The following is a 112056-nucleotide window of genomic DNA, read 5'->3' as shown; positions in this document are numbered from 1 at the left end:
ACCAAAAATGCCTTTTGGGCATGACAGTGAGAGTGAAAATTTTAGCTCAGGAGCAACCTGGAAAGGTAGAGACAATTAAATGCTGGGATTGAGGATGTGAATATTTGGAGGGGGTGGGTCAGTATTGCTGGGTTTTTTTTGTTGCAACATGCTGATTATGATGCACTTAAGTGCAGGTCAGGAAAACCTTGAGGAAGACTGTTTTTTTCATATTCCTTGAAGCTTTAAGAAATGTAACTGTTTAGCAGTAAAGTAACTCTTTTCCTTAAGGCAAAACAGCAATTCACACCGCTGTTAAGGCACTTTGTTATCTATTCTAAATCATCTATTTTGCACTCACAGAATTAAACAAAAATAATTTGTTACGAAACTGCAGAGTTATGTATGTGGTTTTGCAGCACCAGTGATGATATCGGAAGGTATTTGGCCAAGTCATATATGCATGTTACGCTAAATTGATCATGTCAGCCCTTAAAGAGGGATGGCTATGGTAAGACCCGTTAGTAAATAAAATTGAGAGCCCCAGTTATTGTGTTTTGCCACTCAGGCTGGTTGGCAGCATGGGAAGTTACTAGGTAAATAATAGGTCCTGGGAATAGGGTACTGCAAGGCAAAGTCACATTAAAATCACCTTTTGAAGGACATCCTTGCAGGGGAGGCTTGGCCTTCAGCAACACAGCTGCTGAGGAGCCTTTGTTTGGAAATCTTATCTTGCATTTAGCTGTCTAAGGCTTTTCTGTTCTGGCTACCATTTGTCAATTGACTTCAGAAGTCAGCTTGTGACATTTATGCTTTGAAGCTGATTTTTCTTCCCGAGAACAGGCTTCCTCGTGTCCACGCCTGTCAAATGTATTTAAAGGGAAAAGGGAAACTCCCCTACCACAACCACCCCAGTTGCTTGGACATTGGCTCTTAGCTGTTCTGCGTTTGATGTTACTCTCTGCTTGTGTAGGAGCTGGTTTCTTCTGCTGCTAAACTCCTTACTTTCATAGCGTTTTAAATCTTATTTTTAATGGAAGGATCCTAACTGTTTTCAGAAAATGTATCAATTCTGCATTGTTCACTTGACTGTATGTGCACAAAGACCAATTCACAAATGTGATAGGCCATGCTTGCTGTAATGTATTAGCCTCTGTCCTTACTTGTGTAACACTTTTGACTAAGCCAACACACTATGTTGTTTTCCCAAGTGTTGCCTGGAGCCATATTTGCTTTGCTGAATGAAGCAGCATTCTGCTAGGGAAGCATCCTTTCCTTTCTGTCATGTACAAATTAGTTGAAGTCCTGTAAACTGTGCTTTTTAGGAGGCTTTCTGGTTGTGTTTTTTTCCCCCACCAATTGTAACAAAGACTTCAAGCTAAGCATATCTCTAGTTGCTGCTTAGTGCTCCAGTTCTGCTGCTAAGCAGAATTGAGCTGTGATCACGTGAAAAGTGACAGAAGTGCAAGCACACTGGAGGACATTAAGGTATTAACTGGGTAGGGTGCAACTGCAGCAGCTGGCAAGCACTGTAGAGTAATTTGGTACCTGCAAATGCATGGAATCAAGAAATTAACTGAGCAGATGCAGGATGGGTGAGTGTGAGACGACCTTTCAGCTACATCAAGAGCTTTATGGTTCTGCTGTTAGCTGGCATGCTAGCTTTTGTGTTCATAGATGTGGTCACTTTCCACAGGTTTGTGGCATTTGACTCAGAAAAGTCCAAGTTACTTGTTCAGCATGAGTCATTCAGTCTGGATTCTTCTTATGTTTTACAGTGCTGTAACATAAGGATTTGAAATCTTTGTTAGAAACTTTTTTTTTTTTTTTTTGTAATTCAGAAGTGTTGGTGGTTTTGGTTTTATGACAAAAAATTGCAGATCTGTATTGCAAATCAAAAGTAAACCTTTCATTTAACTGAAACATTCTATCAGAAAAATACCATGTCCCAGCAGATTTAAATTAAAGATTTTAGGGCTGGGTACTGTCTTCTTGATATCTGCACCTTGACTAATTTGCATAGATTTGCCAAAATTTAATGTTAAGAACAAAAAATTTTGTTCTGGTGCTGGTGAAGTGGCTATCTTAAATTTTAGCTTTGCTAGTAGCAGTATAAAGAACTGTGAACAGAAGCTGCATGTCATGACCCTAGCCCTTCAAAACAATCTCTCATTATTCATTTGCTTCATAATAAGTAAAGTCGATGGCTTTGTTGAGAATTGCTGTAGTAGTGCCTGTTAGTTTGTATTTTAGAAGTAAAATAGCTCACTGTTAATGTCTTGGCTCACATGCAGGTCTCCACCGTTAAGTCAATAAATGGTATTCATACAAGGATTTTTAAGTCAGTCTAAGCAAACAGAAAGAAATGTACTTCCAGGTGTGAGACTATGAAAAACTTTTAGAGAGGCTTTTAGCCTTTGTAATCAGGTCAAAGTCAGGTATCTTCTAGTTTTTAAAATCATTTAAATGCAGAAATCATTTAAATCATGCTGAGAAACTTTCTCATTCATATGGAGAATTTTAATGCTCCATTCAAAGTGTGACTTTTTTATTGAATGAGTTAGTTTGTCTTTTCTTCTGTATGGATTCTTCTGTTGACAGTTGTGTTGCAGGTCTCCATATTATACAACAAATTGTTCTTATGCTGACAGGAAATTAACAAGGTCCCATAGTTAATGTTTAATCATTGCTATTGCTGCTGTATATATGAAAAATTAATACATTCACTTGCCTTTTCCTTGAAGGTTGTTTATGAAGTGTGTATGTAGGATGTAAACATCTATGAAATTGGTAATTGTTTTTCTTGAATTTGTGTTTTAAGTGCCTGCTTGTGCGTCAGCCCTATGTGTGCATATTAAAGAGAAAGGCATTAGATATTAGCTTCAATGGTAGTAGCAACAGGACAAGAAGCAGTCTACTTGTGCAGAATGAGTCAGAGCCTTATCATAAAAGTTTATGCTGCTGCAATGTCCTCAAACTGCATGATGATTTTTTCACCTAGAAGAGATCATCCATGCAAGACATTAGCAAATACTGTATCTAACATTAGAATACACTCTGCTTTCCTGTAGTTTAATTCATAGAAATGTTCCTCAACACTTGCTGAAGCTGTTCACAGACCATGTGTATCTAGTGCTCAGAAGATGAGGGCTATGAGCCAAACTAAAACCATCTTCTGAGTTGTTTCCATTTTTATCACTGAAGTTAAGACTAGCTACTTCTGTTTTGGCCTTTAAAAGAACATGTTTGCCTTTGCCTGTTTATTCTAAGCTTTTCTCCGGGTTTACCTCTTGATGGGGTCTTCTTTCATTGGGATAAACTGGAGCACCTGTTTCTACTTGTAGGTGAGTAGTGATGGAGAAGGTGCTTAAACTTGCATCTGCAGGACCTGACAGAGTATATGTTAGATAAGCGGACAGTGAGGTGGATTGAAAATTGGCTGAACAGTCATGCCTGGAGGGTTGTGATCAGTGGCACAAAGCCCAGTCAGAGGCCAGTCAGCAGTGTTGTGTCCTAGGGGTCAATACTGGGGTCAACACTGCTTAATATGTTACTGAACAGTCTGTACAATGGGACACAGTGCAGTCTTGGAAAGTTCATAGTGACACAACGCTGGGAGGAACAATTGATAAGCCAAATGGTGCCATTCAGTGAGGCCAGAACAGGCTGGACAAATGGGCTGAAAGGAATAACATAAAGTTCAAGTGGAAATATGAAGTCATGCCTGTGGAGGGAAATGGCCTCAGGCACTGCTACACACAGAGGAACAACTTGCTGGAAAGCAGCTCTGCAGAAAAGAACCTCGGGATCCTACTGGACAACAAGGTGACCATGAGAGACCAAAGTGCTCTTGTGGCAAAGAAGAGTGATGGTATCCTGGGCTGACTTGGGCAGACACTTGCCAGCAGATTATGGGAGGTGGTCCTTCCCCTCTCCTTGCACTTGTGGGGCCATACATGGAGTGCTGTGTCAAGTTCCGGTCTCCCCAGTACAAAAGAGACATGGACATACTGGAGAGGGTCCAGCAACGGGCTACTAAGATGAAAGAACTGTAGCATCTCTTCTCTGAGAAGAGCCTGAGAGAGCTGGGACTGTTCAGCCAGGAGCAGAAAAGGCTCAGGAGGGACCTTCTCTATAAATAGTTGATAGGAGGGAATAAAAAGGAGGGAGCTAGACCTTTCTCAGTAGTGCTTGCTGACAGGACAATTGGCTATGAGCATAACTAAATGAAATGAATAGGAAGTTTGATCCGAACTCAAAAGATAGATTTTTTCACTGTGAGGATGGTCCAAAACTACCATGGGTTACTCGGAGAGGATGTGAAGTATCCATCTCTAGGCATACTCAAAACCAACTGAACATGGTCTTCAGCAGCCTGCTGTACATGACCCTGCTTGAGCAGGGAATTGTACTAGATGGTCTTCAGAGATTCCTTTCAGCCTTAATTCTGTGATAAAGCTGATCACTGGTGGAGCAGAAAGAAAAAGAATTTTTTCACTTGACAGTGAAGTGCAATATATTCTCTTGTCTGCTATTGGATGAGTAGTAGCAAATGTTATGGTTATGGTTCAGATAATGGTAGTGGTTTAGATTTTATGTAGAAGAATTATTTTTATCTTCTGCCTCTTCAATGAGATTGTCTGAATATTAGATTTTTAAGTCAAAAGTAGATTATGCATATAATAAAAAACAGATCATGGTTTGATTTTCATTTGGTAGAACATAAATGTAGAAATTACTCTTTTTTGCATATTTACAGTAATGTTGCTTTTCTTCCTTTTTCTTCTTTGTTTTTAATTTGTTTCTTTAGAAAAATCTGTGTGGTGGTTTCTCTTTTGTTAATTCAAGACTTCTTACACCATTGCATTAGGAGTCTGGACTTTTTATGTAACTTGTAATGTAACTTTATACTGGATTGTTCCTACAGCAGCTCGTGTACCAAAGGGTGAAATTAATATGTGAATTTGCCTTTTTTTAAAAATCTCTCTTGACATATAACTTTGAAGAAACTTCTTTGCTCAAGACCTCAGTTTCTTCAGTTCAAAGAGGACAAATATACTTTTTCTTTTCATTAATAAAATTTCTTGAGATTTGTACTGTAAAGATGTTTTATGTGGAAACAGCTTCTAGAAGTGGCTTATAGAAGTGACTAATTTGTAGTTGACAGTGCCCTGAGTTGAACATAGACGAAAAGCTTTCTTTGTATGAAATACCTGTGTCTACCAATTCTATTTTTCTCAGAATAGTTTTATTCAAAACAGTTTCTGAGATAATCTAGATAAAAGCAGAAGTGGTATTGATTCACTTGAGTGCTGAGCAAAGCATTAATTTCAAAGAAATTATTAAATTCTCTCTACAGAAAAACATATGGCACTCAAAATGCTTTACTAACATCAGAAACCTCTTATACATTGTGCCCATTTTAAAAATGGGTAGAAAACATGACTCTGGGAACTACCGACCTGTCAGCCTCACCTCTGTGCCTGAGAAGATCATGGAACAGATCCTCCTAGAAGCTATGCTAAAGCACATGCAGGACATGGAGGTGATTAATGGCAGCCAGCACGGCTACACCAGGGGCAAATCCTGTCTGACCAACATAGTGGCTTTCTATGGTGGGATAACTGCAGCAGTGGATGTGGGAAAACCAACAGATGTGATCTATCTGGACTTCTGTAAAGCCTTTGACACGGTCCCCCACAACATCCTTCCCTCTGAATTGGAGAGATATGGATTTGATGGATGGATGGTACAGTGGATAAGAAACTAGTTGGATGGTTGTATTCAGAGATTAGTGGTCAATGTCTTGATGTTCAGATGGAGATCCATGACAAGTGGTGTCCCTCAGGGTTCCGTACTAGGATCAGTGCTGTTTAATATCTTCATCAATGATATAGACAGTGAGATTGAGCTCACCCTCAGCAAGTTTGCAGATGATACCAAGCTAAGTGGTGTAGTTGCCACACTGGAAGGCCATGATGTCATCCAGAGGGATATGGACAGGCTGGGGAAGTGGGCCCGTGAGAACCTCATGAGGTTTAACAAGGCCAAGTGTGAAGTCCTACACCTGGGTCAGGGCAATCCTTGATTCAGTACAGGATGTGGCATGATGTGGAGAAGGACTTGGGGGTGCTGGGTGATGAGAAGCTTGACATGAGCCAGCAATGTGCGCTCACAGCCCAGAAGGCCAACCGTATCCTGGGCTGCATCAAAAGAAGTATCACCAGCAGGTTGAGGGGGGTGATTCTGTCCCTCTATTCCTCTTGTGGGAGACCTCACAGAGAGTATCATGTCCAGTTCTGGAACTCTAAACATAAGAAGGATATGGTACTGTTGGAACTTGTCCAGAGGAGGTCCAGATGATATGAGGGCTGGAGCACCTTCCCTACGAAGACGGGCTGAGAGAGTTGGGGTTTTTCAGCCCAGAGAAGAGAAGGCTCCAAGGAGATCTTATAGCGACCTTCCAGTACCTGAAGGGGCTATAAGAAAGCTGGAGAGGGACTGTTTACACAAAGGCTTGTGTGACAGGACTAGGGGAAATGGTTATAAACTGGAGAGGGGCAGATTTAGACTAGACTTAAGGAGGAATTTCTTCACCATGAGGGTGGTGAGGCACTGGCACAGGTTGCCTGGGGAAGCTCTGGATGCCCCATCCCTGAAGATGTTCAAGGCCAGGTTGGATGGGACCTTCAGCAGCCTGTCTGGCTGGAACTAGGTTGGAACTAGGTGATCTTTAAGATCCCTTCCAACCCAAAATATTCTATGATTCTATGATTCTACGATTCTACGATTCTACGATTCTACGATTCTATGATTCTATGGTTCTTATCTGTGGTTTCATGATATTTGTGAAGTTAGAAAATTCAATTCCTCTTAATATTGATTGTTCTCAGTATGTCTTAATTCAAAATAGTCCAAATCCTCTTCATAGAAGTACTAACAGGTACTTTATAACTTTTTTTTTTCTGAAGTTGAAACCTACCTTATATGATAATGTCATGGTCAACATTCTGTAAAGCCAACGAGTAATGAGATGCTATAATTTAAGGAATGAGCTTGCATAGTAGGTCTTGCCTCTTTTCCATTCAGGGGTGATAACTTTTCCCTGAACCTCAGTAAACGAGATCACAATTTTTGTAACAGCTCTGATTTATTTTTGATACAGCTTCCTAGGTAGCTAACCATTGTATGTCAGCTAGATTAATTTCTGAAGAGATTACTGTCTGTATATTTAGAAATCAGTATTGCTGGATCTGCTGTAAAGCTACGTGGAGCAAAACTAAGCCTGTGCCCTTCACGATTTCCTTATCTTCCATGTCAGGAGAGGGATCTTTTGTTTTTATTTGTCTCAAAAGTGGTTGTCTTACACATAGAACTCTCTCTGCTGAAGAAAAATTTTGGGATAGGCAAAAGTCCTTATGTGTGTTTCAAATCTATATCTCATAATCTATGTAACCACAGATTACAGATTGTAATAGCATACATGCAAGTAGGACTTGATTTTATCCACTGCATGTGCTTGTCCTTTTTCGGGTACTCTTACGCCTGCTGCTGCTGCTGGTCTTTCAGGTGGTTTATAAAACTGAAAATATTGTCTGGTTTTTGAATGGATTTTTTTTTTAAATGAATTTTTCTTCTCTTTGTGTTGCAAGATAGTTTCGGAAATTCTGTATAGAACTAATGTTGTATTAAGTTGTTTCTTCTGTTCTCTTACTGGTCTAAATGTCTTAAGATGTAAACTCAATGGAAGGCTATGATGTACAGTGGAAGTCGGATGGCTTGCAAATCATACTTTGCACTCCAGAAAAACCTCTAGCTACCTGTACTTTTCAATAGTTAAATCTATTTTATTACTGCACAGCTACTGCATAATAAGGGGAGAGAGAGATGTTAGGAGTAACCGTCTAATAAGACACCCTGGTCACAGGGAGTTCTGAAAAGAAGGGTTGTCATTCTCAGCTTCTGTTTGCACTGCCATGCATTCCTAGAGTTGGGTTGGTGATTCTGCTTCCACAGCTGTTAACTTTAACATTCCAGGCTGACCTCTTTGTTCTGGTGTCTCTCATCTGTGCTCTGCTGACCCTGGATGCATTTGTAACAGCATTTCAAGGCGTTCAGTTTGTCTCCAGTGTTCCCAGATGCGACTCGGTAAGTAGACCTACTGATTTACATGTATTTCTTCATGGCATACCATGTAAACTTTCTGTGTTGGGAACACAAAATGTGCTAATGTAGAGATACAAATAAAGCAGCTACAGCATGGTGGGGAAATAAGAAAACACTATGTTTTAGGCCTTGATTCAGTTCAGACTGTGAACAGGCTCACTGAAATCCACAACAGTATTTTTATTGTCTGTCTTCCTAAACACTTGGGTTTTTTTGAGTTGAAATCTTTATAAGCAGTTTAGCTCCTAAAATGACAACTCCAAAAGGATATGTTTGGAAAGGTTTTACTCTTTGCTTCGTAGCATCTGCCCTGCATTACTTGAAGATTTTTTCAACAAGAAGATCCTGCACAGTAAGTGAAAGCAAGGCACTGCCTGCTCTAAACAATCGTACTAACAGTATTACTAGATTACACCATTCAGCAATTTTTTATATCTCGGAAGGTTTTTAACGGAAGTTTTGTATGATTAGGATGAATCTCAAGTTGAAGACCAAGGTCACACCTGTGCCACCTCCCCCTTATTTTACTCATGTACTCCACAAATGAGTCGCAGGTAAACCTCTTCACACTCTTCCTTTCTTTTAGAATCTTTGGAAATATTACATAGTATTGTTTTTGAAAATGTTTTCTCTATTGTTAACTGGAGAAGGTTGGTAACCTTAGGAGGGGGGGCAGGAAAGAAAACACCTGTTGAGTGTGAGGCAGCATAAATACAGTGTGGGCAACAGGTGTAATTTTCTGGGTTTTCTTTATATTCTGTACAAACTCTCTGAGTGAGAGAAATACTGCAGTTTGATGTGGCTGAAAACTTTAATGATGAGGTCAGAAGCAGGTTGGAGCGGTGACAGAAAGTCAGGTGGAACCTCTTGGCAAAACTTATGTAGAAGACCCCTGAATGACAGCCTGGCCTCTTACAGCCCTTCCTGCCAGACCAATTACCCTTCTTCCGCTTTGGCAATTAGGGCTAACTGAACAGTATATTTTGTTTGTACTACCAGGCCAGATAATCACTACCCTTACTGCTCTGGTGTGAACAGTCATAAAGGGTTCACACATGGTAGTGTTGATAGGCTTCTCTGCAGTGGCAGTTGTGGAGAGGAGCAGGGAGTGAGAATGTGGGTGGATGACTTCATGTATGAGAGAGAAGAGTAGGATAGTGGCAAGTCACTGTAATCTCTCCACATGCTCCCTCCTTTTTTTTTTTTTTTAATTAATTACTACAAAGATGAGGGAAGAAGGATTCAGAGGAAGATAAAATAACAGCTGTATGAATTTTCTTGTGAATAAGAAAAAACTTGCAGAAAATTTTGATGTTGCAGAAGGTTTCCACCTTTGGTATAGTTAGTCTTAAGAAACATTAAAAGGTAAATGGGGGTGGGGATGTTGTTTTGAAAAAAAAGAATAGAGCTAAAAATCATGTAGCTTATCCATTAAGGATCAACTCTGTTATTTTGCTGTACCAGGACTTACTAGTATCTACTTCTTTCCATTTAGTGGTGACTTGTAGGTTTTTTCATCCTTCAGTCTGCAGATAGTTATACACTCTTCGTGGCGACTTGCAGGTTAGCTTTGTTGGTTACTTTATGACTTGGGTCAGCCTGCATTATTCTGCTGTGAACACAAACTAGCATTAGAAATGTCTGTTCAAATCCTAAACTTGTTATTTTATGATTAAGGCATTAGTGATTAAGTTATTTTTCAGGATTGGCACACAGCCACTATCAGTTGCAGCCTAGTTACCAGCAGAAGAATAAAATATGAAGTGTTATGAGGCCTGTGAATTCAAGGGAATAAGCAAACTATGTGGGGCAGCAAACCAAGAAACTTGTATCTAGACACCTATCCCAGTCCAGTTTAAGGAACCATCTGGACACTAGATGCATTTGCCAAAATACAGATCTACTTATTCAATTGTGTATTCTTGAATTCAACAGGTGTCTCAAATTGGACCCATGTGCTGCCAACAGTTTTTTCTTAATCACTGAATGAGTTCATGCTATTGAAATACCAAAGTTTCCAGGAGGCCAAAGTCCTGATGCTGCTGTTCAGCTAATGTATGAATGCAGAGCTGGTCGAGAGGTGGCCAAGTACAGAGCCTCTCCATGGTCCGCAGCAGTCTTTTGGCTGTGGGGCTCCCTGAAAAACCTTTGACTCCCATTACCTACTTTCATCATTTCAAAAAGCTGATGGCTTTTTGACCAACACAAGAATTTGCCTTGCTTACATAAAAAGAGAAAGTGGAAATTAAGAAATAAAAGAACATATTGACAAATGCACATTTAGAAAACAACTTTTATAGAAAGGGACAGGATGCAGTGCTTTTCAAGGTAACTGTTCTAATTCTTGGACTCAACATTTATTTTCAAGGCATGACTGAGCTGGGTAGGCCAGATCGGGCATGTTTAAAAACAAAAGTAAGGTTCGAGAAGTATATAATTTTGTGGCCTACTTGAATGTAAGCTCAGCACAAACATACTGGAAAAATGTGAAGAAGTAGTGTCAATGGACCCTCAGTCTCCATTGTAGTCCAAACTCAATCTGAAGCTTTAGGAGCAGATAAAATAGGCTGAAAATAAAAAATATTTTAACATGTTATATTTCCCTGATTTTTAAGATTAAAAAGACATTCACCAGTTAACAAAATCTGTTCTTTTCCTCAAATTTCTCCATGCATTTCCTCCTATTACTTTAATAGGAGCCCTTCACAAAAGTACTCCCCAGTTCTCCTTGTGGAAGCTTTATTTTTTTCCTTCTGTAAGCAGCCTTCCATAGGCATTTCCATTCACTCTGCCCTATCCTCTCAATTTACAAGAAAATAATTTTCACAGTCATCTCTGTTCCCTTTAGCCAGTGTCCAGGGAAGCCCTAAACTGTGGGAGAAAGGACTTGTATAACATTTCTTTGTAGAGGGGTTATGTCTGCTAGTGATAGCTGTAATTCTGACAGTGGTCCAGAGAGTGAACTTCTGTATATTGCTTGAGGTTTCTGCTCAGTATCAAATTGGCAATTTAAAAGGCAATAAGAAGCAGAGAAAAATTGAGGTCCTTTGGGTCATAGATTTTTCTGACGATTGTGTGGGGAAGGTCCCCTTGCCAGCTCTGCTGTTGACCAGACCAGTTTGTTCCAGGTTTAGTGAAGTAATGTAAACTTATGTTATCAAAATCACTATTTGCCACTGTTCCTGTTTATTCCCTCTCAGAGCGACCTCCTAAAAAGAAGATGATTCAGCACAAGGTCTGTGGGATTTCTGCTTTATTTAAGATTTCAGAGAGCTCTTTGAAAACTGAGAAGTAAGGTTAATCTTTTCATTCATACAGGTCTTTGAATTGATCAACTATAATATTCTTATCTGAGCATGATCATAAAAATAACCACTAGCTTGAGATTTCCCTTTTCTGTGCAGCTGTAACTGAATCTATCTGAATATAAAACATGCGATCAGAAGTATCCTGAATTTCAGTTACAATTCAGAATTTATTAGTTCACAGAAATCAGATCTAGGCTATCACATTTTGAATGACCACCTGTATTTGAATATCTTGAAACAAAACTGAATCTCTGAAGTAAAACTGGAATGGATTCCTAGGCACAATACTGCACAAAGACATTTTGAAGCTCTGGTGAGAACACATTGGAGGTGTAACTCCTAAGGAATGATTTCCTGCCATCTTCTAAGAAAATCTCTTGCAGCTCTGGGCAAGCTAACTCCACTGGGAAAGCCAGCGGAGTTTGGCAGATGACATTTTTCTGCAGCTGGAAAGCCACACCGGTGGAATTGCTTGGTGGTGTTTGTTGCAGGATGCTTGGCTCCAATGTGATTCTGTTGCCTCATATTTACCAAGCATAAATTGAAGGCATTGAAGTGTTCTGCCCTCTGGACCCACTTCCTCCTTATGAAGCTGTGCAGAGCCAGAACAGTTCTGAGCAGGTATAGCCAACAGGAGTTTAAAGTGTAACTTATTTTTTGACTATAAATGTAAGGTTGCACAGAGGCATGGTAAACATAAGTTAGATGTCTTTTCATTTCAGAAGAGCAGGAGAATGTTTGATTAGAAATGTGGCTTGCTGCAAATTTCACTGAAGACTTTGATTAATAACTTACCTTTCGAGCTGAAAAGTTCCCCTCAGTTGGAAAGCTCTGTCTGAGTATGGGAGGAGCAAAATACACTGTGGAGCACACCTATTGCTAGTTATTTTAGAGGACCCCTGTACTGCCTCCTAGCTCCTACAGGAGAACATGTACTCCTCCTATGTGGGACTAGGTCAGGGTTTTGCCCTGATCACTGATCCCTTTTCACTAATGTTTTCAGAACATGAGTGATTTTCCCCAGAAAATACTCAGCAGGATAAAATTGGCTGAACTGAATGATGAACATTAATTTTAGACATTCAGTAGTCTTGGTTTTGCAGTGGAATTAAGCAGGTATCAGATAGTCACTATGCAGTAAAGCAAAAATGTTCACTTTCTAAGGTGAACTTCTTAGAGGTATGACAATGGAAACCAGGAAAAGAATACTATAGAAAACGTAACTGTTGTAAAGGAAAATCAGGAAAGTCATGTTTTGGTTTTTCAGCTTCTTTTTTTTTACCAAAAAGCTATGGTGCGTCATTGTTTAAGGTACTGTTTGTATTAAAAACCTTCCCTTTCAAGCAAACAGCAATGCAATGCGATACCCTCATCCAGATAAAGAAGAAAGTGAGCATCTTAATAAAGAAAACTAACACTACATCTTCTAGATGTCAAGGCTTCCTAGGGGCAATGAGTTTAAGGAGTTCGAGGCTGGTATCTGCATTATACATGTTCTGTCACTGTTTTTTCTTTTTGGAGATTCCAGATTGCATTTGAGTAGGAGTTAAGGTGCTATGTTCAACAAGTACATATCACCTAAGCCTTAATTTTCTCAAATGCTCCAGACACTGGCACGTTTCTGTTATCAGCACAGACATTTGTCATGTTCTGAATAAGAGACTGTTTACTTTAATTAGTGGTTTTGCTCTTGGATGAGCAAGAAGACTTCTTTTTTTTTTTTTCTGTATATGCCAGGTGCCATGAGGTGGAGGTATAGAACCCAGCTTGGATGAGAAATACATAGCTTCATTCTGTCCTGTTCAGTAAAAGGCACTTGTGGGAATCACAGCATATAATTTCACTCTAAGGAAAATAATGAATGTTGATTAATTGGAAAGATGAAACATATCACATATCACTCAGGAAAATACATTTTAATAAAGAACCTCATGAAACAAGATTTTAAATTCCCAAGATTTTAAATAGGGACTGGTGACTGATTTACAAGCTACCCAATTGCAAGCAGTGACTGACCTTAGTGACCATATGCTGTCAGATCTTGATATAATTGCTTATAAACAGGAGGATTTCAGGCTCTGCGAGATCTAGTTTTCTCTCCCAGAAAGCTGTAGCTCCCTTCTTTCTGATCAGGTAGTTTAAGGTGAGGTTTATACTAGGAAAAGCCATATTTTGCTACAATGCTGAACAGGTTTCTGCAAATGTTTAAGCCAGCTTTAGACCAGCATTACTAGTGAGTGTGGGTATATGCACACATGCATGCATGTCTAGGCTTTTGTGTCCAGTCATTATAAATCTGTGGGGGAAGAGCACAAAAAAAAAAAAAAAAGCTAGTATGATATCTAATAATGGCTTCTACAGATCTGCTTTATTCTAACAACTTTTCTCAACCTTTACTATTCCCGATTACTCAGGTGAAGAGCTTCTTGAGTCTTCCAGAAGAGCGAGAATTTCATCCTCAAATGGAAGCCTGGTGCTTGCAGGAGTGGGAAGCAGCGCCTTCAGTCCCTTGCAGGGACAGTCTAGGAGTGACCCTGTGCTGTCCTGCCCAAGTCTCCAAGGTGACTTGTTTTTTTTGTCTGTCAGTGCTTATGTAATGTGTCCTTAATATCTGTCAGAAAGTTAGTACTTTGAACCCAGTAGCTGCAGAAATGGGTTACTGTCTCCCAAGAGTACCTACACTATAGCAGTTTGCTTTGCCAAATACTCTCCACCCACCACCTTAGTCTTGCTGCTCTTTACGGTTTCACATGGAATCACAGAATGTTTTGGGTTGGAAGAGACCTTAAAGATCATCCAGTTCTAAGACCCCTGCCATGGGCAGGGACACCTCCCACCAGATCAGGCTGCCCAAGGCCCCATCCAACCTGACCTTGAACACCTCCAGAGAGGTGGCAGCCACAACTTGCCTGGGCAACCTGTGCCAGTGCGTAACCACCCTCATCATGAAGAATTTCTTCCTAACATCCGATCTAAATCTCCCTCCTTCCAATTTAAAGCCATTTCCCCTCGTCCCATCACTACACCCTCTTTCAAAAAGTCCCGCCACAGCCTTCTTGTAGGCTTCCCTCAGGTACTGGATAGCCACTGTAAGGTCTCCCCAGAGCCTTCTCTTCTATGGACTGAACAACCCCAGTCTCTCAGACTGTCCTCAGAGCAGAGGGGCTCCATTCCTCTGATCACCTTTGTAGCCCTCCTCTGGAGCTGTTTCAACCTTCATATCCTTCTTACATTGGGGATTCCAGAGCTGCATACAATACACTAAGTGGGTTCTCACGAGAGTGGAGTAGAAAGGCAGAATTACCTCCCTCGACATGCTGGCCACACTTTTTTTGATGCAGCCCAGGACATTGTTGGCCTTCTGGGCTGCGAGTGTACATTGCTGGTTCATACTGAGATTCTCCTCAGTCAGCACCCCCAGGTACACCCCCTTCTCCACAAGGCTGCTCTCAATTGCATCATCCCCCATCCTGTATTGAAATCAGGGATTGCCCTGACCCAGGTGTAGAACCTTGCACTCGGTCTTGTTGAACTCATGATATTCACACAGGCCCACTTCTCCAGCCTGTCTAGGACCCTCTGGGTGACATCCTGTCCTTCCAGTGTGGCAACTGCACCACTCAGCTTGGTGTCATCTGCAAACAGGGTCTGTAAGATGCATTGCTAATTTGGGGAGGGGGGGGAAGGATGGTGGAAGATGAGAAGGAAGGAGCACATAGGATTTCTCAGTGTATTTGTACACTGGCATCTGAAAGCTTGCAAGGACAGTTACCATTGTGAGCAATTAAAAGCAAAATTAGCTTGAATATTTGGTGTTGGCTTAGAAATTTCTCCCCCTTTCTCACTCCTTATAGCATCAAAAGCCCCAACCACTCAACACATAAAAACCAAAGCGGAGAGCCGATGAAATATGTCAGCTACTTCATCATCAGTGATACAATTCAGTCGCTGTGGGAAAACTGCTGGTGTGACTGCAGTGTCCTTGATTCTATTGAAAATCTTAAAAATCCACTAGTTCAGAGTTTTGTAATTTTTATTAGAGGATACTAGAATCCCCATACTAGCTGCTGGTAGATATTAGCACTCACAAAATGTCAGTGAGGAACAGGCATGTTAGTATCAATAATTCACTTCAAAACATAGGGAGCATGGCTATCTGGATGACACTAGTTTTTGTGGAATGTTTTTATACCCCTGCTATACCATTCATTTTCTTTCCTTTCTATCAACTTCCACCACAGCACCCCAGAGAATCTGCAGCACCAAGCAACACAGCACACTGTGGGCCCACTCAGGTTACCTGACACACAGATTACCAGCCCCTCAATGCACAACATTCTTCAGGTCAGGATTGCCACCGTAAGCTCCTGCATTGAACACTTATTTAAATCAAAATCCCAGTCCTGTTCCCAGACACTGTCAGTCCCCACACAAAGTATCAGCACCACCTTTCCAGCCTGCAAGGCACTACAGGGTGCTGGAACTGTGTGCAAAGCTTTATCCAGAACAGTGATAAACAGGAGGGTGGTGGCACAGAGGGAAACATAAAGCAATCTCAGCCTGTGTGCTCCACCATTTACCAAAGACTTCAAAATTTCTCCAATTCATCATTTAATAAGGTGAAATACTTCATCCTCCCATGCTGTCAATATTTGCACTTCATGTTTTGAACAGCCACTCACCTGCCAAAGGCCCGTGTTCAGAGTCTTCCAAATCAAATATGGTGTATGTTTTAATTTCTGTAGTTTCAAAGTACTCATAACAACCAAAGCAGCACTGAAAATCCTACAAGCTCTCACTTGAAGAAATGTTCCTTTGTTGGCTTTTGCTGGTTGACCTTCATATAACATCATGTTTTTCACAACTCAACATTCATTATACAAATATTTTTTAACCTTAGGACAGGAATTCCAGGATTTACTCTAAGGACATGTATATTACAATTCTACTTTGTATTTATTTATTTAAATGGTATTAGGACTTATGCTGACAACCTTTGAAGAAAAATAGTGGTTTCAGAAATGGCAGTAAGTGTAAAGAGTTTTTAGTGAGGCCTCACTTCTGAAAAAAACCATATTTGAAGTTATTCAGACAACGAAATATTGTTGCCGTCACTTAAAAGGCATCTTGAATAATGTATTTTTGGAAGATTCAAACATGTGATATCTCATGTAGCAAAACCAGAGATGCAACCTTAAACATGGAAATCAGCTTCAGGGCAAGCCAACCCCTATACCAGTATGAGTAAACTCTCAGCCTTGTCTGAGGTATTTTTGTTTTGTATTTTATTGTTGCAAATCTTACAGACATTAGTGCTCTGTTAAATAAAGGAGTATAGCACAGTAAATACATCACAACAAAACAGCTGGCCATAAACCCCCCACTCTGTCCCACCCAAAATAAAAAGCCCACTCCTCTTTCCCCTTTCTTCCCCCCCTATATCAAACCACTGCAGCTTCATTACAGAGGTCAAAGACCTGTGGCAAAAAACATCAGAGGAATTACATTCAGTAGATGTGCAGTATCAACATTCCAGGCTCACATGTATTTATATATATGTTTATATATAGAGATAATTAAATGTTGACAAAGAACAATATTGTTACAAATACAATACTATACTTTTCCCAACTCTTTATAATAATTTCTAGTTACCCTCTTTACAGAACAATAGTACAACTTCATAGTCTAGGTACTGCGCTATATATGTACAAGAGTTCTCAAGCACATTGCTGTTTTCAGAAATACATTTTATTTAGAAAACAAGGAAAGCAAGCAAATCTGGAAATCCCCATTGAGTGCCAAGATTCAAAACAAATGTGTGAATGTGCCAATAAAAAAGGGATGTTCATCCTTAATGTAAACATTGAAGAGTTAATTAGACTGTATGAAGCAGCAAGGATGAAAAAGAATTCAGGTCTGTCACTGAACAAGGAATGTAAACCAGCAGTTCATTCCTGTGAATCTGTTAAAAATTCACATATGTAAGCTAACAAACTGCTGCAACAGTCTAGAGAACTGCCAGCTTTCCCTTTCAAGCTCCTTTTTCTTGAGACTCCCTTTACAAAGTAAAATGGGATTGTTTACAAGACTGTTATCAGAAGTGTGCACACCTCCTAGTTTAGAATGTACCTTACTGTGGGCCTCCTAGTTTAGAAACCTCATGCACACGCTGTAATTGGAAAAACGGAGAGTTTTTGCTACAGACTGATCCTGAAAGAATTTGTTTGCTTAATGTTAAGCATCTGTTTACCATGAACTGTTCAAGCATTCAAGTGACAGTAATTTCATGGAATCCTAGCTGCAAGATTTTCAAAGAAACAGTTGTTTCATCCCAAGATATATTTGCATGTTCAGGTCTTCATCATTTCCCACTGAGGTGACTTAAAGACCCCACAGCATGAACTGGACATGACCACAGAAACAAATTAGGCTGAGGGTATAAACACAGCAGGAACCAGAAGCATGGTGACTCGTGTCTTTAAATGTTCACTGAGTTTCCTCAGGCAACTTATGAAAAGGCTGCAATGAATATGATCTCCTAAATTGTACATGATAATGTATCATATTTACATATAATACTTTATATATGTAACGTTCTGGAAAAAAGTTCAAATAAAACAGATGTCTACAGTTAAACAATATACTCACAATTCATTCACTATCTAATTGCATCAGTCAGGTAGCAGAGGTAAGTACTAACCTGGAATACTAACACTGCTCTCTTGTGCAATCCGCTATTCTGGAGATTGGGATTAAATTTTATAACAACAGGAACTGCAGTAAAAATCAAGTCATTATACATTAATTTCAACACTGAAACATATTCACTTACTACAATAGTTTATGCACCACTTCATTATATCCCCTAAATATTTACTGCCAGCTAAAATACAAAGTTTATTTTCTACCTCTGATCAGCCCATGTATATCCACCATTTCTGAGAGCCAAAAACCAATCCCTGGCAAGAGTGCTCAATGGCACTCAGCACCAAGAATGCACAGGCACACACACCTAATTCCATGAATCTCCATTGTAAAGTCTAGGTACCATTACTGCACTGCAAACAATGCTTACATTGCAGAGTCGATCCCGCAACTGAGAAACAAGCGACTATGACCAACAGCCCATTTGCAAAGTTGGAGTGGTGTGTGTCTGTGTGTGCCCTCCTCCTGTTCTCATCTCCCTAAGTCTTCCTATCACAGTAAAACACAGCAGAAACTGTTTCTCTAAAAGAAATTGATCTATCAGACTGGAACAAATGCATGATTTAATTTCAGCATAAACACCAGTATACCGTCCTGATAAAAAGTTTATCAGAGAACCACAGAGAATGGAGAATCTTCCTCTGACTACGAAGAAAAGCCACTCCTTCTGGGTTTGGGTTTTTTAATTCTTAAAAAAAAAAAGCTCAACCCAATCCCTTTCCCCCTTTCGTCTCGAGCATGCAAGTTAGAGGCCAATCAAACTCTAGATTTCATACATCCCTACAGCTCACAGTCTGCATACAAGTGCATATAGTACACATATATCCCCATTAAGTGTCATATACATAGAAAAAAAAAATCACAATTTAAATTATATAACAAAATAAATAAGTTTATTCCCACTTCATCCTTTCAACTGTTACCTGTATCATGAACTAAAGAGCAAGTCAATAAAATTAGACAGGACTTTGGACAAAAATATATGTTAAACCTGGCTCAGAGAACAAAATTACTTAGAATACTGTGCAGATCTCTAATATTCAAATTTCATAAATAAGCAAGCACAATTTTAAAAATGTCTATATACACTGGCACACATGGTTGCGTGCACCAAATTCAGAATTAAGAGCCTAGAAAAAGTGTAGCTAATCAGGAAAGCCCCTTCATATTTCTCTTGTATATATTCAAAGATCCTACCCCCCTCCTTTAACCTCTAAAATAGGCACGGGACTATAAAAGACATGTTGCATTTAAAAATAAAGTAGAAGAAAACAAAGAGTTACAAACCTGGGGGCAGAGCAGGGGAGGCAGCTATAAAAAATACCTCCCAAATCACTTAGCATAGGTAATACAAGTGTAACATGTTTCAGCAACTCACAGAGTACCTTTTGGTGTCTTAGTATCATAAAGAACTGATGACAGATGGGAATTAAAGGGTGCATGCTTGGACAGTCCATTTAACAACAGCAGCGTTCACTGAGTCTTCACAAGCAGGTAATTCTTCCTCAGGGCAAAACTATCCTTTTGGTGTTCTACTTTTCCTATAGACATAAACCAATAAATTCTGCTCTGTGCCTGTTGGAAAACAGGGCAAGAAAAGCAAATTCACGTCCAGGATATCCAAGTGAACACTTTGCACCCTGTACTTTTACCTGTTTGGTAAAGATACTTTTCAGTCAGCAACATTTAATTTACTCAGTTTGTCAAATTATAGACACAAAAATAAAACTGATTGTGTAGTATGAAGCAGAGTCCATCTTCTTTGTGAATCCTGCTGTGAACAATGCTGCTGTTATTTTCCTGTTTTGCATGTGAAACTGCATGAAGTTTCACTTGTAAAAAGATGCAACTGAAATAGTCCCACAGATCTATTTTGCCCCTTCCTAAAATACAGGAAAAGAGGAAGAGGGGAGGGAGGAGAGAAACATTGTGTTTGTGTCTGTGAAGAGGGGGTGGGGGAGAGAGAGATATAGAAAGAGAGGGAGAGGAAGAGAGAGAGAGAAATGTCTCTGCAGACACAGAAATGCAGCACTAGAGAGACAAGCACTAATGCAGAAAAACATCCTCCATGCACATTGTGACGGTGAGTGTCGGCTTTAGATGTAAACTGGTTGCTCTTGCGCAGTCAATAATCTGTACATGGCAGCTGGCATAGTCTTCATATGAATCTAAAGAAAATACAACAAGTTAATCCGTGTTCCTAACATGCATACTATAGCAGAGCATTGGTGAAGGAACTAGCTAACGTCATGCAAGACAGAAGAGAAAGATAAACCCTGACAGTTTTCATACTTTATAATAAAAGTATTGCAGGTGGTGATTTTATGAAACAGTATGTCTACCATCAAAGAACCATCTAAAACCATGGACACTTCATATTTTCAGATTAGGGTTCTTCTAAGACATAGGAGAACTACAGGTGAATGACAAAAGAAATGGTTTGTTAGCGTCCGTGTTTCAGCTGTGAGAGTTAATTTTCTTCCCAGCAACTGCTGTGTTTTATATTTAATATGAGAAGAATGTGGAAAAATATCACTGTTGGTTTTAGCTGTGGCTAAGTTATCAAGGACTTCTTTTAGTTTCCCATGTTTTGCTAGTGTACAGGTGCAGAGTCAGGACAGCTAACCCAAACTGGCCAACAGAATATTCAGTAGCAAAACATCATGTTCAGTATGAAAAACAAGAATTTGGCTAGGGGGGCAGAAAGTGATCCCGGTTCCGCATTCAGTGCTCTGTGTTCTGCTTTTGCTGTGCTCACTGTGATCTATCTGCTCACTGCTATTGCTGCACTCACTGAAATTGCTGTGTGGGAGGGGCTAAATATCAGGCAGTGAACAGTTGTATTTATTATCTTATTATCTTCTTTTATTTTTCTGTTAAAAATTTCTTTATTTCAGCCCACAACTTTTCCTTTTCTTTTCTGAGCTGCCTCCCTGTCCAGATTGGGAGGAGTGAGAGAGCCCTTGTGTACTGTTAGGCTGCTGGCTAAGGGCTAAACCAAGATTATTGGCTCTTACTTCCACTTTTTAGATTTTAATACCAACAGACTAATAGAGGTAGAACCCCAGATTTATGGACAAGTTTGAGCTGGAAGAGACCTTTGAAGATCATCTAGTCCAAATGTCACTGCTGCAGGCAGAGACATCTATCACAAGATCAGATTGCTCAAAGCACCTTCCAAGCTGGCCCTGAACACTTCCAGGGATGAGGCACTCACAATTCTCTGGACAACCTGTACTAGTGCCGCATCACCCTCACGGCAAAAAATTTCTTCTTTACATCCAAGCTAAATCTACCCTCTTCTAGCTTAAAATCATTGCCCCTTTGCTGTCACTACAAGCCCTGGTAAAAAGTCTCTCTCCATCTTTATTAGAAGCCATTCTTTATATATATATATTTTTTGAAATATTGAAAAGCTTTATATATCGAAAGGCTGCAGTAAGGTCTCCCCAGAGCCCGTGTGGGCCACTTCTGCGTGGGGTCTCATGAGTGCAGAGGTGTAGAACCACCTCAACCTGTTGTTGATGCTTCTTTTGACACAACCCATGATACAATCATCTTTCTGGACTACAAGTGCACATTGTTGGCTCATTCCAAATTTTTCATCCATCAGTATCCTCAAGTCCTCCTTTGAAGGGCTCTCTCAATTCATTCATTCCCTAGTCTGTACTGATATGGGTTTGCCCCATTCCCAGTGCAGAAACTTGCACAAGGTCCTGTTGAACTTCATCAGGGTCACATGGACCCACTCCTCAAGCCTGTTAAGGTCTCTCTAATGGCAACTTCTTCCTCAAGCTTATCAACGACACCACTGAGAATGGCATCATCCGCAAACTAGCTGAAGGTGCACTCAATCCCACTATCTACGTAACTGAGGAAGATATTTAAAAGTATTGGTCCTAGTACGGTCCCATAAGGGACAGCACTTGTTACTGTTTTCTACTGGTTATTCCTGATAACAGTGATGAAATGTGTTATATTTCCCAGATACATGGCCTGCTCTTACCTCACCAACAGCATTTGAGAGAATGTGAACGATTTTCTCATGGGGCGTTGCTACAACACTTTGTCCATTGATTTCAATGATTCGATGGCCAACACGCACACCTCCTCGCTCTGCTATACCTCCTCTCATAAGGCTACAGATCTGGAAAGGAAAGGATGAATTTATCACAGTCTGGATAAGTAACAGAGGCTTTAATTACCCATTTTTTCCCAGTAACTGAAATTAGCATTTAAACAGAGAGGTTTGCAACGAATTCTAAAATGTAATCAATCCCTGATTCAAAGTAAAATTTGTTAGTGAGAAGTAATACTGGATGTTCTCTTCCAAAAGCAGAAAAAACTATCAGAAAATACTGCTTATATTGTATGTCACGTGCTGTAGTTTGGAAATCTAAGAATGTATGAAGAAGCACAGCTTAACAATATTCAGGATTAGTATGCCTTACAACAAACGAGGATCAAGGACAGTCTTTTTCTTTTGAGATCATGCAATAGCTTGGTTAGAGACATGAATGATCCACATTGAAAGCAGCCTCTGCTACACATTTTTTTTCTCTAACCTAAAGGAGTTTTTCTGTTCCTCTGGTTGCCTTTGAAGCTGTGAAGTAAGTGGAGTCGCAGACAAAAAAAAGGACTCAGTTTTTATATTCTGGACATAACACATGTGCAAAGTCGAGCTTGCTGTAAGGGAAAAAATGGCAGCTTCCCTCTTCCTACACTGACAGTTACCCACAAACAGATAAGAAGTTTAATGTATATTAAAGCTTAACCAGAAAGTGTGGAAGCTACTCACAATCCCATTCTGCACACTGAAGCCCAACTGATATCTGAGGTCTGGTCTTCTGATCAAGACTGTGGTTACAGGAGGACACCTAACTATGTTCAGTTTAACCCGGGCCTGGTTTTTCAAACCCTGTGAAAAGAATACACCATGAAAAATTCTGGCAAAGACAGAAAGAAACATTTAATGTAACCTCTGGGGTGGGAGAGAAGTGTAACGGGAACAGCCTTGAATAAACAGCTCTTTGTATGCACTGTAACAGAATTTGATCACTTAAAGCCAGACATCAGAATCTTCAGTGAAATGAGTGATAAAATATCAAATTTTTCTTGCCAAGAAGCTGACACAGTTGTTTTAAAAAAGACAGCTTCCTGTCAGCAACTTCTTCTTTTGAAGCAGCTCACCAAAAAAGCCAATGACTGTGTACAGAAAATAAAAATTTAAATAAGTAGCGAAGATAGTTACAAATATGTGGCTTCCCCAATGGGATATGTCAGGGTGGTAAAACACTGGAACAGATTACCCAGACAGGTTGTGGATTATACAGCCACAGAGTTGTGCCCTAGTGGGAACAGCCCCAAGCAACTTGCTCTACATTAAGCCTCACAACGTTGTTATAGACCAGCTTCAGTGGTGACTGCTAGCCTCAGAGACTGTAATTGTATGGCTCCATGAAAAGTCAAATGTAAAAACACAGACAAACACAATCTGATCCCGTGTACAACTTCAAGTACCATTTTCGCGACTGTTAAGATATTTTTCTGAAATGCTTCCTTGACATAAATGATTAGCCATAAATAAATACATAAATAAAACCCACACCAAGAAAGAAATGCTTCATGAAGAATACAGCAACTACCACCTAAATGAATACACCACCTATGAATTCCAGTACCTATTTCTGAATACCTTTTATATGTACAATTGAAATCTGTCCCCCCCTGCAACCAACAGATGTCTGACACCAACTTCAAAAGGTTAATTCTGAAAAATAATTTCTGCAATAGATAAAGTAATACACCAAAGTCTCTGCAGCCAGTTCACTGCTGCTAATTCTGTTGAGCTAAACTCTATATTCAGCAGTGACTTCAATAACAAGACTGCCATCCCAGGTTGAACGGCCTTTTTTCTTGTCTCTCTCCTTGTCAGTGCCTTCAAATGGATGCAATCATCTCATGGGAAAATAGCTGCCCTCTCTTTCACACAGTGCTGAGCTCAACATGGCTCACTATTGAAAGTGGTTCCAAGAGAATGGACATGGGAACAGAAAATGACAAAGCACATGGCTAGGGTAACTGCCTCCACTCCACTCTCACCAGAAAGAATGACCAAATTCCATCTCTTCTCTGACTACAGATTTCTCCATTCCATTGAGGAGTTAATAACACACCACACAAGCTCAAGGGGCATTCATCATCTACATGCTGGTCTTCACAATAACACACATAGCAGAAGACAGAGACTAATCAACCCGTACTAAGTTCAGGTTATGATGTTCACTCAGAAGTCTGAGCGTTTTTTTCCTCAGCTTTCTAGATCCAGAAAGGCAGAAATCATGGCAGAGTACTGGAGATGCCCATTTCCATAAGGAATTTATGTGCCTAACTTCAGTCATCTGAATTGACTTAGGTTACACGCTTTCAAAAGGGTATCATCGTGCTCTCACTTCCCTGATAGATGTGCAAGTTATTTATATGTATTCTTGAAAAAAAAAAATAGTAACGTGGTTTACAAAAAATAATTTTCTGATTTTACAGGAAGCGCTTATATTTCAAAAGTGGCTAATTTCCAGTATTATGCAGACTGATAATGTAAACTGATCAGAAACAAAACACTTCCATCATTTGACCAACTTATTTGCTTATCTAGTCCCTGAGTCTCCTTCTGATACTAGCCAGCACCAGATGCTTCTGAAAAACATACAAGTAGCATAATATAATTGGGAATAACCACCGCATATGGAAAACTTCTGAGCTCTGTCAGTTTCCAGTTGGCTTACAGTCAATCATTAGCAGAGATTACACCTATAATAGTGAAATTATCTTACTTTAAGTGCTTGCAAGATATTATTTATATCTACATAATATTCTCATCTTTTCATAGGAGTCCTTACAGCATGCTAAAGAAATCCAAAATCCAAAATCCTGAGATATTTCTGCCACATTTAAACGTGTGTTTAGATCACTTGGTGGTACATATAGTTGTTACCGGAGTGCTATATGAACAGACCTAGATGTATAGTTATGAAGACCCACAGACATATAGGCTATCTTCTCCTTAGAAAGACAAAATAAATTGCTAGCAGTTTTTGTGGCAACAGGAGTAAGTATCAGCAAGGAAGAGAAAGGTCTGTAGAAGCTGGAAACAGCAAAGCTGGTTGTTTCTGTTTTAAGGAAGTACAGGTGAGCACACTGGAACTCTACCTGTAAAGGCTCTGAATCAGAAAAGTGTAACTCATCACAGTTTTAGAAATAAAACTGTTGTCGGACAAGAAACAAGTATGGCTAACAGGAAAAGCCTAAACTTGCAAGGAGTTTTGTTCCATTGAAGGTGTAACAAAGATATTTAATATGATTTATTTTTTTTCCTTCCTTCTTTCACAACTGTAACACTATTTTTGCCATGTGTTTAGTATGCTATACTTACAGGCTATCATTTCTGAATTCCAAGTGGCTGGCTCAGTGACTTATGCATCTATTAGTCATCAGAACTCAGCACTAACATATTTTGGAAAACAGAATGGGAAGTCTTTATAGCAAACATCTCAGTTCAAGTATTAATAAACTAATCCATGGAGAAAAAAAAAAACTTCGTAATTTTTTTTACTTTGTAAATTTACATTGTAAGTGCAAAACTTACTTTGCAATTTAAAAAAAGGTACAAAATACAAAACCCTATACTGTGAGGTTATTTTGATAAATAACAAAGTCCATATGGTTTAATCTCAAATATTCCCTAGTGATGCATCTTTCCAGCTCTAGAAATTCAGATTTTAAAACAGGTTTAATACTCATTTCCTAGTATGCTACAGCTGTTCTAAAGACACTGTTTAGTTCCAGCTGATCCGCATGCTTTTTGCGGTCACATACTTTTCTGACAAGTAGAAGATGGCTCTTCTAATTAAAATATCCCATTTAGCCATCTGAAAGAGAATCATCACAAAACCAAATAACTCAGGCAAAGTTTCTACAGAGGATAAGTATGACTTTAATTCAAAGCTTAAAAGCTTTAAGAACAATCATAAACAACAAAAATAATCACATCTATATCAATCAGACACTAGGAGGCATTTAAACAACTAATATGGCCTAGGGCAGTATTAGGCACCTGTGCCTCTACTTGTCATATAAAATTTTAAGTGTCTTCAGATGTATATTTGGTAATATCTTTCTTCTGAACGAAGAAGTCTCCTGTTGAGTAAAGTTCTGCAGAGACCTTGTCTATGCATCAAATGGCACAGCTCACTAACTGGGAGTCAGAAAACTGGTGTAGGAGAATTCCCACTGTAGTTTAAATATTATGAAATGGAAAGTGCTATACAAACATTTGGTGAGAATTTACTTAAAAATTCTATACGTTCTGTTTCTCTATTATATAACCTTTTAAAAATATTTAACTTCCAGAAAAAATTCTCCATACCTTTATGATGCTTTGACATGTTGAGAGTGGTAAACCAACCAAACTGGTCCCATTGATGGACATGATCTGGTCCCCTATGTTCAGCTTCCCAGACTTCTCTGCTGGTCCTCCATGCATCATATTGGCTATGATAACTGTAGGCAAAATGGATCCCCAGCCAGACTCCACAATCACTACACCTAGGATTTCTCCCTTTTGCTTTTCAATGTAAACCTGTATCATAAGAAAAAGTGTTTAAAAAAAAAAAAAAATCTTCACACCTGCAGAACTGACAATGCTCTTCCCTCCCCTGCAACACTCATATAACCAACCCACACATACACCTCCTTGATTAGCAACCTGTGTTTCTAATTCAAAGGCAAAACAAAATAGGGTACACATTTTACTACATTTTATCTATATTCAAACATGAAATAACGCTACATATTATAGATTTTGCTTACTGCAAAACACCCCTAACAACTTATTTCTGCATATAAAACAGGAATCTGGAGTGGAAGAAACTGATGTCATAAGCTTCGGTGGACAAAGCTAAACAGGAAGAGATGACAAGAGTTTATAACTATGGACTGGAAAACCACTGCCTGGGTGTCGCAGTGGTGTGCTGGTTCATCTTTATTAAATAAGCTGCAAATCATTTCAGCAAATAAAATCCTTTAAAATCTGGAATCAGCCACTTTCATCAATACTTTTGCCTCTATAAATGTTATATTGTTTACTGTAGTGTTAAGTTGCATTACTCTGTTAATCTGTTTTAAAATAATTTAATAAACATACAAGGTCAAACGTGGGAATTGTTTGGTAAATATAACACAAACACATGGTAAATCATTTGACTGCTGATAAAGTTTGGTTTCACTGTTTGCCTTTGAAACAGAACTGATGAGAGGGCGTTCTACTTGGGAGGATATTCCAGGATATTTACTGAGGTCAATTATAAGAATTATTAATGGTTTTCAGATTTCTGCCAGAATAGGCCCACAACTGGTACAGAGTAGCTTAATTCTGTTATGGAAAAAAATGAGACATACATCTTTGCAGTTTTCAGATTTGGAGAAGTGAATCAGGTCATCATTGTACATGTCCTGGGTATTGAGCAAGTCACTATATTCCTTCTGGCTAAGGTCTTCTGGGTTGATTCCATTTGCCCTCAGAAATTCCTGGTAGGCCACACTGAAAGCTTGACCTATGGACTGTGCAATCAGCTGTGCCTGTAGCAGTTGCCAGAGAAAAGAAAAACGTGAAACATTGCCATGGTTTTGTCTGCTAACTGTTTCTCTGTTACAGTTGCAGTGTAAAATGAGTCATCAAGTCAAGCAGATGAACCTAGAAGTTCTAAGTTACTAAAATCCAGTTTAGAAAATATTTGTGCATTAAAGGTTGATTTGAAAGACCTATATAATGTTGCCATGAATCCAGCTTGGGAATCAATTAAAAATGAGCAAATATAAATAAAGCCATCCTTTCACAGATAAGAACTGCTAATAAAAATGTAAAGGTAAACACGCTGCAGTGACTGTAGCTTGCATCTACAATCTTTCCCACACATGCAGCTCCCAGATGGCTCTCCCTTCTGGCAGAGGCAATGCCATTCTCTGACAAGTCATCAGTGAAAATGAAAATGTCTACTAGAAAACACACAGCTGCATTTAAGAGGGTATTTCCTCCTTTTCCTACCCACTTTTAAAACCATCACATCCACAATGGCTACTCCTTACACTCCTACCTCAGTTTCAGATGAAACAGAAAAAGGATAGCAACTAATGATCAGACCCAGGCCTTGAAGTGACAGGAATTGGTCACAAACATCTTAATCCTGCTATCTCTTTCAACCTCTCTCCTCTACATTTCTCATTTTCCTCCCTCCAACTCCCGTGACTCTGCCAGTTCCCTGCCTCTTTCCTTCTCAGCCTGTCCTCTGTGTGCAGCTTCCTGCACCTGTTGCTTCCTGCAGCCTTCTCAGCACCTAAAGCCACCAAACGTGTCACTTGCTACACTGCATTTCTCCCTGCGTGAGCTATTTTACACCTGCAGCAGTAGGTAGAAACTGGGCACAAGCCAGCTATGGGGAAAGCCTTGGGTCATGCAAGGTGCAGGAAACAGCAGACGAGCGGGATGGCTTCCCTTTGAGGAAGTATGGACGGATGATGGACAGGAAAGGAGAGCATTACAGCGTGGTGCAGAGTACTGCTGCATGTCAATGGAGTGGTATGTGCAGTAAGCACTGTGTAATGCACAGAAGCTGGCCATGATGTGGTCACTTGGAGCAGAGTGCTGGCTGCGGTGAATGGAGGGAAGAGAAGAGGGGAGCTTCAAAGCTGACAAAGTAGGCCTGAGGGAGTGCTGGCGATGAATGAATACTCCTAAAGTGTATTTTTATAAGGTCTACCAGCTGTATTTAAAGTCCAGTTTGGTCCTTAATAAAAGAAAGGTTCACAACTCTGAAATAATAAGCTGACTGTCTTAAAGCAACTCAAACTCGCACTAAACCTGCTGATGAGAGTAGAATGATTGCTGGTGCTGAAAAGGCCGATAGCTTGACCAATGCTCAGATCAAACCAGTGTTGACAGAAAGAACAAAGACAGCAAGAATATGGGAAAACCACACCTCCATAGCTCAGTAACCTAGGAGATAAACATGGACTTTGCATTCATACACTTGTATCTTCCATTTAGACACTCAGCATGTGGCACACCACTGGGGTTCAGGTCTTTTGAAGATCCAGCTCTAAATACAAATGAAAATGTGGTGCAACTCTCCTTAGATAAAGGCTCTTCCAAGCAGAGACACACTCTGGCCAACAACTGCTTAAGGGCTTACAGGTTCTGTGTCAGTTAAGGGGTAACTTCTTCTAAATACCCAACTGTCCCAGGAGAAGAAAAACTGACAATGAAACAGACATGAGTTGTATAATATAAGCAGGCTGTACTACGCCATTGGATATACAGGATCTTTGAGGGTGTCATCTCCTTGCTGCTAACAGGTGCTACAACATTTCCATTCTAATCCTTTCTTAATCATTTGGGTACTACATGTTATTCTGGGTAGAAAAAAAATCCATTTTTTTATGCTGTCAACATCTGGTAGATTACTTCTATCAGTGGTCTTGTCCTTACTACTTAACCTCAGCAGTGGGCCATATATATACATACATCTGTAACCACATATTTTATGTACACATGGATTTAGAACAGATTCATCAATACATAAAATCAGCTGCTTATTTAAGAAAACATTCTCATTTCAAAGTCCCTGCTGATACACTGTTGAACGGAAGACATCACAAGGATTTTACAAGAAACTGGTATTTTCACCTTACTCTTCTCTGCTATTTGGAGGACTTAAAATTGGCCTATTTATTTTCCCAGATTATTAGGGCTAACTTGATTATGATCCTGACAACTGCATATCTAGCCACTTTAAACTGGCATGTCTGATTTTAGCTTTCAGCTACTGAGCTTTAAAAAGTGGTAAAATCAGCAAGTTAGGCACATTGATTGTGAAGACAGGATATTGAGTCCTATACAAGTAAACTTAGTAACCTGCACCATAGACTAAAATTTACTCAGCTATGTCTCAGCGTATTCAGCATACTTTATGAACGACCAACTTTCTTCGCTTGCTTTTTGTTATGATGTTAGCAACTATCACCCAACAGAAGTTTCTTCCTCAAAAAAATAAATTAAAAAAAAATTGCATTTTTAGCATCTTGATGCATCAAGATTCTTGATGCAATAGTTGAGATTAGAATTTCTCTAGGAAAATCAGCATCTGTGATATATTTTCACTCTCATACGCACAATACGAGCTGACATTTGTAAGCCGTGGCAACTGGATTTTCCTCTCACTGTCAAAGGAAGGCATTGAAGAAGTTTTCTGTGAAATGTCAGGTGTAAAAATGTAAACAAAAGGCAAGTTCCATTGCTTAGATGAAATACGTGCTTGCAGTTAATGAACAAGCAGGACCACTTCCAATGGACTTCCATGTCTACCACAACGTGCTTATATTTCCACCCCCAGAAAATGACAAAACAGAGTAATTCCTTACATCCTCAGACTCAAAGACATGGCAAATCATTTTGTATTGTCTCTTTCCATCTTGGGAAGGGTGAGATGCTTCCACGTTATCCTGGGAGTTAGACCGTGGCATTCGCCTACGAGCCATCAAAACAACTATATTTCCTATATCAGCAATGTAAGAAATGGTCCGCAGGGGATGATCCATCATGGTTTCCTGAAGGATACAAAAAACATGAACAGCTCTGTAAAGGAAGTTCTTATTGCACATCTAGTATTACAAAAACAAACAAATGGCAATATAAGACTCTTGTTAAGTGAAGGCTCTAATACTTGTTACACCAACAGAACACAAGACCTTCACTTCCCAAAACAACAGCAAAGAGCAAGTTTCACAAATTAAAGTTCTGTTTTCTGTGGAAAAGCCCACGAAGACCTCAATATCAGAACCTGAATATCCCAAGCATGTACGTGCAAAGAACTATGAACTTTAAATTACCACAACTAGGCATTTTAGGCTATGCTGGGGCACAATCAACACCTGGCACGTAACAAATGAGCTGACTGCAATTAGATGACTCACAAATTCTAATCACTTCTACAGTAAGATACACCAGAGTAATTGTATGTATGACACCGATCTTGAGCATGGATTTCTCACAAGGAAATCCCAGAGGGAAGTGCAAGACCCAGCACATTTGAAGAACAAATTTTGGCAGATAGGTGAAAGTCTACGTCAGTAGTCTACTACCAAAATACTGACAAAGTATTTTTGTCTATACCTGTGTGTCTGCATTTAGTACTTTTATTCTCTGTGTGGAAATGAAGAGATCCACTTCAGTCATTGGTTGAGATTCACCTTCTGGAGCCTGCAAATAAATGGATTAGGGTGAAACGAACCCATTAGGAAACACACTTACTAATGATGTTAGCTCACAAACAGGGGTGCACTAAGACACAGTCACCAGAACAGCAGTGCAAGACAGAGTATTAGACTGCAGAAGCTAAAGATATACACAAAGATATGGGAACTACATACATATATATGAAAGTGAACTGGATATTATTTGAAAAGTTGTTAACCCCATAAAAGCTTCCCTGATATTTTTCCCATTCAGTAAAATTATACCCAACTGCAACACGAACTATACACAGATTTCATGAAAATCAAAATCGTTCTCCCATTTTCTCCACACTATGAATCCCATTTTATAGAAGGTTTTTCACATAAGCCACAGGAGGGCCTAACAGCATCTCTTGCCCAAGGAATTTCTACATGGGGTAACAGTGCTTGTCAGGACCAGTGGAAAAAACTGTACCACAGGTGGGTATAGTTTAAGCAATCCATAGTGCAGTTCTGGTAAGAAGTCCTTGACAGTTAGACAACATATGATTCAAGCACTAATCCACTTTAGAAGTCATATTTTGTTAACAGAATGCAAATGCTTGTAAATCTTTTAAAAATTACATATATTAAAAGACACTTAAAAACTCCATTAAAAATTATTACTAAGATGAGTCAATCTCAGCATATTACTGTGTGTATATACATAAACTTGATTCTTTTTTGCATCCAGCAATTTGACACATCTATAAATCAAAAAAAGCACTCTTAGAGAAAGATAAAAAAAAAAAAGACAATTTTAATCTATCATTTTACAGACTTACAACCTTTGTCGTGTCAGTCCTACTTCTTTAGTACGCATTTTGGGTACCGCTTGTAACCATTTGATAAATCCAGTCTTTACTCTATTTCTAAATGAAATGGCTAATGATAAGCAACAAAAAATGGCCAATCGGGCAACTGATTTCTGAGAAATGTCAACTTGTATGATGGCTCAGAAATAAATCTAAAAAAACTTGCTGGATGCAGAAAATAAAAACACAAAATAAAAAGAAAGGTAAAAAATCATCCCAGAAAACAAAAGAACAGGCATAACATCAAGCTGATGGAATTTGTACTGCACCTTCTTCCTGCTTTTGGCTAATTTCTGGGCCATCTGCTTAGCGTGGAACAAACAGAGACAGGAGAATAGTTAGAGAGGAATTTACAGAGACTCCAAGTCAAGCAGGAATCTGCATGCTAATGCCAGGGTTCTCAGACTACTAGCTGTTCTAAACTATTCTCTCCTTGGATTAATTTCCTCCTTTTCTTTTTCTAGCTTAAAAAAATTTAAAATACCATGTTTAGCACAATTACTTTAAAAAATTAAAGAAACAGCACTGAAAGAGTCAGGAAGACTATAAAAGGGTTTTTTTCCCCATTTAAAACGTTACTCACAACAAACATGGTGTGTTTTGTGGGTTTGTTTCTTGTTTGAGCTCCTTTTCATTTATAGCAAGGTAAACCATGAGGTTACTTCTTTTGAACCAACACCAGAGTAAAAGGTGAGAAAATAGTCTTATCCAGTATCATTCCAGCTTTTTTCAGATGTAAAGAACTTATATTCAAGTTTCCTAATGCTCTCACACTGAAACAGTCTTCAAAAAATATCCTCCCAAAGATGACACCATTTTTTCGTGGAAAAACAAAAATACAGAAACTAACTTTCACCTCCATTTCCTCCTCCTTCTATGCAAATATGCCCACAGCAATGTTAGCATGGCGTATATGGCCAATAGATTTTTCTGTGACACCTGCACAAAGATATACCCACGCTACCATGTTTTTCCAAGAAGGCAGTGGAGCATGTACTTCAGTTCCACAAACACCTCAAAACAGGTTCATGTCACTAAGTAGTTTAATTGGTTTACATCCGGAGATACATGAACCCACTGCAAGAACCGGATTCCTTATAGGCTACTAATGTGGCAACAATAACACCACAATTAAGCATCATTCTTACAGTCTTTAATGCAAACCAAGGTAAACTGAACTTACGGACCTGCTGACTGAAGAAATGCAATACTCACCAGGCTGACAGATATCCTTTTACTTCCAACGGTAACGGACACTTTTCTAATTAAATTTACAGGTGTTCTTGTGGTGGGATGGAGGCTTACTATTACAGTCTTCATAGAGGTTCATAGCTAACTACGTTTATGAAGAACAAAGCAGAGGTCTGAATCACAACACACATCAGAAGTTTTCTACTGATTCTCTCAACTTAAATCTGTCAGGTTTCAGCCAAACAAATCTGAAAGCAGCTAAGTAGACTTTTAGACCATGATGCTTATAACAAATATAAACACTCTCAGACCAGATTTTAGTCACTTTTTTCAAACTAAGAAATATTTGATAGCCTGGCAAATGCAAACTACTCCAAAAGCAATTAGAAAGGTCTCATGCTTCAGGCTCTTAATTAAATTAATTGATATGGTACTTAGAAATAATATACTCATATTGAATAACAACTGCCTGCCAAACACTGGGAATGGGGGAGACATTAATGAAAAAGAGCATTTTAGCTGCTTTCCAAAATCAAGCTCCTCTTCAGATAATTTCCTTTCCTCACCAAACTTTACAGTGACGGACCTTACAAAAGAAGAAAAGCAGAAGCCAAAAAGAAGAAAAAGAGGGGAAAGAAATCCTTGACCTAAAAGTTTACAAGTCAGAATCAAAGATTAATTGAAATGCACTATCACTGAATTTACTGGAAATTCTGCTCTTGCAATGGAAGAATCTTCTCTTAGCGGTATTTTTATTCTTTTAAGAATGACTTTCAAATATTTCATAAAACTAAGGTAATGATACAGAACAGCCAAGTGATTTAACATTGCATAGAAATGTCATAGAAGAAGTTATGGTCCAGAAAAAAAAAAAGTCCAGATAATTCTATGCAAGACACTTTACCAGACAAATCCTCTTTATCCCCTCCAATGGACGGGGCTGCCAGAGCAAGCGCAGTTGTGAACTACCCATCCACTAACTGGAAGACTGAGGAGAAAAAAGATGGGGGATGGCAGCAAGTTCCTTCCTAGAGCAGAAAGTCTGTTGTCCCCATTCACACAACAAACTGCCAGGTTCACTTGCAGAATAATTACGAAGCACTGCAAGTGGAATCAATCCCCGCAGACGAAAAGGATGGCTCCCACAGCCTAGAAACATTCCCTAGGCTGCACCATCATCAAAACAACCTCTGGAAAAAAAAAATAAAGAGAAGAGTGATTGTCTTAGGCGATTCCCTTCTAAAGGGAACAGAGGGCCCTGTCTGCAGACCGGACCCACTGCACAGGGAGGTCTGCTGCATGCCTGCGGCCTCAGGGAAAGATATCACTAGAAAACTTCCTTCCCTGGTGAAACCCACAGATTATTACCTTCTGCTAGTGTTCCAAATAGGCAACAATGACAGACAGAGGAGGACTGAGGGCAATTAAGGTCTCTGAGGCACTTAGTAATTCTGTGATCACCAAGTTATTTTGCTAAATTAGAAACTACTACTCTGAAACTACCTAATCTAAACAAAATTTTTTTAAAAAATGAAAAAATACAGAAAATCCAGGCTTTTCATTTAAGGTATATGAAATATAACTATATATCTAGTAGCAATTCCCCAAATCATCAATTGTTTTAAAACAGCAAACTTCCACTTTTGCTACAAGGATGTCTTAAGCAAGTTAAATGCATTTAACCTCTACAAAAAAAGGTACTGCAACTCAGTAAACACCCAATTACTACTGAGTAGACAAAATTTGCAGAAAATTGAACTGTTTTCACATATGGGTTCTAACGTAAATTAGATTCAGTAATTAAATAGTTATCTAAAAATATTCAAACCTGCCACAGCTCAAATCTGCTGTTGAAAACTAAAAATGCAAGTTGAAAACTAAAAATGCATGTGATACAGAACAATACAGATCAGCTGTGAATCGTAACCATGAACATCAACTTTTTTCTTTCAAAAGTATTATGGATCCACTCTAGAGTAAAATGTGAAAAGGTATTTATTTATATGCTATCTAAAGACATGAGACTACAGTCTGAAAACGCTGAAATACCACTTCTATTACTGAAATACCTACTAGTGGAAATACGAAATAATTATATTTGATGAATGTTCAAAATCTGTTCATATTCTAAACTAAGGAATATGTGGTCTGAAGGCTCTGCTAAGAGGAAGCATGATAGGGATTATTAAATTCAAAGGAACACACTAATATGGAAGGTATATGTACACAGGAGATCTCAAACGAAGCTCTTCCCTCCTTTTCAATGCTCTTAACTTGAAGTGTGCCAATTTTTAGGAGCTCATTCTTAATTCATTACCTTGGGTTTCCGAAACTACAGAAAAATGTTTCACATGCAACACATAACACACTGCAAACACGAGTGGGGCGCAAGTATGACAGTCATTGTGTGAGCAGTATTTTACGCTTTGGGGCTAAAGGTATCTCACTCAGTGATGAATCTGGCAGCAGGAACTCCATCTGTCATAATGAATTTCTCACTTAAACAGTGTAGCTGTCATGGTTATCACCAACAAAACCATCTAAAACCAAGCCTAACAAACCCAAGGTGCAGGGAGGTATGTTTACACTGCCTGAGCTTCATCTAGAAGCAGAAAAGCATTAACTTGCAAAAAAAGCATACAGTGGTATTGTGTGCCATGCAGTAAGTCAACAATTTTCTGAAATACACTTATGGTTTCAGAAAATTACGCACACATGCTAAGGTTTTACCAGGTCAACAAAGCAAATACTTGGGCCTCGACTCTGAGTCAAATTTACTACAACCAAGAATATGCATGCCTGCTGATTTATACGGATGTATAAATCATGGGGTTTATGGGCTAAATGAGCTAAACCAGTTTCTTCTATTTTGAGGTATAGCAGTGCTGAGACAACAGAATCCTCAGAAAGAACTTATTTTTTTAATGAACTTCTAGATAATACATTTAGTATCGGAGAAAGATTCTACACTCTTATACTCCATAGACCTGCTCTGAATCAATTCTGTTCCAATTTTCTCTAACACATCCTTTCAATCTTTGTCTACCGTGTACTCCCATGCAAGCTTTATTTCCTAAGTGCAAACTCTGTCCAGCTCCAGACTCAAGTTCAACTCCTGATACCAGTTTCTATGACAGCTGATGCTATCCCTTCCTTTCAGCCTGCAGTGATGTGTCCCTCCTAGACCCAGCCTCACTGAAGCCTTTATTTCCCTCCCTTCTTTACCTAACCTTGCATTCAAACCAATATGCACCTAAGTGTCAGGAAAGAACACAGGGAGACTACTAAACTGACAGACACAGCTTTTCTTGCATCCAGAGCAGGAAAGAAGCAGACTCTGTAAAGGAAAGCCTCCATTGTACCTTTGAGAAGAATCCACAAAGACCTGTCAGAGTTCAGAAAGCTGGGTGAAAAATCTTTAAAAATGTCCATAAATCCAGAGTCTCCAATGAACGCATATAAACCATTATTTTACAAAAGGCTCAGTAGTTGCTTCAGTTTGTGGAAACTTCTATAGAAATGGCAGAAGATGACTTTTCTTAAACAAGAAGGCTACATCCATGCTTCCTCTAAAATGCTAGAAGTGTTCGTGATTTTCAGAGACAATGTTATAATAACTCATGTATTTGAATATTAGAAAAATTACAACTTCTGGAAGTGTCTCGACAGTTCTAACTGGAGCTCCCCTGTGAAAGTTTCATACATAGACCAAACTGAACTTACGTATGAAAAACACTGGAAGGAATAATAACAGTGGGAAGCATCAGCTGACAGTAATAAGACAGTGCTATTGGCCTTACTGATAACACGCTGTCTCTCTTCCTCCCTCTTTTATACAATTGCACATAGAGTCTAAGTTGGAATCCAAAAGAAACTACACAAAGAAGAACACACAAATATTAAACTAAGGAAAACTTTCAGATGAGATTGTGTTGGTTAGCTGAATTAGCAAAAGATGAAGCTATGTGCTTACCACCCAGTCATGTAGGGGTAGCGCAAATATTACAGCATCCTCTACAATTCTGCAATACTTCATCCATACACTTCAATTTTGGTTGACAATGTCATCATTGCCCATTGCTTGTTGTGGCCTGCATAGTGGGCATTTCTGTTTTCCAAACAGACAAAGCAAATGGACCAGATTCCAGGTCAAATTCTTTTTCTTCATACATCGCTGTACCATCCTAGACTTTTCTTTTTAGATCAGCTCACAGCTGTTACATGGTGGAGAAACTAGTATCCACAGTAGGGTGAGAAAAAACTGCCGACATTACCACCGTAACAGCTCCATCAGGTGCCCAGCCAGAAGCAACTGTAGTACTTACTAGTTATACCCTAAACTTGTTTTCCCTCAACACCCAGGTAACATATAACTTAGACAACCACTCAGTTCAAATTCAGGCTTACAGTACATGGTACAAGCATTACTCTAGAGAAATAAAATGATCTGGTAATCTTTCCTTATTGATCTCGTTCCAAAAGCAGCACTAAACAAGATTTATTTTGCAGAAAGAAAGATGAGGCACTTAACCTTTCTGAAACCGCATATAACCCCTACATGAAAAAAGCTACTGCATACTAAGAAGTTCATATCTGCAACCTTAAGGCACCCGTAGGAGAAGAAGTGGTAATTACTTCTCACCTTGATCCTACTGACAGCTTCCTGAGCCTGCATCATCCTCACATTCTTGGAGGGAGTTTTATCAGAAAGGAGTTGAGTCGAGCCAAGGTAATTGGCCGCAAAAATTATTCCATCAATTAAGTCTTCAGGATCACAAGGTCCAGGAACTGTAACACAGAAAAGCAGTCCCTGAAGAAAATCATTCTGAACCACTGCAGTACAGTAGCACTCTGACAACTTGAGCCTGCACCTGATGGCTGTAAATCCTCCTCTGAAATACTTCAGTTTAGCATGATGATATGGCAACCAGTACTTTCAAAGGTACAAAACATCAAGCAAATGCTCTCAACATCTCTCTGGTAAAAATTGTAACTGTTAACTCAGCCTGTCTCTCACTATAGCTCACTCTTTTGTGAGCAGCGATCACCCTGGAGCAAAATAATCTCTCTGGGTTTTCAGTTATACATGGACAGACACAGTTACTCAGCTTACCCCTCAGCCACCAAAATCAGCCCTATAATTGTAAGTCCAAGAGTCACAAAGAGAAGGCGGAAGAGTGCAATTTATCAGCAGCCATCAGCCACTTGCTCATTTATGTGTTAGCCATAGTTAGTACAACAGGCAGAGGAACCTCCTGAGGAATGCTTTACAGGTAACTCACCTAACCAAGAAGAGTGATTGCTCAATTAATCAAAGTAATTTTATAAATACTGTCTCCACAAGGATAATGAGGTAGAGAGTTAAATAAAAATGTTGTTAAAATACACAGAACAAGGGCTCTTCTGATGACAAAACAACTCTCGGTCCCACAGATTCTTAATGACCTGACTCCTATCAACTTCAGTGGAAAGTTAGAGGGCGGTGAAGTGATCAGGGCTTAACAACACAAATCCTTATGAAACAGCACTTATGATCTGTGTTTTGATATTTACTGAGTATATCTAAAAATGTACAGGTAAAAATGCTCAAATTTAACACCTTGCTACATGTTAAAATTGTCATGATCCAAAAGGGAGGCTGATTAACCTAAGCAGCTTCTTGTTTTCGTATAGGTATGGAAAGACAACTGATGGTCAAGACAAGTGAAAATACAAATCCTCTGAAAGAACGCTAAGGGTAAAATTGTCCACATTTTATCACCCAAAAAACAAACTGACCTTAGGTTTATCTCTTTTCCTCCAAGAACAAAGGAAAAAACTTATGACATCAGAATGCAGGTTTTGTTAGTTCAAGGGGTATGTTGAGATATAAGATGGGGCTTAAAGTTTAATATTACTCAGAATGCCAGTTTTGTTGTAATTACAATCAAAAAAGGAGATTAACAACCACTCAGAAATGCAAGTCATTAAGATCAAAATAACAGAAGAAAGAGCTGGAGATAAGTATCACACTGAAATTATACACACAGACATATAGATGTATAAATCTTATAAGCAAGTTGTCTTCTTCATGGTTTCTTTAAATATGAAAATTTATCACTAGTAATTTTAAGATGCTCATCTCTATTTGGCAAAATTTGTTCAGACACTATGTATCTGGAAAACTGTCAAAATGAACAAGTCACTTGCAAGTACAAGACTCAAATAAATGGATTTTTTCCTTACGGAAATTTGTGCATATGAAAGGACTACACACCTCCACACTCTTCCAGTCCTGAAACCATACAGCATGTGAAGTCCTGCTATTTGTTACTCTACATGTCAAGGCTCTAAATGTTACCTCTTCCAGCACTTCACTATATGGTATGAAACCCTTCAGTGTAAAACCCTTTACAGTACCATTTCAGGTCAAAACATAGAAACTATAAATATAGACTGACAAAAGTGTAGATAAGACTCCCAGAAGGAAGCATATTGAAATCAGAAAGAGGTATATGCTCCATCTTCCTCAGAGATGAATGCACAGACAACAATGCTCTTTCTAAGAACCTCTATTACCTCTGACAATGAAATTACTATCTGAAGTGTAGCATAGATGCTAAAAAGTTTTCTCTTGGACCACTAATGCATAAAAATAGAAAATCTGTTCTTTTAAGAAATTTTGCACTGGACCAACATCTAAGAAAATATTAACTTACAATTTTGGGGTTTTTTTTTTAAGGGGAGGAGAAGATTTAAGATGGCCCCAGATAGACAGGACTACCAGTAGGAGATTAATTTCATTTCTAAGAGAGATTCCTCATTGCTTCAACATCCCAAAGTTCAGATAGTTTTGTAACAATGCATGAAATTTACATTAGTTGATATTCTGGTCACAGACTCCAAAACATGGAGTTCATATACTGAAGACTAATCAAATAATCAATTTGTAGTCTAAAGAGAATGACCATGGAATCATTTAAACATAGTACACTGTAAAGCAATCCAAGGAATTCCAAGACAGTCCAAATGATCTATTACATCAACTATATTTCTGGCATTTCATCAGGCATATGGAACAGGAGATATATTCATCAGGCATATGCTGTCAGGAGAAGAAAAAAACCCAAAAACTTCAAATTTTCTGCTTCTGTCATGTTCTCAGTAACAAAATAATGGGGTTTTACAGCATGCAGTCTTCCTGTACCACAGGATGCAGACTCATACAAAGGTAAAAGCAGTTAATGTAGTAGGTAACTTCCTTTTTCACATTGTTATGAATACACTTAGCATTACTGCAAGCACAACCTAAGACAGGAAGCACTATTAATTTGATTAGAGGACAAGCAGCTGTAAAGCAGAGCAGATCTCCTCTGGCAGACTTGCAAAATAATTAAATTAATTAAATTTTGCGAATTAATCCAACAGAGATTGGATTGAGTCTGCCAATCAAAATCAGCAGTGGAGAGAACAGTACACTTTTCTTGCCTAACCTATTTTCCTTGTCCACACACATTCACATTTGTTGTATAAATACCATAAAAAACTAGTAATTTTTTAAGTGTTTCTGATGAAAAAATGGAACTGGGACGGAAACTATGAATGAAACAAAAAACCAAAAAGGCTCCATGTTTCTGAACTTCTGAAAGAGCATATCAAGATTTAACTCAGGTTCCAGATTGGACACAATTTAATCAGAAAAAATATACAAATAGATTTTATATAGATATGAAAAAAAAATACATACATATATATATATATATCAGCTTTTCTATTCAGCAAATAACAACAAAGTTTCATACGTTATACATACTGGAGGGTTTTGGATATGAAAAAACATTTGGAAATTGTAGAACCTTACCTTCAACATAGGTTGGAAACGAAGCCAAGCTTTTTCTGGACTGTAATTAAGACAAAAAGGATTTCAAACAGAACACAGCATGCACAAGTATGCATTAAAACTTTATCCATGCCAAAAAAATAAAAAAGTAAATAAATCATAGTTATTAGCAGAGGAAGATCACCTTTTATTAAGATTCATCATTACATGTAGTGTTTTTCAAACTCTAAGCACCTACTACAATTATATTCAATGTATTCTGTTTGTGTCTTTATTTTTCAGGCAACGTGCTAGGCCCAGTTTTCAGTTACTTGTTGGTGTTCAGTAGTGTATTATAAACTGTCTGCCATTAGATGCTTTGCTTTTACTAACCAAGAAGTATTTATGAAAACATATCATACCTCAAATACACTGGATCTTTCAACTACAAATAAATACATGCAGGAATATACAAAACTATGCTATACTCTTATTATTCATGACTGAAACCATCAACCGAGTCAGTTATTCATTAACAAAATCCTGTTATTCATTAGGACTGCTCTTAGATGTATCCCTCATATTAATACAGCCTACAAAACCCTTCCTAAATTTTAAACTGCCTAGGTAGCAACCTGCATTCTATGTGGTAACTGAATTCACTAGCACTTCACCGCCTACTGTGTTTACACTGAACTGAGCCTAAAACCACATCTAGTAGATTTAATTTAATAAAAGGTGGGCAAATAAAAGAAATCCAGACTTGCACATGTAAACACAGTCTAAAGTAAGACCTTATTCCAACTGCAATTTTATGCGGAAGACTCAGTGGCTAACATTTCAAAAACCTCAAAGCTACAACTTTCAGTGAGTAGGACTCACCATTTTGTTATAATCAATAACATAAAACACACAGGAAGACTTACCAAAGATAATTCTGAGTGGCACTATACAGATGGCACTAGGTATATTGAAATAACTGCTGCTGGCATACGTGCTGCAGATAAGAATTTAGAATACTCCGAGGATTAGAAAACTTCAGTGAATCTACAACTGATTGTATTAGCACTAACTCCTCCAATGACTGCTTAACATAGTTTCATTGAAACAAATCTATACATGATTGGAATAATGCATAATATCTTAGAGAATTTCCAGTATGTTTCCATACAATCTCCATTGAAACGTATGTTTACATATTAGTCTCCTTTACTACATGCAATTTAATAGACTCTGTATATTAGTGGAAAAAAAACAGGTAAATTAGGAAGGTTACAGTTATGCGACAGGCTGAGTAACTAACCTCAGGGAGTGTTTTCCATTGTAACAAATAGAAAATGGATGTAACAAGTAATATTTTTCAACCAATGATGCTTGTCTTCCTATAAAATAAAACAACTCATGAAATAAAAACAAAAGGGGTGTGACACAGGCAGCAGAGCCTGTGCAGCCTTTAAGTACTTGCTGTTCCTTACGAAAATGACTAAGCTGTACTGCAAAATCAAGAAAGCTCTCCATCAGAGATTGTACTAGCATAAAGATGTCAATAAACAACGATCTCCTGCCGCCAAAGCATTTAAGCTGCTGTGAAGACACTGACAAGCCTTTTCAGATCCGTAGCTCTTTTATCTCTTCAGATGAATGTTTTTTACTGGACCACCTATCCATATAGACATTAACAATTGTTTGTAATTACTGTCGATGTAGTGCTAAGAGGGAGATTTAACCACTGGACCCTGACACGCCTCAAGGAAAAGCCTCTACACACCAGAGAAAGCTCACTCATATAAATGCACTTTCCAAAATACTTTTATTTTTTTAAAGAGTGATCAAAGTCTGTAATTATAGATGTGGCAACCATTCAACAGTCTGATTTGGTGATGTAATCTGACTTCTTTTTAATCTTCAGATTAAAAGAGTGGTGTAATCTTCAGATTAAAAGAGTGGTGTAAACTGCAATCATACCTGCTTTTATTGCAAAAATTAAGTTTTTCTGATCATCACTAGGTTGAAAGACATTGTACTAAGACCACAGGAATAGTAAAAGGTAAAGTTACCAACAGAAAGAAACTTACACCTTTTAATTTCACATAGCAATGAATAATGAAAAGTCAAGGTCATTAACATTTCATCACTCTTGTTAATCTTGCCGCCACCTACTACTATAAAATTTATATTTTAAAAAATGTCTTTACTAAGACCTAACAATCAGTCTCAAAAACTATGAGGCTGCTTTATCACTGTTCTTGCATTGCAAGTACTAGTGCAGGCATTATTGCTCATCTGATGGAAACAGTGTGACACATCCTACTGTGGAAACCAGTTTACAATATCTGACACTACATGCGAGCACGTTCTAAAAAGGTAAAGTTTTGGCATTATTTTGAGGATCCTGGAGTCAGGAACTGAATTCTGACTGTGAATCACTGGCAGGTCAGTTTGTACAATGACAAAATATTAAGCAGCATATATTACTACCTAATTAATTTCATTTAAGCAAGCTTTTTCATCTGTCTGAGAAACATTCTTCACTTTGCAGGAAGACATTCTGCAAGGAAAAATCAAAAGGGCTTCTTCTTGGGATATGGAACTGTAGCAATGGGTCCAGAGGAGGACTACAAAGACGACCAGAAGGAATGCAGCCCCTCTGCTATGAGGACAGGCTGAGGGAGTTGGGGTTGTTCAGTTTGGAGAAGGCTCTGAGGAGACCTGACCATTTCAGTACCTGAAGGGGATGTACAAGAAAGCTGGGGAAGGACTTTTTACAAGGGGATGTAGCAACAGGACAAGGAGAAATGGCTTTAAATTGCAAGGGGGAAGATTTAGATTAGACATCAGGAAGAAATTCTTCACAATGAGGTTGGTAAGGCACTGGCACAGGTTGCCAAGGGAAGCTGTGGATACACAGCTGGAGGTGTTCAAGGCCAGGTTGGATGGGGCCTTGGGCAGCCTGGTCTAGTGGGATGTGTCCCTGCCCATGGCAGGGGGGTGAGGAAGTAGATCGTCTATAAGGTCTGTTCTAACCCAAACCATTCTATGATTCTGTAATTCTTTTTCCCTCTAGTACGGAGGTGATGTTGGCTGTTTGGTGAATCAACACCTCACAGTGGTAACCGAACACCGTGTCAGAAGCGCCATGATAAAGTGTTAAGTATGTTAGAAATTCAGTCACCCAGCCAGGCAAGCATAAGAGAAAGGAGCTATAAATCAGCTTTTCGAGTTTCTTGCAGTTTTAGAAGAAAAGAAGGGATTGCACAGGTACAAGGGGACAAAGAAAATAAAAAAGGTACAAGCACCACGAATGAGACTGTGGCTTTTAAGAAGATTTCACTCTACCTCTTTATTAGTGGAAGCTTCTGCTGTACTGCAGCCATCCTGGTGATGTTGCCTACTTGACGATTCAGCACCCCGAGGTGAAGAGGAATCTGGAGATGGAGACTACACATGACAAGAAAATTAAATAATAATTTGAGTTACTAATGTAGGAATTCGTCTTTCACATTTTCCTCTAGCTTGGCAGCAGAAATAAGAGATGTATTGTACATGTTCTCCAGATCAGATTTCCTCATTTCTCTCCCTTTGCCATAAACAATTCACTGGAGAAACTGTTCCTCTAATCACATCCCAGTCATTCACAATCATCAAGACTTTTACAGCAGAAAAAGAGAACAGCATAGGAAGACAGTATCCCGAAATATCTAAATTTATGTGATCTGTCAGGAATTATGTTGGTAAAGGGAAAGAATGCTTTGGGAAAAGATATTCTGTTCACCGGCAATTCCTAATAAATGCTGGTGACACTAAAAAGCTGCAACGAGGTATCTGAAGTCAGGAGAAGAGGGGACGACTGTTCAGGGAATTTGACACTAGAATATGAAGTGTGGAATTAATTATGACCAAAATGAAAGAAAATACAAAGCCTCAACCAGCAGGCATTTTTGAAGGCCGATCTTCAGGAGTCACCTACAAAACATGACAAGGCACCTGCCAAAATCTGCATCCTTAGAGGAAGGTTTAGCATTTAGATATCTAAATGGGCATTTAGCCGAGCAGCCCTGGCATGCTACACTCTCCTCTGACACAGGGAGTTTGGCCCTAGTTTTGCCAGCTCAGCATTTATCACTGACAGCCAATCAGCCAAACACTATTCTGGTTTCATAAACAATTACATAACATGTCTGTTCTCTAAGCCAATGAGTCAAATTCCCTTCTCCCCCTCTTCCTCTTCAGCCTCATTCCTTTAAAAGGCCTATTTCTGATAATTAGTAAATATTAGAATTATAGTTAACTAATAAAGGCTTCCAAAGAGTTGAGACATTAATTCTGTACACAGATATCTCCTGGGTAAAAGAGCAGCCTTTGAATCTCCCTATATATTGGATCACAACTGCAGGGTAAAAAGGAGATACAGCTATGAAACAGTCTCTGACCACATGCAGCTGTGAAATGGTCCCTAGAACACTGTCACATGCTTGTGCTATCAGAATGATGGACTGCTCCTGCACTGCGGAAATTCAGGTGGGAGAGAGGCTCCCTCGACTTGCTCTGTAACTACCAGAGTTACAGTGCCACAGTGACTTAACTGCACAAATGGCAACTTCTATTTACTTAAGGAAATGTCCTCACAGTGCTCACATTCCCAATAGTTACATAGTATTTCCATATTAGGATTAAATATAAAAGGTGCATAATACTATAAGCTTAATAATGGCACCACGTTATTGTAGGACTGAGCTTTAAATAGTAAACAAAGTAAAACACAGCATATTTTAGCATCAACTGTTTCCACAAAAATAAAAGTAGTTTAAAATACATGAAAGCTCTCATATTCACACACTAAAGTGAGAACATTATTTAAACCAGTTGGTTGTTTAAATGAAGAAATTTTGCGCTATGGAAAGTAGTGCAAATGTAGTAGCAGTTACTGCAGTAGCACTACAAATACTTTTACTCAGCTATTTTCATCTATGAAGTATCTGACTTAAGCAAAATGACTACACAGCTTTCCATGTGCTCTGTTTGAATGTCTGTTCCATTTTTTCTGGGGGAAAAAAACAATACAAAGCCTACCAAATTCAAATCCTACATCCTACAAAGTCCTACATGACATGACAGCTGTCCCCAAAAGCATTTGTACAAAAAAGTTCAGTCTTTGAAGGATAAACATTCAGAGTTCTCTTCTACATCAAAATGCATTTTTAGAGCCACCACATACAATGTAAAAGGAAAGAATGCAGTCACAACAATAACAAGGAATATTTTGATACATTGTAGTGGGCAGACAACTTGCATAGCTCTACTAAACATTACTACTGAAGTCTAAAATAAATGCTCAGTGACTGCTTCATAGTCTATTAACAAAACGAGTTTTAGAAGCCCAACAAAAAGGCTGTTAGAACACCGTAAATTCATCTGAAGCACGATGTTATAACATACAGATGTCCATCAATGGAATTGCAAAGTGTTTTCTTAAGTGCAGCAATAAAAGAACTACCAGTTACTCCATTTCTTCTTTTGAATATCTACTTACATTTTTCTTACGATACTCAGTCTGGTATATCCAGAAATTCTCCATCTCAATTTTGCCCTTGTTTGACTCTAGCTAACATGCAACCCACTTCACCTGAGAAATCTTCCTTGCTATTGTGCAGAGGGATATAGTAACAGAATTTGTAACATGAGAGGACTGTGTTGCATTGTGCTGCATTTGACCTATCCAGGTCAACCAGCTAGCTACTGAATAGCTCATGAATACAATCATAACTGATACTGAAACGTCTTCAGATATAACAACCTGCTCTTGCTTTATAAAAGCAGTAGGCATTCACCTACTTTTAGCAGCAGCTTATCTGAGAAGAGTACAACCTAGGGGGTCACATCATCAGATACAAGGCTGGAACAGAGGAGATAAAATTAACAAATATTTCAGCACTGCAGGATTCACTTAAACTAAAGGTCATTGCTGACATGAATGACACTAATGTCCACCTACCAGCTTCTTGGCAGGGGAATAGCAAATACAGCTCAGAGGACACAACTGGGTAAAGCAAAGCTTTTAAATCTGCTTGATTTCAGTGATAAAAAGTCGTCTGGTCAGTAGCCATACACATTAAGCAAAGGTTGAAGCACTATGAAATATTCCAGTTCAACAAGCAAGAACAGCCAAATGCATAATTTCACTGCCCAGTACTGTACAACCATGGCAGTGAATTTCTTAGGTTTTAGCACAAAACATGCTGTGCAGTTCAAATTCTACTCACTAAAACATAGACTGAGACTATTAACACGTCTTTCTAGCTTTTAGATGTCACAATTTACCCACAGAAATTGGACCTGAAAGTTACATTTCCTTACAATATATTTAATTATCATTAGTGGTGTTTGATTAAATTTGTTTTAACTATAGTGTTAAAATGGAGGGTTTGAAAAGATAAAACCAACTTAGAACTGTTATACACACACAAGCATACTGTGGCACAAACTATGCAATTTAATTTAGGACTGTGACACAATGATGAAACTTAAGCTCGTACTGCAGTTGTGGCATAACTGTAATTGTGGTACAACTCCCTCTGCGCATACTCAGTGCACTTAAGCACCCAGTCTTCTGAGTGGTGCAGGACCATCAGTTTACGCACAGATGATACAAGCAGTTGACTTAGACACGGTAAATGACTGAACTACGCATTTGACTAATTGCTATAGGACCTCTCCATACAGGATCTTCAGGCAGCCCAGCAGGCTCCTCCTGTGCATATGACAAGTGACGGGCAGAATACATCACTTCAGGAAGCTAAGGGCATCCTGGGTGAGGACTCTGGCTGACCCAACAGTCCCCCCACAGTTTCTGCTGCAAAAATGACCAAACAGTACATAGATAAGAAACCTGTCAGTAGTCAACAGAAACTATTCCTGCAGATGCAGTTAAAGCCATGCAAAACAGTCTTATGTACACAGTTAACATAAGAGGTGTTGTGTATGTAGCTTATGGGAAATTATAGCAATGGATCACAAATGTTAGAATGGTTACGTAGGATCACAGACCAGCTGTATGTAAAACCTAAGAACAAATGCAGTTTGGGAAGTCTTAGTCTGGGCATCTCCCCTGGTCCAGTTGACAATACCCCGTAAGGATACAGCCTCTTGTCAGTTGCCACCACTTTGCAAAGCTCAGAATAAACTATTTCTTTTTCTTAAATAAACACACTGTCTATGAATGTCTGTACAACACATTGAGTTGTAATTCTTTAGGAAAATTCACTGAAGTTACAAAAAGAGAGATTCTGCCCTACACCACAACTGTGTACCTCTGTTAAAGGCTCTGAAGAAAGACCCTTACCTGTTATTGTTACACTACTTGATCTCAAATATAAAAGAAAAATATACTTAAGAATACACAGAGAATTAGATATTATACAGAAAAGTCTCAGTGAGCAAACAATAAAGGTAGCAGAGCTTGTTTGGTCAGAGTGGACTTTATTTTGCCTATTTCTAAGAGCTCCTTGGCCATGTGAGTCAGTAGTAGTAACCATGTAGTAATACAGTCACACTTCAGAAGCTGGTAACTTCTCTTTGAATAAAATCTTAGGCTGTACGGACTCTGACTGACCATCAGATCACACACACGGGTTATGCAGGTAGAGTCTGTCCAGCAGTGTGCACACTGGATGGAAAGCTGCCAGAGCAGTGGGGCTCCTGGAAGCTGTTTCAGCGCTGGCTGTTTCTTTCTCTCAAATACAGACTTCCTCAGCTGTATTTTCACTTGAATTTGTAGTTTGAATGCAGCTTGTGTCAGTCTGAAAAAATTAGTGCGGATCCCTCCTACGTTTTCAAAAATGTTAACTGTAACAAGTGCTGTTCCAGTTTTCAACAGCACAGAAAAGTAACTTCAATTTGGTTTAATCTTTCAAAAATTAAAAAACAGAATAAAACAAAAAAAAATTCAAGGGGTTAGGTATCCAGTGCTTACTGTGATTTAAAAGTCTGTAGCACATCTTAAGGATGTTTGCCTTCAAGCAGACTAATTGATGAATTTAAGCTTTCTTCTGTGTGACTGAAAAATCAGAATAAAGCTTTCTGCCCTGGATATTAATATGTGTGGTTTTGTTGGTTTTTTTTAATAAAATTTGTTTGGGACTTTTGGGGTGTTTTTTTCCTGTATAATTTTAAGAATGTTGGCTTGCATAGATGATGGAAAGATGACCTGTATTCTGTGTACTCAACAAACAGTCTTAAGATGTCTGCTCAGAAGAAAAGACCATCCTATCAATATAAACTCATCTTTATTTCATTTATTTATTTCTCTTTCTTCCCCCTTAGTTCATCTATTACTGAAACCTGCTTAATTATTTAAAATAGACTTCTCTATTGCCTTGTTAATAATAGATCACTCCTGCTGTGGAAAAAGTGAAGCAAATTCATCTCCATGAGAACATTTCACTTCTGGAGTTATCAGAATTGAGAAAACCCAGCAACTGAGAACTCAAAGGCTGAAATAAAATATAGATAACCAAAAAGAACAGAGAAGGAAACCAATGCATCTTGGTTCTGTTATACCTGAAATCATAGAATCACAGAACCATACAATCATCAGGTTGGAAAGGACCCACCGGATCATCAAGAAATGCTTGTCTTCAGCTCTGAATTTCAACTTAACAAATACAAACTACTCATGCATGTGGTTTTACTTTATATTAGGATTTATTCTAACATTGCACTACCTTAAGTGTCTGTAGAGGAACAGAGACTGTGAACACCAATAAGAAGGCTTTGCAAAAATGATGTTTAGGCATGTAGCAACAAATTGTGCCCTGCAGGTTAACAAAACTTGGCTTTCAGATCTATTAACTCTACAGATAATGGAATGGACCTCAGAAAAAGGTCATGGTATGTAGTTACAAAATTGAGAATTTCTCCCTCCGAAACATTATTTTCTTCTGATTATGGCAAAAGTGAAGCAGGCAGTTTACTTCTCTGGACATGACAGGACACAAATGTACTCGAGCTCTTGTGTCTTTCAGTGCTTTTCTCAGCAGGTCTCCGTGCTTCCACAACAAAGCACATCACCACTCTCAAAGCTCTGTGACATTTTGAAGATGCTTTTTTAGACATTATGTACAGTTTATATACCAGAATATTTAATTGTATTGAGACATTTACTACACAAAACTATTCCCTTTTCCACTAGAACACGCATTCATCCTTAAGACCAGATTCACACACTGCAGATGTCTTCTATTTAGACTTTCAAATATCAGTATTCTGTGCTTGGCTAGGGATACTCACAGTAGGTTTCTGGTAGAGAATCTGACAGAGAGGAACAACGGGCAAGACTTGTCTTCCATTGGGATAACTGTGTGCATCTAGAAGAACGACTTTTCCTACAGAGTATCTCCCTCTGCCACTCTCAGGCAAGTGCATACCATAAGCTCCATGCTGGTCTCCAGCTATGAACATTATTCAGTATAAAGTGAACAGATTCTCTCCTTTTTCACACTCAGAAAATACAACCTAACCGCAGTTCCACAGTCTTTCCATCATAGGTCAGTTTCCCAATATCACATTTCCTGTAGCCGTGCAACTCTAAAAGCTATTGTATTTGAAACAGATACCTTTAAGAGGTCATATCCAAGTGACAATCTGCTTTGCTTTAAAAAGTTTTCTGATAAACTTTGGAAATATAGGTCCATATCTCACATGTGGGGCAAACTTCAAAAAATCTTACTAAATTTATTTAAAGGACACCCAAGAAAATTTCTCAGCTTTTATCAAACACACAAGTACAATACTTTTCCCACAAACTAGACGTCCAGACTATCTCTCATTCAACTGAAAGCATGCATCACTAAGCAAGGGTGCACACCGCAGCAAATACTATCTGTTGTTAAATATTAAGTAGGCTTTGGTACACTATTTACTTATTCACAGAAGTCTGCTACTTGCCTCCTACATCACAGGACTAACAGAGTTTATTACAGTAGAATTGTCCATGGGCTGTGAGCAATTTTATTTTTCTATATATCTACCAAGAATTTATTTTGAGGAGAAATAAATAGGAATGAGTGAAATTCTTGGTGGATTAAACTGTGAATAAGCCTGGAAACTGGGTATCTTAGAAACAAACAGATACCGTGATCTGTAGCTTTCTTGCCCTCACAGTCATTGCACATCTTCTCCAACAGTCTCAAACTATAGCCAGCTGCAGGCTAGCTGAGCACTTCTGGATTGTAAGCTTATCAAAATAGTCTCTGGTCACTTCCAACAAATATTCTACCAAACATTCTGCTGTGAATGCATCACCCAAATGCTCAGCACTGAGGAGTAACAGTCATGTTCTTGTGAAAAAGGGCAAAAGAGGTTGTCATATTTAATGATTCTCAGCTGCATTCTTCCAACTCCCTGGTTTCAATGGTCTCTCATGGAAAGCTCCTAGCTAAATAAACAGTGATTGCTATTTGGATCTGAAGAGGTCTTAATAGTTTCAGTATAATATGAATAACAACACAAAATGATTACAAATATTTTCAAGCAAATTCTATCTCTAACAGTAAAGTGGCTTTGTTAAAAAACAATGTTGGGACAATTTTCAAACTAGATCTGCAAAATAACTTAAAATAATAAAAGCACCCAATTGGCATCATTTATTTGCACCTCCTTGACACTTCTGGGGGAATAAAAGTGTGTCTGCCTGAAGGTAAAAACACACTTCTTATGTAATTCCTTCTTATTTCAAGGCCAATGTTAAAATCAGGCTGAATAACATCTCTGGCATATATTGATAAACTGAATAGCTCCTGTTCACTTCTCAAGGTAGACAGAAGACAAATCTAAATTTAGATGATTGGGCTTCATCTTTATTTTTTTTTTTATAATTAATCACTCACAGGCACTTAGGCAATCTAATTTTGCCCAATTTACTGCTAGGCAATTCCTGGAAGGTTTTGTTAAAGAAAACAGATTGTTCAGATTGTTCATGAGTTGGCATCTGATTCAAAGAATTCAGTAAAGGAAATATAAATACATCCCTCATCTTCAGTGAGAAACAAAATTACTATCCAGTCCCAAGTCCCTTCTTCTACAACTTGTATTCCCCTCACTGTGTTCAATTTGCTGAGGATCTTCTAAACTATTTGCTTAATTTATTTCCTATTTATTTCCTATTTCCTATTTCCAAGAACACAGACGGTCTGCACACTTACAACTATCATCTCTCTTTGCACTGAGCTATACTGTCATAATACATCAATGTTTTGATTACTGCCACCACTGAAAATCTCAGGTTCATATCTGACAGGCTATGAAAAAAAAATGACTGAGATCTTAACTTTTGCTGCCAAATGGAAACATCTATGTACTTCAATACCTAATATAAACACAGACCAAGGGGAAAACTTGTTTTGTTTACTATATAAATATACCAGGGCTGAGTCCTACTACCAGCATACCTCAGGAAAGTCAAATTCTACAAGGTGCAACAAGATTTTGGAGAGCAGTTGGAGCACCTTCAGGAAGGAGTCTGTGCTCTGAGGATCCCCAACTTAATGTCACTGGGACCATCATGGTACTGGCTGTTACAATCCGACAATCAGGAAATACAAGGAAGTTCTTTGATCCTCCAAAAGACAGCACTTACAAACACAGGCAATATGGTGAACAAAAGGTACAGCAAAAGACTAAAGTGATCTATTTGAAAAAGAGAGGAGAAACAATTACAGCTTTTGGAATTTTTTTAGAGACGTTAAGTTAATAATAATTGTTCTCCTGTAAAGAATAGTTGGTGAAGATTGCGTTAGCCCTTCACATGACTTCTAATAACTCTGAAACAGACATAATTCTTAAAATATTTGTGGAAGTTATTTTTGCAATATAGTTGGTTTTTTTTAAAAAACCTCATTTTAAAAAAATGAAACTATGAAGAAACAAGAAGCCAGCCCAAACATTCTCATCACTGTGTGCTTCCAACAGTTTTCAAGGAAAAATAAAGTCTGGACACTACATTTCTCAGACAGTTTGCATGGCTTTTCATGAACTCAAACACCGTGCCCTAAAAACATCTTCCCATTTGTAGAATATTAGCCTTCATCATCTTAAAGGCAGGTAAAAAAAAAAATCAGAAGCCTGTCACAGATCTACGTGGAGTGTCATCTTTTTTTCAACATCTGAATTCCCTTAGCAGAGACTGAGGTGTTTTAGATAGTTCTGGTGCATTCCTCGAACATTACAATACTGAAGTTTAAAACATCAAATAAACACAAAAAGTTCTGTTTCTGCTGTTCTTCAAAAAAACCCAAGGGTAACAAAGAACATTTCACAGGAATGAAAAGGATGTGTCAGATGTTTGCGGCACAGTTATCCTTCAAGTAATAGTGTAGGTCTATACACTATTTTTGATAAATATATGACTATTTTTGGCATACCAGTTCTTTCCATATCAGGCATAAATTCAATGCAATTAAACAGTTGTTTATGGATTTATATTACTAGAGATGCAGAAACCTCATAAAACTGCATGTAAAGATTATCATACAGGCAGCTGGAACCACTAAACGGGGACTCATTCTGTTCCAAGTTAAGCTTCATGCCAGAAGTACAGAATTTCAGAAATTCTGATTTTGTAAATCTGAATGATGACCTTTAATACTTAGGTTTCTGGAGAGTGAGTGTACTTTATAGTACAATGACAATGCAATATACTGAGTTTTATAACATATTTCTAGAGCCTGCAAGAAGACAAAAAACTTGCAACTTTTCTGGAATATGAATCTGATCTATGATACCACTATAAAGGATATTAAAAAATTTCTGATGGAACTGTTAGAATTGTTATGTGACAGAACATGAAACTTAGAAACCTAGAATTTACAGAAACACACAAGGACAGGTAATAGAAGAATAGTGTTTGGTAGCTATTCTAAAATATCCCATGGCAATAAAAAAAAGTAACAGTATTTGTTTCAGAAAAAAAAACAATCTAAGACCTTCATGTAACAAAATCTTGTCTAGTATAACAGGGGTCAGCAGTGCTTCATAAAGAAAAATTTGCCCATTGATAATGCACATGCTTACCTCTGACATGTTCTCTAGCATACACATCTAAAGTAGACAAAACACTACATACTTTGCTGAAAGGGGACTCACAGAACAAGAACAAAACACACACTACTTCACTGCCATGCATGTCATAATTAAAGAACAAGAGATGTACATAAACTGAAAGCCAAAAGCTTTGTATACTCACATCTCCATCTAGTGGTCTCTGGTCGTCAGAGTCTCTGGTTGGACTGATGTCCTGCCTCATCACCCAGATAGGCTCCTTGGGTTCATCAGGAGTATAAGGAGAACGGATGGTTCGTGTCTTCACTTCCTCAATAGCCTCTTTAATATCCTTGATGGCTAGTGAAATTGCATCTCTCTTCTCCTTGCTGTACCTCTGTACAGATTCTCCTGAGCTGGATGTAACTCGAGAACCAGCTGGGAGCTGGCCATTACTTTCATGCCCACCACCAGCAAGAGTATGACCGTGATCCAGACTCTGCTCTGACTCTGGCATATCTTCAGCTGCCTTGTCTAAGCTTTGGGAGCTCATGCTCTGTTTCACCTCTGCTACAATCTGATCAATGTCCTCATCTTGTTCGTAACTATCCATTCTTGGATAGGGCGCAAACTCTGCCTCCTTCTCAGGGCTGTCAGACTCTCCATCAGACCGTTCATCATAATGGTGAAGGCGGGCACCAAGTGCCTCCTTGCGGTAATTGTCATCTTCCTCCCTTTCCTGCTCATACTGTTGGATCCCCTCCCTAACATCGAGGTCTGGTGTATCTCCTATCTCCTCATACACATGCTCCTGCAGTCCGTAGTCAGCGTAAGGCTCAGCATACTGCTCATCCTCTCCTCGGTGGAAGAGCCGATGTGTGTAGACATAACCCAAGTAGGCTGCATTCATGGCTTCCTCATGTTCAATGGAATGGAAATGTAAGTGATTGGGCAATGTTCGATTATGTATGGCCTCGCCATGCTCAGCCTCAGCATTCTCCGTGTACTCCTCAGACTCAGGCCTGTACTGCACTGCATATGTGCTCTCATCCTCATTTTCCTGAGCTCTTTCTGTATCGTAACTGTCCTCCACTGTGGCTATGACATCCCCTTCTGCGGTGTCTGTGTGATTGTGGAAACCACTCTCAGTGCTGGCTGACCGAGCTAACATCCCTTCCTCCTCCTGGCCAGAGAGGCCCCCTTGGCTGCCGTTTGTATGCCTTGGGTAGCGAGTTGCATACCGCTGTTCCTCTTCCACCTCTGAGTGCTCCAGGTCAGCCTCCACTGACTCATTCACTGCTCCATTCACTGGCTCTTCATTTACCTCACCTTCAGGTGGTCCAACCAGATGGTTCATGGCAAGTTCTGGTGGGTAGGTCATTTATTCTATTGACATTTTGCCTATGACAGCTGGAAAGAAATAAAAAAAAATTCTGATGTTACTCTTACAAAAACATGGATTCAATAAGCAGAACCACAAAAGGCACTCTTCCTGCCCCAGCAGACAAACGCTTGATTTCATCAGCTCCAAAGTCACATTACAGTCACCACAACAGTATCACCTCCCATGCGATGACGTCCAACAGCAGCAACCAACAATGATACCCATGGGGACTACACTTCTCATTTCTATGGACAAATGCTTTGAGGAAGAATCATTGCCAAGCAACTCCTTGGATATGTTTCTATGGGCCACTGCGGCATTTCAGTGATGTCGGCTGGTGCATGTCAGAAAAGATAACTTTTGCCAGGATCTCAACCACAGCAGAGATATGACAGAAATATCCCACCTTTGCTCCACCACTCTCCTTACAGCTCACTAACTCGGTGCAAAGAAGGATGTTGTAATGTAAAAACGACAGATTTCATCTCATCACAAAGTCTGATATTGCTCCAATAAGACACTTAGATATACTACACTTCTTCAGTACAGAATCTTCAGTTGAGCAAGTCACCCTATGCACTTTAAAAAAATCATTAGAAATAAAAACACATTCTCAGGGTATGTGAAGTAAGTCTTCCTTCTCCCTAGAGAATCACATGAGAGCTCAATACAACATTCATGGAAAGTATTTCTAATCACGTAAAGATGGCTTCTGCACCAAACACCTCTCCTAAAACACGGACAAGGTATTACTAATATTCATCACCATGACTACATTGAGACAAGTGAGGCACCTTAACTTTGCTGATTTTGAGTAAAAAAATCTCAAAAGATTAACTAATTACTAGAAAGGTCTGCCAATAATAATTAATATGCAGCCCATGGAAACAGGAAAAAAAACATAATGGAAACAGATAAGCTTCCACAAGTTTCAAAGAGAAAACAGGCCTATCTAGCTCAGAAAGTTTCATTTTTATCTAAAAGCTGCAGCAATTTTGAACCTTGCCCTATGTTTTTAAAATGTACATTCATAAAAAAGGGCATTTAATGTTCTGTCAGGTCTCTAAGTCAAACCAGATACCTATAAGTAAAATACAGCTCTAGCCTGTAACTTATTCATAAGTACTAAAAGAAAAGGTACTTGTTGGAAGACTTCTAACTTGAAGGATCTATAAAAGCATTTGTCAGCTACCACTTAAAAAAAAATAATGTGACTGTAAAATAGAAACTGAACCAAATCTACTAAACAGAGGCAAGGAGGCTCAGGCAACACTTTGCTGACTGAATGAGCTCTGTGCAAAAGAGGGTGGGAATAGCTTCCTGCCATGAGAAAGGAACAGTAACTTCAGTTGCCCACAATTAGAAAAGCTGATAAGCAGGCAAGGCTAGGTGGTAGTTGTGCTACACTTCATGGGCTACCTAATGGGTGCAGCTTCCTGTCTTTGTCACATCTAACGTTTCAGCTTTTAAAACTTAGGAATCCGTAAAAAAGAAAAAAAGCAAATAGAATACATCTTGGTCCTTGTTCCAGACGGACCTTCTCATGGGTCTGGGAAGATCAAGGAACAGATGCTCCTGGAAGCTATACTAAGGCACAAGGAGGACACGGAGATGATGTGAGACAGCCAGCGTGGCTTCACCAGGGGCAAGTCCTGCCTCACCAACCTATTGGCCTTCTGTGAAGGAGCGACTACATCAGTGGACAAGAGAACACCCACAGATGTCACCAATCTGGACTTCTGTAAGGCCTCCAACATGGTCCCCCCAAACACCTTTCTCTCTAAACTGGGAGAGATATGGATTTGAAGGATGGACTATTCTGTGAATAAGAAATTGGTTGGTTGGTGACACCCAGAGGGTAGCAGTCAATGGTTCAATGTCCAGATGGAGATCAGTGGTGAGTGCTGTTCCTTAGAGGTCTGTTCAGGGACAGCGATATTTAAAATCTTCATCAATGACATAGGTGATGGAATTGAGTACAGCTTCAGCAAGTTGGCTGATGACACCAAACTGACTAGTGACGCTGACACCCCTAATGGACAGGATGCCATCCAGAGAGACCTGAACAAGCTGGACAATTGGGGTTATGAAAAATGCATGAGGTTCAAAATAAGGTGAAGGTCCTGCACCGGGGTGAAGGCAACCCTCAGTATCAATACAGGCAGGGCGATGAAGTGCTTGAGAGCAGCCCTGAGGAGAAGGAACTGGTGGATGAGAAGCTGGACATGATACAGTACTGTGTGCTCGCAGCCCAGAAAGCAAACTGCATCCTTGTCTACGTCAAAAGAAGGGGTCGAGGGAGGTGATTCTGATCTTCTGCTCTGGTGAGACCTCATCTGGAACACTGCGTCCAGCCCTGGAGCCCTCAGCTCAGCAAAGACATGGACCTGTTGGAGTGGGTCCAGAGGAGGGTTACAAAAATGATTAAAGGCCTGGAACCTCCTCTATGAAGACAGGGTGAGAGAGTTGGGGTTGTTCTTCTTGGAGAAGGAAAGACTCCGAGGAGACTTTATTGTGGCCTTTCAACACTTAAAGGGGGCTTATAAGAAAGATGGGGAAAAAACTTTTTAGCAGGGCCTGTAGCAGTAGGACAAGGAATAATGGTTTTAAACTAAAAGAGGTGAGGTTTAGACGGAATATTAGGAAGAAATTTTTTACACTGAGGGTGGTGAAACACTGGAACAGGTTGCCCAGACAGCTGGTGGATGTCCATCCCTGGAACAATTCAAGATCAGGTTGGGTGGGGCTTTGAGCAACCTAATCTAGTTGAAGATGTCCTTTCCAATCCAAACCATTCTACAAACCTACGATTCTATGGTTTTCAGAAACAGCTCACACATAGCTTTTGCAAACTACTAAATCACATTAACAGAACAGATGCTCTACACAAACTGATGATTTCTGAAAATAACTACGAAAAATCTCAAACTGTTTTTTCCAAGAAATCAGGAAAGAATGGGCAGGATGCAGGTGTGTATGCAGGTGTGTGCCGGAATTAACAAACCAAACACTCTCCTCCCCCACAACACATGACATAATATTTAGGTAAACTAAAACAATATTGGAGAGCTTTCCATTTAAAGCCTAGAAAAAGAAGGGTAAAAGTGCCAAGGCATAACAGCTCTTTGAAAAGCCCATCCCAAGCATCATGCTTCCACTGAAGACAGTTATAAAATTGCCACTGCTTTGTGAGAAGACAGAACTAGGCTAAAATAGAGGAATGTTTAAAAACTCTACCTTAAATCTGTTGCATTCAAAGTAAAGCCTGACTTGCATATAAGCGTCATTGGTCACCCACAGAAAAGGGGCAGTAATAGCTGAAAGAAATGAAGTCACACATAAACACAGGATGATGACCAACTTCCTGAAATCTTTTAACAAATATAACCCTGCTGCATCTTTAACTGAAATATATTAAATTAGAAATGAAGACAAAATTCAACTACATGAAGACTATCTATAACTCAAGCCAAATAAGGTATCAAATGCCACACTGTTTGTGACAACAGAAGTTCCGATAATATCTGAAAACATGTGATCCTCCTTTAGAAGTCTTAATACAGGCTCACAACGTAATGCATACTATAGACAGACAGCATTACTGACATGGCTAGCTGTGCAACACAAATTACAGAAATTACAAACCATATAAAATATTGCTGAAAATCACTTGAGAGCCCCAATATTTTCCCTGTTTTTGCAAACTGATACTGTCCAAATTTCCACTGGTGAAATTGCCCTCATATAAAGAACAATCTCAGGTTAATTTCAAGCACTGATATCTTGACATTTTCCAGGGTCTGTCTTTTTAAGGAAAAAGGAGGAAACTTTATGCTTTACTTAAAGCTTTTTACTGGAAAATAATTTCAACTTAATTTAATTTCTTAATTTTGTAAACAATTAAATATTATTTTCAATTTTATTTCAAAATTTAAAAAATGAGAAATTTCATTTGTTAGGAAAGAAAATAAGTTTATGTATAAAATGGTAGTATGAATAAATGCCCTTAGGTCACCTAATAGCCAATAACCTACAGTGAAAAGTAAGCTTCTAAGTCAAGTATATTTACTTGACTGTTTAACAATTAGTCTTCAGGACAGTAATTTAAAGAACCACCTACAAAGTTTGGGGCTTAGCATCACTAAATCCCTTTCCTACATGGTAGCTAGAAGACTAGTAAAAAACACAGCTTTTTATTCTTAGTAGCATTTCCCTCAAGTAAATACAAGGTCTGCCTGACTTTTCTCACCAGGCCTTCAAAAAGCACTTTATTTCCAGCAGGCAAACAGAAATCAATAAACTACATAAAATGCCATAGACAAAAGGGAACACAGGCAAGAAAGGTCATCTGACCTTGGAAATAAAGACACAGCATCCATCTGAAAGATAATATACTTGCACATTAATTACCTAGAACAGCAGCTGTGCTCCAGTAGTCAAACATAAATGGGAAAGTGCTATGTAAGCACTCTTAGCTTTGCACTCAGGACTTGATGGATGAATATGTCTCCAAAATAAGCGAAATCAGAGGCTGACTACTACTGCTCTTTGCTGAAGGTACCTTCCTGCCTGAAATAAGAAAAATTAAACAGCTCCATATATTTCTCAAGAAATATACAGAAAATGCTGTAAGTTTAAGGATTTTTCTGTGCTGTACTAAAATAAATGGAAGTAATTCAAACACCATCAAAGAACATACAATCATATTGATGTAAGACCACAATATCCATGCCCCATCCATGCTACTTGTGAAAGGACACGCAAATAAGAAAAGGTGAAAACATGAGTGTTCAGATTCCAATTTTGTTTGTGATTTCTTTCTGAAGTCCAGATTTTTAATTGATTGTTTTCTTGCCCAAGCTGGCAGGAATGATTTTTTTTTTTTAAATTATTATTCCAAACATGCCCTTTAAAGTTCACTTTATAAGAGCATTGTATTCCCACAGTCTAATCCTGACGTTTTGGAATCAAAGGTCACACTCTCATTATGTCTGTGTACTGTTGTTACTGTCTCAAAACAAAGCTGTGTGACTTGTGGAACCATGACTTTACCTACATGCACACACACTGTTTTGTGTTATACATAGGATTACAAGACAACTGAGGAGGGGACCTCAGGAGGTCTCCACTCCAAGCCCTGCCCAAAGCACAGCTAGCTCTGAGTTCAAACCAGGCTGCTCAGAGCCTTATCCAGTTGGGTCCTGACAACCTCTTGTGGGTAAAAAGTTTCTTCCTCATGAACAGTTTGAATTTCCCATGCCAGCTTGTGCTGCTGCTACCTCCCACTCACCCTCCCCTCAATATGCTACCATGAAGAGCCCCACTGTCTTCTTCATCCCTACAGCTGTTGCTCAGTGTGCTTGAAGTCTCCCCTCCTCCTGGCTAAAACAGCCCTGGTACCACAACAGCAAGGGCTCCAGTCACAACATCTCACGTGGCCTCCTCTCACTTCCACCAGACACGTCTGACTGAATTTGCCAAGGCATCCCACTCCAAGCGCAAGTTTTCTTGGCACATTCTCTGAGGAATTTCACAAAGCACATATATTTTTCCAGACTTCAGCAATATATCAGTTTTCACTTGTACAGATACAGTTACCTCAAACGTGTGACCACAAGCTACATTTCAAAGTCTAATATAATCTTTTAGCAAACATGTGTCTTTGGGACACAGCTTCATATTTTATTTTATTTTTTGTTTCAAGAGTCCCTGTACTATAAAATGGTCAAGAATTTAACAGCATGTGCAATGTCCCACTTAGAGAGAATTCCCCACCTCTCATGTGTTAGACAACTCTCACCTTTCCAAACTGTAATCTGCTTGGGAAACCTGATTGCTTCTGCTGCCACTTGCTAAGTAAGCTTATACAAAACGGTTTTAAACAAAAAAAGCCGTGAAACATATGTTGCTTAACAGTTAGGAAAGCAGCACCTGGAAAGTGACATTAACACCCCACCACGTGCATGCACATTGGTTCATACTGATGAGGTTGAACAATTGTGAACACTTGTTATATTTGTAACTGTAAAGCAGAAGAGCTGCATGCACAACATTGCTTCGCACACCAAATTTTCTACAAGTGCTTGTGGAATACATCTATCACTGTAACATTTAAAACAAGTTAAACACATGAGTTTCAATGTTACAATTTGCCTTTAATATTCTTTGCACTCTTTTATTCCAATTTTGTTCAGAATAACACTGGTAGCTTCCATTTCTGACTCTCAGGTCTGCTTCTGAGCTCAGCATCAGCGAAGTTTAAAACACACACTAGTCCGTGGTCAGCAGAAAAGCCCTTTGTCTTCTTTTAAGATACATAAATTTCAAAAGCCGGTAGCTTCAACCTTGTATCAGTCTCTTCTGACCACAGCTAGCCTAAAAGAGTACAAAAATTCCTAACAAATGTAAGGAAATACTGTTATTAAAATAGAAGAGATATACACCGGCCCATGCTTACAGCACCAGCTTGGCCATAGCACCTAAAAGAAGCCCCCTGACTAATGGGAGAACTACAGCTAGCCAAGATCAAGTACTACGGCACAAGACTCAGCAGCCTACCATTCACTTTCCCCAAGAACAGGAAGCACACAAGAAGTCAAATTTTGGGCAGAACAGAGAAAAAAATCGCAAACTCAAGAACTCATGACAAAAGAACCACTAAACTACTAGAACAGGACCCTCACAGGATTTGAGTCTGCAGCAGAACAGTAAACAAAACCTACAGATTCCTAGTTAGGATATAATTACATCTACTGTTTAAACATGAGTGGCTATAAACTTCTCCATATATAACATAATCAAACTGCATGTTACTAACACCAGAGATCCATATGGAACAATAACAAATGGAGTACATTAGCCAAACTGGAAAGGAATTGGAATGTATTAAGCCATAGTGTGCACCTGACTAACTCCAATGCAAATCATACATCAGATTTCAGTTTTCCATTATTTCTAAATCTCTTTTGCCATGCACCAAGGCACAAAATTCTGTGGTGGAAAGGGTGAACAGGTGTCAGCGCAGACTTACCAAATCACATAATCTCAGACTAGCCCTGTGACTACAATTTCTGCTTCCAATTTAAATATTATTTACATCAGCTCCTAAATATCTCTTTTAACTGAATTGACAACATAACTAAAGAAACTTGAAAAGTCACACAACTCTCTCGCGGAGTGTGGAAATGTCACTACTCCCTGGATAATGGATAACAGGGGCCTTACCATGTTTCTTCTCAAAAGCATTTTTAACTCTCCACTTTTTAATTCTATGTACCTACTTTTGGGTTTGAACTTTTTGTTTTGGTAACACAACTTCACCTTTGCTGCAAATCTTCAAAAGCACACTCTCACTTCATCTGCTGCAGCACACAAACTAGTGAAACTACAGAAGAATGGTTTAAAAAAACGACAATTTACCTGTTAAATGTCCAACATATTTTCATACGATATGAAAAGTACTTCAGGAATAAAAAGCTAAATTATTATACTTACCAATTTCACAGCTTTTTGAAAATAGCTGATGACCAGTATGCAGTCAACACTGAAGCCAACATAATAATAGACACAGGGTAAAAAAAAACCCAGCTAATTAATTTTCTGCCCGCCAGCTTCCTTCCCCCAGACCGACACTTGCCCTAATGAAAAGAACGGGGGCCTGACAGAAACCTGCACCTGACATAAAAGAACTCCAAACTTTTGTTAACAGTAAACAAATCTACAAATATCAGAGTTAAGAGCTCTTAAAAATGATCAACTTTTTTCCCTTTCCAATTCCTGTCTTATTCAACATTAGAATCTAAACTTGGTCTAGAAAAGTCATTCAGTAATTTTCAACGCAAACAGGCCAGATCTTGTAAGTGCCTAAAGATGAGCAAGAGTAGAGACAGAGAGGTCTCTTGAGGACGGGGCTGGTAAAGCATTAGGGCACCGGAAAGAAAGAGTGCTCTGATCAGAAAAAAGAGCCAGATTCTTCCCATCACCTTTTAACACTGAAGTCCTGCTTACACAATAAACAGAAGCAATGGATTCTGGAATCATCTGAAGCCATCTATCTGCTGCCAGAGGCAGGTTAATTGCTATTATGGCCCAACTAGAAGAAATGAACTACAAACAGCAGAGAAAAATCTTGACAAGGATCTGCTGGCAACCTCTGAAACAAAACATGGCAATTACACACACTAGACCAAAGACTCTTGGAAAAAAAAAAAAATCACAAATCTCAGATTGTAAATGGCTGAGGGAATAATCTGACTGCAATCACCAACCAGGATGATTAAGCATCACAAGTGAAAGTCCTGTAACAGCTAAGCTAAGGAAATCTGAGGTTTTATTTCACTCTGCTGTGAGCCTCTGTCAGGTTACTGCCGATTTTATTCCTGGTTGTTATTATGGATTACACTTTTAATTAGTGTCTGGATAATCTAAAATTTTGACCCCTGGAATTGTTACCCTTATATTTAAAATGATGGTTGCTAATAACATTGATTTCCAAAGAGGAAAGAGAAATTGCAATACTGTATTAGCAATGTCAAAGCACAACAACATTTAAGATCAGTATTAGAATGCGGAGGTAGCTTCAATCTCCATTATACCCAGAATTACTAAAAAGTAATCTCTACTAAGTCTGAGCACATGGTTGTTTGCAATTTACCATTTTTTTCTCCTCTGTGTAAAAGGGCAGAACTGTCACAGAAAGCAGAATGGAAAAGGCTCGCTCTGCCACGATGAATTCTGAATGCAAATGTTGTTACCTATATACTAGTGACATTTTTATAGTAATAAGAAGTATGCATCTCTCTCTGTTTAAACACAGGGACTAGATCTATACTACAGAAGGAAAAAAAATACAAAAACAAACCCCCAAGGTCCCCAGAAAAACAAATCAACGCAGCAAGCAAAATACATCTCCTTTCAGATCCCATTAATAGCATGATACAGGACAACTGTAGACAGAGCAAAAAATATACTCCCATAAGGTGTAGGGCATGACCGTCTTCAGGGTGAGTAAGAACACATCCAGCTTCACTCACAGAAAGAATAAGAACTACTACACCCCAAAAGCCCTTGAATTTTCCTCCTCTGCCTACACATTAAAGACTTCGTCCAGCCCTTCTAGTTGAGACAATCTTTCTTAGCTGTATTCTTTGTCAGTGTTGCATAGTCTCAATGCAACAAATCTTTGATATAAGTTGAGACAGAACACATATCAGACAAGAATCAAGACTGAAAACACTCTGCATCTATTGAAACTTTTGAGCTACTTAGTTCTCCTGATTCGATAATTTGAAATGACACTGTGAGGGGAGTATCAAGTTTCCTTTAGGGGAAGCAACGTTTTCAAGCGAGTTAAACTCCAGATTTTTTAATACCTTAATACAATCTAGCCATGGGTCCTGTCAGATACAAAGGAACACTTGGATGGTGTCAAGACCATGTCAAGAAAAGAACAAGGGTCTGCTAGAATACAAGAGAAGGCTTTTCAGCAAATATGCAGCTTTCAGGAAAACCAAGTTAAACAACAATCTGCGAAGTTCAGCTACTCAGTCTGTTAGTCTAATTGGCTTTCTTCAGCTGAGAGAAGCAAGTTGCAGAATACTATTTTCAAGAAATATTGCTTCAAAGAATCAAAGGCTAAACTGTAACAGCTGGCCACTTTTCAGTAGCTAGACTGAAAATCACACTAGAATTTATAATCCCCACTCTTGCCTTGATCCTAGGAACACAGAAGTCTCAAAACCAACGCCCTTACTTCAATTGTTACCTCAATTAGAAATCTTTCAATGAGACTTACACTTTACTACATGTTTTTAGGCAATGTCTTCTAGAAAGGCTTGAAAAAGGCAATATGTAAGACATGGTGACATTATTCAGACAAGGGAAAAATGCATCATAGCGCAGTCCTGGGTGATCAGAGGAAAAAAATCTCAAGCATATCTACCACCTGCTATGACCTTTCTGAAAATCCATGGCCACATGTCAACACCAGAGTAGATACACCACTAGGTACCACAGACTTGACTTGCAGCTGCAAGAAACCCATCTGGCTAGACCAGCACTCACCCGCATTTGGCTGGCCTCAAAAGACCTGTTTCCCTGTTTCGGGGTTGCCAACAGCAAATTTTCTCTAGCCCAAAACATTAATAATTTTGCACCTTCAGTGACCTAAGAAGCCAGATACACCCTGTGCTGCTCGCCAGAGCTGATGAGAGAAGAGGTTCTTGGTCAAACAGGGAGGACATCAACATTTCTCTATTTTCTCTGCACTGAGGGAGATCTTGACTGAGACCTCTTTTCAGTGCAAGCAAATTTCCGCTAGTGGAACTAGTTGCTCCAAGGCAGCTACACATGAAATCTGTTTCCCAGACATAATTAAACGCTAATGAAGGCTGGCATTTCTCCACATCTGCAGGTCAGAACAGAACCTGAAGACTATTAATAATTGCACTGTACACAGCTCAGGGTCTTCAGACCTGTCTCTCAAACAGTAGCTTGCTCAGAAATTACAGTCTGAGAAAAGGAGATTGGAGTGATGCCTGGCTACAGCCATAGGGGTCCCATCAAGCTAAGAAAAAAAAAATGTTGATGCTAATCAAGTTAACCATATCACACACATACTGTCAGATCACAAAAATCAAAACCAGATGCATTCTGTCAAAACCAACAAAGCTTTCCATACCCTTGCCAGTGTCTACCCACTAAGAAAAGAAACTTACCAGAACACCATTACACAGGACAGAGTTCAGAAGAAAACGATGAAAATAAAACAGAGTCACTCAAACACACTTCAGATCCCTATGGAATATTCACAGCTAGAACCTCCATATAAAGCAGTCAAAGTCAAGTAATACATACAGCCAATATGGAACAAAAAAGTATATAATGCAATAGTGTTTAAAGATGCAGTTATAAGCAAAGCTGAACATAAATAAAAGATTTTCTAAACACACGTATAGTGGTAGCTGCCTTCTTTTCTAAAATATTTGCTGCCCTCACTCAGCAGTGCTTTTGCCTCCCTTTTAAACAGAACTGACTTTAAAAAAACAACTGTTGGCTCACATTTCTTTAAAAGTAGGTTACTTTACCTTCCTTTTGTATATAGCAATACTTAGGCTTTAGTAGAAGCGTATATCACATTGAAAATATTTTTGTTATGCAGTCCTAAACTTACCACATTTTTTATAGTCTTAACACATCCAAGCAGTAGGATTATAGCGGAGTAAAGCAGCAATCAAAACCGGCAGTTGTTAGGTGTTTCACATACACAAACTTACAGGGACAGTAGAATCCTTTTCTTAGGATAAAGTGGACCAGTAAACCATCTTGCCTGACCTCCTACCTATCACAGGCTCCCATAAAAATTCATCCTGTAATTGTAGGGCAACTCCATCTACATGTTGGTTTCTTTACGGGCCCCTAAGCATACTCACACTACTCCCTAAAATGACAAATGGTGCTGGCAAGATGAGGCTATGCCACAGTCTAATGACTCTTCCACTCCTACAAGCACAAAAGTCTGACCTTTAGAGCAGCCTTGGGGCAATTCTCAAAAACACACCTGGAAGCTTTAACAATGCATTGTAATTTGCCAAAAAGGCCTGATCTAACACCTCTCAACACCACACTTCTGTAAGTAAGGTTACCTCTAAACTACTGGAAGAAAACTGCTTCAAAGAATTATGAAACATGTTGTATTGTCCAACAGACAAAATTCACCTCTGAACCAACTGCACCAATTGCTCTGTCATACTCTCTCACACACAGAGCTTTTGGTATAATGAAGGACTATGGCTCATTATGTAGAAACTGAAACAATTTATGATGCGTTGCCATTAGATGAAATTACGCCACTCAAAACTCCTTCTCAAAACTCTTTTACATGAGAGAGTTATTCTGGTTTAACTGACAGACACCAATGCATCTTGAAAAGCATTTTACATTCAAAACATTATCCTGTGAGTTTCAGCTCTCACATCTCCTATTCTTTCTGTGGTGCTTCTTAGGTGAAGACAGTCAGAAATTTCACTTCAGAGCCTACCAAAATATTTTAGCAGTATATAAAAAAAACAGACTGCATCTGTCTAAAAGAAAGACACCTTCTAGATGAATGCTTAAAAGCGTAATACTTCATGACAGAAGTTATCCCAAGTAGTTTTGGAGAAAGACCAAACATTTAAGAAAAAAAACAAAGCAAACAGAAAAGGCATATGCACAAAAGACTTGTTCATGAAGCAGATTAGGGTTAATAAAGTAATATTGAAAGAAAACACTGTTAAGATTTCACAAAGATGCATGTCCTTATTAATAGCACGTTTTTAAAGCAGTGTTCAAATCCTTTTTCTCTTTTATGTATGTTTTTTAGCTAAGATACACACAGAAGTTTAAGCTAAGCAGAGCTCACTTTTTGTCAACCATGATTACAGTAGTGTCATCAGGCAATATGAAGAAGGTAATACTGTTCACAGGCCAAGCCCCCAGACCATACAATCCTTGTGACAAAACGCATGGTTCGACTAGATGATCTTTATAGGTCCCTTCAACCTCAAATCATTCTGTGATTCTATAAAAGATGAGCTAAACCTAAGCACAGTGCTGAAGACGTAGTTTATGTATCTCTACCTGAGACAAAAGCCTTCTTTCCAAGCTTGCAGATTTGCAGATTGGCTTTTGCATCCACTGGAAACACATTTATATAGCTAGCTGCATCACAAGAGGGACTGTTAAATGTGTAAACCTCTTTTAGGAAAAAAATGGAGGAATATGGAGGAATGTATGAATTTGTACTCAGACTAGGAACAACCAACATAAGATTTGCCTGTAACTTCTGCTAATATCTAGGAATGACCTTGCAAATACAGACATTTCTGAGATAATTTGTTTGCAGTATTATATTTATCAAAAGAAAAACAAAATCCTAAAACTTAAGTGATCTATTCCTGTCTTGAGTCATATTTTCAGATTTATCTCCAGCAACAAAGAAAATAAGATGTTCAATACAAAACTAAATTTTTTACTCTTTGACTTACCAACACTCAGCTTGGTACAAAATTCAGTTCAAATATCTATATACCAACCACTTCACACATTGTAAGAGATTATCAGTCTCAAAGTGGAGATAAACAGCAGGTCCAATATACATTAATCAAAGCATACACACACAAGCCTCTCATCAGGCTGGAAATAAATGTACAAACCAAAAGACAAGTGCAGAAGAGTTATTAGGAAAGCACTGATGAAACCATTTTTCAGAAGGTCATTTTAATCCAATAAGACAAGCATTCCGCTATATACAGAAAAAGCTTCAGGACAGCTTATAGATCACAGAGTAGGATGGATGAAATTATGTCATGTTCTGACTCCTCAAAAGCAGTTCCATGGAAGACCGTCCAGATTTTCCTGCAAACCTTCCAACTAGGGATTTTACAGAGCAAAGACACAACAGAGGGACAAACTCCAACATCACAAAACCTGTAACACTCACACAGAAAGGAATTTCATGATGCCGTGCTGTGCTGCTCCCTGGCCATGTCTTTGAAAACCCAGTATATTTAACTGTAAGCTATTCACAACCACAAACATGACAAATACTACAGACACAGACACTTCCACACCAAGGTCTAAGGCAGAGGCAAGGATTCAAAGCCTTCCTCTTAAAAGCAGGTTACAAGAAAACCCCAAAGGGTGAAAAAGCAGCTTTTCCTTGCATAGTTCAAACGAGACTGAAGAGTGTGGCAATAGGTATTTGCATCCCTCTATATGATGCCACAGTATGCAAAACAAACACCAAGTATTTAAATCAGACAGTCTAGAAACAAGCAACAAACATTCTTCAACAGTTATATGGGTGTGCAAAGTCATACAGAAGAATGCAAATTAGCACATATTAGGCTGATGATATATTACTCATCTTTGAAGTGCTGTGCCGTGGTATTTGTGTCTGCACGTGTCACTGCCCCTCGCTCCGCAGTCGGTTTCCCTGTATCGGTTGCCCCTGAAAATTATACTTGGAGCGACACTGGTTAGCATAATGACGCCCTTTTCGGCATCTGGGACAGATCCCAGGTACTTGGGGTCTAGTTCCAGTGTTAGTACTTAGACAATTTCTCTTTAAGTAGCCGGACTTGCCGCAACCATAACAATTTCCTGATCCTGTGGGGCTCGTCAGACCGCGCATGGCTGCGAAAGCCGCAGCCATAGTTTCAAATTTATGATCCAAAGTACCAATTCTGTTACAAGCCTCCACCATTTCGACTAGCAAGGGGTTCTGGTTCGGGAGAGATTTTAACAGTTTCTTACAATCCGCATTAGCATTCTCTACGGCTAATTTCAACAATAAAATTTCCCGGGCCTCTGCATTATCTATTTGCCGCTCCAGGGCTTGCATGTTAACGCTTGGATCGTCCAAAAGGGATCTGCCGCCCGACATCATAAGCCTTTGGAGAGATAAAGACGGAACAGGGCTGTACAAAATAATAGCGAGGAATCAGAGGAGGTAGAAGATGGCGTGGCAGAGGAAACACCAGATCTTCGCTGGAGATCAGTTAGTTATGAAGCAATAAAAGAAATTCGAAAGGCTGTAAAAAGAAAGTATTGACTGTTTCACAGAATCACAGAATCACAGAATCACAAGGTTGGAAAGGACCCATTGGATCATCGAGTCCAACCATTCCTAACACTCCCTAAACCATGTCCCTAAGTACTTCATCCACCCGTTCCTTAAACACCTCCAGGGAAGGCGACTCGACCACCTCCCTGGGCAGCCTGTTCCAGTACCCAATGACTCTTACTGTGAAGAATTTTTTTCTGATATCCAACCTGAACCTCCCCTGACGGAGCTTCAGGCCATTCCCTCTAGTCCTGTCCCCTGTCACTTGGGAGAAGAGGCCAGCTCCCTCCTCTCCACAACCTCCTTTCAGGTAGTTGTAGAGAGTAATAAGGTCTCCCCTCAGCCTCCTCTTCTCCAGGCTAAACAACCCCAGCTCTCTCAGCCGCTCCTCATAAGACTTGTTCTCCAGCCCCCTCACCAGCTTTGTTGCTCTTCTCTGGACACGCTCCAGAGCCTCAACATCCTTCTTGTGGTGAGGGGCCCAGAACTGAACACAGTACTCGAGATGCGGTCTCACCAGTGCTGAGTACAGAGGGAGAATAACCTCCCTGGACCTGCTGGTGACCCCATTTCTGATACAAGCCAAGATGCCGTTGGCCTTCTTGGCCACCTGGGCACACTGCTGGCTCATGTTCAGTCGGCTGTCAACCAGCACCCCCAGGTCCTTCTCTTCTGTGCAGCTCTCCAGCCATTCTTCCCCCAGTCTGTAGCGCTGCATAGGGTTGTTGTGCCCCAAGTGCAGGACCCGGCATTTGGCCTTGTTAAACCTCATCCCATTGGTCTCGGCCCAGCAGTCCAGCAGTTTCGTCACCAAGCTGCCCACCGCCCCAGCGCTCGAAACAGCCACCGGCTCCATTGTATACATGAATAATTCACAGCCGTCGTAGGACAGTCCTCTGCCACGAAAATGCCCTAACAACCAAGGACTGTTACCTGTTAAACAATTGATACAAACCTTATTTTGTGATATATGTGCATGTTTTGAGTGTTGTGTGTGTTCGGTGCCGTGTGTAGTTTGAGTATTCATACCATCATGCTGTTCTTATTGACCGGTCGTAAACAATTTTGTATGGGTATATTAATCCAGCTCTCAAAAGAGTGGTTCTGTGTGTGTGTATGAATGTCTGTGTTTAAAGCGCTTTAAACGTTTGTAAGACTTGCAAATTGGGTTTTGGTTATATTGAGCCTCTGTTTTGATTAATCTTAAAAATGCAACTCTGAAACCTTTCAATCTCAAACGTCCACTAAGCCGGCAAACAGGTAGATTTACCTGGGACCTTTGAAGTGAAAGGCTGCAGAGGACAAGATTTTAAAATACCTAGAAAAAAAATAGAAAAAAAAGAAAGAAAATAGAAAATACAGAAAGAAAATGGAAAAAGAAAAAATAGAAAAAAAGAGAAAAGAACATAGAAAATAGAAAAAGAAAATAGAAAACAAAACAAAAAAAACCCCAGCCCTGTGGCTGTGTGTGAGTTCCCCCCCCCCCCATCTCCCTCCTCTTACTCCTGTAAGGTTTTTTGTTTTGTTTCAGCTTGGGAGTCTCTGTCTCTAAGGGAGTAACAATTTATGAAGAACACTCTGCATTCCAGTGTCCCTTATCAGATCAGCAACTGCTGGGTCCCAGTGCAGACAACCGTAAAGGGAATTTTAGCCAGATACTAATGAAGACACGATTTAAGAGTCCAAAAGGAGTATCCTCTGAGAGTAAAAAACTGCAAAGGAATAGAAAAGTTAATGCATTTGCAGCCTTGAGAATTCCCATACAGGTAAAAACAGACAAAAGAAGCCGGGGGTAAACCGTTAACATTAAAGAACCAAGGACTGTTACCTGTTAAACAATTGATACAAACCTTATTTTGTGATATATGTGCATGTTTTGAGTAAAAGTACGAGGTGCTGTTAAAGGCCAACTCCTCCTTAAGATACATTTTTGTGATTTCTTGTCCTTCTTTATCTATATCCTGTTGTTCTATAACAGCTATGCTCAAGGGCACTGCAGCCTTGCTTATAAGGATTCTACAAAGAAACTAGTGAGAAACTAGAGGCTGCTTATGTGTCAAAGTTCTTATCTCACTCCTTCCCAGGGCCTGTGGCCGACAGGTTCCAGCACATCCCCCTTAAACAATCCTTCTGTACTTTGGGTTTTTCCACTGCCTGTCAGGCCCTGTCCTACAGTGCTGAAGAGGGCTATTGCTTTGCTGATTCAGGGGTGGAGGGGAGCAAGATGGAGGTCTGGTGGCCACTCCACACCAGCAGCTACATCAAAGCCTTGTGTGCAGCAAGCATAAGTGGGGGAGAATAACTTAGCCATTATGTCTCTGTCACTTGTTTGCCTATAAGGATGACCAAACTGGCTCCTGGTCACCCCCTCCTGCATATCAAAGTAAGTATGCACATATAGCAGACTTACACCATAGAACAAAGAATTGGAGGTGATCCCAAAAGCAGAAGTATTAATAAGATGTACAAATTGAAACCAATATAAGTTGTACTTGGATAACTTATGGATGTGGAAACTGTGGGGTTTGTGTGTTGGAAATGGCTTGGTGTACAAACCTGGAGTTTTCAGATCCCTACATGTTGGTGGCAGTTGCATTGGCAGGGGGGACAAAGCAACCTGATGTGTCCCTTATCAGCAGTGCCACTGACAAGAGAAGAAGAACATAAGGAGCTGGGCTGACTGACACCCTAGTTGTTATCACTCCAGGATAGACTATAAGATGATGAGAAGAGTGGGTCATAATTGGAGCTCCCTCTCAAGTGGTCTGAGAGCCCCCACCGATACCAAACATCACTTCAAAGATCCAATCCCTACATCACTGGAGCGTCTGCAACAGCTTCACCTGCAGCAACCTCGTGGGAACATCTATAAAGACTTTGTCACTGAACTCGGGCGAGGTCGTACAGTCTCACACAAACCCCTATAGGACATTAATATTAGTCTAGACTTAAGCTTATACCCTGGCTTAGAATTGTAATATACGCGCAGCTCTGAGTTGTACTCTGTCTCCATTGTGGTATGACAGCTGATTATTTTCCCAAGGGGACAGTGTGTAACCATAAATGGAAACACTGAAAGCTAGAAAAAAGTCAGCAATAAAAAGCTGTGCAGATAAATTATGACCTCAATTATTTTATCAGGTATGGAAATGGACCTACATAACAGCAGCAAAGCAAGAGTCCCAACTGCATACAATTCTAAGCACTTCATAACAACCACAAGCATTGCGTCGCATGTGAAAAAACAAAATACATCTTATTCAGATACCTGCTCCAGCAAAGCTGAGAGAAAACACAAATTAGATAAACCTAACCTAACATCAAAAACCCTACAGGGAAAAAATAAATCACTACCACAGGAAGACTACTACATTATAAAAAAGAACACAGAAAATCAATTCTTAGTACTAGGATATTTAATTCCACACAGTTTGAGAATAACAATACCAACCATAATTCAAGTAAAGCAAACATGCCGAGAAGTCAAAATACAGATTTATTTTTTCAGCTTACAGGAGTAGCAGCATGCACACAAGCATTTCAAAGGGCTCATCCAGGAAAGCTGAATACTACAAAAAATTGAAAAAAAAAAATCAGCAAACCTACCAGTCCAACTTAAAGCACAACAAAACAGAGTTAACCACAGAGACAAAAACTTCAAGATCAATAATTCATAACTACAGTGCAGAACTGAACTACCAGAAAACATTGAAGAAAAATAAGCAGAAGGCGCTGGCTGAGACCATACCGGGAACAACAGCACTTGAGTGACAAGAAGCACAGCAGCTGAAGGACATGGAGCAGTAACAATACGATGGCTCCTTGGGCGCTCAACTGTGTGCAAGCAATGTTAAATCTCATTCCCACACACACCTTGTAGGTCCCAAAGCAGTTGGGTTTGCTGGTATTAGGCTCTGTAGCATCACCGCCAGACCCACTCCTGTATTTTAGAAAATGCAGCTGTGGCTCTAATCCTTTGCTGCCTGTTTGCCCAAAGGATCTGAACTCCTCAAAATAACAGTATTAAAGAAAGAAATCATTTCTGTTCCTCCTCCACAAAAAAAAAATTATTTTGGTCATATGCCAGGCAATTATTCCTACCTGTGTACATGTATGGGAAAAGATGGGTCCATTCTGCAAATGCTTAGCTGGGCAGCGAGGGCAGGAGAAGTTGTGTCCATACTCACACCTGCAATACCAGCTGGCAAAGTTAAGCACCCTGATGAAGGTATCAGATGGCCATCTGCAAGCTGATCAGCTTCCCCAGATTTTCTACCTTTTTTTTTTTTCAACCTTCCAAATATCTTGGCATTAAATGCCCATTTTACAGACTGCACTGTAGGAATAATTTAAAAAAAACTCTGAAATCACCTCACCTAACTTCTTCAACATTAGTGATTTAAAACCTCAATATCCGTATCTACACTATTGGCTGTTTTCCTGAGGGTCAAGTCTTGTCTTAAATGAAACCTAAATGCAGTTTGCTTATTATTTTTTACACTTCCAGCTCTAGAGACGGCTTCTGTCACAAGACTCTCAAATACAAACTGTGACACCTTTCTACTTAATGTAGGGCTATGAAAAGAGTAAAGCCACCCCCAGGCTTTATTACTAGGGATGGGACACGCTTGTCTCCTAGGCGGATTAAAGTCCTTCCTAAAAATCTAGCTAGGCTCCTAAATAGAGCCTTAAACTAGATGTGAAGGGGGAGGGGATGAGACCAGGCTAGTTGGGAGTGAGCTTGGAAGTGGGGCTCCAGTAACTGAGACATGGTGTGCTGGAGAGGACCGCCAGTACATCACCTCAGAGCAAGTGGGGGCAATTACACCTGGGGACAGTAAGGATGAAACTGGCACTGTGGAGTTAGTTATTCCAAGGACCAGTCAATCGGGAATGAGCTCTATTCCCTTTATGAGGGCTGAAGGTTTGCCAACCCAGCTGAAGTGTATTTACACCAATGCACGCTGCATGGACAGTAAGAAGGAGGAGTTGGAAGCTGTTGTAGGGCAAGGAGACTATGATGTTGTTGCCATCACAGAAACATGGTGGGATGACTCATATAACTGGAGTATAAACTTCAGGCGGGACAGGAAGGGTAGGAGCAGAGGTGGTATAGCCCTCTATGTTAGAGAGTGCTTTGATACCCTTGAGCTGGATTACGGTGAGGAAGGGACTGACTGCCTGTGGGTTAAAATCAGAGGAGCCCACAAGAAGGCAGACATTGTGATGGGAGTCTGTACAGACCACCCAGCCAAGAAGAAGCAGCTAATGAGCTCTTCTATAAACAGCTGGGGATCACTACCTCTAGATCGTTACCTCTTGTCTTCGTGGGAGACTTCAATCTTCCTGATATCTGCTGGAAGTACAATACAGCAGAAAGGAAGCAGTCTAGGAGGTCCCTGGAGTGTGTGGAAGACAACTTCCTCACACAACTGGTGAGTGAGCCGACAAGGGAGGGTGCCCTCCTGGGCCTGCTGTTTGTGAACAGAGATGGCCTTGTGGGGGATATGACAGTTGGAGGACGCCTGGGACAAAGCGATCATGAGATGATAGGGTTTTCAGTTCTAGGTGAGATGAAGAAGGGGATTAGCAAAACAGTCACATTAAACTTCCAGAGGGCAGACTCTGGACTGTTCAGAAGGTTGGTTGGCAATGTCCCATGGGAGACAGTCCTTAAGGGCAAGGGAGCCCATGAGTGCTGGGTGCTCTTCAAAAATGAAATCCTAGCAGCTCAGGAACATGCCATCCCCACGTTCCGGAAAAGGAGCCAACGGGGGAAAAAAACAGCTTGGTTGAGTAGGGAGATCTTGAGAGATATCAAAAAGAAGAGGAATGTCTATGAGCTTTGGAAGAAGGGACAGGCGTCTTGGGTGGACTACAGGGAGGAAGTGAGATCCTGCAGGGAAAAAATCAGGAGGGCTAAGGCCCAACTAGAAACCAAACTGGCTAAGTCTGTGAAAGATAGTACAAAATCTTTCTACAAATACATTAACAAGAGAAAGAGGACTAGGGAGAACCCCTTTCCACGTCCCTATTGGAGGCAGAAGGAACAACAGTGGCAAGGGATGAGGACAAGGCTGAGGAACTTAATGCCTTCTTTGCCTCTGTCTTTAATAGTAAGGGAAGTTGTTCCCCCTGTGTACAAACCCAGGAGTTAGATGAGCTCCATGATCCAAGCGGAGGTGGTTAGAGACTTGCTTGCCCAGCTAGACACCCACAAGTCTATGGGGCCGGATGGGATCCATCCAAGAGTAGTAAAGGAGCTGGCGGATGTCCTTTCCAAACCCCTTTCCATCATCTCCCAGCGGTCCTGGCTGACTGGGGAAGTTTCACTGGACTGGAGGCTGGCTGATGTTGTGCCCATCTACAAGAAGGGTTGCAGGGAGGATCTGGGGAACTACAGGCCTGTCAGTCTGACCTCAGTGCCAGGGAAAGTCATGGAATAGGTGATCTTGAGTACTATCATGAAGCACATGCAAGAGAACCATCAAGGTTCAGTTAACACGGGTTCATGAAAGGCAGATCTTGCCAAACTCAAATGATCGCCTTCTATGACAAAGTGATTCAATTACTGGATGGGGGAAAGGCTGTGGATGTAGTCTTCTTGGACTTCAGTAAAGCCTTTGACACAGTTTCTCAAAGCATTCTGCTTACAAAACTGTCGGCTTCTGGCCTGGACCAGGCGCACAGGCCCGGCTGGATGGCCGGGCCCAGAGAGTGGTAGTAAATGGAGTTAACTCCAGCTGGAAACCAGTTACAAGTGGGGTTCTTCAAGGCTCAGTACTGGGTCCAGCCCTGTTCAATGTCTTTATCAATGATCTGGACGAAGGCATTGAGTGCACCCTCAGCAAGTTTGCAGATGACACTAAGCTGGGTGGAGGCATGGATCTGCTGGAAGGTAGGAAGGGTCTGCAAAGGGATCTGAACAGGCTGGACCGCTGGACTGAGACCAATGGGATGAGGTTTAACAAGGCCAAATGCCGGGTCCTGCACTTGGGGCACAACAACCCTATGCAGTGCTACAGACTAGAAGAAGTCTGCCTAGAAAGCTGCCTGGAGGAGAAGGACCTGGGGGTAATGGTTGACAGCCGACTGAACATGAGCCAGCAGTGTGCCCAGGTGGCCAAGAAGGCCAATGGCATCTTGGCTTGTATCAGAAACGGTGTGACCAGCAGGTCCAGGGAGGTTATACTGCCCCTGTACTCGGCACTGGTGAGACCGCACCTTGAGTACTGTGTTCAGTTCTGGGCCCCTCACCACAAGAAGGATGTTGAGGCTCTGGAGCGTGTCCAGAGAAGAGCAACAAAGCTGGTGAGGGGGCTGGAGAACAAGTCTTATGAGGAGCGGCTGAGAGAGCTGGGGTTGTTTAGCCTTGAGAAGAGGAGGCTGAGGGGAGACCTTATTACTCTCTACAACTACCTGAAAGGAGACTGTGGAGAGGAGGGAGCTGGCCTCTTCTCCCAAGTGACAGGGGACAGGACAAGAGGGAATGGCCTGAAGCTCCGCCAGGGGAGGTTCAGGCTGGACATTAGGAAAAAATTTTTCAGAGAAAGGGTCATAGGGCACTGGAACAGGCTGCCCAGGGAGGTGGTCGAGTCACCTTCCCTGGAGGTGTTTAAGGGACGGGTGGACAAGGTGCTGAGGGACATGGTTTAGGGAGTGTTAGGAATGGTTGGACTCGATGACCCAGTGGGTCCCTTCCAACCTAGTGATTCTATGATTCTATGATTCTAAGTTTAGGGTTGTAAGAACAGCAGGATTTTCAGTGTGACAGGCTGAGGATAATGGATTTGAGAGAGGCAACGGAGAAGAACAAATAATTACAAGACGCTTAGTATACAAAGCCTCTGAGAAAAGACTGAAGGAAACGAGTTTAGTCCTCTGGGGAAAAAAAAAATCAGCCTAGAAAGGCAACTAAAAATACTGAGATCAGATTTTAGGGAATAACAACAACCAAAAAATACCCAAATAAAAAAAAAAACCACGTAGTATTGTAACTTTAAAGGATAATAAAGTTTAAAACTGATTACTTTTAGAGGCCATGGAATCTCTTTTTTTCTTTATCCAAAGACCCAAGAAGAGATTAGAAAAATATCAAGTATTTACATAATTTAAGTGATTCTTCATCCCTATACACGGAGGTACAAATTAGATTAATGTCTGGATAAATCTTCTGGCCCTGTACTTACACATTAATGATATACAGATTTCACAGCAGTAAGTTTATCTTGCTTATTAAAACATATAAAGCTTTCTTTAAGGCAAGAAAATCAGGAGATTCAGCAGCACATCTTTCACTAAGGTACTCATTTATTTTCAAGTAAATTAAACAGAAAGATTTCATTAATTGGTGGATTATATGTAAAAGAAATTGAGTGAAGTCAAGCCGGAGCATAAGGCCTCACAATATCTAAGGCATTAGTAAGGAACCTTGACAGTCCACAGCAGAAGTGTGAAAAACATGTCACCCTGCTTCTACAGTATGTGCTTCAGCATATATGGTAAGTATTAGATCTAGCAGAGATCTATGGCTACATAGAATAATTATACCCACTAAATGAAAACTGTAAACCAAAACCAAACACTCTAAGCTGGTAATAACAGGACTGCCAAAACACTCACACTGAAGCAATCCTGTTGATAACACTACATAAGGCTTACATTGCCTGTATGAAAACATGAAAGGATGAAATCAGAGTATGCATGTAGCAAAACTGGGACCAATGTCAACGAGAGGGCTGTTTACTTGGAAAGAGTTCTGGCAGAAACAAGAAAGTTCAAGTCCAATGAAAAGCTGGGGCTAAGCACAGAAATTGAGCATAAGATACCAAATTCAGTGAAGAAAAAAAGAAGGTGGGTCTTCCAATGGTATGTATGTGGACACCTACAGATGGTAGGAATGCTGACATGTGGATTCAAGTCCACGAGGAGGCTGGAAGAAATCCCCTTGAATGACACACTGGACTCTCCACCAGGTTTATGTTCTTAAGACTAGAGGGCAGAGGTAGGAAACAGATTTGCACCTCAGCACTTAGAATCATACCTGATACTTTAGAGTCTGCATTCTGAATCACCAAAAAAATTGTAAATTGGTATATTTGATTGCACAGAGTATACATTATTTTGTGTAGACTATTGCGCTGCTCTACCTAATTCATCTTACAGTGTTCATTAATCAATAAACACCTTAATAGTTCACATCAGCTAAGCCTCAAGTTTCCATTCTAGAGTGGCAAGTGTTAAGTGTAGGCCGTAACAGAAATGTATCTACGTAGCAACTATTTCTGATGTTCTTACAGATTGCACAAGTGAGGTTATGTGACAAAATCTCACTCTCAAAACCGCATAGAGACAAAGTGGCAGGTGTGAAGCTCAAATAATACCTGACCCCAGCTACCCCCCGGTCCATGCAAGGAGCCATCGGACCATCAAAGACCCATCTCCTCAAGTCCAGAGAAGCACAGGGGCACACAACTGCAAATACGAACCCAAAATACACACTCCTGCAAGGAGAACACCCAGAGCTGACCCAGGACAGCCTCACTCCTGAGTCCAGGTGTGAAACACATCAAGATGAGTCACTGTGAGAAGCTCTCTGCATCACCTTTCAGATGAAGTGGGGCTGCTGTCCGCAGGGTGTTGGACCCATTATGGGATGCAAGGGAAGGCCATTTGGGAATTGCACAGGACTCATTAAAGGAAGTTTAGAGGAGAAACCAAAGACAGGAAAAGGGATAGATTTTGGTGAAGAACGAGTGCGGAAGGATAAAGCAGTAAGGGGAAAAAGGGACGGTCACACGTGAATAGTGGGTTGATCAGTACATTTGTCTGGCTATGCCCTGTGCCTGACCAGCACAGTCTGTCCTATTTCCTTATTAAAATTCCTTTTTAACATGCTCCTGTGTGAGGAAGTACTTGATGTTTGTGTGTGTATGCACGTCTGGATGCAGCAGCTAGAGCCATACCACCAGGTGAAGGGCGCGTGTGTCCATGGCACCAGCACTGCAGCATGTGCAAGAGTGCGTGACTGAGTAAAGATGAAGCCAGAAAGTTTTCTGGTGAGCTTGCTGGTGAGCAGGGGAAGGCACCTGGGAGCTGAGGACAGAGTGGCCTCTAACATCCAGCCCTAGATAGGAGACATCCTGCACATCTCCGACAGCAAGTGCACAGCTAAGTCAGCTATGGGACAAGGGGCATCCTGGTCAATTCTGTATGAGTTTGCATGTGTGTGCATGGTCAGTACCAGCAACTGGTGTAGGGCTGGGGCACCAGGGGCTCACACACCCTGATGCCAGCAACTGGGCAGGAGCCAGGGATGGCCACAGGGCAGACTGGGTGACCCCAGCTACTGACGGGATCACATTGCCCATACGTACACACACAGATCTCACTAGGGGACCTGGTCTTTCCCTGTGAGAGAAAGGAGCAGCAGGAGACTCCTGGTACTGTCTGCTTGTGCAAGTGCTCCACGTGTCCACCAGATCCAACTGTGTGTATATGTATACATGTGGTGTTCACACCAGCTGCATGCACATGTCTACTGGGAGCAGAGGCTCAGCCTTGCTGCTGGATGGACACGGGGCCATGGAGTAGCAGCAGCCTCAGCTCCCTCGGGCTGCTGGGTCTGGCATGATCCATTTTCCTCTAATTAAATGAAATACAGACAGAATCTTACCAGCTCTATAAACTCTCTATGTAACCACTGCACTGTACTTCTATCAACCCAGATCAAGATCACTGTGACTTATAATATTATAGTTTAAAAATTAATAAATATAGTATTAACAAACATGCAATATTTGTACCAATCACCACTAGATTTGGTGATTGAAGAAACAATTGTAAGATTCCAATTTTCTCCACCAGCCTAATTAAGAAATAAGTAGCTGAAATGCTTAAGCAATTTCTATGATAAACCTTGTGCCACTTCTTCAAGTTCGTAATATTTTCATTACTTTTGTAATGAGGCAGAAAAGGATGCTCCAAAAACATACCCAGCAGTCAGAAATTCTTGATTTCTATCTAATGCCTTCCAGACAGTGAGCAAGTCACATAAAATCTTTCCTTTAGTTTCCCTACCTGTAAGTGAGCAAAGAGCATGACACAAAAATGTATCAGGCTACTAGACAGCAGTGAAAATTAATCAGTGCTAATCTGTAGTGAATTCTGAAAGTGAGAAAGACAATTTGGAGCAACAAGGAGGTCTAAACAGATAGAGCACTGGCAACATGAAATACATTCAGGAAGTGGAAAAGAAATAACTTTTTTGAAATATATTTTCTGTAAGTATAGGAAACAGCTACACCCTATTCCCTTCATCTATTTTATTTTTGTAGCAGACACAAAAATAAGGCTTAAAACAAGGTCAGTCTACTTACACACTTAGTTTATAAATACAGAAACTACGCCGCCCTGAAACAAATCTCCTGAAGATAATCATCTGGGAGAATTTAAAAGAAATGCGTACTTGACACATCAGAGCCTGCAATGACAGTAATTAAATCAAATATAGCTCAAGCACATTAATTATATGTGATATGCATTTTTCACTGCAAGTTAAATCAGGCACTCTGCAGCTACTGAGATTTAAATATCTATAAATAGAGACTGTGAGTGTAACTGTAAAATTCTCAGCGCACAGTTACAGAAATGCTGGAGGTTAGGAATAGGATTCTTTTATTTTCTTAAAATAAAACTGGATGGCATTTGAAATCAGGTATGCTTATAAGATAGTGAAGAGGTGTCACAAATGGAGTGACTTAAGTTACTTTGCATGATGGAAGACCACAAGGTCCTCCAAGTATTAAATAGCTGGCAGCAAGCTGAAGTGGTACAGCTTTTTGTTTGAAATTGATGCTAAATTTTTCAGTAGAAGTATAGAACTTCTCAGTTTATATGGCTTAGAGCTGCTTGGGCAATCCTATTTCCTTAGCCTCGCTGAGGGAAACAGGCATACAGAAGACGTCAGGTTAATTGAAAATGTTTCTTCCTATTATGGGAAACGCTTCTAATGGCAGAGAGCATATCAGCAGTCTCACAGAGTGGCAGTTCCACTCACACCGCAGGGCAGACCCAGATTCTATTCAGAAGGCTCATAGGCAAAGACAAAGACTGATCCCCTTAATCCACATATGCTGTCTACCTAATCTTGAAACTACTTTGCAAGGAAAATCGCTAGTGGCTTCAATGACAGCTCTTGAGTGTCTGTGAGCTTTGTCACCTGCTACAATATATTTTTTAAAAAATCCTTGGAAAAAAATGACATAAAAATGGCAAATCCTTCCTCTGGTAGAATTCAATAACAGCATTTTATTAAGCCCACTGAGCCCAGCAGAGTGAGGTGGCAATGAGAAAAGGCTGAAAAAGCTTTCAAACAATCCCACCTTACAACCCATTAAACAGACTACATAGTTAAGACATGCAATTTAAATACGTATAATCTCAGAGACACTGGCCTCAAAATAGTGGCCCAATTCAACTTTTTTGAATTCTTATCAGAGATTCACGTCACCTGCCTTAAGCAATTTATTTTCTAATTCCATGGACAGTCGGGGAGGAAAGATGAGTTTGTTGCCAGAAAAAAGGATCAGATTGTTCCTTCCAAACTGTAATCACAGATACCGGTTCCAACTTCTCAGGTAACTACAAGGGATAACAGGCAGCATACCAGTTAGCTTCCTGAAATGCAGACTGCTATGTCACAAGGCAAATTTATCCACTATCCCCAGTGATGGCATACAACTATTCAAGGTATGAACAACAGGTCATCCTCATGTGTGCTTTTTTCAGCAGACAGCCCCAGAGCTGAATGCAAATGGCAGATAAAAACCAACTATGTTTTAACTATTTAGGATCAAAAGTTGCAGCCACACTATGAGGCTGAATGAGTGCAGTGTACAGACAACCATTCTGCATGACAAGGTCAAGTCTATCCATTTCATGTTTCTCAAATGCAGCTCAGTGACAAAATAACCTCTACCTGCAAACTCCAGCCCTACTGGCATCAGTCATGCAAGTGGACCCCACAGCTCATGCTACAAAACAAGCACATCTCCATGTATCCACAGAAGGATCTGTTCTGACCCTGCTTTAGATTCAAGAATCCAACAAGGTATGAATCTTAGATTGCACAGCACCTATCTCCAAACAAGACAAATGCAAACATACTAGCAAATAAAACCCAATCTTTTTTCCAATACATTGTAAGTATGCCTTCACAACATACTTTTCAGAGGTGTCTTGGGAAGACTGAAAAGGTACTTTTAACACCAGAGGCCTAGCCTGAAATACTTAAAATGTGAAGCAGCTTAAATATAGCATTGTGAAAAATGCTATCAAAATTTCTTGCTTTCTCCTTCTTGGGTCTAACTCCAGAAACACATCGAGGACTGTTCTTCTGAATGCAAGTGTTGTTTCACCACTCTATTCTGTACTTCATTGTAAAAGTTCAGCATTGAACAAAATCCCCCAAAGAACTAGAGGTTCTTTACAGATAAAGGTTACTAAGCACAGAGAGGAGAAAAAAAGAAACATTAAAACCTATAAGGCCAGGATAATAAAGGTAAAAATACATTTAGAGGAATGAAATATCCAATTGCATTGATTTCATCATTTAGGCTTTTTTTTCTGCATGTTTTAAAATACTTTTAATGCCTTCTATACTACTGCATCTTAAGATTTACTGCTCAAGAACTAGGCATCAGCTTTAAATTCTATAAACACATCTTCATGAGCAAAAAGGGCAGTAAACACGATCCCTCACATATTAGCCAAAGGGAAATAGTTACTTACATTCAATACAGAGGGATCTCTTGGTCTGTGTAACCCAGGATTGCTTCTGTTTGGAGTTCCCAGGAATAAAGATCAGAATTCAAGCAGCAAACCAAACAAACACACAACCAAACCACAGGACTTCACTGAGACTTCAGCTGGAATCTCGCAGTCAGAAAAAACAAACAGGCACAGAGGCAATGCACGAGGATATAATTAGTTAAGACAAACTTTCTAGTTCCCTACAAGAAAAGTCTAGAAAAGCTGAACTTGACCTTAACAAAATAAAAACCTGAGAAGTTGGAAGCAAAAAAAATCCAACCTTTTTACACTGAACAATGATGTTGGTAAAAGGACATAAATAAAATCTAGACAGGAAATAACAAGTTAGATCTGCCACAGCTTTCAAATGGGAGTTCTAGCAGAAGCAATAAATAACTTTCAACCCTAGCTGCTCTTAAAACACCAAAATTTTATGCAAGGAGTTATCTGAGACATCAGAAACTGGTGCAAACACACCAAATCACTGTAGAGTGGTATTTCTCCTCATTCTTATAAGATAACTCTATACTTATTGAGAAAACCACAAAACACTCTCTGGTTTTACACTTTTTCCTACTCATTCATAGCTACAAACAGGATGCTTGGATAATGGTCTTCACTAACACTGTAGAGCTACTCTTGTAGGCTCAAACAGTCTGGTTAGATTCTTGCAAAAATGCTGAGTAATGCACTGTGGTTGTATATAGTTTACACCTAACTGACCACCATTTAGCTGCTCAACATTTTCACAACATGCAACTTAGTTCTCCAATAACAAAAGGCATATCACAAGCTGGCTCTTCAGCAGTTGCATCACATATCAGCTGTGACACTACTGCAGGCAAAACAATCTTGACTCAGGGAATTGTACTTCATTTCACCTACTGCCAGTTAACACAAACTTTTGATTACTGATTGGCATTCAAAATACAGAAATGCTGTGGAAAACATTATGTTATCCGTTCACTGATACAGAGGCCCTCTGTAATACTACATAGAGAGGCATAGAACCTGAGCAGAATGGATTTGTGGATTGTATTTGCAAAACAGTAACCAACATATCACAGTTCACTCTCCCTTCCTGCATAAGCAATTTCCATTTGTGTTCTCTCAGGCATACTGTTCTATTTGTGACATGAATCGAATTATATCGCTACTCTCAGTTACTTACAGATATGACAATATTTCACACCAAACCAATCTCCTTGAAATTTCTTCATTTCTCTGGGAATTGTCTTGGACACCTTCCCTAAAGCAGAATCACTCAGTAAGCAAAAAGAGAGAGCAGAGCTGGTTTTAGAGACAACACTCAGAAAAGCCGAGCACCAGCAACATCAGCCTGCAGAATAGATTACTCCAGGCTTCAGTTGTGGCTTTGACATTACTAATTAGCAAACATTTACTCTCCATTTAAATAGCATCACAGATCTTGCATTCAAAGGGAACACTGGAATGGGCAAGAAACAAGCCATAACCACAGCGCACACAGTAAATGTGTCTTAACCCAATCCATGCTCCACCATAAATCAAAGCTTCGTCTTAGAGATCCAACCATACAGGAGCCATGTCAGATGAAAATACTTCACGTGTATAGATAGGCGCAGAAGCTTCACATTCTGACAGAGAGAGGCTCGGTAGATCTGAGCTTTCTGCAATTTCCCATCTACTTGAAAAGCAAAAAAAGCCAGACTTCTTTCACTCCACCTACAGATTACCCACTAAAGAAGATGCTCAGATGTGTTACAATTTCTAACCAACATGGGAGACAGCTAGCATTCAATACAGAATACAAATTAACAGGTTTGAAACACCAGAAACAACAAGCCATTACATTCGGTTTACAGCTCTCACTTAAAATCATGAATTGTAAACAGAATCCCTTTTCAAATGCTCCCTTGGGTATATGTCACAAGATTTCAGCTGAGAATTTAAACTGTATATTGGAAATCAATGGTTACAACTTCGTCAAAGTTACTGGCATTCTCTCAGACTCACATATGGTTCTCATCTTACCTGCTACAGATTACACGTGAAATCTGATCAGTACAAAGGAAAAAGTAATGGATGCCATGAAAAGCTATAACGGTAATGATAAAATGATACATACAAGTATTGTGATGGAAGTAGTCTTTCTGTAAACACTTGGGATTACTGCTTCATAAATTAAAACAATTCTGTTGCTCAGAAAAATCAAAAGAAGCTCAAATCCCTATGGCCTTCTATTCTTTGTCTTCTAAACCACCTTCTTTTAGTACTATAACAAAGTTAATTCTAACACCTGAAGAAATGTTGATCAAATGGGAAATAACAATCTACAATGAGTCCAGTGCTACAAAAGCAAAGGTTGTCCAGCACACAAAAGTCTCTAGTCAACTTGGTGACTGCCCAATTTATATGAGTTCAGCTTCTCTACTTCTAAAGGAGAAAGTCAATGCATTTTCCCATTACCTGATTATCAGTTTCATTAAAAATGCATGGCTTGCTTTATTTTTGAGGTCTCTTCTCCTCTTCCAAATCTGGAACTAACCAGCAAGGATACTGCTTGAAGAAACAAGAAAAATGGAGGCTTGTGCAAATGTGTCTACTTCTTTATAACACCAAGTCGGGCAACAAGAAAAAGGAGTGCACTTGAACTCCCTCCAGTGGGTTGTTTTTACTCGTTTTTACAAAAACAATTAATCTAGATGGTTATGTGACAGCATATCAAAAACTATGCAATCACTGATGCTGTCTGTCACAATCATATCAACACCTCTGTCCCTGAGGTCAGCATCAGTGACACTATGACATTTCTGATACATCTCAAAGGCCTCCCAAGCAGCCGTAGTCACTTAGTCACATTTGAGTGTTCCATTATTCTTACCATCGGTAAAGTTTTCACAAGATCTCATCTAACTCTTCACCATTTTGGTGGAAGCTGGTTCGTTACACTTAGTCCTGCCAAACCAAGGACAGACTGCCCATCATCTCTTTACCACAGCTATTTTCAGTGCCCTGTACAGACCCTCTCTTCTTTGGCCTAAACAATCTCAACTTGATAGCGGGGATTCACTCCTCATGGTCTTGCCTGTCCACATATATATTTCCAGTACTCTCAGTCAAGACCTCTCCAGGTCTCTTCAACACACCATGCCAAGCAGAACACAACAACTGAACCCTGACCGACATTGCCAAAATGATCAGTCATCAAAACAGTCACTGAACAATTCTCCATGAGGAAGCATAATTAAAAATTTAGAAGGCAAAATAGTAATAAAATCACGCCTTGATAAAATAAAAATTAATCTGTACAACTATTGATAAAGGAAAAAAAAGGAACTTAGTACAATTAGTCTTTTTTTACATCTTTAACTTGCTTTTCAAAGCAAATCTCAATTCAGCACTGACAAAGAATACATATATCTCCTTAAGCTACTTAATCTTGTTCCACAGTTCACAATCTCTGAAAGCACTGAGTTGTACCAATATAAAGCCCATGTAGTCTTCCACAGTGCTAAATGTGGCAGAATGTGATGCATCCGTTTTAAAACTCCTGCAGGTTGATTTGCTCCTTCACTCTAACAACACACAGAAATCCCACTACTTCAGTATGCAGGCACTTCACAGAACACCAAACACTAATTTATAATGACTATCAGCAGGCCTTCTTCTGACTCTAATTAACAAGTTTTCACCACAAAAGATGCAAGAAAACAGGGACAAAATGCCTCAGTTCAGGTTCAGCCAGTAAACACCAACACCATCATAGTGTACACATCTGCTCCTGCGCTACAGCGTAAAAACACTGGTACCCAGAGACACCACACACTGGCGTCACCTAGTGTGTGACACCACCTAGGGACATTTCTGACATACAATGGAGTACCACCTCCTCCACGAACAACACTGAACAGCATCCTCCAAGAGAGACATTGAAGAAACCAGCAAGTCATTCTTCAAATTAAACAGGAATAGCAACACTAACATTAACAGAATGTGGTATACTTTTCAAGACAGATTGTTCCTACAAAAATGGAGTGGAACTATTGTTTAGCACTCGTGTCTCCTGCTTAAGTGGACTTAATAGCAATTAACTTCTGATTGAAAACTTAGCAACTGGGAAAGAATAATTGGAAATTGAGCAGTCGGTCAAAGCACAGGCTAGAAAACTGAAGAAATTAAAACCTGAGATCCAAGCAAGCTTCATATTAAACTCCTAACAAAAAAAAAAAAAAGGTAAAAACTGCATACCTTATAATATGGCAGAGTTCTTTCACAGACCTCCTGAGTAATCAAACACACAGAGCAAAACTGGCATGATATTACAGAAAAAGATACCTAAGGAGACGCTGTGATGGCTTTTTGTTGTAAGGTGGATAAAAATACTGGGAGAGATGCACTTAGTTACCAACATACTGCCAAGAATAAAAACTGTCCATTGTATTTTCATCTGTCAATTTAGACAATAACCAAGCTAGAAAACAAAATACAAGAAAGAAGTCTAAACACTATCCTTTTCCACTAAGCTATGCTAATACATTATGCTGGATGGCTTAATTTCTGTTTCATGGCAGTGAAAATGTTATATGTGAAACCAGCCTACTGCCTAACCAACCTCTTTCTAACTGATAAGTTTTCCTCTCCATAACCCATTACTTTTTGTTGTACAACAGCAGCGGCACAACAACTGATAGCAGGGTTTCAAAGTTACTTGTCATTCCTATTGAAAAATGTCAAAAGAAAGTATTTTAAAAAGCAGAAGTCTGACTATCTGAAAGTTCTATATTTCTTGCAAGGTAACAGAAAATACTATCCTGAAGATCTTTAATTTGTAAAAAACTGTCTGTGCAAATAAAACTACTACTATTAATTTCATGATATCTTTATGAAAGACCACTGCAAATGCAAAATCACAAGTGCTGAAACTAAGAAAAGCTATATAAAGTTTATAATAATCTCTTTCAGTAACCATTTATTCAATGAGTCATAATTCAAGAGACCATGAGAAAGAAAAAGCACAGTAAAAAACGAAAAAGTAGTAGTCATGGTCTGATATACCATGCATTCAGAATTACGAGAGAAATCTTCTTTCTAAAAATAAAACATTTAAAATCTATTTTTAGATACTTGAATCCAAATTCTATACTTCATATAAAATCAACTTTTTAAACACCCACACAGAACTCAAACTAAAACAAGATATTCCAGTTGTCTGTTGAAACCTTACCAACCTGCCTACTGAAAATTGCGGAGTTCTGACAAGACCATCAAATTAAGGACAAACCATAACAGAAAGCAAAAGATTAAGCATAGGAGTAACTGCACAAGAGCACTTTGAGTACAGAAATGCAGAGGTAGTACTGGCAATTCCTTGAAAGGGCATTTCCCCCCCCCCCAAGAGTTCCAAGGAAAAGTTAAAAACCTAGCCAGACAACAAGGCTAAATGGTGCTTCTTCCATCCCAAAAGCATATGCACGATTTCATTACTGGCTTTCTCCTTCTCTCTCTTTCTCTTTTTTTTGGTACAGATCTATACATTCTGTCACTGTGGACAAACAACTGAAGAATCCTGGAGGAGAAACTCTCACAATGCTTACTAATACCAAACACACTGACTGAACTGTGTGGAAACTTAGAAATAAACCACCAAAGCAAAAATTAAAAGCCTTTGGAAGATTCCGTATATCATCTAAAGAAATGCATCTACATCATTAAAAGCAGGCAATTTAAAACACCTTAGTCCTTTATGTGGAAACTACTATATATCTACTGATTTAGAATACTTTTTTTCTTGCTACCTACATTCCCATAAATATGATCTGACTAAGAAACTTTTTCTACTTTTTCTACTTCTTTCAAGCTTCTTTCAACCTGTACATTGGAGGGGAACAATTTTCAGTTGCTCATAACAAAAAATAACTTATTAACACCAAAATTTCCTTAAAACAGCTACTCAGAGTCCAAATTGACCAGTTGTGGTGGTTTTCTGGTGCTGGTATGTTTGGTTTGTTTATTTTTACTATACTGCCCAAAAGAACTCCTAAAAATAAAAAGACAAAAAGAAGAAAAAAAAAAAACAGAACCAAACCAGCAATTTCTTCTAGCAAGAACAGATGCAGAATTACCAGTGTGAGGAAAAGAGAAGAAAGTTATTTTGCCTGAAGAAATATTTGGATAAAAGCACTATTTAGGAAATAGTCTTATTCAGCATCTTTGTTCCCATACAGGTTTCTTTGAGTGTATTTTTTTCTCCGGCTACTAGAGAGTATACAAACTTTTAAAAAGTTATCTTTGCTTTTGAGCTCATCAAAAAGTTGAAAGAGCTATCAATCAACCAACCCATCCTGAATTTAAAGGAATGCAAGCCTGACAAGAATATGGCATACACCTCACAGTGAGAAAAAGAGTTACTGAAACAGATTTTGTTTGAGAAAGGTTTAAAAGAAGGAATGTGGAAACTTATGTAGCAAAACTGTTTCCAAATAGAAGATGAGCATATCCTCCAGAGACGTCCACATTGCCTCAGTGACACCTCAACTCAGTTTCCAAGTAAGCCTTTGACAGTTACAAACACAGGGACCGAATAGGAAGGACACACCTCTAGTTTATTCTAAGTAAATGTAACTCCACAAAATTGAATACAACTTTGTGTCACTGACAGGATTATAGCAGAGCTGCAGAGATTTAAATCAGATCCCTGTAGACTGTTTTCCTTATTAAAAAGATTCCTCTACATTTCTGGAGCAAGTGAAAATTAGTGTTTGGGACTTGACTAGTTATGCTAGAAGATACAGCTAAACTCAGAAAGAATGCTGGGGATAATACCTTTCCCTTTCACTAATTTCCACCTCGAGATTTTGGATGTCTTGGCTCAAAGTCATGGCCGCAGCTGTTATCCAGGGTTTCCACAATGCCACACTCTGCTAGCCTATTTACTGCTCAGAAAACACGATTATGCTCATCTCTTTGGGGCATTCCTAGGAGCTGTTCTAGAGCAAGAAGTTAGTGAAAACGTAAATCAGAGCATGCACCGTAATAACTATCACCAAAATAAAGGAAGTGCTACTTTAAACAAAAAAGGTGATCTTCCACAGATAGAAAGGATTATTGATTATAACAAGAGCTTAGCCTGTTTAAGGTTTACTAGCTGAAACAAGCAGCAAACCAAGTATTGTGAACTAAGTGTAAATATTGCAACAATTATTATCTTAAAGAAACTTATCTCCAAGAACAGGACGCTTCAAGGCCACCAAAACAGGGCTCGCTATAAAAATTTTGGAAAAAAAAAGTTGAGGGGGAAAGGTTAAGGAGAAACAGCCTGTATAACCTGCTAGATCATTAAATACTTGCAAGCAAAATACACCCAAGATAATTCAATGATATCCTGTAAAATAATCCTCTCAATTCTGAGCAGCACCGAAGCCATCATACCAGTTCTATACAACTGTAAGCACACCATTTGCAATTGAAACTTCACCACTTTATGGAGTCAGGCTTGATGCCTAATTATTGTCTTTTGGTCCTGTGCAAGTACAGGTTGTGATTGCTCAACAGACAGCAGTGCTTGCTTTGCATGCTAAAGGCATTACAGTGATGGGTAAAATGTGTAAATGTGGGTATATAACAAAGAACATAATGAGATTAGGGGTGATTACAGAAACCACAAAAGTCAACATATAAATAATGTTAATCAGTCTTCTATTACCCACAAGCATTTCCCACAATGCCAGACTTCAAGAGCATGGGAAACAAGGTTTGCAGAGAGGCAACAATGAGAATACTCAAGGCTACAGTGGCACTGCTTTATGCCACCTGCAGAAAAGCAAGGGGAAATGTTCTGAAATAGCTCAAGCCATCTTGAAATCATATTATCCACTTCATCTTTCCATCAAAAAGTTTGTGTACAAACAGACAGCACCTTCTTTTGATAGCCAGCTGTGGCAGTCAAAGACATCTCAACTAGAAATTATACGCTCCCTGGAAGGAAAATCTAACAATGAGGATCTAAAACACTGTTTTTCAATCTATATTAACTCTCAAATCCTATCAATAATTACCAAACATATTCCCAAGCAGTGTTTCAGTTAATCCAGCATTATCAGTTTCTCCTAACATTTCAATTATTCTTTCTACCACCTTTAACTCCCAAACACCCTCCTCTGATTTACCACTTTCAAAAAAAATAACTAACCCCCTTCCCATGCTGAAGATTATTTGCCTGAGGGTACTTGTACAGAGTAATATTTTTCTCTTAATCTATATACCTGGCACCTGTATCACACTCCCTCTGCCCCCTACTGTGCATCTATCTGATTCTTTCTACAGACTTTACTTTACCTGTGTTTTTTCAAGGAGGAAAAGCAAGTAGCGCAAGTTGTAGTAATGTTTGGAATTACATCAAAGATGGACCCATTGGTACAGGGCACCCTTGTTAGAAGCACTTCACTCAACTGCAAAGGAATAAAAAAAAATCACTACAAAGCATGACCACATGCAATTACACCTATGATTACCTGTGAGACAGGTGATAGTGACTCACCAATAACTTCTGATCTTATTTTGCAAGAATAAAACACACTAGTGTTCATTCCTAAATGTCACTATATTTTAATCAAACTTTAACTCTCAACTCAAAGCTGCTGACCACCAAAAAAATCATGGAATGCTGCTTCAAGGACAAAACTAAAACAGAAAATAATTTACCACATCACAAAACTGTTGATTTCATGGAGAAAAAAAACAACAAAAAACCACCAACAATATCAGGAAGCTACACCTGGTGACAAACAAAAGAAGAACAGAAAATCTGCTTATATCACTTTCACAGATGAGTTTATCCCAGATCATGAAAACTAAAGCCACATCAAAATCCGTCTGAAAGAGGTTATTCAAGTTGAAGTTATTCAACTCCCTACAGTACTATTGAAGCCTTTACACCACTGAGTATTCACTTCTCCAGAAATGTTCTTTCCCCTCTGCCCTGGGAGACCATTTCACATCATAATAGATCTCAGTGTTGAGATGTTTCTTCCAACACCCAGTTCTCCTTTCTGCATCTCACCCAATAATTCACACTTAAGTCCTCCTTACTACAGATAGCTTTGTTTTCTGCTGCTTTTGCCAGGGCTTTTCAGTTAGGAAGTACAAATATTTTCCTTTATTAACAAAGTGGAGATAGCATTTCAGTTGTCTCCAATTATTAAGCATCATTCCTGTCCTTTGAACATCTCTGTGTTATTTATTTCAAGACAAACAAGCTAGAGATGCAAGATAAGGAAGAGATTAAAAGTTGGCAAATTCTTTTAAAGCAAAGAGCTTTAAATGCAAGTTAAGCTCCAACACTGGAAACTTCATACTAAGATAACCCTTAACTCAGCCCCTCTATACTTTATGGTCTTTCTTCAGTAGGTCAAAAACTGGCAGACTGAAATGTTTTTCTCAAATGAGACATCAAAACCCACAAACCTTGGACTTCTGTCATGTCACAATTCACAGTGTTGAACAAAAAAAAAGCTTTCATTGATATAGAAACGAAACAATTTTCATAGGCTAGACTAATAACCTTATTTCTACTCAAAAATTCTGTAATTCTTTTCTTGTAAATGTAAGGTTTAACAAGTAAAACGAAGAACGTTCGTTTCTGCAATCCAAGAATGCCTTTGTTCTTAATGAATTGACAAAACCACACAAACCTCGTGTAAAGCAGTGTACAATCACAGCATCAACAATGAGAAAACTTCCTTTGCTAACTGAACACAACAGTGTAATTACTATGCAGATGGTAACAAGAAAAACTGTGTCCACACCTATTACAACGAGGTCTTCCACTTCTGTAATTCACTGAGCATCTTTATCAGTGTGGCAGACGAAAACCAGACACCACTTTATTCACATACGTACAGACAACATGCCAACAAAACATTCAGCATCAAGAAAAAGCAGATGTAGGAGCTGAGAAAAAATTATTTCATGCCAAGTCTTTAGCATGAAAAGACAAAGACTAATTTAGATGCTGTGGGCCACTAACTCCAAATTGTACACTGTGAAGATGTATCTATCACAACGATGATACATCTACTGATTTCTAAGCTCTAAGGTTTTCCCATTAACCTAGTCCATGATTCTCCTACAATTTCCAAGAGACACTTTCTTTTTTTTCCTAAAACATATGTTTCTAGATTAAATGCACACCCAGATATAAACTCACTCAACTCCCTCTCTATGTGTCCTCCACAGACTCATCAGATCCTTTGCAAAGGCATTTTTGCTATTGTTGATCCCTTACATAAAAATATCCACTATCACATCATTGCTTTTTCATGGAGAATATGTCACATGTAGTAGGAAGTCATGAATGGGGCTACATTTAGAAACAGAAGAATTAGCCTCCTCAGGACAAAGAAAGGCAAATGAAAAACATGATGATGTAACTCACAAGCCAGACACAGATGGGAGGGAAAGGAAAAAAGAAGGGGATTAAATCCTCACCACATACAATTCAAAGGCATTTTTAAAAGTACTCACAGCAAAACTAGAACAGATACATACCAGATACAAAATAAAATGCATACACAAGAATAACTTCCAGACCTTGTCACAACTGCCATGCACACGCAGGTAGAGCTGAAGGATGACAAAGCTATACCTTAGAAGAAAGAAATCAATTTTCACATGCTACACACAGGGACAGGAAAAATAAAACTACAGCTATTACACAGGAAGGTTTCCTCTGAGGTACCTGGGACTGAGACTAAAGAATCTGTGATCATAAAGATAATCCTGGAAATAAGAATAAAACCGCTGCTACCATCCCAAGTCCCCTGACAAAAACTGGCAACAACACTACTGCCATGTCATAAAATGCAAATTGAAATTGGTGTATTTTCACTCCACATTTGTTTCTGATAGTCAAATGCCTCTGCACAAGTGAAAGCGTCAAAAATCTCATCAGTTCTCTATGTCAGTGCTTGGTAAGAACATATTTATGAGCAAGAACATATCTACGAGCCTCTAAAAGAGAAATCAGAAACCACTGCCTGTGGGGAAAGTGTATCACAACTGACAAGCAACAGAACAAAAGACTAAAATTCTAAGGCTTTAGTCTTTCCCTCAGCAGAAAATCGCTTCCAGATTTGCACCCTTAACCTGTCAATCCATACATATTCTCCCTAGGAAAGACTCCAGCCAGATCTGCTCTTTGTATAATAAGAGAATGGTGGAGATATTTATGAGAACAATGGGAAAGATTCAGCTAATAAACAAGGGTACAAGAATAAAAAGACTTCAGAAATTATGACAGGCCATGCTCTAACATGCTGTGTCATCAAACCACACCAGGTGGATGCTCCAATTACACAAAGTCTCTTTCCCTCCCCACTCATCTCTTGCCGATAATTACTTTACCAAAGTATAATCACGGCTCCAACTACTGTAGTCAAAACTAATGGTAAAATTTGGTCTTGATTTTGAAATCATTTACAAAGCTGTATCGTCCCAGCACTCGCAAGGCTTTGGGAACGGTTGGCTTGACCAGGGTGAACACAGAACTATGCAAACCTGAAAGTCACAGGCAAGTTTGATTTTTTCCAAAATGATCCATTACTGCTACCAATTGGTAGCATACTCCCCTGAGTACACACTCCCCTGAAACAGCCTTAACAGGTGACAGATATTTTGTTTTCAACATCTTAATTTGTCCTCTTAGGAGGAAAAAAAATTAACTAGACGACTCCTTTTCTCGTGTTCTCCCCCTTACGCTCACAGGTCAACTGTAGACCCCTGCCACTCAACAGACTGACCACACGAGTTGTGCAAGACCTCTTCCTTGTCAATTGGAATCAGTGGGAAATGTGTGGATTTCCAGCGAAGCTGCAGTGACAGACCATTGCCTTTCATTGAGTGACTCTTCCTTTCAGTCTTCTTTCCTAAAACCCACCAGCATTTCAGCCAGGTCTCCTATGCTGTTCAAACTAAGTATGAATAATTATAGGTGACTCCACAGCACACCACTTCACGCTTGAAAGATCTAGTGATTTTGTATTTGCAGATGTCTTTTCCCTCAAGCATGAACTCACACGGGCAAAGACCAATGAAATCCACCCAAAACCTTCACCGGATTCTTTTCAGAGCAGTGAGTCTTCTCTAGACTATCAGGTGTGCCCACTATTCAGCACCTTACTGAAAATCCAACACAAAAGGATGCCAATAAGGTTCGTATGCTACTATACAATAATTACTGTTTAAGATACTGCGAAAGGCCATGAAGCTGCAGGATTCCTGTTGTACACTGGAGAGATAGAAAATCTTCAACAGATGGAATACATAAAGTGACAGCAGATATGCACCTATTTGGAGGTTAGTCTTTAAGGGGTACATGTCTGATTTTTTACACACAAAGCATTAACAGCAAAGACACAGAATATTATAAAATTGAAGAATAACAGCTCTTTTGTGCACTGTCATTAAGTTTTTGCAGTTCGCATGATTACTAAACCTCACACTGACTTTTAAAAGCAACTTAATGACAAAAAAAATATCTTCCTCTTCCTCACACCACAGGAAGCCTTGAATTATTCAACCCCACCCTGTGAATTCCTTCCTGGTAATTTCACCCTCTGGTTTCAGGTGTAAGATGCATACAAGTACAGTACATAACCCCTAGTGTTCCCAGTGTCCAATGGCCCTAAAGTCACTGTTCTATACACTTTCCCATTTGAAAATACAAGGGTCAAGCTGGACAAGCAGCTGAAAAAGTCTTCTTTTTCCAAATAAATGAAGTGCTGCTTCTTAAAAAAAAAAAAAAAAAAAAAAGGGACTCTTTACCATATTGCTGTTTTTGCTATTCTGTTATCCACACTACACCTAGCACATGTATATAAACTTGCACCACAGTGCTTGTGGATGTCGCTGCTTACAAGACCATAATACAGGGTTTAACACCAGAGACCGAAATGGAGTTGTGAACAGGTCAGGTTTCAACACAGTTATACACTGGAAGGAAAGAAATAAAAAAAAAGCAAAAGTACCCTTGGATCTCTCTCAATGCAGTGATTAACTTCATGAACAAAGATGCTGAAGAAAAAGTGTCTTGAGTAAAGTATGAATTTGCATACTAGGAACAGAACATGTAAAAATCACCTTTGCTCCATGCATACAAAGGCTGTTCATTGCGGATTTAATTCCTAGAGAATCACCAAAAGGCAATCATTTTGGGAGGAATAGTCACTACCTTTTTGAAAATTCACTGTAGGAATATTAACCGTATAAAAGCTAAGACTGTGCTTTTAATGCTTCCTTTTCATGCAACCGTATTTCCACTCTGCTGTTCAATTAAAAACACTTCTGTCGGCTACCAGAGGCTAACTTATCCTGAGGGGAAGCTGACAGAGAACCAGATCTCCTCTATGAATTGTTGTTATTCCTGGTCAATGACAGCCAATAACTGGATCCCAGTGACACACATACTCTCATTACCACTGCAGCAGAGACATCAGGTGATGCTCCATGTCCCCTGTGATAACCAACGTAACTCAAAGTTACCGAGGCTGCTTTTTCTCTAAAATAAGCAGTGATAAATGCAGCTTATAGACATCCTAATCAATTTATTCTTCTCCTTCCAGCTTACTTATTTGGTTTTCCTTGAGACAAAATTTTTTCAAGAACCTGGGATATCTTGGCTCCAAACCATAAATAATCAAGTCAGTAGCTAACTAGAAATACTAGTTCTTTTTAATAAAGTAGATAGATTTGAATCCAGAACATGCTTCAATGTATTGTATATCAACGCATTACATGTGTGTAACTACTAAAATACAGATGTGTTTTGAGTAGCCTTAATTACATTTAACTTTGCATTCAAAAGCAAATAAAGAACATTCACTTCTTTACAGTTTCCTTAGGTAAAGAAATAAAAAGATACAAGAGAGTGTGTTAAGCCCCTGACTCAACTTTGACCGCAACTAGAACTGCTGATTCCAAAATCAGTGTGGCCCAAAGGGTACCACACTCAAAATACAACCCATTAAAACCACATGACTTGGGCAAGACTTTGAGTAGGGCCAGGAAACCAAACTAATTATCATAAGGCTGTAGTTAAAAAGTTTAAAGCCTGGACATTGAAGCTAACGCAGAGGCAATGTTATGAAGTATGGTGGGCTAGGATGTCCCCTCGGATCAATGCCCAACTCCCTGTCAAGAAGGCATCAAGCTCAAATATCTCCCTCATGCTCCTTGCAGCGCTACCATGGTTCTCCATGAAGAAGCTTTCAAGGCCTCTGGGATTTTCTCATTGTTATGAAATAAAATTAAGCATGCCAAAATCTGAATGATGTCACGGTAATCTCATAAGTGGATTACATTAATCATTTATCAGCAATGGAAGATAATTCTTGAGCAAGAGCTGAACGCTGAGTTCATTCCTATTTATCACTTTGAGGCAAAAGGTACAATAGCTGTGGATATCAGAAATACATGTGAAGTTCACAGAAAGGTTCATAAAATGTCCACTCAAAATGCAATGGAATTACAAAGCTGCAGATTGGTTTACACCAATTCTTCTGTTTAATACAACTTTCTGTCAGCTCACCACAAAGTTACTGGGGGAAATTTTCTACAGAAGGTAAAAGGTAACTTCACAGCACAAAATTAGTAGGAACACTAATTAATAAATAACTTTTTTTTTAATAGCATTCTAGCTTTTAAACATTTCAACACAGTTCAACACCAAATATGTTTTCTAAACTTCTGCATGTTAATTTTCTCCATTCTAATCATCTTAAAAATCCAATTAAAAAAAGAAAAAAAGAAATTATCAGGTTATTGGACAAGCTAATGCAGCAAATACATGTGTATTTCAGCCCTTTCTTGGGTGGAATGACTATGGTAAGGCTGATTTAAAATCCAGCATGCATCAGGAGGTAACTGCTGTATCCCTCACACAGAAAATGTCTTTCATGCCAATACTTCTGTTGCCCCAGTGGAAGAGCCAGCAGCATTCTGCATTGCGGCTTGGCCAGCAGAGGAGGGCAGGACAGAGGAAAGCTTGTCTCCAGCAGCTGCCCCATTCCACTGGGGCAGTAAGCAAAACTTCCTGCAGTCTTGTGTTGGAAATCCACAAAAGGCATGGACGGTACTTTGGCTTCAGAGCTTCATCCTCCCGTTCAGGCAAGAGCCAGAAACATGGCATGTGCAGGCATCACCTCAGTCACCTGATTTGAACAGCGCTTAGATCAGATGGCGTTCAGGGATCCCTTCCAACTCAAATCACTCTGTGATTATAAAAAAGCTGGTGTAAGAAAGCTGTTACGAAAAGAGAAGGCAAAAAACCTCAGCTCCCCACACACATCACACAAAACATGTCAATTTTCTCTTCCAACAGTGGAGGCAGCACCCACACTCCCAAAATTCAACTGAGAAAGCCAACATATAGAGAACTATTGCTTTTGCTTGTTCTTTGGATTTGAAGTGTCAATTAAAGCATTCCAATGATGTTAGCCTGGGGAAGACCTACACTGAGAGCTTCTACCCTCTGCTTCCTCTGCCGGCTCTGGCAGGATCTTTTTTTACATATTACTCTCAGTATCTTTTTAAAATGTTTTTCTAATTTATATTTACTTGGTCCAACGAAGTGCTATATTTAAGATTTACAAAGCACTAAGATTTCAAACATGATCAAGATCCCATCAGAATAGACACTACATAAATACATTTTAACAGTAATGCTGTCGGCAAGAATTGCAACTCAGACATTAGAATAAACTAAAAAAAATTAAAATTCAGGAATAAAACCTAAGCATACTTTGGTGGAAAATGTCACATTCACATATGTGACAATGTGTTTTAAATCTCCCATTATGTTCTGATATTTTTTCCTCCTCCTTCCGTTTAAAAATACCTCTTTTACCCAGATCCTAAGGTCCTGCCCACCCAACTACCTACCATTTTTTGTGCAAAACATATTTCTACTAAAAGAAAAATAATTCTCAATGTCTGACGGAAGAGGAACAATCAGAAACCTTTTATCTTATGTAAAAAAAAAAAAAAAAAAAGAATTGTAGGGAAACAAAATTATTTATCCGGATCAATATAGGGCACCAAACCAGTATCTCTTAGATATCAAACCAGTACCTCAACCATGCATATATAGAAAAGTAGTTATCCCCCTCATCTACATCCCCAGCATGGAAAAAATAAAGCAAAAGTGAGTTAATTAAGCATAGCTGCTCAATTAATCTTGGTAGCAGAAAGCCAAGTCTTATAGACTCCATGGCTCTGCTATCTTGGTGTTTTCCCAATCTGCGCTCATCTTTTAGAGCAGAAAGTTTGAATATCAAATTCAGCAGGTATGCTCTTGATGCAGAAAAGTGTGCCAGAAGAGTTTAATTAGCTGAAAAAAACCAAATTACCACTAAAATGATTCAACCCAAATTCCAAGGATGTGCTGCTCATCTGTCACATTCACCCACAGACTTTTAATGAAGTCTCTCACTCCCTACTCTCATATTTTCATTGCACAGGTGACAAGGTGGTCATCTTCTTAAGGACGGAAATTTTAACTGAAGTGCTTGTTAAAAACAAAGAAGCAAGTAATAGTCAATCACTGGCTTACAAGCAAGATTTGACAGACCAAATAGATAACCTAAGAACATGCTGGACAACATGGGGGAAGGGTATATGTAAAAAATAAGTAAACAGTTAAACACAACTTTTTAAACGCTCTAAAATCATTGGTTGAATGTCACAGAACCTCTCCTCCTCCTTTGGCTAGGCAATGGGAAAAACAGAGGCCCCCAGTGTGGTCTACCTCACTTAGACTATTTATTGTTTTAAATACTGCTAATCCACTTCTTTCACTATTTTCCTGAATGATGTACAAAACCCTACTGCTCATCTACAGGCAGTTACACACACAGGCTTATTACAGAATGGAAAATCCTCCCAGTAAGTATCTGCACTTAGAACACAGCACCAGAGACACTTTGTAGGACATAATACTCTAAAGGCAAGAGGATGGACCAGGGGAGAGGATGCCACTCTCCCAGCAGCACCTCCCTATTTATTGGCTCCTTCCAAACAGATTTGCACTTGGTAACAAATTCCCACTCCTCCTCCCATGTCAAATACACATTCTGCAGCAGAGAGGATCTAGCGGAACAATACCATTCAAGAGTTCTATAGAACTCTCTGCTAACTCCTCTGCCAACCACAGCTGTCATGTACCCATTACGCGGCTGCTGTGTTTATTTCTTCACAGTAAGGACACATATTATCGGCATTAGTTGTCCAGACACGCGAAAGTGGGAAATAAAGACGCTTCCCTAGGCTCCTTCAGTAAAGCAATAAACCCACAGCTTTTTTTGAAGACAGTACCATGCAGTGGAAACAGAAAAATACTATTAATCTGCTCTGAGCAGCTGGTTTAACAAATCAATCAATAGTATGAAGAAAAAATAATCAATCTGTTTTTCAGAATCCTTTAACCCCTATACAATATGTATTAACATGCAATCTATTAGAAATAAACGAGCAGAGATTTTCTTGCTAGATCACTCATTAAGCAGGAACCTATACCTTCTGTGAAACCAGAAAAACACATTTAAAAATTCATTACTGGAACATCAAAGCTTGAAGTGAACGTACAGTAATAGGATCTTGTTCAAAGTTAAGCTTCAGTTAATCAAGCTGCACTGCTTATGGAAAACTTGTATTAAACTATCTGACAGACTCCTATTATCATTATTACTATTATAAGATATAAGATTTGATTCTCCTAACTCTGAATCTCATATAAATCCAGAATAGCTACAATCAACAGCAGATAATTCAGGTGCCGACAGAATTCTGGTCTGAAGTATCCAGGCCATGAGACACAAGTTAAAAGTTTTAGCTCTCTGTCTAATTTTCCCCTTGTTTGCCTAATTAATTATTCTGAAGTTTTGTGGCTATCGATGTTTGTTTGGGGTTTTTTTAATGTGATTGTTACTTTTGTATACTAACCCTGAGCTCAAACACCTGCAGTAACACCACAGAACCAACGTAATGTGTATTTTCCTAGCTGCCTTTTCTGGATTTACTATTTCATTTTCCTGATTTTGTTTGCCATAAACACTGAGACAACCTAAAGCCAAATAACAAAACCACTAGAAATGACTACCCACACTGGCCTTTTAAAAATAGAAAATAAAGGAAGAAAAAAAAAAAAAGAAAATTACATTTCAAAGATGCACATAAAATTCATATTGCAGACATTTTCAATTTATGGATTTACGAATTGTACGTAACTGTGGCCCAATTAACACCCATTCAAATTCATATGCAAAGCATTCAGGTTTCTGGTTGGTGTTGCTTATTAGATAGACGACACAAACATTAGCCTCAAAATTAGCAGTCCCTGATTTCAAAGCATTATGGAGCCTTTACACAGAGAAAACAAGATGTTCAGGCTTATCTCCAAAAATCTACACCCACTTTGCCTGCCCCACAAGAATAAGGGCAAGATAGACTACAGCAAGATTTTCACCTCTGACATCCACCACACCACCATATTCAGCATCACAAAATTTCTTCCAAAGCATCACTTCCTAGAGTTTAAACATATGAAGACAGCTTCGATAAATAAAAATTGGGAATGCATTTGCACTCTTCCCAACATGTAAGGACTGGCAAACTTATTATAAACAAATTACTAAGAATTAAATTATTAACTCAAGAAATTATGAAAAATATTTTCTATTAGGCAAGCAAACAGAATCACACTAAAAATCTTCAGCGTCTCTCCCTCCTCTCCAACACACCCAACCTATCTTTTCTATCTGCCTAGATGTGCCAAACCACTTTCCCAGCATTCTTACATTTTATAGCCAAAGGGCTAATCAGAGAATATTTTTAATAGCTTACCAAAAGGCTGGCCTTGCATCTGTTAGAAGACAGCATACAAGACAGAAAATCTTCTCATTTAAGAGAGGGCAATACATTAATGTAAGATAAATATATTTCTTCAAGCTGTAACCACAAACGTCCAAGAAAACAGACCAATAAATTACACAATTCATACTATACACCCAGCCTTGAACTGCCATCAGTTTGTAGAAATCAGTTTGGCCAAAAAGCCTGCAGACTTCTCAATCTCAGATCACATTTTCCATGGAGGCAAGCTGCTTCTATTTCACATTTTACATTGGACCTCCACAACTTCTATCCCAAAGAGCGTCGGAATGCTAATTTTTCTGCTTTTGCAGTTTCCTGTGGCCTTCCATTATGATTTACTGGACATGTAATTTTTCAGTATGAATATAAATGTGCAGAATTCAATGGCAACTGTTCTCCTTCTCTCCCTAACAGCGTTTCCAGGCAGGCTACCCTTTGCCCCAACTCCCCCTCCTTGAGAACAAACGATAAACACGCTCCTCGCTTTTGGCTATCTGCAAACCACTAAAATCTAGCACCTAGAAGGAAAAAACACACATCAACCATCAGTGCTTGGAAAAATCAGGCATCACGGGCTTGTTCCAGGCACAGGCACAAGGCAGGTGCAGCCGGTCCAGATTTTGACAGCAATGCAGCAGAACCTGGAAATACTGTGACTGGAATATTTTCCAGGCCAAGCGGATGGGGACCTCACGGGCCACGGTCGCAGAGCAGATGCAGAACTGCAGGGCCCTGGGTGTGCTCTTATCAGCTGACATAACACGATGCACGTCAAAGGCAAGAAAAAAGCCACACGCACGATGTGCCCTACACCCACATGAGCTCACTGTTAACAAATGCAGAGTCAGGCAAACATCTCTGCCTTCTAACCCCTCAGCAACTATGAAAACAGCCGGATCTGCAGCGCACTCCCTAAAGCGAACTGCAGTTCCGCAGCCCAGAAACGCTACGACAGGGGCGAGCAAGATGACGCTGTAGTTTTCCAGCCCAGGTCCAAGTTTCCACCTCCCAAAAGGCACGTTTTACAGATGACGGCACAGAACGAGTCCTAACGGATCGCTCCGTTCGACGCTGATCTTTCCAGAAGGCAAACGCGGCGCACGCAGCTGCACTGGCCGCGATCCGGGCGATCGGTCCGCCCTCCCGGGGAGAAAAGACCGAGACGCCTTCCCGATATCAATAAACGAAGGTGGCAGATGTCCCCTCCCCGCAGCCCGGGGACAGAGAGGACGGTGGGGAGACGCGGGTCCCCTTTGGCCCTTCGGGAGCGCGGCGTTACCTCCCGCTGCATGCCCGCAGCCCCATCCCTCCTCCTCGCCGCAGGAAGGATGCCGGGGGCGGGGATGGCGAAGCCTAGCCCGGCGCATCGCGGCACGCACCGCTCCAAGCAGGGCTGTTCCACGCATTTCCCACCAATGCCAAACGAAACGATTAAGCGGATCGAGCAAACGAAAGCACGCAGCGGCTCCCGCTCACCTGCTGCGGGCGCGGGGCGGCTCCGGCGGCGGTGGCAGCGCAGCGCGGGGCCGACAGCCCGGCAGCCGCCCGCTCATCTCGTCGCCGCCACCATCATCATCATCTTCCTCCTCCTCCTGCTGCCGACGCCGAACGACAGCACCGTCCGCACCGGCCCCGCCTGCCGCACCGCCCTCTCCGCGTCAGCGCCCGCACCGCCCCCCCCCCGTGCCGCTCGCTCCGCACCTCCCCGCACCGCTCCGCCCCGCCTCGTTCCGCCCTCCCCACCGTCCCCCGCTGCCCGCCCGCCCTGTTCCGTTCCGCCCCGACCGCATCTCCATCCCCCGCCCGCACCGCCCAGTTCTGCTCACATTCCGCACCTCCCCGCACCGCCCCTCCGCTCCGCCCTCCCGCACCTCCCCCTGCTGCCCGCCCGCCCTGTTCCGCACCGCCCAGTTCCACTCACCCGGCTGCACCCGCACCGCACCGCTCCTTCCACACCTCTCCGCACCGCACCGCCTCCCCACTGCCCGCACCGCCCTCTCCGCGTCAGCGCGACCGCCCGCTCCTCCCGCCCCGTTGCGCTCACCCCGCACCGCGCCCCCTACTGCCCGCTGCTCCCGCACGGCTCCCCGGCCCCGCCCCGCAGTGCCCTGAGCCGCTCCCGGCGGGGCGGTGGCTCCGGAGAGGCGAGGGGTGCGTGGCACCGCGGATTTTCGGGCGGCCCGTGGTCCAACGCCTGGCGCTCCCGACGCGGGCATGGAGAAGGACGCCTCTCCCGCTCGCCTTCCCCTCGCCGCCAGGCGTGAAGGGGGAGGTGGCGGTGCAGCGCCCCCTCCTGCAGCGGCCGCGGGGTCACGGGCATCCATTGTGCCAGCAGCCTGCGTGAAGGCTTGTTTCCCTGCCAAAATATCCTTACCGGTTCCTGAAAGAGGACTACTTACTCCCCTGTGTATAAACTCATATATAAACATCATATTTGGCTTTAAGTTCCATTTATAGCCCGGGCTCTAATAGCTATTGTATCCTGTAACTGCTCCAAGCTACTGCCTTATATTTCACTCAGTGGTTCCACACATACAAGCAAAATCATTAGTTGCTCAAGGTAGGGTCTTGCCTTTTATGGGATTTTAATCAATACAGTTGGATAGCCAAAAAAACTATCAGAAGAAATATTTATTTATTTATTTTTCACAGCTAGGTTAATATCTAAACAGTTTTCCATTTTGAAAAAGGCGAGGAGGCTTCCTGACATAAAGAAGAAATTCTTAACCATGAGGGTGCTGAGGCCCTGGCACAGGTTGCCCAGGGAAGTTGTGGCTACCCCCTCCCTGGAAGTGTTCAAGGCCAGGTTGGATTTGGCCTTGGGCAGCCTGGTCTGGTGGGAGGTGTCCCTGCCCATGGCAGGGGGGCTGGAACTGGATGATCTTTAACGTCCCTTCCAACCCAAACCCTTCTATGATTCTATGATTCTATGATTCAAGATGACTAACAAATAACGCAAAACTTTTGTCTGCAACCTGCATTTGTACATTTTGAGAGTATTGTGAATTTGAGTCTACAGAGAATGTAATAAATGACTGTGAAGTGTTTAAGCATAAGCCACTGCTAACTAGCATAAATAATCTGTACATACAAAGGCTTGTTGTTATTTACTGTGATAACATGGTGTTAGTTTGGAATATAATTCTGTTTTTCCCCTTTCTAAAAAGAGACTTTCTGGTTCTTGGTAATAGAGTAGTGCCTATTCCCCTATTATATACAGTTCAGCTACTCAGTAAGAACAGCTGTACTTTTATATCCTAGCCAGAACACCACAGCAGTCTGCAAAAGAAGACTTTGAAAATGAGAGTATGAACAAAAAAAATTATTGTTGTGAAAGAAGAAAGAATTTAAGAAAATATGAGTGATTTTTGTTGCTTAGGCAACTGCTATCAAAATACTTCCTCTATTTTCAATACATTGCAACACTTCATTTTTTTCCTCCTTTGCTAATAGTTATTATTCATTGACGTTTTTGTCTTCTGTCATGGAGACATCTTCCAACCTGGTAAGTATTGTAGTGAAAAAAAACCTGGGGGAGATCTCTATTCCCTTCTGCATTTCTGTGCCCTGGAATGGCTCCAGGTTATAATTTTGGGTGTACAGAATGGACATGAGAGAGTTCCAAAGCTATTGATCCTAGGATAGTAATGTCAGTTAAAACACCCTACTTACTAAACTCCTTTCTGTCCTCCCTCTGAAGATAATGAGGCAGATTGGCCTGAATGTGATGTTTGCCCTGCTTTAGGAGGCAGATTTGACCAGATGACCTCTAGAGGTCCCTCCCAATCTACCTCATTCTGTTGTATTCTTAAAATTTCAAGAAACTAATAATAGCAGACTTTATGACTGCTAATTTATATGCAAGAGAAGTTCCATATCTAAGTGCATTTTTCTTCCAGAGCTCCATTCTACACCATTTGTTTCACAGCTCATGGTGACAGGTCTTCTAGCGCTTGAGCTGTCCGTGAACTTGAAGAGGTGCTACTGCTAAAGCAACAGTATTAGTACGATGCACTAGCATTGACCTTCAGGCTCCTACATGTCTTCAATTTCATCATCATTGTTGCTTCACGTTTTTTCTCTTTCAATTTTTACAATTGAAATTCTGGAAATTGTGGTCTGTTTGTTGTTGACGTAAAGTTTTTTTTATACAACACAGTTCTGTGCTAGCTCTTTCTGAAAATGTAGAAACGATTTAGAGTTTTGTAGAACCACACTTACATGAAATTAAGCTTCTGAACAAACTCAAATTGCTCTTTCAAAACCAACCAGTTCACTTTTAAATATAGTAAATAAAACCCACTGAAAAACTGGTATTAAAAGCATCGAGACTAATCTGCAACAGTTATAGAATGAAGTCGCTCTGTGGATGAATCTGTACAATCTGCTGGATGCTAAATGATAACTTTGTGAAGGCGACAGTTTTGTAAGTCATTGTGGCAATCCATGATAAGTACAAATGAGCCAGCTTCTGGCATATTCAGATACTCTTGCTATGTAAATAGTGCTATTTACAGTGAACAATTTTTTCATTGTGTATTGCTTTCCCTCTTGTATTTCAATTTAATGACAAGCATTCACATCATTCCATGTGTCAATGGCTTTAAGGCTTGATGACCCTTCAGTGACCAAGACATGCTTACCTTAGGGGGAAATGGATGTAATTAGGCCTTACTTCGCACAAGTGCTGCACCACCTGAGATGAGCCTCAGTGCCTCACGTATGGCTTATGATTGCGCTTACCACTCAGAGTTGCTGTAAAGATAAAAAAGGAGGAAGAAACTGACAGATTTGAGCAAGCCATCATTCCCTTGGTTCCTGCATACACACAGAGCTCATATGGACTTTGTGGACAGAGTCGTACAGGGTTTCTAAATCTGCTCAGCAATGCCACACTCTGCCTTTGTTCTTGTAATATTTTAGGGTCATTTCTCACAAGCTGTCATGTGACTATCAGCAAAGATCTATCTTATGAGGAAGAGCCTAGCCCAGTTTTCATATGAACATCTTGTTAGTTGGATATTTCAAAAGCGAAGAAGCTATGCTGAAGGTTTCCTTGTTCAAGAAACACCACCCCCCCCGCCCTCTGTGAAGTACATTAATTGGATTCAGCATGTCTACTTCCACTTGTGTTTATATAACCATGAACCTAGATTAAAACCTTGGACATGACAGCTCAAACACTTTTCACTATACTAGTTTAATAATCTAGTGAGCTTGTATGTATTTCCAGGAACTGGACATAGCAGTGATCTTAGGTCTGTGGCTTGCTACTTCCACGCTTGGGCCAAAGGCAAAACAGCTCTCACAGGCTGAAAAGACCAGCACAAGCTTGACACAGTTTTAAGGTCAGGTAGCTTAAGGTCTGTGAGAGAAATAAATGCTTTTTACTGTCTACAAGCTTGGGATTACAGCTTTCATATGTCAAAAAGCATTAATCTCTGACTCTAGTGGTGTGTGAGTTATTCTTTGTTGGAAGAAAGTGGGCTGTCTCAGAGGTGCTTGCCAATACCAAAGTAGGTACTGTGTCCAGCTCTGAAGTCCTCAGAACAAGAAAGACATGGATCTGTTTGTCCAGAGGAGAGCCACAAAAATGATCATAGGGCTGCAACACCTCTTCTATGAAGGAAGGCTGAGATATGTAAGGGATACCTTATTGCTGCCTTCCAGTACCTAAAGGGTGCCTACAAGAAAGATGCAGAGGGACTTTAGAAAAGGGTGTGTAGTGATAGGAAAAAGGGTAATGGCTTTAAACTGAAAGAGCATAGATTTAGATCAGATATTAGCAAAAAAATTCTTCATTATGAGGGTGGTGAAACACTGGAACAGGTTGCCCACAGAAGTGGTGGATGCCCCACCCCTAGAGGTGTTCAAGATCAGGCTTTGAGCAGCCTGGTCTTTGGAAGGTGTCCCTACCCATGGCAGGGGAGGGGTTGGAACTAGAAGCTCCTTAAGGTCCTTTTCAATCCAAACTGTTCCATTCTTCTATGAGTAAAAAAATGCCTAGACTCAACCCAGCTTATCTTCTTGATTAGTTTGATCTGAAATAGCTGAGTCAGGAGTATGGAGTCAGATCTATGATTTTTAGACCTAGAAACCACCAGTATTGTCAACTATTATTCTGACTTCCTGTATAACATACCTGCAAAACTTCACTCTGTGTATCTGCATTCAGTCTGTAACATTAGCAGCACAACAAACACAGGCTCCACCAGCATTTTCCTTCACGAAGGGATTTCCTGTGTCAGGGAATGATACCTTAACATATCTTCCATCACTTGTGGACACTATACAAGCGGACAAGAAGGAGGCCTGGTGTTTTCTTTATCACTTGTACTTGTAGTCTTTGAGGTTGTATTGGAAGATCTCAAAGGCTTTATTCTGTAAATGCTTCTTCTCCCTTTTCTTTATGTATATCTGTGCTGGTTTTGACTGGACAGAGTGGAGTTAATTGTTAAATGGAGTTAATTTTCTTCATTGTAGCTAGTATGGGGCTATGTTTTGGATTTGCACTGAAAGCAGTGTTGATAATACAGAGATGTTTTTGTTATTGCTGAGTAGGGCAAAAGTCAAGGCCTTTTCTGCTCCTCACACCACCCCACCAGTGAGATATGTTTTCCTGGAGATGGCTGAACACCTACCTGATGATGGGAAGCAGTGAATAAATTCCTTGTTTTGCTTTGCTTGCACACACAGCTTTTGCTTTACCTATGACATTGTCCTTATCTCAACTCATGAGTTTTCTCACTTTTACTCTCCTGATTCTGTCCCTCATCCCACAAGCGGGGAGCGAGTGAACCGCTATATGGTGCTTAGCTGCTGGCTGGTTTTAAACCATGACAATATCTTGTGACACACCAAGGGGAGAGCCTCTAATTAATTTGGATTCAACACCCCTTGAAGTCTCCCAATGCTGTTTCAAACATCGGTCATTGCTCCCAAAAAGCTCAATGCAGTTTTCTACAGATCTTATCCTCTGATGAATCTCATCATCCCATTTGAAGCAGGCAATCTTTGATGCCAAGCTTTGAAGCAGGCATTCCATATACTTGAATAGAAATCTTCACTTCAGTTGGGTTGCAATTATTGTGGACTGCCCACCCATAGCCTGTAGAAACAGGTTGCTCCGTTTTTAATGTTATAGTGATCTGAGGGGACAGCGTATCACTAGCTATGCTTTGAAGCATTTACTTTGCCTGAGGGGCCATATACTAAATATTTAATTAATATAAATCGTAAAGAATGCTGCCTCATCTATGAAGAGACTTTAAACAGACAGTTGGCAGGGAGAAAGCTCTTCAGAGTATAATAAAGTAAAACTGTCATGCCTGCCAGAATACTAGGCAATAGACATAATCACAAAATAAATAAAATCACAAAATAAATAAAATCACAAAGATAAAAAATTCTGAAAGCTTAAAGTATAATAAAAGGAGAAATGTAATCCATCAGGAATTAGCCATATGGATAATACCATGATTATGTGGTAGTATTTGAGAAATTCAGACACAATACATTCAAGTAGGCAGTTTTGAAAGGAGTATAAGGTACATGAAGGTCACTATCAATTTACTATTATCCTTTCTACACACTGTAGAGAATCTTCACTCTTCCCCTTCACTAGAGAATCAGTTACTTTTTCATGCTATTTTTACATTTTTTGGAAACATAAGCACAGATAATGTGCCCCTCACTATAAGAAAGATATTGAGGCTCTGGAGCGTGTCCAGAGAAGAGCAATGAAGCTGGTGAGGGGGCTGGAGAACAAGTCTTATGAGGAGCGGCGGAGGGAGCTGGGGTTGTTTAGCCTGGAGGAGAGGAGGCTGAGGGGAGACCTTATTGCTCTCTACAACTACCTGAAAGGAGGTTGCAGACAGGTGGGTGTTGGGCTCTTTTCCCAAGTGACAGGGGATAGGATGAGAGGAAATGTCTTCAAGCTGCATCAGGGAGTATTTAGATTTCACATTAGGAAATATTTCTTCACTGGGAGGGTTATTTGGCAGGCTGCCCAGGGAGGTGGCTGGGTCACCATCCACAGAGGTGTTAAAAAGGTGGAACTTAGTAGTGAACAGATTAGAGTTGATGATCTCAAAGATCTTTTCCAACCTAACAATTCTATGATTCTATAAACAATAAAGCTGACAGTGGTTCTTTTTATAGAACTGTTGAATAAACCAAATTTGTATACTTTTCTAGAAAGCTGTAACAGTTTAGAGTCAACTCAAGAATACCTTCTTTGTATTACAGATGGTAATATACATTCAGACTATGGTGTGAATATAGGAATTTTTATGATGCAGTGCTGGAAAATAAAATGTATTTTCCAGTTATAACAGTCAGAAGAAGCATTTGTATAGTGAGTATAAAGCACCTTACTTTATAATCAGATTGAAGACGCTATCTGTGTAAAATACCTACATTCATACTGCTTTGGCTATTTTCTTTTTTCTCAGAGCAGCCTTGAACACAACATAATGTTTACCAAGGCAAATTAATTCAGAGAGAGCATCTTGTGCTTAGCAAACCCAATCAGGATTTTTCCTATTTTTCATACAGGCACCATGGGAATTTCCAGATAAACTTACACATCAGGAACCTCTCAAAAGGAATAAAATCATTAAATTAAACATTCCAGCTGCCCTAATAGTTTTACTGTAATAGATCTTCAGTATTTTACAGGAGCCAGCATGTGCAAACAGTGGGAAAAGGAGCAGAGGGAGCCTGGAGAAGACTGGCTTGATTTACATTACTTTACAATCCTCCTCAGCTACCTTGATTTGTGGGATTTTGAGGGGCTGACCTGTTGGAAGCATTGATTGTTTGCAGCTGCTGGAACGAAGAGTGGAGGTCTGGGACTCCTGTTGGCAGCCTCGGGCATTACCATTGTCTCCCCGTGTCTGTGAGATACAAAGGCATTTTTCAGGCAGGAGATAAGAAACAAGGTCTTGCTGAAAATGACTTCTCTTTGCTCTCACCGAAAATTCCTGTGACACAAACATTTTCCTTTTGAATAGCTTCTGTGTTAACCT

At 39.8% G+C, this 112056-nt stretch overlaps 1 protein-coding gene and 2 long non-coding RNA genes across 8 annotated transcripts; 2 read left to right on the top strand and 1 right to left on the bottom strand.

Moving 5' to 3' along the window:
* The first annotated feature begins 8014 nt into the window (after positions 1 to 8014).
* Positions 8015 to 8685, top strand: LOC128850360 (uncharacterized). The gene is made up of 3 exons (XR_008447704.1): positions 8015 to 8127; positions 8448 to 8497; positions 8617 to 8685. It is a non-coding gene; the product is annotated as an uncharacterized LOC128850360 (long non-coding RNA).
* A 2507-nt stretch (positions 8686 to 11192) lies between these two features.
* Positions 11193 to 27609, top strand: LOC128850359 (uncharacterized). The gene is made up of 3 exons (XR_008447703.1): positions 11193 to 11380; positions 13868 to 14014; positions 27071 to 27609. It is a non-coding gene; the product is annotated as an uncharacterized LOC128850359 (long non-coding RNA).
* On the bottom strand, positions 16755 to 105060 carry APBA1 (amyloid beta precursor protein binding family A member 1). Of its 6 annotated transcripts, none has more exons than XM_054053864.1 (14): positions 104504 to 104677; positions 92441 to 92553; positions 54529 to 55733; positions 44628 to 44729; positions 41334 to 41373; positions 38136 to 38281; positions 32572 to 32604; positions 31387 to 31473; positions 30636 to 30821; positions 27618 to 27797; positions 26587 to 26799; positions 22960 to 23079; positions 22168 to 22308; positions 16758 to 20329 (listed from the first exon to the last, which is right to left on the bottom strand). In XM_054053864.1, exons 3-14 carry the CDS (start codon positions 55702 to 55704, stop codon positions 20258 to 20260), a joined length of 2496 nt encoding a protein of 831 aa, XP_053909839.1. In that variant the 5' UTR covers positions 55705 to 55733; positions 92441 to 92553; positions 104504 to 104677; the 3' UTR covers positions 16758 to 20257. The 6 variants fall into 6 exon arrangements, with proteins under 6 accessions (XP_053909844.1, XP_053909843.1, XP_053909839.1 ...); XM_054053865.1 differs by lacking the exons at positions 92441 to 92553; positions 104504 to 104677 and adding exons at positions 58945 to 59024; positions 60118 to 60145; XM_054053867.1 differs by lacking the exons at positions 92441 to 92553; positions 104504 to 104677 and adding an exon at positions 104949 to 105060.
* Positions 105061 to 112056: the final 6996 nt, after the last annotated feature.

This window comes from Cuculus canorus, chromosome Z (assembly GCF_017976375.1).
Source record: "Cuculus canorus isolate bCucCan1 chromosome Z, bCucCan1.pri, whole genome shotgun sequence".
Taxonomy (NCBI): Eukaryota; Metazoa; Chordata; class Aves; order Cuculiformes; family Cuculidae; genus Cuculus; species Cuculus canorus.
This window is presented reverse-complemented; position numbering and strand designations above follow the sequence as displayed.

Excerpts from the sequence above, each read along its gene's own strand:
- APBA1 (XM_054053867.1), bottom strand. The coding sequence starts at position 55,704 with ATGACCTACCCACCAGAACTTGCCATGAACCATCTGGTTGGACCACCT. Across the intron at positions 44,730-54,528 it reads AGAGACCACTAGATGGAGAT|TCTCCATCTCCAGATTCCTC; the intron begins GTGAGTATACAA and ends TGTCATGTGTAG. Across the intron at positions 30,822-31,386 it reads TACTAAATGCAGACACACAG|GAAACCATGATGGATCATCC; the intron begins GTATAGACAAAA and ends TGTATCCTTCAG.